General features: G+C 35.8%; 8 protein-coding genes and 3 pseudogenes across 26 annotated transcripts; 7 read left to right on the forward strand and 4 right to left on the reverse strand.

Annotated features, from left to right (window-relative positions):
• Positions 1 to 18,001: 18,001 nt before the first annotated feature.
• LOC147552563 (uncharacterized) lies at positions 18,002 to 19,981 on the forward strand. Its single transcript, XM_086668640.1, has 2 exons — positions 18,002 to 18,767; positions 18,942 to 19,981. Exons 1-2 carry the CDS (start codon positions 18,014 to 18,016, stop codon positions 19,979 to 19,981), a joined length of 1,794 nt encoding a protein of 597 aa, XP_086524766.1. The 5' UTR covers positions 18,002 to 18,013.
• An 826-nt stretch (positions 19,982 to 20,807) lies between these two features.
• Positions 20,808 to 24,567, reverse strand: LOC147552564 (uncharacterized). Its single transcript, XM_086671045.1, has 8 exons — positions 24,470 to 24,567; positions 23,575 to 23,775; positions 23,279 to 23,428; positions 22,278 to 23,027; positions 22,060 to 22,197; positions 21,731 to 21,902; positions 21,242 to 21,600; positions 20,808 to 21,070 (listed from the first exon to the last, which is right to left on the reverse strand). Exons 2-6 carry the CDS (start codon positions 23,752 to 23,754, stop codon positions 21,876 to 21,878), a joined length of 1,245 nt encoding a protein of 414 aa, XP_086527171.1. The 5' UTR covers positions 23,755 to 23,775; positions 24,470 to 24,567; the 3' UTR covers positions 20,808 to 21,070; positions 21,242 to 21,600; positions 21,731 to 21,875.
• A 331-nt stretch (positions 24,568 to 24,898) lies between these two features.
• LOC147552565 (65-kDa microtubule-associated protein 3-like) lies at positions 24,899 to 32,056 on the reverse strand. 16 transcript variants are annotated; one of them, XM_086667846.1, is made up of 16 exons: positions 31,801 to 31,916; positions 31,614 to 31,707; positions 31,451 to 31,502; positions 30,972 to 31,069; positions 30,642 to 30,848; positions 30,247 to 30,498; positions 29,783 to 29,992; positions 29,478 to 29,633; positions 29,213 to 29,372; positions 28,977 to 29,128; positions 28,802 to 28,889; positions 28,552 to 28,625; positions 28,054 to 28,128; positions 27,337 to 27,797; positions 25,990 to 26,173; positions 24,899 to 24,956 (listed from the first exon to the last, which is right to left on the reverse strand). In XM_086667846.1, exons 4-14 carry the CDS (start codon positions 31,041 to 31,043, stop codon positions 27,525 to 27,527), a joined length of 1,719 nt encoding a protein of 572 aa, XP_086523972.1. In that variant the 5' UTR covers positions 31,044 to 31,069; positions 31,451 to 31,502; positions 31,614 to 31,707; positions 31,801 to 31,916; the 3' UTR covers positions 24,899 to 24,956; positions 25,990 to 26,173; positions 27,337 to 27,524. The 16 variants fall into 16 exon arrangements, with proteins under 16 accessions (XP_086523972.1, XP_086523969.1, XP_086523964.1 ...); XM_086667843.1 differs by having other exon boundaries at positions 31,461 to 31,502; positions 31,614 to 32,056; XM_086667838.1 differs by having other exon boundaries at positions 31,614 to 31,949.
• Positions 32,057 to 37,538: 5,482 nt separating this feature from the next.
• LOC147552566 (LOB domain-containing protein 31-like) lies at positions 37,539 to 38,730 on the reverse strand. The gene is made up of 2 exons (XM_086667847.1): positions 38,340 to 38,730; positions 37,539 to 37,914 (listed from the first exon to the last, which is right to left on the reverse strand). Exons 1-2 carry the CDS (start codon positions 38,646 to 38,648, stop codon positions 37,630 to 37,632), a joined length of 594 nt encoding a protein of 197 aa, XP_086523973.1. The 5' UTR covers positions 38,649 to 38,730; the 3' UTR covers positions 37,539 to 37,629.
• Positions 38,731 to 44,890: 6,160 nt separating this feature from the next.
• On the forward strand, positions 44,891 to 62,536 carry CPSF160 (cleavage and polyadenylation specificity factor 160). Its single transcript, XM_086667830.1, has 26 exons — positions 44,891 to 45,581; positions 47,369 to 47,515; positions 48,183 to 48,336; positions 48,880 to 49,015; positions 49,260 to 49,405; positions 50,295 to 50,390; positions 50,508 to 50,560; positions 50,854 to 50,985; positions 51,602 to 51,653; positions 51,771 to 51,893; positions 52,574 to 52,708; positions 53,648 to 53,776; positions 55,050 to 55,127; positions 55,995 to 56,132; positions 57,221 to 57,315; positions 57,468 to 57,664; positions 58,060 to 58,829; positions 59,244 to 59,324; positions 59,413 to 59,478; positions 59,579 to 59,656; positions 60,006 to 60,236; positions 60,374 to 60,502; positions 60,590 to 60,766; positions 61,065 to 61,250; positions 61,520 to 61,905; positions 62,048 to 62,536. The coding sequence occupies exons 1-26, from the start codon at positions 45,256 to 45,258 to the stop codon at positions 62,160 to 62,162; spliced, it is 4,356 nt and encodes a 1,451-aa protein (XP_086523956.1). The 5' UTR covers positions 44,891 to 45,255; the 3' UTR covers positions 62,163 to 62,536.
• Positions 62,537 to 65,534: 2,998 nt separating this feature from the next.
• On the forward strand, positions 65,535 to 76,131 carry LOC147552568 (brefeldin A-inhibited guanine nucleotide-exchange protein 2-like). The gene is made up of 11 exons (XM_086671555.1): positions 65,535 to 67,373; positions 69,451 to 69,768; positions 69,944 to 70,289; positions 70,395 to 70,817; positions 70,897 to 71,186; positions 71,844 to 72,117; positions 72,268 to 72,773; positions 72,907 to 73,228; positions 73,406 to 73,775; positions 74,184 to 74,869; positions 75,326 to 76,131. The coding sequence occupies exons 1-11, from the start codon at positions 66,181 to 66,183 to the stop codon at positions 75,950 to 75,952; spliced, it is 5,355 nt and encodes a 1,784-aa protein (XP_086527681.1). The 5' UTR covers positions 65,535 to 66,180; the 3' UTR covers positions 75,953 to 76,131.
• Positions 76,132 to 77,625: 1,494 nt separating this feature from the next.
• LOC147552569 (calmodulin-like protein 3 pseudogene) lies at positions 77,626 to 78,625 on the forward strand (annotated as a pseudogene). Its single transcript, XR_015238517.1, has one exon. The product of XR_015238517.1 is annotated as a calmodulin-like protein 3 pseudogene (transcript).
• A 3,148-nt stretch (positions 78,626 to 81,773) lies between these two features.
• LOC147552570 (brefeldin A-inhibited guanine nucleotide-exchange protein 2 pseudogene) lies at positions 81,774 to 85,380 on the forward strand (annotated as a pseudogene). The gene is made up of 2 exons (XR_015238515.1): positions 81,774 to 81,965; positions 82,421 to 85,380. The product of XR_015238515.1 is annotated as a brefeldin A-inhibited guanine nucleotide-exchange protein 2 pseudogene (transcript).
• LOC147552571 (calmodulin-like protein 3 pseudogene) lies at positions 84,409 to 85,380 on the forward strand (annotated as a pseudogene). The gene has a single exon (XR_015238516.1). The product of XR_015238516.1 is annotated as a calmodulin-like protein 3 pseudogene (transcript).
• A 29,939-nt stretch (positions 85,381 to 115,319) lies between these two features.
• Positions 115,320 to 117,332, forward strand: LOC147552572 (AT-hook motif nuclear-localized protein 22-like). Its single transcript, XM_086671690.1, has one exon. The coding sequence runs from the start codon at positions 115,776 to 115,778 to the stop codon at positions 116,712 to 116,714; it is 939 nt and encodes a 312-aa protein (XP_086527816.1). The 5' UTR covers positions 115,320 to 115,775; the 3' UTR covers positions 116,715 to 117,332.
• Positions 117,333 to 123,938: 6,606 nt separating this feature from the next.
• LOC147552573 (kinesin-like protein KIN-UB) lies at positions 123,939 to 137,463 on the reverse strand. Its single transcript, XM_086672224.1, has 19 exons — positions 136,897 to 137,463; positions 135,393 to 135,493; positions 135,085 to 135,207; positions 134,034 to 134,219; positions 133,641 to 133,862; positions 133,341 to 133,491; positions 131,564 to 131,713; positions 131,077 to 131,165; positions 130,398 to 130,601; positions 129,271 to 129,417; positions 128,255 to 128,389; positions 128,010 to 128,141; positions 126,419 to 126,554; positions 126,190 to 126,282; positions 125,513 to 125,638; positions 125,242 to 125,367; positions 124,967 to 125,110; positions 124,619 to 124,747; positions 123,939 to 124,534 (listed from the first exon to the last, which is right to left on the reverse strand). The coding sequence occupies exons 1-19, from the start codon at positions 137,093 to 137,095 to the stop codon at positions 124,374 to 124,376; spliced, it is 2,754 nt and encodes a 917-aa protein (XP_086528350.1). The 5' UTR covers positions 137,096 to 137,463; the 3' UTR covers positions 123,939 to 124,373.
• Between the last annotated feature and the right edge of the window lie 6,404 nt (positions 137,464 to 143,867).

Consider the following 143,867-nt stretch of genomic DNA (forward strand, 5'->3'; position numbering starts at 1 on the left):
TTCATAAGCATTAAAACCCTCATTGGGATTAAGGTAACATCTAAGACTCACTTTCTTTACGTAGAAATTTTTAGAAACTCTTGTTTTTCTTTTAAATTATGTCATGTTAGTGATAATGAATGGGATAACCTTACTTTGTAGAACAACCCAAATATGAGAGATATATTCGTAGTAATGCTTACATCAATGAATGACAGATGGCCAGATTCTAGGTGATTTTCGAGACATAGTTTAGGTTTTCGTTTATTTTCTTGGAAAAAAAGGATTAAAAGGTTTCTACGGAGATGTCATGACGAAGGAGCATTTCTTTGTGTCGTCACACCTTTATCTACATACAAAGTGTGGGATGTAATATACAAGATCAAACAATCTTGTGGTGAATCAATAAATAGACAACAACAACCGTGTAAGTTTTAATAATAGTGAAGGTTCCGAGTCTCAATGATTTTTGCAGATTTTAACGTCAGTGGGATGATTATTAGTTCTAAGTCTCAATGATTTTCTGTAGATTTCAATGTCAGTGGCATGATAATAAGTTCAGAGTATTCCTCCAAAGGTTCCAAGTCTCAATGATTTTTCACCGAAAATGATTCTTCCCCAAAGAACTTTTCCGAAATCCGGTTTTTCCCAGAAAAGTGATTTTTCTTTGAAAAATCTCAATTGATGCACACAATCACCTTTATTGGGCCAAGAAGACCATTCTAACTTTACTTTAAGAAGAAATAAAGTAGGATCCAGAAGTTAATACTAACACTGATATAGTCCTGAACAATATGACAGGTTTTCGACCATACCGATCTGCTATGATGCCCCACTAGACAGAACTCAAAGCTCTTCCCAACATAAATGCAGCACCTTCGAGAAAAGAGGAAAGCACAATCAAATTAGCTTAGCTAGTTATTTTGATGAGTTGGATTCTTACGATTTATCTCGTCGATGTGAAGCTGCAGAGATAAAGATGCTTACCTATACATCCTGCGCAATATTTCCTCCTTTTTTGCGATATGAAGGTCAATCTCTTATCTACATGAAACGAAAACGAAGCTGAAATCTTGTGATAGAAAAAAAAGTAATATTTTTAATGGAAACCAAACAAATGCTATTTGCAACATATTTTTTGATTTTCCACTAAGAAAACCCTCCTCAGATTTGTCCAATGAGAAAATCAACTTTCAAATCGAACTGAAGAAATAATCTGCTGAATGAAAAACACATCTAAGAAAAAATGTCAATGGATCTCAAAAATAAATACATACCATGAAATATAAAAAGGGAAAGAGCGACGATATAGGCAATGCTGAAAAGGAAAACCACAGAGAGAAAGAGTTCTATCAGTATGTATTATAGAAACATATAAAATCCATTTATATATCAATTGTCTATCCTAACAAAAACAACTAAGCTTCCTTAAACCTACAACATTTCTTGATTGATTTTGCTCAAATGAGAGCTACCAATTCATAAAATGCCCTAATTTAGAGACAAACAGGACAACAACAAGCTACTAAGTAGCCCCTATGCACAGTTGATGGTTTGTGGAAGAGAAATAACTCTTTCTAGTGATGAGGAAAAGCAAATAAAATTTGTGAATCTAAAAGACTAAGCTCACCATAAAGATTAACAAACCTAGAAATCTTGCACCATCAAAAGACTGCTTCGAAAAATTAAAAACAGCATAAGATTTCACTAAAGAACTAACAAGTAATAACCCTCATACCCATTTCCTAAATACCAATACCCAATCATCAAAACTTCCTAAACAAATCAACCATTCTTCAAAAACTAAGACCACATTCTAAGATTTCACTACAAACTAGTGAATACCCATACAATATTTCAACCCATTATTCAAAAAGTACTACTACTTCAATAAGTTTAAAAACCTAAAAGAGCTAAATTCAATCCAAAGTGTTTTTTTCTGAAGTGAATGAAACCCCATTACAGAAATAACTTACCATTGCTTAAAACAACAACAATCCATATATAGAACAGTAACTTATAAGGGTATTTAAAGGAAAAGAAAAACCCATGCAAGAAACTGAAAACGCAATTACTCATCAAGTAAAGAAGGCGTTTTTTTTAAGAAATTAAGTGAAGAAGGCGTTGACTGGGAGTTTATTAATCTCATTTAACATGTGACCTAATTCGTATATCCTCAGCCTTTGGATCAAGAGTTCTTTTAAAAATTGTTTTTAATTTGTAGTGGAGTTACCGATTAAGAAGGCAGTTGTTTCACTTGTTTGGGACCGAGCAAATTTTTGGCAGGACATATAACTAGTTTGACAAAATAAAAAATATATTCATTTGTAGTGGAGTTACCGATCAAGAGTTCTTAATTAATGATGTTTATTTCCTTTAATATTGTCATGAGCAACCACATCTCTCTCTTATTCGTATCTCTCTGTCTCTACGGTGTTTCACACGAAACTTTCCACAAAGACTTCACTTGAAACTCTAAAGAATGAGAGAAGTAGAAACAGTGTTGGTGGTGAAGTGAAGACGAAATATAGATATGAAGTTAGAGATGGAATCGCTTTGGGCAAACAAAATATTATCCGAAGTACAGTATAAAATTTTGAGTAAAAAATTTGGTCAAAATTATTTGTTCCTTTGATTCCCCAAATGGCCAAAAACATTTACCACCATCTCTTCTCCATACATATGAATGTCGCCGGCATGCAGTGGCAGCCTTCAATCTTTTCTTGTTCTCCTAAACCTGGCGCCACCATTTCTTCCTCCTCTCGTTTCTACAACCGTCTTTACTTCCTCATATCTTTCCCAACACCAACATCATTATTGAGAGTGGGGGGAAGAGAGAGGAAGGGTGATAGAGAAAAAAGATAGCAGTGGTCAAAAGTGGTGGTGGCCAGAGTTCAGAGGAGGTAGTTGGACTTCAGAGGAAGTGAAGAAGAAAAAATATTGTTGTCTAGGAAATTCAACAAAATTTACAATTTTCTTTTAAAATTTTGTACTCTACAGTTTTTTAAAGGGTTGGACGATGGATGAAGTTGGATATTTCTGCAAATAAAAAGAAGTTAGGGATGAGTTTCAAAATAAATGGTCTTTTGAGATATTTCCGTTTCAATAGAATTTAAGAAAGCGGAAAAGTTTTTGGGGAAGACGGTAAAAAACCAAAAAAAATCAAACCAAACACTCCCCCTCAAGTCGTCGGAATGTAGGTGCCAGCCGAAAATGACCGACGACGACGTGTTTCTTTCTCTCTCTCTTATGTCTTCTCTCTCTCTTCTGCTCTCCTCTAGCTGCCTCTTTATCTCTTCTTCCCCTTTCCATTTTTTAACAGTTCTGGCGAAGGGGTTGTCCCTTCGCCGGAAACCTTCGTCCGGTTTCCAGACGAAGGTGTGGTTCCATCGTTTGAAAACCAGACGAACCAGATCCAGACGAGTTTCCGGCGAAGGGAGATCACCTTCGCCGGAAATTTCGTGATAGAGGATAAGAGGAGAGAAAAAAGTAAAGATAGAGAAGAAAGAAGAAAAAAGAAAGAAGAAAGAGAGAAAAGAAAGAAGAATGTTGATGTTGATCGCGGACATTAATGGTGGAAGTCGCCGGAATCCGGTGGAGGTCGTCGGAGTTTTAGTTGAGATGAGAGGAGAAAAAGAAAGAATAAAGAATTGAAAGGGTGATGATGTTTGGAAGAAACAAAAAAAATTGTTTCCACCCAAAACTTATTGCCCCGGAAATTTTGCTTATTTCTCCAAAACACTAGCGCCTTTAAGAAACTACCCGACAACTCCTTAACTTTGCTATAGGCACCCGTTATAATAGGTAGGGGCACTACATAAAGACACATTAAAGTATGAGTTGTCCTAATTGAAAAAGTAAAATTTTATTCCAGTATAGCTTGTTATTCACGAATTGGTCTTCATCAGTATACTTTGTTCTTCAAATAGGGAATGCACTTGTGGTTAAGACAAGTCTTGCATCTCCTACCTAATGTAATAGACCGACCCAGCATTCCTTTCACTTAATAATGCTGGAGCTGATACACTCCTAGTTAAAGAAGACACTACACTTGAAGCGAACAGGCGTTGAGGTAACGAGCCTTTAGAAGGGCATTCTTTCCGCGGTCATTGACGTGGTGAGATAGATAGACGTCCAATCCTGCAGCAGCAGCTAGTTGCTCTCTATTCTCTAACATGTTTCCTCAATCAGTTTTTCCTTTTTAGTTTTGCTTTATCAATGCACATATAATATGAGAATATAATGAAGCTTCTTAATACATTATGATTGGATGAAATAAGATAAGTTGAAAACAATAGAATCCTACAAATCCTAAGGCATTGCCATGATAAAGAAACAAAAAAGGGCATAATGAATTTATTTGATTATCTAGGTTTATTATAGTATATGTTTTACAAGTGTAAATAGGTTTTAATTTTTATTATTTTTGTTAAACTAGTGTTAGGGTCATCAGACTTTTAAAAATGAGTGTACGAGACATCAAATGTTCCTATAAAACAACCCGTGTTTAAAATATCTCACGTTTTTGGATTAACGGAAGAGTCCACTAGGGTTAAGTGTTGTTAGACGTCGTTACCTTTTAGATGGTAAAGTTAGTTTATGTCTAAATCTCAAAAAAAAAATCCATCCCCCAAATTCATCACGCAATACTTATGTTTGCTCCATTCGCAAAGTAACTTTTTCTTATGTCAAATTTCTATAAAATAACGTTTTATCAATCTTTTGAGACATTTCCTTGGTAACTTTGTAGTAGATATTCTTAAACAACAATGTAATTTGCCCCATCTGCAAAGTAATTTTTTTTTTATGTCAAACTTCTCTAAGAATAATTTTTTATCAATCTTTTCAGGCATTTCCTTCATAACGTTGTAGTAAATATTTTTAAACAACACTGTTAAACTGATATTTCTTATTTGACGACGGTGAGTCAGTGACAAAACATAATTTAATAAATGTTTTCAGTATCTAACGAATATTTGCATTTTGTACACTCACAACATGGTAACTCCAATCACACGATTTTGCACTCATGCGATAATGTCACAAAATTGCATCAACTCAGCTGTATTGATTTTGAGATATAAATTTTTTTCAAAGTTACTTTACCGTAAAATGTGTCTTCACATTTGAGAATATCAAAGATTTACGATCACACTAACATTTTCTGATGAAACTATGTGTATAGTTAGCTAGCCACTAGCTCTTCTCGAACGATCTATATTTTCCCAAACTGCCTGTGCACTTTCGCCGTTGCAGCTGTTTGGATTGGTTAAAACAAGGTTTGAGGAGTACTGGCTAGGAACTGATATGGTGATATTGACTTGAGTTTCAGGTGTTTGGGTCTCTTTTTCAGCCATTGAAGACAATTTTGATAATGCAGTCAATGATATGTACAAGTAGAAGTCTTTTGATTAAGAATTAAGATCATCTAAGGAATTCTGCTATGTTGGTCATCGATGAAAATACAGAAGAGATGGGGGGAGAAGGGTTTTCATTTCATGGGTATTTAAATTCCGTATGTATTGGTGGAATTTAATGTATGTTTTCTAATAGGAAAATGAATAGAATCTAAACCTCTCCTACCTACACAAAAAGATTCGATAAAAAATTGTTAGAAGAACGAATCAGGTCCAACAATAAAACCTTGTGATATAAAATGTTGTATGAAATTTTGAAAATGTTAACCTGAAAATAAAGCTGCAAAACGAGGTTCGAAAGTACCAATAATGGTCTGTTCGAGTGATTGAGTGAAAACCACTTGATGAGAGCTAGTCGATGCCATGAACTTTGGATCAAGCTCCTCTGGGGTGTCATACACTGAGTTGCCTAACAAGTCCTAAATCGTGTTGCCTAACAAAAACAAAAGAGGTTTGACATGTATTGGTTAAGAAAACTTGTTTATGGCTATTAACCTGCGAATGAACCTCCAAAACCATCATCTTGTGGTGTTAAGCGATCACGCTTTCGGGTTCCTTTAGGAGTAGTGGGTTTCGCTGAGTGGGATGGGTCAGTTTGATTTGCTTGCGAGTTTGCTGCACCAAAAGAAAGTTTTCTACCACCAATTCCTATTGAAGGTCTACCCACAAATTTTTTGGAACTTTGTGACCTTAAAGGACTTGACTTAGAGCCGAAGAGTACTTCCTTTTCTGCCGTAAGCTGACCTTGAAGTTTCTTTTGATCCTGCAGTGAAGATACATTATACAAGTTACTAACTAACTTATGGACGAGCTCGACTTTCTTGACTCACTGGTCAGGTGAGTAAGCACAAGACTTTGTCTAGTTGTTGAGTAATTGGTCAGAGTATAATGATACTTAAAAATGATAGCATCGAACCACTTGGATTGAGTAGTTTTGCACACCCCACCATCCAATTGGATGTACAGAACCGACTCACACTCATTTAAAGACGTAAGGGGTTATCATAATCACAAGGGTTACAAAATTTGTATGGACTAGCGAATTATAGATTGCTTTTGGATTTTTGGTCCTAACTCTAAATCTCTTATTGGTATCCTTAGACATGTATGGGTTCGAAAGCTTTAAGACAAACAGGTAATCTTCGATAAACTAAACAGAAAAGTCGTGAGCTTGAAATCTGTTAGCTACTTCATAGTGTCAAAGAAACTTTTTGATATCAATGTTTCCTGTATAGTAGTTTTGAGCAATTCTGTATTAACTTTACAAATGAGAAGCTGCAACAACATTTCAACCAGGTTTTATGCAAAAAAAAAAAACATTTCAACCAGGTATGCATTGGATCCTTTTGTCCAAGTCATTTCAAGTTTGTAACCTGAATCTGGTTGTTGCTACTTTTAGAAGCCCTAGTTTCGAATAATTTCTAAATATTTAACAATATCTTTTCCTCTTTTGTAAGTGTTGGTGAACAAATCAAATACATAGATGAATGTTACCAGGTTCGGTTATCTAGAGAGCGAACCCTGATCTGGTTCGGTCGTACCCTTTTAGGGTGGGTACGTGAATCAGATCGCCAAATCTGGCACACCCATTTGCAAGAAAACAAAAAGATGAAAAACATGGTATCAGAGCTAGGGTCAGATTGGCTTAAAAGCCAGATGTGCTCCACGTCACCCGAAAAGAAAAAAAATAGGTGTTAGGGTCAAAGAACGCCACACGTGAGGGCGCGTGTGAGAATTGACCCACATGGGAGAAGGGCTATTTAGCAACCAATGATATAACTAGGTCATCTTCACTAGTTGGCAATTGGGGTTGAGTTGGATGACCACAAACTTAATATCACCTAAGTCATGGTCCCACCCTAAAGAACATATATCACAACCCTCTATCTAAAACAGGGGTTTACGGTTTACCTTAGTGAAGCAAATCATGTTGTATGTGAAGGAATCAACAATAGATGTAGGAAAAATCTACTGCCCACCAACTTAACTAACACTAGTTTTTCTTTTCTGAAAATATAATTAGGAGTCGAACTGGTGAGGACCGACTAGTGGCTGATTGATAGTCAGACTCAGTTCTATGACATAGCAAGGAATTTTTCATCGAGTTATGGTTAAATATTTTGGTGTTCTGGGCAAACTAATAAAAGACAACTATTTGAGAATTGAAGCTGATAAAAAAACTACCACAAATATGATTTTGGTAAACGCAAATAAGATTATAACTGTAGTAGAAGTGATTAGTAAATTAGGTTACATCAGTTGGTTTTGCAGGCATGCGTGTATACATGGCTAAATGTTGATAACTGCATTCCACGTAATTATGCTACTTTTTCTGGCAGAAACCTGGAGGCGTTATTGCACTCCTTGACGAGGCTTGGTATGTTTTGCTTCCTTACCTTGGTCTGAGTTGTTGCACTTCTCATCTTGGCACCAGTTGATCTTACCATCTAGCGCAAGAGGGCACAAAAAAGACCAAGTGTCATCAAGATTGCTGGAAAACAGTTATTCTGGAACTTCCTCATTCATGTATGTTGCATTTGCAGTATGTGTCCAAAGTCCCCGCACGAAAACATTTTGTCAGAAACTCTATCACACGTTTAAAGTTCACAAATGGTTTATCAAACCGAAACTATCACGCACCAACTTTACCATTGCCCATTATGCCGGAGTGGTAAATTTGATTCATGTGAAATATACTGTTATGTGATGCGTATTTCTTTTCACGTCACATTATTTGGTTTTATTTGGACTAATGCAGCTACAACCACAACAGTTGACGGAGACTCTAAATTCAACGAAGCCCCACTATATTAGATGCGTAAGCCAAACAATGTTTAAAAACCTGGCATTTTTGAGAATGCCAATGTCATGCAACAGTTGCGCTGTGGTGCAAGTATGAGATATTTATCTAGCAAATTCGTACTAGCAGCTACTGGTTGTGCTTTTACCTCTTACGTTCATTGCTAAATTGCCCTTGTAGGATGTTCTTGAAGCAATTGGAATCAGTTGTGCTGGATACCTTACGTCCCTACCCGCCGAACGGTCTATGAATTCTTAAACTGCTTTGGTATTCTATCGCCAGATGTTCTTGAAGGAAAGTAAGTAAGCTCTTGACTTCTTTTAGCTTTAAAAGTCAAAATCTCTTGCAGATAAGCAAAACTAAGGTATTCCTAAGATCTAGTCAGATGGCCGAGTTGGGTGCTAGAGAGTTGCGGAAACAATTCAGGACAGTAGTAACACATATAGCTAGGAAACAATTGCGCCTAAAAAGTTAAGGTGTTGGGGCATGTGCCCTCGGAATCAGGTGGCCTTGGAATAGCTAGTGTGATGCCATAAAAGTGCCAAGACTGGTCAAACTAAGTACGCTCTTGGCTTATTTTAGCTTTAAAAGTTTAAATGTCTTGCAAATTGGCAAAACTATGGTATTCGTAAGATCTAGTCGGATGGTCGAGTTGGTTGCTAGGAGAGTTGTGGAAACAATTCAGGGATAGATAATAACACATATAGCTAGAAAACAATTGCGCCTAAAAATTAAGGTGTTGGGGGCATATGCCGTTGGAATCGGTTGACCTTGGACTAACTAGTTCGATGCCATAAAAGTGCCAAGACTGGTCAAAGTCAATTGGTCTCTTGGACTATCCAATTGACCATAACTATTTTATTCTCTTAAAGATTCACAATAACTATTTTATTCGTTCTTGATTAAACTTTCTATATACTTGAGCTTCTAGCAATCTTCTCACAATAACTATTTTATTTTTGTAGGTTGACAAAAACAAAAAATTCGTGATTTTCATTGATTACGAGATAGCCGTTTGGTCTTCCACAGTTCAATTTCTGAGTTACTACAAGGTAAAAACTTGCCTGTCTGTTGATTATATTACTTTAATGTGACGAATTTTCATTTCTGCAGGACGATAACTTGCCTATCAGTTGATTATATTACTTTGGTGTGACGATTTCTGAGCATAAACTTTCATTCTGCAGGACGATATGTGTCTCAAAAATGCCTATGTAATAGTTCTATACCAAGAACGAATAAAATAGTTACTGTGAGAAGATTGCTAGAGTTCAAGTATATAGAAATTTTAACCAAGAACGAATAAAATAGTTATTGTGAATCTTTAACAAAAAAAAAAGTTACGGTCAATTGGATAGTCCAAGAGACCAATTGACTTTGACCAGTCTTGGCACTTTTATGACATCAGACTAGTTAGTCCAAGGTCAACCGATTCCGAGGGCATATGCCCCCAACACCTTAATGTTTTAGGCACAATTGTATCCTAGCTATATGTGTTACTATCTATCCCAGAAATGTTTCCGCAACTCTCTTAGCACCCAACTCGGTCATCTGACTATATCTTAGGAATACCTTAGTTTTGTCTATCTGCAAGAGAATTGGACTTTTAAAGCTAAAAGAAGCCAATAGCGTACTTAGTTTGACCAGTCTTGGCACTTTTATGGCATCAGACTAGTTAGTCCATGACCAACTGATTCCGAGGGCACATGCCCCAACACCTTAACTTTTTAGGCGTAATTTTTTCCTAGCTATATGTGTTACTATCTAGTCTTTCTCTATTTCGTTCTCTGAAAAATAATGACTGAAATCAAGATTTACGCAATGATGGTCAGTAATAGATGGATGCTAAATCTTAATTCTGCTTCCCAAGTTAAACAACTGTTCACGACATGTATGCATTACCCAAATTCCGGCTTTTTAAATTTTTCATTTCATTTACTTCTCTTAGTTAATATATGTTCTTCCAGTCGTTTCTGTAACATTAAAAGATGATTTCACCCACAATCAATTTGACGCAATGGCACGATCAACAATTAATGAGAAACTCAAGAAATATTTCTTCACCTCAAGAGGTTATTTAGGTTATGTTTTTTCAAATTCTGTAACTTTTGTATCTATAATTGCTTATGCATTTTAAATATTCAGGATCAAGACATTTATGTTGTCTTCCTTGATTTCGAAAGAAGTTTCATAAGCATTAAAACCCTCATTGGGATTAAGGTAACATCTAAGACTCACTTTCTTTACATAGAAATTTTTAGAAACTCTTGTTTTTCTTTTAAATTTTGTCATGTTAGTGATAATGAATGGGATAACCTTACTTTGTAGAACAACCCAAATATGAGAGATATATTCGTAGTAATGCTTACATCAATGAATGACAGTTGGGCAGATTCTAGGTGATTTTCGAGACATAGTTCAGGTTTTCGTTTATTTTATTGGGAAATAGGATTAAAAGGTTTCTACGTAGATGTCATGACGAAGGAGCCTTTCTTTGTGTCGCCACACCTCTATCTACATACAAAGTGTGGGATGTAATATACAAGATCAAACAATCTTGTGGTGAATCAATAAATAGACAACAAAAACCGTGTAAGTTTTAATAATAGTGAAAGTTCCGAGTCTCAATGATTTTTGCAGATTTTAACGTCAGTGGGATGATTATTAGTTCTAAGTCTCAATGATTTTCTGTAGATTTCAATGTCAGTGGCATGATAATAAGTTCAGAGTATTCCTCCAAAGGTTCCGAGTCTCAATGATTTTTCACGGAAAATGATTTTTCCCCAAAGAACTTTTCTGAAATCCGATTTTTCCCAGAAAAGTGATTTTTCTTTGAAAAATCTCAATTGATGCACACAATCACCTTTATTGGGCCAAGAAGACCATTCTAACTTTACTTTAAGAAGAAATAAAGTAAGATCCAGAAGTTAATACTAACACTGATATAGTCCTGAACAATATGACAGGTTTTCGACCATACCGATCTGCTATGATGCCCCACTAGACAGAAGTCAAAGCTCTTCCCAACATAAATGCAGCACCTTCGAGGAAAGAGGAAAGCCCAATCAAATTAGCTTAGCTAGTTATTTTGATGAGTTGGATTCTTACGATTTATCCCGTCGATGTGAAGCTGCGAAGATAAAGATGCTTACCTATACATCCTGCGCAATAACCAATATTTTCCTCCTTTTTTGCGATATGAAGGTCAATCTCTTATCTACATGAAACGAAAACGAAGCTGAAATCTTGTGATAGAATAAAAAGTAATATTTTTAATGGAAACCAAACAAATGCTATTTGCAACATATTTTTTGATTTTCCACTAAGAAAACCCTCGTCGGATTTGTCCAATGAGAAAATCAACTTTCAAATCGAACTGAATAAATAATCTGCTGAATGAAAAGCACATCTAAGAAAAAATGTCAATGGATCTCAAAAACAAATACGTACCATGAAATATAAAAAGGGAAAGAGCGACGATATAGGCAATGCTGAAAAGGAAAACCACAGAGAGAAAGAGTTCTATCAATATGTATTATAGAAACATATAAAATCCATTTATATATCATTTGTCTATCCTAACAAAAACAACTAAGCTTCCTTAAACCTACAACATTTCTTGATTGATTTTGCTCAAATGAGAGCTACCAATTAATAAAATGCCCTAATTTAGAGACAAACAGGACAACAACAAGCTACTAAGTAGCCCCAATGCACAGTTGATGGTTTGTGGAAGAGAAAGAACTCTTTCTAGTCATGAGGAAAAGCAAATAAAATTTGTGAATCTAAAAGACTAAGCTCACCATAAAGATTAACAAACCTAGAAATCTTGCACCATCAAAAGACTGCTTCGAAAAATTAAAAACAGCATAAGATTTCACTAAAGAACTAACAAGTAATAACCCTCATCATTCTAAGATTTCACTACAAACTAGTCAATACCCATACAATATTTCAACCCATTATTCAAAAAGTACTACTACTTCAAGAAGTTTAAAAACTTAAAAAGAGCTAAATTCAATCCAAAGTGATCTTAAATGGAGGAAGCCTCATTATAGAAATAACTTACCATTGCTTAAAACAACAACAATCCATATATAGAACAGTAACTTATAAGGGTATTTAAAGGAAAAGAAAAACCCATGCAAGAAACTGAAAACGCAATTACTCATCAAGTAAAGAAGGCGTTTTTTTTTTCTGAAATTAAGTGAAGAAGGCGTTGACTGGGAGTTTATTTATCTCATTTAACATGTGACCTAATTCGTATATCCTCAGCATTTGGATCAAGAGTTCTTTTAAAAATTGTTTTTTGTAGTGGAGTTACCGATTAAGAAGGCAGTTGTTTCACTTGTTTGGGACCGAGCAAATTTTTTGGCCAAAAGCTAGTTTGACAAAATAAAAAATATATTCATATCTAGATTCATATAACTTTATGATGTTTATTTCCTTTAATATTGTCATGAGCAATCACATCTCTCTCTTATTCGTATCTCTCTGTCTCTACGGTGTTTCACACGAAACTTTCCACAAAGACTTCACTTGAAACTCTAAAGAATGAGAGAAGTATAAACAGTGTTGGTGGTGAAGTGAAGACGAAATATAGATATGAAGTTAGAGATGGAATCGCTTTGGGCAAACAAAATATTATCGGAAGTACAGTATAAAATTTTGAGTAAAAAATTTGGTCAAAAGTATTTGTTCCTTTGATTCCCCAAATGGCCAAAAACATTTACCACCATCTCTTCTCCATACATATGAATGTCGCCGACAGTGGCAGCCTTCAATCTTTTTTTGTTCTCCTAAACCTGGCGCCACCATTTCTTCCTCCTCTCGTTTCTACAACCGTCTTTACTTCCTCATATCTTTCCCAACACCAACATCATTATTGAGAGTGGGGGGAAGAGAGAGGAAGGGTGATAGAGAAAAAAGATAGCCGTGGTCAAAAGTGGTGGTGACCAAAGTTGAGAGGAGGTAGTTGGATTTCAAAGGAAGTGAAGAAGAAAAAATATTGTTGTCTAGGAAATTCAACAAAATTCACAATTTTCTTTTAAAATTTTGTACTCTACAGTTTTTTAAAAGGTTGGACGATGGATGAGGTTGGATATTTCTGCAAATAAAAAGAAGTTGGGGATGAGTTTCAAAATTAATGGTCTTTTGAGATATTTCTGTTTCAATAAAATTTAAGAAAGCGGAAAAGTTTTTGGGGAAGACGGTAAAAAACCAAAAAAAAATCAAACCAAACACTCCCCCTCAAGTCGTCAGAATGTAGGTGCCAGCCGAAAATGACCGGCGACGACGTGTTTCTCTCTCTCTCTTATGCCTTCTCTCTCTCTTCTCCTCTCCTCTCGCTGCCTCTTTATCTCTTCTTCCCCTTTCCATTTTTTTAACAATTCCGGCGAAAGGGTTTTCCCTTCGCCGTAAACCTTCATCTGGTTTCCAGACGAAGGTGTGGTTCCTTCGTCTAGAAACCAGACGAACCAGATCCAGACGAGTTTCCGGCGAATGGAGATCACCTTCGCCGGAAATTTCGTGAGAGAGGGAGAGAGGATAAGAGGAGAGAGGAGAGAAAAAAGTAAAGATAGAGAAGAAAGAAGAAAAGAGAGAGAAGAAAGAAGAAAAGAGAGAGAAGAAAGAAGAAAGAGAGAGAAGAAAGAAGAATGTTGATGGTGATCGCCGACATTAATGGTGGAAGTCGCCGTAATCCGATGGAGGTCGCCGGAGTTTTAGTTGAGATGAGAGGAGAAAAAGAAAGAATAAAAAATTGAAAGGGTGATGATGTTTGGAAGAAACAAAAAAAAATTTGTTTCCCCAAAATTTTTTGCCCCGGAAATTTTGCTTATTTCTCCAAAACACTGGCGCCTTTAAGAAACTACCCGACAACTCCTTAACTTTGCTATAGGCACCCATTATAATAGGTAGGGGGACTACATAAAGACACATTAAAGTATGAGTTGTCCTAATTGAAAAAGTAAAATTTTATTCCAGTATAGCTTGTTATTCACGAATTGGTCTTCATCAGTATACTTTGTTCTTCAAATAGGGAATGCACTTGTGGTTAAGACAAGTCTTGCATCTCCTACCTAATGTAATTGACCGACCCAGCATTCCTTTCACTTAATAATGCTGGAGCTGATACACTCCTAGTTAAAAAAGACACTACACTTGAAGCGAACAGGCGTTGAGGTAACGAGCCTTTAGAAGGCCATTCTTTCCGCGGTCACTGACGTGGTGAGATAGATAGACGTCCAATCCTGCAGCAGCAGCTAGTTGCTCTCTATTCTCTAACATGTTTCCTCAATCAGTTTTTCCTTTTTTAGTTGTGCTTTATCAATGCACATATAATATGAGAATATAATGAAGCTTCTTAATACATTATGATTGGATGAAATAAGTGAAGCAGATATATCTTACAAGAGTATCCTGGTGTTCGTCCAAAATTTGAAGTATATCAAATTGTGTACGAGGTGGAGAATTGTAAGAGGCAGTTTCTAATTCAAAAGAGGCGGTTTGGTTTCAAATTGGATAGGCGGTTTCATGGCTTGTGGCGGTTTGGAATGTGGATGGCGGTTTCAATTTAGTTTCCAAAATTGGAATTGGTTTCCAAAATTTGGTTCCCCCACCGGCTTATATTATAATATCTAAATAGGGGGTCTTGAGTTCAATCATATCAACACCAACACAAGCAACAACAACTCTTCTTTAGAGAGAGAGAGCAAGTAAGAGAGAAAATTTATTCATAGTTTTTTAGCGGTGTTAAATTTCTCGGTCGTCGAAGATCTAGTATAGAAGGTTAATTTCTATGCGGTACCATCTTGGGACGAACTTGCGGGTTGTGTTAGTCGTCTTCATCTATCCTTCAATAAAGATTTCTTGTTCGCCCGAGGACGTAGGCTTTAAAGCCGAACCTCGTTAAATTCTGTTCGCATATTTGATTTTGACTTAGCTTTTCGATTAATCTTCATAATCGGATCAATTTCTAGGATAGGTTCGATAGCTTCCGCGACTTTTTGTTATAACAATAAGATAAGTTGAAAACAATAGAATCCTACAAATCCTAAGGCATTGCCATGATAAAGAAACAAGAAAGGGCATAATGAATTTATTTGATTATCTAGGTTTATTATAGTATATGTTTTACAAGTGTAAATAGGTTTTAATTTTTATTATTTTTGTTAAACTAGTGTTAGGGTCATCGGACTTTTAAAAATGAGTGTGCGAGACATCAAATGTTCCTAAAAAATTACTAGTGTTTAAAATATCTCACGTTTTTGGATTAACAGAAGAGTCCACTAGGGTTAAGTGTTGTTAGACGTCGTTCCGTTGCGAAGCTTACGGTTAGGTCACCCCCCTCAATGTAAACTCATCATATGAGGTACCAGACTCGAGTTTTTCTTTATAGAAGACGGGTTGACCACTGGACGATCGAGGAACTGAAACAGATATACGATTTCAACCCGGTTAGACGGATCTGGTCCAAACCCAGAAGAAAGTCACTCCCCCTTTCGTTGCTGAAGTGGCCTCCTCAACTACACTGTCTGCGCCAAGGTGCTTCGAGGAAGAGTGTCGTGCATAGCACTCGTTGATCGGACTCGTCCCGGAAGAACACCTCTTAGGCGCTTCCTACATCCCCAACTTGATTACTAGTGTTTAAAATATCTCACGTTTTTGGATTAACAGAAGAGTCCACTAGGGTTAAGTGTTGTTAGACGTCGTTACCCTTTAGATGGTAAAGTTAGTCTATGTCTAAATCTCAAAAAAAAAAAAAATTCATCCCCCAAATTCATCACGCAATACTTATATTTGCTCCATTCGCAAAGTAACTTTTTTCTTATGTCAAATTTCTATAAAATAACATTTTATCAATCTTTTGAGACATTTCCTTGGTAACTTTGTAGTAGATATTCTTAAACAACAATGTAATTTGCCCCATCTGCAAAGTAATTTTCTTTTTATGTCAAACTTCTCTAAGAATAATTTTTTATCAATCTTTTCAGGCATTTCCTTCATAATGTTGTAGTAAATATTTTTAAACAACACTGTTAAACTGATATTTCTTATTTGACGACGGTGAGTTGATGACACAACATAATTTAATAAATGGTTTTCAGTATCTAACGAATATTTGCATTTTGTACACTCACAACATGGTAACTCCAATCACACGATTTTGCACTCATGCGATAATGTCACAGAATTGCATCAACTCAGCTGTATTGATTTTGAGAAATAAAAAAAATTCCAAAGTTACTTTACCGTAAAATGTGTCTTCACATTTGAGAATATCAAAGATTTGCCATCACACTAACATTTTCTGATGAAACTTTTAATTACTATTAAGAATAACAGTTACTAATATTTTTAGCAAAAATAATTGTTATACTTATCTCTAACATTATAATAAATGAAGCCAAAATATAATTGGATTTTTGTATTTAAGGTCCAAAAATAGGGGGGGTAATGAGTCATATATCCACTCCTAAACCAAAAAATAAAATTAAACCAAAATAAATCGAAAATGTAAAATAAGTCCAAAAATTCACTATTTGGTGGGTCCCATGCATCATTCTTGTAATTTTTTCTCATTTTTGCCCTTTCATAAATATTTTTTAACCATTGGTAAACCAAAGGTTTATAATGGTTAAGTTAATACAATTATGGTGGACATTTAATGTTAATCTTTATTTCCAAAAGAATTATTTTACTAAAGCAACCTTCCAAATCAATGGATATTTACCTAAAACTACTTTATCTCTCCCAAAAACTAGTTTCACTTTCTGTACCTCTATGTTCTTTGAATTCAAGAAAATATATTGTTTCCAAAACTTATAGTTGTCTAAATTAACCTACCATTTCAATGGATATTTACCTAAAATGAGATGCTCTCTCCCAAAAAAACGAATTTCTCTCTCTCTAACTCTATGTTCTTTCAACTTCAAGAAAGTATGAATCTGTGATTTGGTTTTTATCTCGACCTCGATCCAATTAAACATCTGTAATTTCGTTTGTAAGGTATGTTTGACTTCAATTAATTTTTAGAATCTAAAAATCCCTACTAACACAATCTGTATTACTATAATCTTCTTCAAAAAATTAATTTATTTTAACAAAAAACTTTTTTGTAATATTAATTTTTATCACTTGAATGTTGAAATCTCTATCACAGTTGACAGTTATCTTTTTCTCATAAAAAAGTTTTATAGAGTAAATTTGTTTTCCCTACATTTTGTGTATTTTAATAGCCTTTTTTGTATTATAATAGCAATATGTTGAATGAATTTGTTACAGATGTCGTCAAAACCAAATACCACTTTGTTAGAATCTTATCGATTCTAATAGCATTGTTTACATTCTACTAGCATTTATTGAATGAATTTGTTATAGTAAATTAAAAAGCAATTATCATTTTTCTAGCATTTTATTGTTTGTAATAGCATTTTTTACATTCTATTAGCATCTGTTGAATGAATTTCTTACAGTAGGTTAGAAATCAAACACTATTTTCCTAGCATGATTATACTGCTAGCATATTTTACATTCTATTAGCATCTGTTGAATGAATTTGTTAGAGTAGGTTAATAAGCAAATTTTTCTAGCATCTTATTGATTCTACTAGCATATTTTACATACTACTTGCATTTGATGAATGAATTTGTTAATGTAGTTTAATAAGCAAATACTATTTCGCTAGCATCTTACTGATTATAGTAGCATTTTTTACATTCTAGTAGCATCTGTTGAATGAAGTTGAATAAGGTAGTTTAAAACGCAAGAATATTTAATGCTTTTATATTATTTTCTGCAGCTATTCAATCACTCCATGGATTTTAGTGATGCAAATACTAATGGGTCTTACCTTAAGAATAAAATAACTAAGCCAGAAGCATGGGGTCCAATTTTTACCCACGTCGGTCAAGAGTTTGAGGGTGGGGTTCAAGCCTTCCGAGATGCTATTGGTCATTACTCTATCAGTACGAAAAAAAGTTACAAATTTATAAAGAATGATCGGTATAGGGTTACTGTTGGGTGCCATGGAGATGGATGTCCTTTTAAGGTGCACGGATATGCCCCCATGAGATCTCCTAATATTTTCTTATTAAAGGAGTTCAATTTAAATCACATAGGCTGCACTGATTTTATTCTAAACTCTTCGAAGGCAAAAATATCAAGCAAACTTGTAGGAGGTCTCATAGCCGAAGATCTTAAGATCAACCCTAACAAAAGCACTAAGGATGTAGAATTGTCATTTCTAAAAGACTTCGGACTTAACTTGAGCTACTACTTCTCTTACAAAGGAAAGAAAAAAGCCTTAAGCACTGTATTTGGGCAAGAAGAGGATTCATATTCTAAATTAGAATGGTATGCTTCGGCTATTAATCGAACTAATCCTGATAGCATAGTTGATCTCGAAGTTGACAGCATAAACCGTCGATTCATCCGCATTTTTATTTGCTTAGGCGCATGTCGAAAAGGTTTTATGCATTGCCGGCCCGTCATATATGTTGATGGCACATTTGCAAAGTCTAAGTTTCAGGGATGCATTCTCGCAGCTGTAGCGAAGGACGGAAACAATGGTATGTTCAGAGAATTCTTTAGAACAATTCGTTTTCTGTTACCATTTCATTAATATATTGTAACACTAAGGTGGTTTTTTCAACATTTTACATATATGATAGAGCAACTCTTAAACTCTAATTGAATTAAGTTTATTCTGTTACATAAATTTTTACTTCTATTGATGTTTTCAGGCATGTTTCCTCTTGCTTACGCCGTTGTTGATAGTGAAAATGATCAGAACTGGGAATGGTTTTTCAAAAACCTACACAAAAGTGTTGATCCTAACACCAATTATACATTCATGTCAGATCGACACTCTGGAATACTAAAAGGTGTTAAGGGTGTCTTCCCCAATTCGTTGCATTCGTTTTGTGCGTGGCATTTGAAAAACAACCTGAATCTAAGGGTGAAAAATGGGGCTAAGAAGTCGGGGTATTTCCAGTCATTACTATTTAAGGCAGCACGTGCGGTACCTGAGTCAGAATTTCACAAACATATGGCATCGATGGTACATATGGGCGGGACTAATGTGGCTCGATTCTTTGAGTCATTAAACCCTGAAAATTGGGCTGATTCCTTTTTCCCTGGTTCACGTTACGGTGCAATTTCATCTCAATTGGCAGAAACCTTCAACAACTGGATACGTGATGACAGGGTTTTACCTATCACAGTTATGTTGGATTCTATCCGTGTTAGAATAATGAAAAGGATGAACAAGAAGAGAATCAAAGCTGAGAAATGGTGTCACTTCCTATGCCCCAAAATCAATATTGAACTTGAATACCGTTTTAATTTGGCTAATTCTTGGGCAATAATCCCTGCTGGCGATCTTGTGTACGAGGTATGCTCATTTCCTACTCATTCTGTCAATCTCATTGATCTCAAATGTAGTTGCGGTAGGTGGTCGATAGATGGTATCCCTTGTCAACATGCCATGTTGTGCATCAAGAATTATGATGGTGATACAACAAGTTTTTTTGATCCAATTTTCACCAAACAAGCGTTCGTCAACACTTATCAATACTATGTCTACCCAATACCAAATTATGACGAGCCAATGGAGTACAATGATGCAACAAGAACACTACCTCCGTTAACAAAGCGAAAACCGGGAAGGCCAAGGACAGTAAGAAGAGAGAGCTCAGGAAACATACCCAAAAAAATGAGGGTCTGCAGCCGGTGTAAAAAATCGGCTTATCACAATAGTGCCTCATGCACGGCAGCTATATGATAACTAAATTAAATTTTGATTATGCAGGTTTACTTAAGCTGCTAGAAACCGAAATATGCTACTTAAGTCTTTTATTTGGTTAGAGAATTTGATCAATGTTAACAGATTATCGTATTTAAACAAGAGGATTCTGCTACTTTCTATTAAATTTTAATAGTTAAGAGATTGTCGTAGTTAAACTCGAATGTATTTTGATGGATGTTTCAATATGTTTTATGCATTTTACTTTTTATATTTCCATAATATGCGTGGAAGTTGGTATTATGATTTGGCTAGACTAACTTACAAATTATCGATAAACTAGAAAAATGCTTGAAGTGTGGGAGAAATTGTGTCAACATTATTTTAATGTTTCTAGCAATTTAGCAATTTTCTTAGTCATATGTTTGCTAATGTTTTGCCATGTTTTTGAACGATACATTATGCTATGTTTTTTAACGATACATTTCTTTCCATAGTTATATATGTTATCAGTGGATCTAGCATTAAGGGTTTGAGTTCATCATGCCTTTGCCGTTTCACGTCTTATACATGATTAGTTTCAGTAGTGTCCGAGAAGTTTTAGTTACATCTTAATCATATATCTATAAACGGAATTCAATCTAAAGTAGGGACTTTTTCGGATCCTCACACTCCTCGTACTGACCTCTGGCTCGATTTCCTCGAGCTGAAGCTTTCTCCTCGGGGTACCGGTGTGGTACCTGCCAAAGAGCATTCGAAGACCTCAAGCAAGCCGTGACAAAAGACCCGGTAAACCTTTTATACGAAATCTAAAATATAATTGTGGTATTATAGAAAATTGAAAAATATAACCAAAACTGCTCAAGATGTTCTTCGAACTTAAAACATAATCATGTTTGCTTCGTTTTTTCACAAAGCCCGTAACAAAATACAAGTTAAATCTTAACTTAAACATTTTTTCTCCATATATTCTTCGAATCATTCAGCAACAACCAAGTTAGTTCACCCCTCTTCCTTCGCGCTTGTTTTGTCCAGTCATCTTTTGACATCCCGTTAGGAAAATGATTATAGTTCGATTAGATAAAAAGTTCTTCCATGTGCAAAATCACATACAACCCACAATCAGGCCTGTCAAATTTAAACAACAAACCAATTCAACATAATGAACAACTTAGTCTTCCATCAGCAGATTTTAGACCCACAAATTATGCTTTTAGAATCTTCAAAATGCTAGAAAAAACATGGAAATTTCTTATGAAATCATGTTTTGGAAATTATTTGTTTTGAAGAATAACTTACGCTTCTCCTTGTTGCTTATCAGTAGGCTCTATGAGAGTCTTCACCACTACTTTTGGGTGGGGCTTGAATAGGTCAAGCTCGACAATCGCTTCTGAAATAATGCTAGCCAATCTTGTTGCATTTTCCGTACACCTTTTTGCAGTCTGATGATCAAAGATCATGGAGTTGTAGTGTGTCCATTTCTTACTATCCAAACAATAAACAAGCAGTGTCCAATGTTGACCCAGACCAAGACCTCCTTGGAGCGGAGTACACAGAGGAGCGCATATTTTAAGCATATATCTACTAAAATCCGTCTTCAATTTCTCATGAAGATGCGCTCTGATGTTTGACTCGGAGAATTGAAACTTTATCATAGTCTGTTTAAAATATGGTATTAGTTAGATGCGAAATAAAAATGCTAATTGAAATTGATAAATGCTCCTACCAGTTTTAGAGTTTTTTGTAAAATCAATAAAATTTCATAGGTAATTGAAAGATATTACTCACAAAGAGCTCAGATGACAGGAAAACGACCTCTTTCCGCTCATTCTTCTTGCTGTTCCACAATTTCGATGCATACCAATTTATTATTTGCGCATCACACTCGAAGTTTAGCATGAGCAGGTCGAGTTGCCTTCCAGTAATGTAGCTTTTAGGGTCCTTTGACCAGATGACTGTTCTGCAATATTACAATTGTAGGAGAAAAAACATAAATATACTTCTAAAACTTTCTCACATTTGCTTGTGTTACCAATACTTCAAAAGAAATCATACATATAAGTTTTAGCAAATAACTGTTTTAACAAAAAATCTTTAAAATTCTATAAGAAATATACCTGTTCTGGCCCCAGTAGATTAATGTGTTCCTGAACCCCATTTTTCATAGGTTCCAAAGACCACCTAAGTATCCTTGGTATCTTTCCAGCACCTAGTCTTGTCTCGGGGAAGATAGTCGTGTGCATCGCGAACCAAAACTACATTTAATCATGAAAATGTAATCACATAACAATATTGTTTCTTTTACGTAACCAAATTAATAAAGTTTGGTATTTACCGGAAGTAGAATCAAACATCCCGAGACCTTGCAAGGGTCGTTGGGATATTTGCACATTGAGGACATCATGAAGGAGTGGATTGCCCTAGGCCAAGAAACTCGATTAATCATTCTCATAGTTTGCAAGTTCTGGAAGAAACTTGTGTGCAACGCATAACCTTTTGAACTTGCGAAGAGAAGAGCACATCCAACATACAAAATTAATAACCGGACAAAGTCTAAAGGAGAACCAGTGTGGTTATTGACTTCATTCTTTAAAGCTTTGGCTATAGTAACAGTAGTAAGAGTGCCGGAACCATTAAAATGCTTGACAAAAAAATCTTCCTCTTTCGGTTTGATATCACTATGTCTAGGGAAGGCACTATACTCTTGTCCTTCCATCGGCAACCCTAACAACAACGACACATCCTCAGGAGCAAATTCTAACTCCACTTCTCCAAATATAAATTTCTTTCTATCAGTGTTGAAGTAGCAAAGAAGCTCGAACACTGCCCGATGTGGTTTGACTTGATTTTCCATAATTATCTGACCACTAATTGCGGCTGAATAGAAACGAGCAAAAGGCGTATCGACAACTGCTTTTTTTTGATCTTCGCTCATCAATGGTTCCAGCCCGCGCAACATGTCAACTACCAATTTGACGCTATATCTATACTGCTGGAATTTGTCAATAGAAGGACCATTTTTTTCCTGACCAACAAAATTAAACTTTTCCTGAACCTTCATCTTCCTTTTTTCTGATGCAATGTCCTATCAGATTCATGGAAAATTGAAAAACATTAAATCAGTTTAATTTAAATCATAAAATTCCAACTGATACACAATATTATTAACCATGAACAACCCAAGAATTTTTAAGGCATTAAGAAAGTTTATGCAAAACCTATAAATTGCTATAAAATAATGAAATTGATTTGGCTAAATTGTAAGTATTCTACTAACATTTATATTAAATCTGTTAGCATCTATTATGAATAAGAATTTCGGTGGAAAAATCTTACACTTTCAGATTCGGATTGAGCTTCCTCCGCAGAACGACCTATCTTCTTACCTTTGCACTTTGCAGGTGTAACCTCTTTCGCTGTCTTTATCTTTTCAACTTGTTCATCTATCAAAAGTTTCCTTTTTGTCCTTCCGGGTGGGTCGTTTTGCTACATACACAACACAAATAGCATCAGAATATAAAATGCTTAAACATAAAAGTTGTTTTCATACATATTTGTACAAATCATAAAATGATATCAACTAAATATTATGTTATAAGTTTTGGGAATAAAACATTAATTGAATACTATACCACAACTTCTTTTGATTTCCTCTTCTTTGAAGTAGGTTCTACCGTACTTCCCAATGTCTGTTGTAACATTCTATTTCTTGGACTTTTTCGCACCTCAGGTTTTCGAGTTACATTATCCTTTGAAGCCACCGAATTTCGACAATCCACTTTCCGGTCTTTCTGAAGCTTTAATCTTACCATTTTTCTGAATCTGCAAATTGACTAACAAAAAACATATATACTAGTTAAATTTCAAATATGTGTTAACCAAATTAACATACAAACAATTTTGGGTAGCCACAATTCATGTGTTTCTATAAGAAACTAGAAAATGCTATTTAAACAAGTCAGGTTTTTTATGAAAATAGTTTTGCGTATTTACCATTAAAAGAGAACCATGATAAACTTCAAAAATGCTAGAAAAAAAAATAAACTGTTTATACAATCGAACATATTCTGGAACTATTAATCATATACCAACATATAATGTTCTAGGGTTGTCAATCAAGTTTGGGTAGTAATAACCCTTAAATAAAACTTTTTAGAGAAGATGTAGGCATGACTAAACTTTATAAAGTGATTAAGTTCTAGTTGTTATTTGTTCAAATAAATCCACTACAACAACAAACACATTGTAACCCTAAATCATAAGAAAATGACAGGAAAATGAGAGGAAATTAAACAACAACAAATACAATGTAACCCTAGAAATTTCTTGTTGCATGCAACAACAAACTTACTCTTTACTGTGAACTAATTTATGGTTTTGAAAAAAACTTCCATCAATACACTTTGAAACAACTAAACCCTAGCAAATCAAACCCTAATTGCTTTTAAGTTGAAAAAATCATTCAAAATCATAAGAAAACTTGAAGGAACAATCAAAATGATGAAAATCAAAATGCAATTTACTTACTTTTCACTAATGTAGATGATGAACGATAGCAGCAATCGTTTCTCCCTCTCTCCCACTCGAAAATTTCACCCTTTCCACTCGGTTTAGTAGAAAGGGGCGATATTCTCTCTCTCTCTCTCTCTTCGTTTGCTTTTGGCAATTCTAATTCAAATATACAAAAAAAATGTCTTCTGCTAAACGGAAAGGAAACTATTTTTCCGGAAAGGAAAGTGTGTTTTTGAAGAAATCATTTAATGAATCTCTAAATATTATTATGGTATTTTTTTTTTTAGGTTATTTTTTTAACTTAGGATAAGTTAGGTAGTGAAAGAAAATGAGAGGATAGCCATGTAATTTACTTTGAGTGGATTTATTTTCTATTTCAGATTATCTTTGGTCTCTAGACTCATTGACCATGCGATTTTGGACTTAAAACACGTCCCCCGAATATAATTCAACTTTACCTTTTCATGATTTCTTATAACTTTATTTTTAGTATCATACTTGTCTATTTAGTCAAGGCCGCGGCTTTGGGGAATAAAGAAAATTCTCTGGGGAATAAATTCTCGAGGGAATCCAGATTTTTTTGAAAATTCTCCGGGGAATAAATTTTTATGGGGAATACAGAATACATTTTTTTGAAAGTTCTCCTCCATCTGATCTGTTCTCTCTGCCACTTCATATTCTCGATACCTCATCATCTGCTCCGGCGAAAGTCGCCGGCTAGCCAATTTTCCGGCCAGCGACCTTCAAACATAAAAATATTATTTTTTTTTATTTTCTCTCTTCTCTCTCCTCTCTCTCTAGATTTTTTTTGAGAGGTTGAAATAGTAGCCATAGATTTGTAATCTTGTTTCAGGGGTTTTCTTATTAAACGGTTTTTCTATCTGTTCTTGTTCTTGAGAGGGGATCTTACTTGACTTTTCAAGGGTTTTTAGGGTTTAAGCTAAGATTTTGTGAGATTTTTACTAGATTACATTCAATTGATATATTCTAGGGTATAATTTCTGGGGAGTTTTTGGTTTGGATCCAGAAATGTCAGGATCTCAAAGTCAGTTAATGAAGGAAGAACAAAATCGGACCAAAATGATCAGAAAGATCAGAGTTATTTATAACGATCCAAATGCTACTGATTCTTCTTCTGAAGATGAAGGAAGGGTAGAGAAGAAAAATAGATATATGGGTTCTAAGATAAAGATTCAGGAGATTCATTTTCCATCAAAAAAAATTAGAGAGAGAAAAGAAAAAAAAATTAGAGAGAAAGAGAGAGAAAATAAAAAAAAAAAAAAAAATTTATGTTTGAAGGTCGTCGGCCGGAAAATTTGCCGGCCTGCGACTTTCGCCGGAGAAGATGATGAGGTGTCGAGAAGATGAAGTGGTAGAGAGAGGTGATGAGATGGAGGATCCTTTTTTCATAGCATCTTCTAAAATTAGAAGCCCCTTAGCAATAAAAAGAAACATAAAAAGTCAATCTTATTTGACTAGTTTTAAGAAAAGTCTTTATTCCCCGGAAAATTTTCTTTATTCCCCAAAGCCGCGGCCTTAGTCAATCACCTATTGTACAACTTTTATTTTTGTACTTCTGAGAAGCACTTTATTTTTTTTATTTTTTCTTCTGAGAAACACTTTCACTATGGGACGTTGAAGCACTCAAATCAATTCATTGGACAACATTGTAATAATCAAATTGTGTTCCCTTATGTATCAGTTAAACTTCGTCGTTACCTACAAAACAAAGAGGAAAAATAAAGATATAAATTGAACTAAATTTAGTTTAATCTAAGACAAAGAAAACACATGATATAAACCCATTTAGAAGCATGAGTTTTCTTATATTCTTGTCCCTCTAACAAAAACAGATCTTAAGTTAAGTCAATCATCTCAAATTGTATTTCAGATGAAGATACAAGATTTAACTCTGTAAAGTTCTTCCGTATGCTTTTATCGTTCTAATAGAGTTAGATCTTAAAACAAATCCTTCTACCCCCGGTTCATGTGTTTTCAACTAAAAAACCAAGTCTAAATTGAAAGGAATGTTCGTTTAAGATCTGATTTTACTAGAGAAGCAAATATGTACAAGTAACTTACACATAAATAGATACGGACTCCGACCTTCAAGAAAAACAAAGATAACCTTATCAAAGTCCTTAAATTCCTACTTTGAAGTGTAAAAGTACTTTGTAGTCCTTAAAACCCACTATAAAGAACATACATACATATATATATATATGGTAAAACAAATTTTCACCATCACAAATTCAAGAGGAAAAATATGCAGATAAGGAAAGCAGAATAATATATCCATTTCCATCTTCCTTCACATGACTATCCAAAACTATGTGTATAGTTAGCTAGCCACTAGCTCTTCTCGGACGATCTATATTTTCCCAAACTGCCTCTGCACTTTCGCCGTTGCAGCTGTTTGGATTGGTAAATACAAGGTTTGAGGAGTACTAGCTAGGAACTGATATGGTGATATTGACTTGAGTTTAGGTGTTTGGGTCTCTTTTTCAGCCTTTGAAGACAATTTTGATAATGCAGTCAATGATATGTACACGTAGAAGTCTTTTAAGAATTAAGATCATCTAGAATTCTGCTATGTTGGTCATCGATGAATATACAGAAGAGATGGGGGGGGGGGGGGGGGGGGGGGGGGGAGAGTTCATGGGTATTTAAATTCCGTATGTATGGGTGGAATTTAAGATGTTTTCTAATAGGAAAATGAATAGAATCTAAACCTCTCCTACCTACACAAAAAGATTCGATAAAAATTTGTTAGAAGAAGAACGAATCAGGTCCAACTATGAAATCTTGTGATATAAAATGTTGTATGAAATTTTGAAAATGTTAACCTGAAAATAAAGCTGCAAAACGAGGTTCGAAAGTACCAATAGTGGTCTGTTCGAGTGATTGAGTGAAAACCACTTGACGAGAGCTAGTCGATGCCATGAACTTTGGATCAAGCTCCTCTGGGGTGTCATACACTGAGTTGCCTAACAAGTCCTAAATCGTGTTGCCTAACAAAAACAAAAGAAGAGGTTTGACATGTATGGGTAAGAAAACTTGTTTATGGCTATTAACCTGCGAATGAACCTCCAAAACCATCATCTTGTGGTGTTAAGCGATCGCGCTTTCGGGTTCCTTTAGGAGTAGTGGGTTTCGCTGAGTGGGATGGGTCAGTTTGAGTTGCTTGCGAGTTTGCTGCACCAAAAGAAAGTTTTCTGCCACCAATTCCTATTGAAGGTCTACCCACAAATTTTTTGGAACTTTGTGACCTTAAAGGACTTGACTTAGAGCCGAAGAGTACTTCCTTTTCTGCCGTAAGCTGACCTTGAAGTTTCTTTTGATCCTGCAGTGAAGATACATTATACAAGTTACCGACTAACTTATGGAAAAGCTTGACGTTGTTGACTCACTGGTGAGGTGAGTAAGCACAAGACATTGTCTAGTAGTTGAATAATTGGTCAGAGTATAATGATACTTAAAAATTATAGCATCGAACTACTTGGATTGTGTAGTTTTGCTCACCCCACCGTCCAATTGGATGTACAGAACCGACTCACACTCATTTAAAGACGTAAGGGGTGCTTAAATATGGAGCATACCCGTAGCCATTTACGCTCTTGCTCCTTTTCCTGCCTAACAAAACTATACTCTTCAAGCATAGAAAGAAGCCGAACCTACAAACCAGAGAAAAAGAAGAGTTAGAGTGTATATATATATAATATATATATATATATATATATATATATATATATATATACACGTTAGAAAATGTACTATGCATCAGAACAACTAGATGCCGACTTTAAAGTTGCCAAAATTCAGTAAACTTGGAAATAACCTTTTGACATTGAGACCCGGTCGGATCTCTTTAAGACAATCTACGCAAACCAATTACAACTCTTTGCTCATTGAGAAAAAAAGGGGGGACTCGTTATCAATTTTGAAAAGGAAGATTTTTAGACTACTATTACTCTTGTACTCGTGCAGAAAATGTGGTAGTTTCTAACTAGTATAAACTTAAGCTAAAAAGATTAATAAGGAATATAAGGACTTTTAATTTAAATTTATTCGGTACTAGTAAGAAAAGAAGTGCTTACCCCATCATATGTAAACTCACCACCTCTTTCGTTCTCCCAAGCCGTGACTTTTGATGTCAATCCCTCAACCATTGCTGTACCAAGTGCAACAAAACAAACATAACCCAAACAATTTAAAAAGAATCATACATCAATCAAACAGACAATAGAAGTTAAATTAGCCAGACTAACTCAACTGCGCTGCTTTGGACTTATGCCAGAACTTTTAAAATTCTTGGTCCCTAAGCAAAATTTGAGGGAAAATGCTTACCAGGAATCTTGTTCACAGTTGCACGAGCTTTTTCAGCACGCTTCAGTGTAAGATGTGTACCTCTTCCAGCATTATAACGATTCTCATCCTGGAATAGCACATATACAAGTTAAGTTACGAGATTGGAGAAAGCGTGAGTACCAAGAACACGTGAAAATAACACAAAATTACAGACCCTATTATATTCCTCAAGCCAGATCTCCTCCTCGCAAGCGGACATCCATTTTTCAACCTTCTCCAGAATATCTTTTCTGCTAAACGCTTCCTCTTTAACCATTCCTATTTGAACTTCAATTTGTTCCAAAAAGCAAGCTGGGTCTATGCTTCCTGCATAAAAAAACATACACTTCTTATATGAGGATTATAAGAACTCGATACCGCACTCTATGGAAATAATATATAGCTATATACCTGATTCATACGCTTCAATTGCATATTCCATTCCACAACCAGATTCTGCAACCATGTGAGACCGTCGATATATTTCGTCTAGCTCTGACCTCTTCTTCAGTACAAGCTCTTTCATCTTGCTTAATTTTAGCTCTTCCAGCCTAGACACCTCTGCTTCAACCTGCATCATGATTCATCTTAAGATGAAGAAATTGACACGGACCAGATAGTAAAGAAATCGACAAGAAGGTTTCCATTTTTCTCGGGTCTATCTTTGCAAACTCACATAATTAATGAAGTCTAGAGAGAGTGTGTTGGACTCAGTAAATTCATGCTCTGATGCAGCTATATTACAGGTAACATTCTGAAACATCTGCTGATCCTCAACTGGTGTATCCATCAAATTCCATAGCTCCAGCATACTGGTTGCGAGATCTTGAAGCTGTGGGAAGGGTCTCAACACTGAGAACACTTTTTAAACTAAGTTTGACATCAAATTTTCTATATGCCTCTTTCTTTCAAATCTCTCTCGCCTTATAAGAAAGAAAAATTGGGAGTTAATGGAAAGCCAAAATTATATTTTAAACATACCCTCTGCATTCTTTGTCTCTTAACCTCTCGTAATCTATTAATTGCATCTGCAAGCCTATTAATTGTATCATTACTTATGTTTTTTGCTTCATCAGAATCATCTAAACTGGGGTGAACCTCAGTTGCTGTGTGCTTGAAATCCATACCAAGTACCAAACATAATGAGTTTAGAGTAGTTAGGTGGTCCAGAACCAGCTTCAGACGATCGTTCTGCAGAAAAACCATAAGTTGATAGAGTATATTTCAGAAAATGGAAAGGCGAAATGGACGTAATTTGTTGATCTGAAAATAGAAAATAAGGAAAGATAAGGAGCAAAACCCATAAAGGGTTTGTTCCTCGGACCAATAATGTTCTTTTTACCAATGATTTGTTATTCTTGAAACAAGAAAGAAGCAATAAAGGGTGAAAATTTTGTCAACAAAACGGTGTTTCTCCCGAGCATTGGTCAACAGAAAATACAAACCTTTTCCTGTTGTAGTGCCTGAAGCTGTCTGTGTAACTCTTCAAGCCTTTTAAATGAAATATCAGTTTCATCCAGAATTGGGTTTGTATGTTCATTTTCTGTCGAGGAGCATATCTCACTCAAGATTTTCTGTATTTGCTCCAGTACTGCAAGAAACTGATTTATCCTGTCAAATTTCCTCTTCTTCATCTCTTCTAGTTGTGGGAAAATGGCTCTAAGCTCTTCCTTTAAGCTACGGATGTTTTGATCAGACTGCAAACCCAAAATATTGGTTCGACTAATGAGTTTATTAAAGTAGAAATCATAAAATTAAGAAACAATCCAGTCTGAAATTCTTAATCAGAAATAGTTTCTTCCTTTCTGTTATCAATTTCAGGTAATTTGCTGATACCCACCCGTCTGATGTGCACTGGGTGCTCACCCATAGCTGCACATATAGCCGCTAGCTCTGCTTCAGAATCAATAATTTCTTGCCTCAACTGAGCTCTTGACTTGCTTGCTACATCTACCTTTCTTCTGTATACCTCTATACATTCTTGTTCTAGCTCAAATAACATTTTATCCCTTTCAACATCAGATTCTCCAACTTCATCCCATATTCTCTAAAATAAAAATAGTTCGAAACAAAAAAAAATTCTTATCTATGAAGATGCCTTGTAAGGGATAATGTGATAAAATAACCATCAACACAAACATAAAAAAGTGATAGAGGAGTCTTTAATTACCTGAAGTTCGCAAAGAAAAGTTCCACAGTTTCTCTCAGCATGTTGAAGGTTATAATTTTGAAGATTGGACATGTCGATATTGTTATAGTGTTATTTCTCTGCCAAACCAAATAATTCGTTTGAGACAGCGAAAAGTATCTGAACTACTCAAGGGGATGATTTTTTTTTTTACCAAAAATCAACCCAAATCAATAATTCAAATGAGTCAGACATAATGAATCAGACAAATGAAAACACACATTCTGAAACCTGACTCGAGTCAATTCAGACCTCGAGTCAGATTTTAGATCTAACTTATAAAAAAACTACCTTTGTCAATCGAGGGATTTTAGATTCTCAGAATGTATGGAAATGTTAAGTATGTCTATTTAAAATGCAAGACATTTAGGAAATTGGGGTTCTTCAATTTGAAAACCAAAAGGAAATCATATCAGAAGTGTATTCAATTGAATGGAAAATTAGGGTTCTTATTCATATACCGTGAGTTACCTAAAACGAAAGAAATCCTAATGGTCTAACCCGATGTCATCCCTGTCACACCAATTCAAATTCAACCATCAAGATCAATAATAGTTAACCAGAAACACATACAGACAAACAATGGGAAGAAATGTTGATAAAAATTGGTGAAGAAGAAATTACCTGATCAGAGCCGATCTAGAGAGAGAAACTGATTGATCTTTGCTAAGAATCATCCAATGTTTTTCAAATGTAATCTTTTCAATTGCGAGGAGTTCTGTTGGAATCGAATTTTCCAAAGAAAAAAGAAACAAGAATCTCAAGATTTGCATAAATAAAATAGACAGAGAAAATAGACAGAGAAAATAACCATTAACGTTTCCCAGCGTTCGTTGATGAGGAGGTATCTCCAAAATTCCCGCTAATTTTTAGGGCTTATTCCCATTTAGTCACTAAGATATTACCAAATCGCCCGCCTTGCCCCCTAACATTTGACCAAAACACTTTTTTTTCAAATATACCCTTTGCCGTTCTCCCTTGACCTCTAGTTGGAAGATAATACTTCTTACCACTCCAACCAAGGGTTTAACCTGCATATTTCTCTAAATGTTCCTTCGCCTTGGTGCAACTCATTTCAAAATCCTAACGCAAGCTTTTTGACCACTAGGAGTTAGAGGGAGAAGAAAATAGATGGATCATTTTTTACCAAAAATAAACTTTTGATCGAAGAATTTTGACCAAGTTTTTCATTCTTTATATCTCTTGTTTCTATTAGCTAGTTTGTCTCCTTCTATCTCATTCTATTTTCTTCTTAAATGATCATCTTTCTATTATTATGATATAGCGTAGCATAATCTATATTGTAAATGAAAATAAAATGGTGTAGAAATAATCTTTCAGCATAATCTTTCTATTCGCAATGCGTACGATTTGGTTCATAGGATAATAATGACCTTATATGGAAGATCATCTAGTCCGATCCAATTAGAAGTCGTAATGCTTAGCTAGAAGCCGCTTACGATTGTCGGATTACTTCGGTTATCCGCGGCTAACATAGACTGGATCCTCCAACGAGTTATACATAAGAGTGGTAACTTGAACGAAAAGAATAGACTAGTGAGAGCTTGCCTATAGATGAATGTGATCCAGTCTGATAGTGCTTACAAAGATAGAAAAGAATCGAGCTCGGAAAGGAAGCCCGCAAAAGTGTAAAAGTCAATTTTGGGCTGAGCAAATCAAGCCCACTAGTGGGTTGACCATAGCCGACCATAAGAGGGTATTGGGTCGGACAGACCAAGCCCATTAAGGGGCTAGTCTGGTCGGCCATACACTTAAGGAAACCCTAATAGGAAGTTGTTCCTAATTAGGATTCCAAGTCAGAAAGAAGTTCTGGCAAGTTTATCTTTTCTGAGGGACTGAAGGAATCCTAGTTTGAGTGAAACTCTTATTAGGAATTCTTTATATAAGGACCAAGTTAGAGAACAAAAAAGGTGTGGAATTCTTTCAGAAGGAAATCACTCTCACAACTATTGAAGAGAGAGGATTTTAGAGAAAAAAATTTCATTCAATCTATCTAGTCTAGAAGTTGTTCTTCATCTCAACATTCAAGAGCTGAGTTAAATAAGGGAGTTCAAGTCAACCAACTCGGTGTCTCAAGTAGAGGAACTACACTTGAAGGCTTTTATCTTCCGAATACGGGTCGAAATTTAGTTCGAGGGAAAGCAAACAAGGTATTCTTCTTTCCGTTCTAGTTCATCTTTAGTACATGCATATGATCCTGGTTACTAGTGTTAAACATATGATGTTAGAGATTTCGCTAACAATACTAGTTAGATAATTAAGTAGTCTTTGAGACATACAAAATCCAACACCTCCCGCCCCAAGTTGGAGTTGTTCTAAGACGGTAGTCAAAATAGCAGGGTTGATAAGTCTTATCCTAAACCTAATTACTTTTATAGTGGTGTTTATACTTTTATGGGCACCTAATAATTTCTTGTTATAAGTAGGGTCGTAGGATCACACCGGATGATGTAGGGTTGATAAGTTTTATCCTAAACCTAACTACTTTCGCTAATTGCCTTTATCTCCCCCGTCTTTTATTTGATTCTCTGTCTCTCTCTCTTTGACGTACTGGTATTCTTCGTCTCTCTCCGTATCTTCTTTTCCATCTTCAACTCTTATTTCCTTCTTTTTGATTTCTTTCTTTTTCTAGATTCTTATATCTTAATTATCTTCCTAATCCTCTCCTTGTAAGTATGTTTAGCGATCTCATAACGTATTATTTATCTAATCGGGATGTTTCTAAAACTATGAAATTGAAATTGGTTTGGTTTGGTTTGGTTTCCCTTGAATATTATTCCAAGCAATTTCGAGACACATCATAAAGTACTTAGATATAATGACGTCTAAAATATAGTCCCCATGGTCTCTAGGGTTATTTTATGTGTTTATTCCATCTAGTAATGTATCCATGACATAGTCTTTTTTTTTTTAATGTAACCATGTCATACATTATATAAAATCATCACTGTGTTTTTTTTTTTGTAGTTTCTCAATCTCAGGTTTGTACTTTCTCAATCTCTAAAACTTCTTCTTTTTTCTACCATCGTAGGTAAAAGAATATGTTTGAATGTCGATTATATATGTACATGTGGATTTTATTTTTATCTTTATAGATTCTGATTAAATAAAATATTGGGCAGGAAGTTCAATATACCGAACGGGTACCAACAGTGGATAATATTATGTTTATCTTTATCGATTCTGATTAAATAATAATAAAAAATAAAAAGAGAAAAGTCTTAAGCTATAAAGAATATGTTTATAGATTCTGAGTAAATAAAAGAATATGTTTGAATAAAAGAATATGTTTGAATGTCAATTATATATGTACATGTGGATTTTATTTTTATCTTTATAGATTCTGATTAAATAATAATAAAAAATAAAAAGAGAAAAGTCTTAAGCTATAAAGTTTTTCTCTTAAGCTATAAAGATATGTTTATAGATTCTGATTAAATAAAAGATTATGTTTAAATAAAATAAAAAGAGAAAAGTCTTAAGCTACTATAAAGTTTTTCTCTTACGCTATATAGTTTTTTGATTAAAAAATAAAAAAATAAAAATAAAAACTGAAAAGTCTTAAGCTATAAAGAATATGTTTATAGATTCTCATTAAATAAAAGAATATGTTTGAATAAAAGTATATATTTGAATGTCAATTATATATGTACATGTGGATTTTATTTTTATCTTTATAGATTCTGATTAAATAAAAGAATATGTTTGAATAAAAGAATATGTGAGAATGTCAATTGTATATGTACATGTAGATTTTATTTTTATCTTTATAGATTCTGATTAAATAAAAGAATATGTTTGAATGTCAATTATATATGTACATGTGGATTTTATTTTTATCTTTATAGATTCTAATTAAATAATAATAAAAAATAAAAAGAGAAGTCTTAAGCTATAAAGTTTTTCTCGGAGTTTTATAAATTTTGGACGAAAACCTAATTCTTTTAAGAGGTTTCCGTGACGTTAACTATGCCCAACAAATGTCTGCAAACAACATCTAAGCCAATAAACCAAGCAATAGATGAGGAGCTTATTCGACGGTGAGTGTAACTATAAGATTCCATTTCTTGTAACTATAAAAGTCTGAGTCGTGGTAATTGTTTGTAGTCGTATGGCGGCTGGGGCTTTCCAGTGCTTACCACATAATGTAATGCCGGTGCACGTGAACGAGGTGATAGAAACCATTACCCGCACATCCTGTACAATGCATTAGCCTTATATGTGCATTTAACTAGCATACGATAGCCGTTGAAGTCTATAAAATGTAATATTCTTTGTCGCCTTAAGAACAGTTGCTAGCTTTTACTTCCTGTTTCTCATTTTTTTTTCAAAATGTAGACTGAGATATACTTACAGTATTATAAATCAACTAGGTATAACCCGTGCCTCCGGCACGAGATGTTAAATTGAGTGTTTTATGTGTTCATTAGAAGTATTAAATTATATTCTTAATTACATAAAAATTATATTCAAATTCTTAAATTTATAGAAGAAAATAAATTATTAACAGAGTTAACATAAGAAAAATCAGAAAAATATAAATAAAAAAAATCTAGTAAAGATTTACCGAAGAAGAGGAGATGTCTTCCTATCGGTTTACATAATGAATCCTAATGTGTAGTTTAAAGATATAAGAATATCACTAATTGACTCTTACTCATCTCAAAAAATATTTTAAAATTAAAAAATAGATTTCAAATGGTCAAAATTAATAAAAACAGTAACAATGAACTCTCCAAAAGATGTTCTTCCAGACCAATTGGAAATGATTCGAGTGTTCCTAAAAGATTGAAAATCAAAACCTTTAAGAAAAAATTGTTCACTACAAAAAGATAAACGTAGAAGCCAAATCAGTAGATTAGTCAAAATCACCGTATAATTTGTATAATAGAACGAAAGTAAAAGAAAAATGACATAGATAAGAGAGAGAAAAAATGGGAGATAGAGAGATATGCTTAGTATCCACAATTGTATTTACAATTAAATATTTAAAATTGCTTACAATTAAACATTTTTGTCATTATCTACAATTGTGTTTACAATTAAATTGGTAAAAGAGCTATATTAGAATCTCGGTATCAATCATATATTGATAATTACATAATACAAACATTAAGAAAACCTAATACCAAATAACTAAGAAAAACTAATTTTGAATTGTAAAATTTGTTTCATTAGTCTCTCTTAATCACATTTTGTTATCTTTCTAAATCACAACTTGTTATCTCTTCTACTGAAGAGACTCAAAGAGATCAATCAAAATGGTAAAAAGAAAATTCTACCATCAACTAAGTATTCCTGGGCAATTATTCTTAGCATATCTCTAGCTAATATTTCTTTTATAGTAGATAACACCTCTATGCAATTCTTCTACTACGCGAAGGAGAATCTGTAATGAGAACGAGATGGAGAAAGAGGCGTAAAGATGAAAGATTATAAGAGGAAAGTATACATAGAGGGGGGGGGGAGTATGAGATAGAATTCATTAATCATTTCTTTTATAACCGAAGATCAATTCATTCTTGAGAATTTATAGAGATTCTTTAGAAGTTATGGAGATAAAAAAGTTATGAGAGAAATACCAAAGGCTATGATTTAAAGAGAAAATAAGAGTTGAAATCTAAGGGTCATAATTTCATAACCTAAAAAAAATTAATCTTTTAGAAGTTCTGGAGAAATTTTAATGACATTTATTTAATATAATGACCATTTAGTAAAGGTCATTAAAATGGAGGTTTATGAGTGGTATATGAGGGTAAAATATACTACGGTTGAGATTTGATGATAATGAATTAGATGACCATGATTTAGCATGACGTTTTGTATAATAGATTAAGTGAGTGGGTGATCAAATTTCATTTTTTTGAGGTAGGGAATTGATCTTATGTCTAGGATTTGATGAGAAACATAACGAGCTATTGGATTTGTCTTTTAGTTTGTCCCAGTCAGCATAAAACATTGTGTTTTATATAATAGATATAAACCAGTTTTCTTTGTCTCTTGATTTTATCCCCTCATTTACCTCCTCCCTTCTCACTGTCTTCTATTCTTTAATGATCCTCCTTCTATTATTATGATATAGCATAGCTTAATCAACTATGTGAATGAAAATAAAAAGGTGTAGAAATAAAAAATTTAGCGTCTCTGATTACCAGAACATATTACGAATTGACCCATTATTTAATAACTTGTCACTATTTTCAATGTGTTTAATCTTTGCAAACGTGGTGCAACATTGTTATAATATTTAGTGTAGCAGTATAAGCTCGAACAAAAACTGGAAAAACGTCCCAAACAAAAGAGGGGAAAGTGGTTCAAAAGTATTTTAGAAAATAATAAAAATCTGCCAAAATAATAAAAGAAATTGTAATAAAATTTGGTTACTACCATTGTTTGAGATAGTATATTCACTCAAGTCAAAATGGTTTCAGAGCAATGATTTCCCACTAAACAAAAAATTGGTTAGTTGGTTTTGAGCTAATTTCATATGGCTTCTTTAGGAACCTTGAGTGCAATTATAACTACGAAGGTAGCAAGATTTAGTAGAAGTCATTACTTTCATCTTAACAAGAGAAGAGTAAACTTTCATCTTAGCAAGATTTATGTTGTAGGCTAGTATCTAGCTATGAACAAATTCTCGTGCCAATGTTTGTAAATCACCACTGTCAATGTTTATATCTTCGTTTGTCGGACTACAAAAACTCTTAGTCTTAATTGTAGACTGTCGTTGTGATTGGATAGAGCTAATCTGGGTTGTCACATTAGAAGAAGATATCATGTTCGATGAAGAATGAATGTTAACCATTGTAGAAGATTGAGGTGAAGTTATGGTTGCTTGAGAAGGTTGTTTTAAGGTTGCAAGGTGTGCCTGCACAAAAGTTAACTCTGCCCACAAATTCACCACCTATACATAAATTACCAAATACAACTCTTTTTTGGTTAATACTTTTCACAATTGATAAACATAAATAATACTCCCTATTTGTGGTAGTCCATTTGTCTTTCATGATCGACTATGTTGTTCACACAAAGCAGGATTCTCTACAAGACTACAATGGAGACCCGGGTTTCCTAGGAGATCACTAGGTCAAACTATCTTAGACTCGTCTTCTAAGGAAAGAAATGTTTGAGGTTTATCTACTTTGAAAATTCTAAAGTTCGGACGATGCGTGACAATGTCAACAAACTCAACATTGTCGACACAACAAGTTCAAATCTGAGTTGTGGAAGTCTAAACCATTGTAGCAATTAAATGAATACATCATAAGTTCAAATCTGAGTTGTGGAAGTCTAAACCATTGTAGTAAATAAACATTAGTAATCAATTACCTGTTGTTGAAGATGGAAGATATGACCTACACAGCCATAAACAGGATCTCTAATACGAGCTAAAGCTTCATAAGAGATGGTAAAAACAGCATCAAGACGTTGATGAATTGGTATACTTGATAAAATCTTAGAAACATTACTTGCACCAAATACTTTATGAACAGCTTCAAAATGAGTTGAACCTTGTTCTTTAACAAAATATGGTGCAAATATACACCCTCTTCTGCACTTTCTTCTTAAATACTTACATGCACCACATGGCCCACCACCACTATTAGTACTACCATTTTCACAATTATTCATCATCATTGTAATCTCAAACTCTTTCTCTAGCTAGCTTTAGAGACAATTAGACAAGTTCTTTCACCATTAGTAAGAACCTTTAGCTAATCAGGGAAAGAAGCTGCAGTGAGAGGGACAAGAGGTATATGGGTGTAGTATTTTGTTGAGACTTATTAGAGAGAAGAAATTAAAGAAGAATGGGTCTTGTGGGTTTTTATAAAGATTTGGGAGATATGGGTGGTGGTGATGGTGGGTTTAGGTCCTTTAGGAGAGAGGATCACTAGTATCCATGGGGTGGTGGGGAGGGAATTAAAAATAGTTAAAAAAAAAAAACAAAAACAAAATTCATAATTGTTATTGAGTTCAAATTATTTTTAAAGACTAAGCTACTAATTTATACTAATGAATTCTTAAATTTTCACTTTAAACTCTAAATATATTTTATTTTTTTTAATAGATGTCGGATTTCGATGAAACTTATATATTTAGAAAGAATTTTTTATGATGTTTCTAACAAAATTCACTTTCAATACATTTTTTCAAACAATAGACACAAAAAGAAAGATTAGAATAAACACATTTTTGAAATTGTCTTAAGATGGGTCGAGATCTAACTTGAAAAGTAACATGAGAAACCATCTAAAAGCTTCAAAATTTTGGTATCATTTGTTCACTTATGTTTATCCTACTCTTATGAAAGACAACTCAAATATAAAGAGTGTATCTTATTTTTTTTTATTTTGAGAGTGAGTCGTGGAATCTAAGAATTAAGGTTTGAGTGAACAACAAATACCGAAATTCTTGAAATTGTCTTTGTGATCTTGTTCTTCACGCATACTGAAAATCATAACGCACGCTATTTGTAGGTGATCGGGTCTTATAAACCAAACCACATATATCTCTTATATTGTGTGTAATTTTTTTACAATTACTATTATTTATCGAATCCTTTAGATCTTTGCCCACATGAATATATGGAAGGAATTAACTATCATGGATAGTCATACTTCGAAATTGTTGCAAAGCAAAAGAGGATAATCCTACATGAAAACAAATTATCCAAAGCTTAAATGATATTAGTCATTATGATTGATCAAGACAAAAATGCCGTTTAATTAAACGAACAACTTTTCTTTTGTTGCAAAGCACGAACAACTTTTCTTTTTTATCTATTTAATAACTTATTCTTTGAAGTTCATATGGGATTTTTTGTTTTATTATTTCGAAGATGCTATAAGTGCACAGAATTTTTATTTAATGTTTGACATGCTGACTCACTTTCGATAAAAGACAATTTTTTTTTTTTTTCAAAATTTGACTAAAATTTGGATGGTTTGTTAACCGGATGAGTCAACATGTCAAAAATTAAGTAAAAATTCTATGTAGTTATAGCATTTTTGATATTATTTCCTCTTTAAATTCCTCCTAAATCAACATAAAAGATTGATAAACCCTAGACAGTAAGTTTAGATACCTTAAAATAGAACATGTAAAATAGCGAAAGTAGTGACTGTACTTGAGCTATTGAAATTGCTATCGATTTCTCTATCAGAACGGATCTCGAATTACAGTCAATTTCTTTATCAAAAATTGCATCCACCCAATCATTATTGTATTGGTGACTTAAAATGTCTCTCTTCTGAGGTACTTCTATTATGTTTCCTAGTCAATTACTAGGAGTAATATTTTCTGGAGGACTGTTAATAAGGATACATAAACCTCAGTTTGACCTATACCAAATTTACATGGGGATCCACAGTCAAATAAGGTTTTTTGACTTATGATCAAATAAATTGATTTTAGGACCAGAATGGGGCTTTTTATATGTATATTGGGGACAAAGGTGAGATCCATCTTAATCCCATGAAACTCAAATAGGAACATTTACTTTATGGGAAACCCCATAATCTTGGGAGTATGAGACCAAAAGATGACTTTGACCAACAAATTGGAGTAGTTATTTCACTTATTTTAAGAGGGTAATTTTTGGGGGGCTACTATCATCCCATTTTATGAATTTGAATTGCAATAAAATGATTTCAGTGTTCAAAATCAATCCTATGTGCTGCCAGGAGAAGTATTATGCCCTTTGTATAGGAATAGAACTCCAGTGACCCACTTTAAAACTGTGTAGTCTTGAACTATTAAAGTTTACAATATCATTAGAAATCTTTTAAGATGGCAAGCACAATCAGATATTACATTATCATAGTCTCTGCTACTATTCTTTCATAAAAAAAAATAGTCTCTGCTACTATTTGATATTAGATGTGCCTTGTAAATCAGTCCCACACTATTGAGAAGATGTGTGATTTACCTCATAAGTGAACAAGCACTAAAAAAACCTGACAATCTATAGTGCAAGCGTGCACACAATATCACTTACCGCGTTTCCCATGGGAGACTCACCCGGTAAAACTTAAAATGTCACATAGAACTTTTAGGTTTATTAAAAATCCATCTCCACTCCAGGGCCGGCCCTGACTTTGTAGTGGCCCGAAGCGAAGTCCAAAAAATGAGGCCCCCTATATTGTACAAATTCAAATTTCACCTTAGACCCTCATGGATCTAGGCCGATCCGGAGCCCATCCTATAAAATCTACGTAGATACCAAACATCTCTTACATCATTCAAAAACGCATACATCATAATTTCTATCAACTTAATTCTAAATCCATACATCGCAATAGTTAGCCAGCAAATATGGGTGCACCTTTCTGTGATGTTAAAATGGGACCAGATGATATTTGGGCGATTTTGTTGTTGGTTTTTCCAGACCAGTCTGACTTTATGCATCAATGACTTAAAAGCATGAGGTAAATCTAATTCTCAAACTAAATGTAGTACTTAAGAAGCGGGATCTACCGTTACATAATATATTTAGAAGTCAAATGAAAACAAAATTCTTAATAACGGAAACAAGATACTTATATGACAATGCATTAATCGCCAATCTCACGGAAAAGAACTCACTTGCAAGGATTGGAAAGGAAGACTCCTCGCACAAGGAAAGATACAAATATGAGACACCAACTTCGCTAAACTCGTCTTCACACACGTAGGACGAAAATTATTAAGTAAAGCTCGAGATATTGTAACTAGCATATTACACACAATAACTACAATGAACACTATTGGAATAAATCTAATGAAATGATGACTAATATTGTAATAGATAATAACATAACTAAACAAAAATCGTAGAGAGATGAACATGGAGATAAGCAGAGAAAGTGGCTTGGAGAGAAAGGAGAGACAAGAAGTGGAGATGGATTGATGGAGTGAGGAGAGCTAGACAAAGAACACTAGTTAAAAAAAAAAGACATGTGTCAAATACCCAATTAGAGAATTTGTTGAAAAAAGTCAAAATCTGGTGGGTCCCATTTGTTAAGAAAGAAGTAAAAGCATAAGAGCGTCTCCAATGCAAAACTCAAAAAAATCTCTATTCGTCCTATTTGTCAAGTTCCAATTGAGATTCTCACTCCTAGGTGTCGAAAAATAGAGATTCTCAATTCTTGTATGTCTCCAATGCAACACTCTAAATTCTTTTATTTTACTTACGTGTCATGGTTATTTTTGTAAAAAAATAAATAGTTATTTAGGAAATATACGGAGACTTGATTTCTATTGACTGAAATTTAAATATTGATGAGTTGGACAATTAGAGATATCTTAAGAGGACACTCTGAAAATAGAGTGTCCTCTTGAGATATCTCTATTCCACTCTCGACACATCATCTTTGAGATCTTAGTTGAGTTTTGCATTGGAGATGATTTTTTAAGAAAAACTCGGAAAATCCTATGTGGCACTCCGAGTTTCTAAGATTGAATTTTGCATTGGAGATGCTCTAAGACCAGCCCAACCTGACCGCTCTCTTTGGATAAAATCCGTGCTGGGCCAGCTTGAAAACTTTAATTGGTAGACTGTACTACAGGCACCCCCTTAAAATGTGGCCCCAAAAATGTGGTGGCCCAAAGCGAGGCGCTTTGGGCCAGGGCCGGGCCTGCTCCACTCGTTAGCTCTATTTAGAACGCCTCGATGTCATGGGAGAAGTGATTTTAGGGATCCTCAAGACAACACTCTAAATTGAACTACTACAAAAAAACACTCTAAATTGAAACGGTCTTCTCGAGGAGTTCCAATTGTCTCAGTCATCACTTTTCATTTCTTGATCGCTAGAGAAATTTTTTTTCCATAACTTCTTAATAACTAACTTCTGTCTATCAAATTAAAATGATAATGCAAAATAAAATGTTCATAATGCAAAAAGGAATAGAAATGTTGACTGCCTATATTAGAAAATATTGAGTGCCTATATTACAGAGAGTTAAGGAATTACTTCAACCCAAACCTGTGAATTGAACCAAATGCGTTTATGTGTTAAACTCGGTCCAACATTGTCTTGGCCCAATTAGCCCATTCCAACTTCCAGTCAGTTGGGATTAGGAAAGTCTAAAGGCGCCCCACTTACAAATGAATCCCCTCGGGTTTTTGAGTTTGTTTTAAATTGATCTTTTACACTTCTTTTTTGAGAAATGTAGAAGCCCGACAAACTTATTGTTTATACCTTTAATAACCCAAATTCACGCTGAACAATTAAAAAAAAAAAAGTCTGACAAATTTGCTGTTTATATCTTTAATAACCCAAATTCACTAACATCATGAATTCCATCTCCTCCATCAAACCGGATACTTTTAGATTATAGATCTTATATCAACACTATCATCCGCTTGGTCAACCAACTTAAATTATGCCTTTAAGAGTTAGGAAATTTGGTCAACCAACTTAAAATATGCTTTTAAGGGTTAGGAAATTAACATTTAAAGGACCATTGTCACTGCTTTGTAAAACTATCAAATAATTCATGTACAACTTTTAAGAGCATCCCTCTCCATGGCACTCCAAAATATAAAAGTGAACAATTTTATCATAAGATTTTGGTTTTTTCTTTGGCCACAACAATGCATTCAATTAGACATGATATCTTGAAAAATAAACTCTCCAAGAGTTAACAAAGTGACCGAACATATTAATAAAGTTCGTAAAAGGACACATGTTGTGCAAACTGCACCCTAAATTCATGTTTTTTTTTGTTAAATTCATGGTTGATATGATAGTTGAAGTCGTGCTGTGGCGTGCTACAAATGGCATGACCATGCTTGGTATGAAGAACGTGTCATGCCGAGGTTTCAGAAAAGAACTTTACTTTTTTTCTTTTTGAGAATTCGACTAGACGTTAGTCGTTACAAGGCATTGATACATCATGAAGATGTAATAAGCACGACAATTGCCTAATTTAAACAAAAAATGAAAGAGGCTTACAACCCAATAATAAAGGCCTAAAGCCCGATCAATTATTACATTATTTATAGCTTAAATTACATAGGATAATCTTGATGACAAACTGCTTCCACGGAGACTCGATCTCACAACCTCATGGACATAAGAGGGGTGTCCAACCGCTACACCAAAGATTGGTGAACAAAACTTTACTTATTGTTATCAACTATTTGACATATCATATACTTCAAGTAAATGCATATAAATAATTTCAAAATTAAAAGGACCAACTTTTTGTGAATATACTTCTCTTTATTTATGTGGAAAAAAAATTGCATCGGTATAATTTCGGCACGTTCAACTAGGTTGACCTCGACCTAACAATCTGTCTATCATTAACTGTATAAAAATCGCAAAAATGAACAACCCAAGATCTGATTTTTGGGTCAAACGTCTTTGCATTTTGGGCACAGATGGTTCGTATTTGGAATGACATGAGGTGTTCTGTACCCAAATTTGGAACCGAACGACCAGTGTGGTTTTGTGATCTGCCTGACGTGCCATGTTGGGGCTGATGTAAGTGTGGAATTTCTGCAAAGGGCCTGCTACTTGGACACATCTTGTCGTGTCGGGTCTAACCAAAATTTAGGCCAACACGACCCGACTCGCACCACTAGGTAGATAGATATTATATTAGGGATGGGCAACGGTCGGTTTTTTTTTTTTCAGTTTTGACTTGAGCCGAAACCGAAGCAATAAGTGACGGTTTGACTAAATCGTCGGCCGAAGCCCAACCAGTTATTCGGGTAGTCGACATGGTTCGACCCGGTTTCATTTGGCTCGGTTGAGTTCGGTTAATCGCTTTAACCAAACACTATAATGTGTTATTAAATCATTATTAACTTAAAAGATAATAAATACTATAATGTGAAACTTAGTACTAAAGTTTAGTATTTATTATTTAGTATGATAAATCTCTTAAGGTTCGGTCTGTTCGGCTTGACGGGTTTTTAGAAACCCAAACCAAAGCCAAACCAAACCGATTTGGGTGGCTCGAAAAATCGGCCGAATCAAGTCGAACAGTTATGGGTTCGGCTAAAAAACCAATGGGTCCGGTTCAATTTGGTTTTGTTCCGTTTTTGCTCACCGGTAAATTATACTACCACAAGCCCAATTTTCACAGGACACCAACATTAGAGGGTCAAGGGGTTTTAAGAAGGTTTTGACAGAAGCAGAACTACAGTGTTTTCCGATGCCCTAGGTTTTGTTCATCTTTCCTCTAATTCCTCTTTCGTTCTTCACTGATAATCATATTTTTATACATCTGAGAGTTTAAACCTAAATTCCCAAAAATGAGTTTCGCGGCATTCAAGATGATGCATTGGCCTACTGGAATAGAGAACTGTGCTTCAGGATTCATCACTCATTCTGCTGTAGATTCTGCTCCTCAAATTTCTCAAATTCAAAGTGATGATCTTGAATCAGAATGGCCATCAAGGAAGGGAATTGGTCCGATACCTAACCTTATTGTGACTTCTGCTAACATTCTTGAGGTTTATGCTGTTAGAGTATACGAAGAAGATGTTAATAGAGGCACTAAGCCTCCCTCTGAAGCCAAACGTGGTGGTTCCATGGCTGGATTATCTGGTGCTTGCCTTGAACTTGTCTGTCATTACAAGTATGTTTTTTTTCTCTCTAGTTTAATTTATACATACATTGTTAAATTTCATGACTTCCACTCCCGAACAACACTTAACCTAAGATTAGAAATATAAAAAGTTTGAATTTTGTTTATAGAGTTGATGATGGAAATAGGAGAATTATGTAGACAAGAATAATTTGTTCTTCTAAAGCATGTGAAATATAAGAATCTATAGCAAAGCACCAAGGAAGACCCCTTTCACAATTCGGTTGATTTGTTAGATAACCCCATCGGAAATGCTTGGCCTACCAAATTTCTTCCATGAAACAAGCTCTAACTGATCTGGTAGCTGAATTTTTGACGATACGGGGTTTCTCTTTCACCATTAACTTCATATGGGCAAGGGCGGATTGAGGGAGGGGGAGAGTCCGCTCCTCCCGAGTTCCCCATTTTCTTTTAGTAGTAGTTGTAATAAAAAAAAATCATGTGTCATATATATGTAATAATTTATCCTAAAATGAGTGATAGCTTTGTGGCTTTTGGTGTAGTTGAGGGTTTGAGGCCTAAGATGTCCTAGGGTCAAATCCTTTCACTTACTTTTTTGTTTTCTCTAGGGAGTTTCTAGGGTTATGATGCTTACCCCTTTCTATGCCCATTTAGGTTGGGTTTCACATACAAAAAAGGGTCTAAGGGTCATTGTTATTCTTCTTCCCTTTGTTTAACTCTTTTCCTTTTCTTGTGTATTTATCTCTGGTTGCTTGTTTCTAAATATTTTGTTTTCTCGGTCGATTATCATCACAATTTGTTTAACTTTCAATTATATATGTTTCTAAGTAACTTGATTTTAAATAAAATGTTTTTATGTTGATAACTTTTCTTAATATATTCGTTCAAAGTTTCAAAAAGAAAATCGATTTTTTCATTCTTACCGTGTTAACTTATGATCAGCCATGCCTGACGTAAAATCTCGGATCTGCCTTGATTTGATATACATCCATAATACTCTATATTATATAACATATTTGTGTTGATAACTTTTCTTTTGTTAATTATTGTGTTTGCAATTATTTTCGTTTGATATATAACTTCGCTCCCCCTGAGTCCAAATCCTGATCCACCACCGCATGTCGGAGTTTTTCTGTGGAGGAATGTGGGCCTAACTCGAATTTGTTATGTTACATACACTTATACACATTGAAGGCTAAATACTTGTTTAATGCAAATGTTGGTACATCGATGTGAAAGTGTTGTGGCATAAAAAGGAACATGCTTCATCGAGGTTATCTCTTGGTTGAGGTGCATTTTGAGAGAAATATTTTGTTTACACCAACTCTAAGTAGAAGGTCTGGCCCCTCCAATTGGCTGGATTTTAAGTAGCGGGAAGCATACCATCACAGTTGTCTTGTTCCTTGTTTCGACAGCAGTGAGAGTTTGAAATCTATTCCGACCTTAGACGAGAGTTGCGTTTTTTGTTTTCATTCATTTATTTTACATTTTAGCACATTCCAAAAGCTTATTTACAGTTACATACTATCATATTTAAAACTCAACTCCCACACTGCCACCTACGAGAAGAGAACATTTTAGCACGTTGTATTAGATATGCTCTTTGATGTAAACTTATAGGAGGAAGCATGAAACTGGGTTTACAATTTGGCAAATAATTAGACTTCGACTAGAAGTAATACTTGAATGACTTAATGCCTCCAGTAAACTACTTTTGTTCATAAACTTCAAATAACAAAAAAAAGTATGCCATCTCTCTCTATAGAATTCTTAACTAGGCTCCTTGTATTTAAATCATTCTTTTTGGCTGTTTATAGATTACATGGTAATGTGGAAACAATGGCAGTTTTATCTATGGGAGGGGGTGATAGTTCCAGAAGAAGAGATTCGATAATCCTAGCATTTGAAGATGCAAAAATTTCTGTGCTAGAATTTGATGATTCAATTAATGGCCTTCGTACAAGGTAAGTCATTATTTTTTTCATTTAATTACAAGTGAAGTTTTTTGTCATGTTCGCTTTAGTTTGTCTTCATATTTTGCTTTGTCTTTGAGTAATAGTATCTCTTCAGTGTAAAGAGTAATGGGCTTTCACTTGTATCAGCTAAAATTGTTTTCAGTGTATAGAAGCTTACCTATACATGCTTACACGGCAATGAAGAGTTTTCCCTTACATATGACTAGGAGGAAATTACACAGTGGATTACCAAGGTTCAGATGATACTTCGGATTATGAAGTGCAAAAATGATACACTAGACCAAATATTTAACCTGGTCACTATACGTAATTAGAATGAGGAGAGGTGGGTACATTTCTTGTACTGTTTCCTTCAGGCATAAGGAATAGGATTATGTCAAATTAACCAAAATAATATATTTTCTAGCTGATCTTGCCTTTCTTCAAATTAATACAGTAAAACTTTTTTCAGTGCTATGATCTTAATTTTGTGTTTTGGTTCAAATTGTAATGCCAGTTATTGTCACCAAATTGTCCATCTTTATCAGTTAAGATGCCCTTCTGTAGAAGGGAGTTTTTTGGTCAAAGATTATGTCTATTTTCTGTTAAATATGTTGGTAGAGCTAGCTTCTTTATATTCCGTCCTTAAAACTTGTCGTTACTTTGCTGGCTGCAGTTCTATGCACTGTTTTGAAGGTCCAGAGTGGCACTACTTGAAAAGAGGCCGAGAAACATTTGCTAGAGGTCCTTTAGTAAAGGCTGATCCTCAAGGTCGCTGCAGTGGAGTTCTTGCTTATGGGCTGCAAATGATAGTACTTAAGGCGGCTCAGGTGCTTGTTTTCTCGTTATACTTTTCCATATGGCAAATTATCTTTCAAATTTCATGTTTTCACTGCCTTCCATCTGCTCACATTCATGGGATGGTTCATGTGATCTAATCAAGCTTTCTCTAGCACTAGGTTAGACCGTAAGAGCATCTAGTCTAATCAAGCATTTCGAAATGCCAACAATTCAGTGTTTGTTCAGAATTTCTAACAAGCCATAGCCATGACGATAAATACCTCTCACTATTCTCCTTCGTATTACTACTTAAAAGTACCGGACCGTAATCTGAAAGTTGACCTCTTCCATCAATGCTTAACTGTGCGTCTGATCTAAAGAGGATCATCTCTGTTACTGGCTTAAGATGTTGCTGGAAAAACGTGTCATTGTAGCAATCTTTGCTAATAGAAAATTTTCGTGACAACATGTTAAATTTCTACAGTACGTTGTAGGCTTTAGCTTTTTTCCTGTGAACTTTGAAGTTACTTGTTATGGTTTTATGATCTTGCTCTATTTTCGTTATGTATGATTTTTGATTTTGTGCTTGTTAGGCTGGTTATGGTTTATGTGGAGATGATGATACCAGTGGTTCTGGAGGTACAGTCTCAGCTCGTATAGAGTCATCGTATGTCATAAGTTTGCGTGATTTGGACATGAAACATGTGAAAGATTTCACATTTGTACATGGTAAGGATGACTAGACATACCTCATTATGTACTTTACATCGTAAAATACCCTTTTCATTTCTTGTACAGTTGTACTTAATCATGCTTTGGTAGCTTCCAGGACAAATAATGTCTTTAGCTATGAAGCAGAATAATTGTTAAGAGATCAATCTGTGAAGCTTTGTTTTTTACCCTTTCTTTACGTTTCACAGCTACTATAGTAATAGTTGCACGTAGTCTTGTGTAATTTATGTTTGTGTTTTAGGTTATATTGAACCTGTGATGGTAATCCTTCACGAACGAGAGCTTACTTGGGCTGGGCGTGTGTCATCGAAGCATCACACGTGCATGATTTCTGCTCTCAGTATTAGTACAACTTTGAAGCAGCATCCCCTCATATGGTCTTCTGTTGTAAGTCTTTCTCTCAAAGGTGCCTATCTTTATCTCGAGAACAACTGGCAAAAAGTTACACAATCTATGTCTAAAAAATGAACTGTATTAGAGGATTTAGAGATTAGACCCTTGTTAACTTGGTCAAAGCTATTTACTTCTAGTTGAACTGTAGAAAATTTGATGCATTTGCAGTATCATTTTAATAAGCCGTACAACATAAAATGCATATGGTTTCTATAAATAAAGAAAAAAACAAATGAATACAAAAAGTTGATATCAGGGGTGCCCTTTGGATTTTCCTCCTCTCCTAATAAATGGATGTCAAATGTAACTTTGTTTAGTCCCCTTTTTTTCTGTTTTTCTTTCTATTCTTTTTCCCCCTTGTATCCCTCCTTTCAATGTTAATACAAAGTTTTCAAAAAAAAATAATAAATGGATGTCAAAAAGTAAGTCAACTTACAGAATCCAAAATTCAGATCTTAAGTTGAGACCTTCATATAAGAGCCGTTATTATATTTTGCAAGCCAATTGGAAATATTATTTATAGTCATGACTCGAAATATGTCAAATAAAGTTTTGCCAGAGCCTCATCTGATGTGGTAAGACCTTGGTTTGGTCTGAAGTAACTCATGATACCTGTGGATACATCAACCCAGTGGGGTACTTGCACACAAATTTCTTTTTTTGAAACTTTGAATTAATATAAGAGAAACAAAAGAATGTGGGGCTGTATTTCATTCTCATTTATGCCATGCATGCTTGAGAAAATACTATATTAGGTTATTGAAATAATGAAATATAGAATTGCGCTGATGTCTTTGTGGTGGCTGTTGTTTGCGCTATAAATGGGAACTCTTAATTGACTCACCAACCTTTAATTCTTTATGCCTTTCTATGTTGTTGCCAGAATCTTCCACATGATGCATATAAGCTTCTTGCAGTTCCTTCTCCAATAGGTGGAGTTCTTGTAATTAGTGCAAATGCTATACATTATCAAAGTCAGGTAAGTTCATTTCTGTGTGATTAATGTACTTACTGTTTAGCATGAAGAAGTTATTATGCTAATTTTTAAAGAGTAATTTGATACTGTAACCATATTTCTCTTTACGTGATTATGCAGACAACATCTTGTGCACTTGGCTTGAACCATTTTGCTGTTCCGGTTGATATCAGGTGATTTTCGGCTCCTAGATGCATTTTAATCTGCGTAGGAATTTGTATTTGAGAATGGGCTTTTACAGGATCTGCCAAGACAATGACTATCTGATTTTGTTATTTAAGAAAATAATTATTATTATGGGACACCAATGCTAAGACTGAACATCTGTTCATGATTTATGTTTGATATTACGGTTTCATGTTTGTACTTGTTGCCTGCAACTTGATATTGTGTTCAGGGTGCTTTATGCACTTTAGTAGAATAATACGAAATTGCTAACTTGAGCCCATTTTCGTTGTTATTTTAGTCAGGAATTGCCTCGATCAAGTTTTAATGTGGAGCTTGATGCAGCCAATGCGACATGGTTATCTCATGATGTAGCCATGCTTTCGACAAAAACAGGAGAATTACTATTGCTGACGTTGGCTTATGATGGGCGGTATGTTAACTTTGTGCTGTAATTTCTTTTTGACCATGGCTGTTTTTTTTTTTCTTTTTGGTAATGGATTAAAATTATAATTTAGTGATGCTTATGTATGCTAGAGTTTTGGGATTCAATTGTTGTAGATCATCCCAAGTAAGTCTTCCTTCCATAATCTTATGTTGTAATATGTACATCTAACAAGTGATTTGTGGTGGGGTCGCATTCTGTGTTTCTGGTTCTTGTCTTACTGCAACTCAGAAAGAGAACAAAGCCTTGGATGTCTCATTACTTAAAAAGCATACTATATCTCACAAAATGGTAGCTCATTATAAATCGCTTCTTCTGTATAACTTATGGATCATGAATCTCACTTCCTGATGTGTAATACATTTATTTTTGTTAATGTAGTTAAGGCCTCAGAAGGGCACCTAGTTTGACACAATGTCACTACAAAAGATGTATGCAACTTTTGTTTCTATCTGAATGATCCATGGCTTGTAATAGGCATTTATTTCCCATGTGCACAAAGCCTTCATTTTTTGATTCAATATTGTTGATGCTACAAATTATTCTTAAGAGCTTTCCACTTGTTGTGGTTGATTTATGTGCTTTTGTCTTTGTCCATTTGCAGAGTTGTGCAAAGACTGGAACTTTCAAAGTCTAGAGCTTCAGTTTTGACTTCGGTTGGCTGCATGTGCAGAATTTTGAATCGATTTTTTTTTCTTGAGTTTCCTTCACCCTTCTATCAATTTTTCTAGGGCTAAACTTTTTAATCAATATTTTGTCTACTTATCTTATAGGGCATCACCACAATTGGCAGCTCATTCTTTTTCTTAGCCAGCCGCTTGGGAGACAGTACGCTTGTCCAATATAATTGTGGCTCTGGTTCCTCAACTTCTACTCCTGGTCATCTAAAGGAAGAGGTCAGCCTAAAAACTTGATAGGCTTTTGGTGATCACTAAATTGTTTTGAATTTAGTAATGCAACAGTCTTTAAGCTAGCTATCACTATTAAGTATCGCAATTCCAACTGTCTAAGTCTTTTGCTTCATGCATACTATAATTTTACATTTCTTTTAACACCAAATGGATTATTTACCCTGTCATCGTCCATATTTCTATTATAATTTGTAATTAATGTACCTAAAAGAAATGGTTACTATCTATAATAGGGGAATACCGTAGTGCCTCTATGTGGTAATCGTTTATGTTGCAAACCCTTTGAATACCTATTCTTTGAAGCAAAATATAGATTCAAAATTAGTTTTTTTTTGTAATGGATTATTGGAGTGTATATTTAGTGCTTACTAAACTATAACATTAAGTAGCTGAACTCTATTTAGGTTGTATTGAATTCTGGAAATTGCGAATGGAGACAGTTCTCATGTAAAATATCTTAGAATAATAATCGATAAACCATTTACCTCATTCCCACTGCATCTTAAAGCAAGTGTGAGCCACTATTTTTGTAGAAGATTCAATACTTTAACGCCTATATGTAGGTGACGTCTGACTTAGTTCCTTATTGTATCATGCGTCACTTCCCCCCCATTCCTCTGCTTTGATGGAAGCTGGTAATGGCTTATATTGGCTTTCTGTGTCAGGTTGGAGATATCGAAGGGGATGCTCCCTCAGCAAAGCGATTGCGGCGGTCTTCTTCTGATGCCTCGCAAGATATTGTCAGTGGTGAGGAGCTTCAGTTATATAGTTCAACTCCGAATAACTCAGATTCAGCACAGGTTGAGTACTTGAATGACTATTTCGTTCAGTTACTTTTTTTTTTGAAAAGTTTGAATTGATCTTTAATAGTTCCTTATTGGCTTCATTAGTTCCTTATTGCCTTCATTAGTTCCTTGGTCTATTCTTGATATCTTGGAATTGCTAGGTTCTAATTTGTTTTGAACCTTGTAACTTCAGGCTCATTTTGCTTAGAAAATTGATAAATTATTCATAATTTCATTTACCTTATGAGTTTAAGTTAGTCCCAGAAGTTCTCTTAAAGCTTGGTCCAAAACTAATAGTACGATTGTTTTCTGTGTCCAGTCAGTTTTATTTTACTTAAAAAAAGCAACATGTTTGACTCTCATATGATCATCTTATTCTCCTTTTGCCCCTAAAAGTGTTTGGTAGTCAAATCCACAGAGTCCTTTTCACCTTCTCTTATGTTCTTCGTGTCCAATCCTCTATAAAACTGATGTAGGAGCATGGAAGGCCAAATGGAGCCCAAACTCATAGCAGATTCTGGTTCAGGTTTAGAGGATTATTTTGGATATGTATATCAGTGATTCAGTATATGTCTTTAGTTATTAAATAGAGATCAATACTGATTCGGAGACTATATCTTTTATCGGCTTGTCAGTGTTATCACATAAGCTTATCTTTATCTGTTTATCTTATCTTAGTTTTGTCCTTGTGGTAAGATTGTTAGAGATAAATTGAAAGTTCTACGCACGGTGACTAATCGCGGGCCCATAAATTAGGTGATTATTTTATTTTATTTCAGGGCTTTGATTTTCAATGTTAATCAAACCGTCACTTTGTATTCGTTCAACTAGTAGTGGAAGCTTGGCTGGGTTTATTTTGCCATGGCAAGTCATAGGTTTTACACTAGGTATCCTTAACACATTAGATTTACTTGGTATTTAATATGAACTCTTGTTTCTTATCGATGTTTGCAGAAGAACTTCTCGTTTGCTGTGAGGGATTCATTGATTAATGTGGGTCCTCTGAAGGACTTCTCTTACGGCTTACGGATCAATGCTGACCCAAATGCAGTAGGAATTGCAAAGCAAAGCAACTATGAACTGGTTGGTCTTTATCAAATACTGATTTACTAGTATTATGTGCTTGTGCGTAGGATCACATAGTGGTTCAGCATGCTTTCTGTTTCCATGACTATTTTGTGGTGTTCTTTTAAGTTGAAATAAATCTCCGTACAGTCTTAGTGGTATTATTTAGGGATGAGGCAAAATGTGCTGGACATGCTAAACCAAACTGGACAAAACTTTATAAAGAACCAAAATATAGCTAAATCATTTTGGTTTGGTGTTGGCTCAAATATTTTAGAGTTAGGCCAAACTAAAAGAACGATCCTGCGTTATATTATTATAAAATGGTAAATTTTAGTTTATATGGACTATCGGAGCAGATCCTGGAGCCAAGCCTAATCAACTCTATTTGGAAGAAGGCAATCCCCCAAGAATAGGTTTCCTAATGTGGGCAGTAGTGTTGAATAAAATCCCGACACTAGAGAACCTGAAGCATAGAGGCTTCTTGTTCCCAAGTAGATGCATCATGTGTGATGCAAAGAAGAATCTTCAGATCATTTGTTCCTTAGGTGTAAAGCGGCTTCTACCCTATGGGACTACTTCACCAGATCTTTGAGTATTCAGTGGTGGAAGCCTAACAACATTAGTCTGATGGTGAATCAATGGGAAGGCTTATGGAAAAGGAAAAACAGAAAAATGGTTTGGTGTTTAGTTCCGGCAGCCATCATTTGGAATATTTGGAAGGATAGAAATAACAAGATCTTCAAGGAGGAGAACCTATCGACCTCGGTGAATATCGAAGATATTATAGGAACGATTTTCCTTTGGGTAAAAAATTTGGAGTCTTTTAAACATTTGTCTTTTAATGATTTGTTTTGAAATGGGAAGTTTGGATGATGTGAGAAGTCTGTTTTTCATATGATTCCTTTTCCCTCTATTTTTTTTTTTTTCTTGCTTGTACAGTCCGTTCTTCTTTAATATATTCATTCAAGTTTTCAAAAAAAAAGATGGACTATCTGAGCAGTTTCAGTGAACATTCATAATTCATCACAAAAATAAGTCAACTGCAAGTTTCATAATTATGTGCATTTTTGTAAGTATAGATGCTAGCGGTAGATTGAAAAGTGCAATTTAATCAAGTTCTCATTGTTCCGCGTGAAATATCAGTAATGTTTATTGTGATTAAACAATATGGTTTTTTTTACCAATCGACTTAACCAAACCAAGCTAGACCAGAGCAAATTGGTTAAAGCTTTGGCCTGCTCAATTGACTAGTTCTCACGCTTACTGTTATTATCATATTCTTTTTCAGGTTTGCTGCTCTGGTCATGGAAAAAATGGTGCTCTCTGTGTCCTTCAGCAGTCAATTCGGCCAGAACTAATAACTGAGGTGAGGTCCAGTTTTATTCTTCGTGTTCATTTGCATTCAAGAATGCTTTTACCAATCACTTCAATAGTCACTTGAACGGGTATATGTGGGATTTCTTTTACATGCATCGTGTGTCTTTATACCAAACTGAGTGAGGTCTGAAATTCTACTCTGATTTAATGTCATTTTTGATTAAGTTCCAACTTCCAACAATCGATTTACTTAATTTCTTTTAATAATGGTTTATACAAGTTTCTTTAAAGTTTAAGGTAAAAAGGGACCTAATAACAAAGACAGTAACACATTGTCGTACCAATGTGCCCACCTTTTAGTCTGTATATGCTGTTTCATCCCGCACTTTGGTACAGGTATCTTATATTGATACCTTTACATGTCCCCATGTAACATACATTTAAATCCTAGAAGCATGTAGTGTACCTAACAATCTGTTTTAGTGATGTAAGAGGACATGATTGTGTTACTTTTGTATATGTAACTGAAGCTCAATATGGTTTTCTTCTGATTAGTTATGGTAAAGAGTTCTGATTATGTTAGACGACAACCTAGGCCCTGCCCCTACATAGGCATCACGGATCTTGGTTAGGGCCATTAGATAATGTGCTAACCTTTGTACACAGATTCATGATTCATTCAAACTTTTCAGAAGAAAATATTTGGTAGCTTTTACCTCCAGGTCTACTTCTTGGCAGCTACATTTACTTGCTTATTAGGTTATAATGTGATACTGATATGCTTATAATTCTTGTGTGGTGGTTTTATCTAGTTTTGTTTTTTGTGCTACTGAATGCATTTAAGGGAAGTGGTGGAGTGGGAGGTATTACATGCGTGACAGTTACACTGTATTGTTTTAAATGAGTATTGAAACAGGTTGAGTTGCCGGGATGTAAAGGAATCTGGACTGTGTACCACAAGAGCACACGTGGTCATAATGCGGAGTCTTCGAAAGCATCTGAAGATGATGAGTATCATGCATATTTGATTATAAGTCTCGAGTCGCGAACAATGGTAATTCCTTTAATATTTAGAGGTGGACCTTCATGTATGTGTATTCTTCTTAAATGAATGTTTATGTTCTAGTTTTGTACTACATCAGCATATAGGTAATTTGATGGTTGGATTGGATGATGACTGACCATTATGACGTTTGCAATTTTGATTGAAGAGCTTTGCTCATAAATTTAAAAGGATTTGAAGTTGTCTAGTAGGAAGGAAATTGGTTGTTGATAGGATAACGATCATTACATATTGTCCTAAACACCTACTTAAGAGTCCGGACTCTGGAAAACTAAACTGAGACTTCTCGAAGGAGATGCTAACCTAGCTCATATGCTTACAGCAATGACGCGAGTGGTGAAATTTACATTTGATATATTAATATAGAGAATATGGAAGATGATAAATTTAAATGGTTACAATATAATTGAAGAGTTAGCAGAGTAAGTTGTACTAGAGGTGAAGCATGCATGATGAAGAGCATCTTAGATGGATCGCTTTTGCCTCTTCCCTTTTTGGGATAGGCTTGCTTGTATTGTTTTCTTCGTTTTAATATAATCATTCCCCTTCTATTAAAAAAAGGCGAGAGTGGAAATAAGGCGGCACGAAGGCACAAATTGAAATGTAGCCAGGACACAACACCAAGGTATAAGCCTTGAGTCGGTTCGTTTAGACTTTAGAGTTTCTGTAGCTTTGTGGCGTTAAACCCACAGAAAACATAGAAAAACCAGCAAGAATCAACAACCTAAATATTGGAAAGAAATTATAAATCAAGCCAATGTTGAGGAGTTAGCATCTATGCTCAAAGTGTCAAATAGCACTGAGGTAAGCCTTGTAGCACATCCCTCGCGACCTATTCACACATATACATAGGGTATCGTGCAATATAAAAGAGTTCTTTCTACTTTTTCCTCCAAGTCTCCGATGGGTATCACCTTTTTGTATATTGGATATTGCCTCTTTACACTCTTCCATTGCAGCTCTAAAACTTTTAAGTTTGCAAAAGCTTCTTTCTTCTCATAATCTCCTCCGTTCTTTACATTCTGTTTTGCCTTTTTGTTTGTTTCATTAACCATCATCACTTTAACCATCATGCCTAGGTTCTTGAGACAGCTGATCTTTTGGGGGAGGTTACAGAAAGTGTGGATTACTATGTTCAAGGTAGTACTATTGCCGCAGGGAATTTATTTGGAAGGTGAAGGTTTTTCTTACTTCGTTTATTTTTATCTTTAGGGCGGGAAAGTCACAATTAAGTAACTTCTGAAAATAAAGTGTCGATGATTTGTGGAAAAGTGATGTGATGATTCAGGTGAGTGCTTTCGTAATTTTCTTTTGTGTTCCCTACAGGCGCCGAGTTATCCAGGTTTATGCTCGTGGTGCTCGCGTTCTTGATGGATCTTATATGACTCAGGACCTAAACTTTGGGGCTCCTAATTCTGAAACAACGTCAGCTTCTGAGAGTTCAGTTGTGTCATCTGTCTCTATAGCTGATCCCTACGTATTACTAAGAATGACTGATGGAAGTATCCAGCTTCTTATTGGAGGTATAACCGTACAACATCTACCCTTCTGGATATGTAGTGTAATGGTTAGTTTGTTGGGTAACATGCTTTAAGTTGTTGATGCATATTGCTACTTGTCTTTGTCTTGGCTCATAACTAATTATTATGATTTTTTAGCAAAGGTGCTGACAGACAATCTCTCGTTTCTTTTTATTTCTTATATTAGTTCATGTAAGAATATTTTATGGAAATATCCACGCACATGCCTTGACGTTTACAAACGATTATTCTGAGCTTGCAATAGCTTAATGAGTTCCTAACGGAATGATAATATTATAATAAGCTGTACAATGTTCCACTGTCAGACGATTCTATTTTGCTGCTCTTATGTACACCTACGAATCATATCAACTGGTTTCTTGTTGCATTATTTGCAGATCCCTCCTCATGCACAGTCGCAGTTAGTGCACCTGCAGTTTTTGAGAACTCAAAGGAACCAGTTTCCACCTGTACGCTTTATCACGATAGAGGACCTGAACCATGGCTGCGCAAGACAAGTACTGATGCTTGGCTTTCTACTGGAGTGGGTGAGGCCATTGATGGTACTGATGGTGCACAGCAAGATCAGGGTGATATTTACTGTGTGGTTTGTTATGAAAGTGGCACCCTTGAAATTTTTGATGTTCCTAGTTTCAAATGTGTTTTCTCGGTCGAGAAATTTGTATCTGGAAAGACTCACCTAGTTGATACCGTTATTGAGGAAACTTTGAAGGATTCACAGAAGACGACAAACCGAAATCCTGAAGAAGCGCAGATCAAGAAAGAAGGAGCTCAGAACATGAAGGTTGTGGAGTTGGCCATGCAAAGGTGGTCAGGCCAGCATACCCGTCCATTTCTTTTTGGAATGTTATCTGATGGGACAATGCTTTGTTATCATGCTTATCTATATGAGGGGGAAAATACACCAAAAAATGATGCAGTTTCAGGAAATGCTGATCTCAGCAGTATAAGTACTTCAAGGCTTAGAAATTTGAGATTTGCTCGTGTTCCACTTGAAACATATACAAGGGAAGAGGTTTCAACTGCGGGTCCGTGTAAAAGAATTACTTTTTTCAAGAATGTTGGTGGTCATCAAGGTCTATTCCTGTCTGGGTCCAGACCAGCTTGGTTTATGATGTGCAGAGAACGACTACGTGTCCACCCTCAGGTAAGCAAATTGGCCTTCCTGGGAAAAAGTGAAAAACTAACAAGTAAGGCTGTCTAGCAAACAGAAAACCACAAAACGGAAACCATCTTATTTATGTTTGTGTATTTAGCTATTTACTAACTTTTACCTATAACGAATTCCACTTTAAGTATTTCACAAATTAAACAAGAGATTTGTAAATCTCTGGGCACTAACACGAAGGGATGCGCTTACACTCCACACATTGTAAATATCTTCGCTTATTAGTTTTCTTGTTCTTCAGAGTCTGCCTTCGATATTATTGATTGTTGTCCACCTTAGGTCCCCCTGAGCAATCATATCTTTCATAAGTAGTTCTTTCGCTATCCGGGAGACACTGAAATATGTCTAATGTATTATACTGGAGGTACTTACTTCTCATTATTCTTCTTGCAGCTTTGTGATGGTTCCGTGGTGGCCTTTGCTGTTCTGCATAACGTGAACTGCAATCACGGACTTATATATGTCACTTCCCAGGTAGTTCAGCTGTTTCTATCTCTTTTACCTCTAATTATGCAATAAATGAACTTTTGCATCAATCGTTCTAATATTAGAATTTTTGTAGGGTTTTCTCAAAATTTGCCAACTACCATCTGTATCAAACTATGACAACTACTGGCCTGTACAAAAGGTGGGTGGTTAAATTTCACTCTTCTTATTTTCGCTGTTCTTGCTCTTGATAGAAAATTCTTGGCATCAATATTGTCATTAAGTACATGTGCTTTTGTCAGATTCCTTTGAAGGGCACTCCACATCAAGTGACCTACTTTGCAGAAAAGAATTTGTATCCCCTTATAGTTTCTGTTCCTGTAAGTTGACTTTCTTGATTATTTTATCGAAGTAATACGTAGCTTCCTAATTTTACTGTAGTTGTGCAAATAGTAATATGGTTAATAAACTGAACTTTTGCACTCCAAGCGATTACTGAGTCTGGTCTGTGGAGGAACTCCCTGGTTGACCCACAGTTCCGTGGAATTACATGGTTATGCCTGCCTATGACAGTTTGATTTGTACAGTAGATAATTGTAAACATGGTTTATGGGCTAACTGATGATTTCATTGGTTCAGTTTTTCATGGTAGAACTAAGTGGGGGACGTTAGGCCTTTAGAAGAAGTATTGCATTGTATTTTCCGTTGACTATAAACCTCTTTCTGCAGGTTGTTAAGCCCCTAAATCAAGTTCTGTCATCTCTTGTTGATCAAGAAGCTGGCCATCAAATTGAGCACGATAACTTAGGTCCTGACGACCCTCAGAGGACTTACACTTTGGAGGAGTTTGAGGTACGGATCTTGGAACCAGAAAAATCTGGTGGTCCCTGGCAGACGAGAGCTACAATTCCAATGCAAAATTCTGAAAATGCACTAACTGTGCGGATGGTCACGTTGTTTGTGAGTTTTTCCTGACTATCATTTGCAACATAATGTTTCGTTGTTTTTACTATATTATCAGATGAAATGAGCAATAAATAGAACATTAGTTGCATTTTGTCTAGGAAATACTTTATCTATTTTGTGCTTCATTTCAGAATACCACAACGAAAGAAAATGAGACACTTCTGGCCATTGGGACTGCTTATGTGCAAGGAGAAGATGTAGCTGCAAGAGGACGTGTACTTCTGTTCGCCATTGGAAAAAGTGACAACCCTCAAAATCTGGTAACAGTGTGGACATCTTCTTTCGATCTAATGCTTAATTTTCCCATGAATTGATTATTTATCTGTTCTCTTTTCTAATATGTCCAGGTTACAGAGGTTTACTCGAAGGAACTGAAGGGGGCTATATCTGCATTAGCATCACTTCAAGGTCATTTATTGATAGCTTCTGGTCCTAAGGTCATCTTACACAATTGGACTGGTACTGAGTTGAACGGGATTGCGTTTTATGATGCTCCCCCTCTGTATGTTGTGAGCTTAAATATAGTAAGTTTATTATCTCTCACACTCTGTGAATATGTTTATTTTATGCGTAGACCACAATCTTTACTCTTATATTCAAATGACTTCAAAAGTTTAGAGCTTTACACGTATCAACTAACTCCGGTATTGGCATGGGATCGGCCAATACCAAATACTTAGCTTGTACTGTTACTGTTTCACTTCCGATTAGGATTTAAAATGTGCTATTTGGTAAATTGAACAAACTATCTCTTTATCGCAATTATATTAAGATTTTTTAAGCTAGTAGTATTGGTTACGACCATGTTAAATACTGTTGCAGGTTAAGAATTTTATCCTGCTTGGGGATATTCATAAAAGCATATACTTTCTAAGTTGGAAGGAACAAGGGGCCCAACTGAGCTTACTTGCCAAGGATTTTGGGGCACTTGATTGTTTCAGCACCGAGTTTTTGATAGATGGAACTTCTTTAAGTCTTGTCGTATCAGATGAGCAGAAGAATGTTCAGGTCAGCACTTGTTCCTAACATCTTTTATTCAATTATTGGAAACAGAAACCATATTTCTATATATTTCTTCAACTGTTCATCGTGACAAAACATGTTCCATTTATTAGTGGCTTGGAAAATGGTAAACAGTGTGATAATCAAAGAAATGTTCCTTGCATGTTTGTGAATCAAAGCTTAGATCCTTGAAATGCTTAAATTCATTGTCGAACTTTATAACGTTTGTATCTTTTCTTTCCTTCTTATCCCTCTATATTTTATTTTTCATACAGATCTTTTATTACGCACCAAAGATGTCAGAGAGCTGGAAAGGGCAGAAACTTCTATCCAGAGCTGAGTTTCATATAGGGGCTCATGTGACAAAGTTTATGAGGTTGCAGATGTTACCTACGTCTGCTGATCGAACCAGTACAGCTCCAGGTTCTGACAAAACAAATCGATTTGCCCTATTATTTGGTACCCTTGATGGAAGTATTGGCTGTGTTGCACCTCTCGATGAGCTTACCTTCCGTCGTCTTCAAGCTCTTCAGAAAAAGCTAGTTGATGCAGTTCCTCATATGGCTGGACTAAACCCTAGAGCTTTTCGTAAATTTCGCTCGAACGGGAAGGCTCATAAGGCTGTCCCTGACAATATGATAGATTGTGAGCTGCTCAGTCAGTAAGTACCTCGCTCTCTCTTGTAGCATATTTACGCGTAGAAAAGTCATCCTTTTAATTTTTGGCTGTAGTGAAAAAGACCCTCAAAGTATTTCTATCAAAAAATATAAGATCTTAACTTAATATTTGTTATTTTACGACAGTTATGACATGCTAGCATTGGAGGAGCAACTTGAAATAGCTCACCTGATTGGAACCACGAGGGAACAAATCTTGACGAACTTGAACGACCTCACTCTCGGCACAAGCTTCTTATGAGAATATACATACTTTCCCATCTCTTCCCAGTCACAATTTCAACGCCATTTGACGATGTAAGTTTACCCTCCGGTTTACCTTAGTTCAATCTTCAAACAAGGTAGTTTTAAAATTTGATCAATCAAACAGTATCTGTTTGAAGATTTAGAAGTCAGTCTATTTATGGTGTCTCTTTGTTGTAGAGTTGGCTTTTTCTGTGGTTGAGAAACATGCCACAGTATCCGTATCGTGCCCATTAGACGGGACCATAAGTAGAAGGTTTACTTAGGAGTAGCCAAATTAGGTCTACTAGATAACATTGTGTAACAGACTAACAGTTACTGTACTGTGTACTTTTTTTCGACAATCGTGAAATAATATTACCGTTAAAACTAGTGCTTGTTGTTGTACCAAATTCTTTCTTTTACCACAAATGGTTTTATAAGTGCGATAATCGGCATCAGACTGGGGGTAAGAAAGGTCCTTGTTGTATTCCTTCCTTTAGATCTGAAGGTGCGAAAATGAGCAGCAAATATTGCATGCTTAGAGGCCCCTATTGCTATTATGGGGCACTACTATATTTATATGTATATATGTTCTTTTATCTGTATAGGTATCTGCAGGGACTACACTTGCAAAGCCAAAGGACATCTTTATTTCCACAAAAGAAAGGACATGGCTAGTTCAAGCCAAGTAACTTCACATCAAGGTCCCTATGCTTGGTCCAGGCCGCGGGCTAGTCTAGCCTGTCTTATGCTAGTTAGGCCCATTTTTAAATGGTTTGGGCTCGGGTGGCCTGTTATTACACCACTACCACCAATGGAGATCCCTTTGTGGGGGGCAGTGGGGCACTATAAATGAAAAAAGATAATGAGAGGCCAAGCTAAAAAGAGTGAAAGGGACAAGTTCAACCCCATTGAAATGTACCAAGTGGAGAAATAACTAATTGTCCAAACAGGTTGTCAAATATTTCGTGTGAGATGATTATATCCGTAGCGTCTCAATCTCTGCTTATGATACCTAAAGCCAAACCCATGGGTCTATTATTGACGAATACTTGACGAGTCTATCCAAAAGGTCTCAATATTTAATAAACTTGATCATGCATTGATAAGCTATGCATTGAAAATTCTTTCAATTAATGTGGGAATTACAATCTCCCACCCTTGAAGATAAGTTATGCACGACAATAACATTAGTAATGTTCCAAATTGTAGACGGTGGATATTGTCTTCACTTTTGACACTTAGATCTAAGCATGTGTACAGAGTTTTGTTCCAAGTGATGTGGGACAACCAAAGTGTCAAAAATGTATCCTTTTTTTTTTTTTGAGAAAAAAAAGTAATGTTAATGTTTGTAATCGCCTAGTTCAAAATTAATTGGCAATGAGGAAGAAGATTTCTTCTTGGTTATTAAAGGTGGGCAATATATGGACAATCAAATATTTTATGTGGACAACAAATTTACGTGGACAAACGAAAAAATTAGATGGACAACAATTTTTAGAGGGACATCACTCTAATATATTTGACTCACGCCCTCCAAGAATTTGAATTTTTACTTTTGTCCCATTTTTTCTGCCACAAACCCTAAGAAAGACCTTCGACTTCTTCTTCTTCAATGGTGGAACACCAAACGGCATGGCAGGAGAAGAACTAGTAAGATCATGGGAGGAAGGTCAATGAGATTTCTAATAACCATGGATTTGTTTACAAGAGAAGGAAAACGAGTAACATAAAAGAAATTTCCACCATAGCCAGTGGGTCTGTTTGTTGATTCAGAGACGGAGGCAAGATGGTAGAAAAGAAATCAGAGGAAGAAGATATTATTAGAGCTGGAAGATCATATGAGCGAGATTTTTCAGTGCGAATATGTAATTCCATACCATTACTGTCCTCTATTAAGTTCTTAGTAGCTCTTTAATTACTTCTTTTTACTGTTGGCAGATAACTTATATGAACTCTAAAGTTCTATTAATCAAATACCTAGATGAAATGAAGTGCTGTAGTATTTGCCCATCATTGAGTACTAAAGTCCTTAATAGAAAGCAATAAAAGACCACCAAAATCAACAATTAAAACCTTCTTCATCATCAGTAATGAATGAGAAGGAGAAGCGGACAGAATCTTCATTTGGGACTTTCATCACTGACCTAGTATTGCAATTTTGTCTTTTTACTTCTTAGGGTTTGTATCTGGTTCTATTTTATCTCTTTTGCTTAGATTTTTAAAAATACTTAGAGAGAGAGAGATAATTAGATAGAGTTTCATCTTCATCAAGAGTAGCTCAACATCAAGGTGCTTCTTAGGACTTTAGGGAGGACGAAGAAGAAGAATGGCAAAATTAGTTTCTTCTTTTAATCTAAAGTATTATATTTGTCTATGATCCTCAAAAAATTTATTATTTTAACATTTTAACCCTAATAGTTTTGTCCCTCTAGTAAATGCAAGTTGGACACAGGTGACTTGCCCGACCCAAAAATTGTTGTCCACATAGGATATTTGATTGTCCGTATATTGGCCACCTTATTAAATCGTCTCTTTCCTATATGAGATTATTTTTAGACACCTCTTACATGTGATGATCTTTGAGCACATATTTTTTTTTTTCTTACGTGCAGTTTTTATTCCAATCCGTGTGTAGTTCTAATACCATGTGAAGTTTATAGTGAAACCAATTGAGAGAGAAAAACCTAGATATTATAGTCTTTGGTACTAGAACATCCATTCCTATTACTCTAAACAGTAAAAAAGTGAAGCACGCCAACGTCCTAATTAAACCTTAATCGTCAAACTGATCCCTAATGATATTGTATCTGTCAAATTAATGCATATTTTTATGCACATATACACTAAAAATATATTATCCAATTCAAATCTGATTAGTCCTAGCCTCCCAGGCTCCTAGCTAGTCCACTTAAATTTTTTTGTTGAATTGAAGACTATTAAAGAATTAGAATTATAAATAGTATTCCTATGACCACAGATCCATTGATTAAGCTTCTGTTTTCAGTTTGTCAACTTGGATGAAAAAAGAGTATGTTATGTCTTGGCCATCTTTCTCTTCCTTAATAGAGGACATATACTATTTTTTTTTTGATGAACAGAGGACATATACTATTACTATCCCTTATCATTCATTCTCCAACAACTAATGAGTTTCTTTGTGAGAAAAAAAGTATTAAAAAAACACGAACTTTTAAAAAATCTATCATATCTACATATCAAATAATTTCTACATTATAAACTTGCACACAGATGCATTGTAGACATAATATACCGAAGATGTAGCCCAAGTGGGTGGATGCATGAATGAGCCATAATGTGTCCGTCTTAAGTGTTGCTCTCTTCAACGTTTGTTCCATATATCCCATACGGTGAGAATGTAAAAGCTACTTTAAAAAAATGTGTGAGATCTGTTTTGAGTAGTTTTACAAGTGATTTTGGGATGATTCACGAACTAAAACGAGCCCGACAAAATTTTCTAATCTTTTCAGACTAGTCCAATCTTAAATAACCTCAGGTCTGCTTGACTGGCACATAACCCTTGATAGGTCCGACCTGGCTCGACCCCACAAGATGGATAGCTCCAAATTAAAATTAATCTCTGTCCTAAAGCAAATTTACAAGTGGTCAACTTTTTTTTTTTTTACTCTCTAATCTCGAGAGCTAAAAATTCGCGTTTGTTAGTCTCAGACAAATGCTTACTACTACTTACAGGGACATTTTAGTCATTTATTAATCCAAAATTAATTCTCCGTTTTACTTTTCTAATCCAGTTCTGAAATTTCACTTGGAAGATCATTTTATACCATTTTTTCTAACTCTCTCTCTCTCTCTTCGACTTCTCTGCTTCTACTAGCAGCGAATGAAAAAACAGTAATGAAATCATCACTGACCTAACACAAAAGGGGAAGAGGTATGCTCATAGTTCTTTGACTCAACAAAACCCTAGAAAATTCAATCTCTCTCTCTTGATTTCTTTTTACGTTTTTGTTTATTCGGGATCTGAGATACTCTGTTAGTAGTAGTGATCGGGAATGGCTTCTTCGGAAGCTGATTCCCGTTTGAGTCTGGTAATTACTCCAGCTTTAGAAAAAATTATAAAGAATGCTTCTTGGAGAAAACACTCAAAACTTGCTCATGAATGTAAATCAGTACTCGATCGATTATCTTCACCAGATAAATCACCATTATCTCCTACTCATGAATCTGAAGCTTCTCAAAATGGTACTACTATTTCTGGTCCTTTACACGATGGTGGACCAATTGAATTTTCATTATCTGAATCTGAATTAATTCTTAGTCCTTTAATCTCTGCTTGTGGATCGGGGTTTTTAAAAATTGCTGATCCAGCTTTAGATGCAATTCAGAAGTTAGTTGCTCATGGTTATGTACGTGGTGAAGCGGATCCAAGTGGTGGTCCTGATTCTAAGCTTTTATCGCGTTTGATTGAATCTGTCTGTAAGTGTCATGAATTAGGAGATGAAGCTATTGAACTTATGGTACTTAGAACACTTTTATCAGCTGTTACTTCAATTTCGTTACGGATCCATGGAGATTGTTTGTTGTTGATTGTTAGGACTTGTTATGATATATATTTGGGTAGTAAGAATGTTGTTAATCAAATTACTGCTAAAGCTTCTTTGATCCAAATGTTAGTTATTGTATTTAGGAGAATGGAAGCTGATTCTTCCACTGTTCCGATTCAGCCAATTGTAGTTGCCGAATTGATGGAACCTAGTGAAAAGTCAGAGAAGGATGAGGGTATGACTCAGTTTGTTCAAGGTTTTATTACCAAGATAATACAGGATATTGATGTTGTTTTGCATCCAATGACCCCTCGCAAGGGTTCATTGGGTGGGCACGATGGTGCTTTTGAGACTACAACTGTTGAAACAACAAATCCAGCAGATTTGTTGGATTCCACAGATAAAGATATGTTGGATGCTAAGTACTGGGAAATTAGCATGTATAAGACAGCTTTAGAAGGTAGAAAGGGTGAATTAGCAGATGGAGAGGGGGATAAAGATGATGATTTGGAAATACAAATAGGTAATAAGCTGAGACGAGATGCCTTCTTGGTGTTTAGAGCGCTTTGTAAGCTCTCCATGAAAACACCTCCCAAGGAAGCATTGGCTGATCCTCAATTGATGCGTGGCAAAATAGTAGCTTTGGAGTTGCTTAAGATTTTGTTGGAGAATGCAGGAGCAGTTTTTAGGACTAGTGACAGGTATCTCTTTTCCATATTATCTATTTACCGTTGTTTTGTTTTTCAGCAGCTCAATAACATATTGTAGTTGACACTGTAGAAAGTAAAATTTAAACATTTGGTTTTGTTTCCATACTTTGTCTTTATGCTAGTGCATGTCTACGTATTTTGAATCTATGTAATCTAAAGTCTCTTGTAGTGTATTAGATTCTGGAATGTTACCACTACCCATTGCAAGTAATATGATTTTTTTTTTTGTTGAAGAAACACACCAATAAATCTAATTGACTAGGTAGGAAAAGGAAAATAGAACCAAAAGAGCTGTCTAACAGTTGATATAAAATCAGACGAGGAAATAGAATTCCAAGTGCTAATTTGATGTCCTAGTAGAATTATTTCTTTATCCATTACTGTCACTTAACTTCTATGCATATACATTCATTATACTTCGTTACATATATTTAATTAGATATTTATTATCGTCCCATCTCTGATGTATATACCTTATTTGGCTGGCTTCTGATACAAACTACTTAAGATTCTTATTAATATGTGCAATGCTAATATACCATGAGGCATAAATGAAGTATTCAAGGAACCAATGGTTCTAGTGCGTATCAATTTGCTATATGTGATATTTTTATTTGTGTGCCCGTAGCACATTGAATGAGTCCTTCATAAGTCATAAGTCAGAACCACCGCATACACCGTGGGGGTGTGGTTGTTTACTGAGGATCCTTTGGATGACAAAGTTATGGATACAACTCATAAGTAATAACATGACAAAAGACTCCTTTTCAGCTTGAGAAGGAAGAGAAACGATACAGCAATGACAATAAGGTTCTTTTATTCTCAAAAGGTCTCAAAGTCTCTAAAGGATGCAAAGAAATCCCCATTGCACATTTGCACTCCCTTTTTTATTTCCTAAACTGCAAACGGAATCACCTCGTTGGGTTCATTATTTATGTAAGGCATAGTTGGGCAAGGTACTAGGTTCCTGCAGGTACAGTCGACATGCTTGAGACCTAATCTCTTTGTACATAACATAGTAAGATCACTAGGTCCACTACCTTAATTGTAGTTGCAACGTGGTAGGGAGGCCAAAGCCTAAATTGCAACTATTAATTATGGAAATTGCATGTTGACTAAGGAGCATCCTTCCTGCAAGAACGGGAGAATGATCCAATAAAATCGTACGAAACTCCACGATAAGAGCTACTATGAGCCATAAACTTGCTCGTTTACATGCATGGGACTAGGAGACAATTCGAATACACCCTAACAAAAGAGAAGGAGATTGTATGGCTAAAGCAGTCATCTTTGCATCTCCAAGAAGGGGATGTAACTCTGCTTCATGTTGTCACTTCATTTTAATCTTCCAAGTCCCTAGTCGGTGGGTTGGGTCTGACTACGAGGAAGTAATCATTCATCAATCAATTTGAAAATCGACTGAGTGATCTTGTTGAAGTGTTACTTATGTCAAGGTGGTACTGTAAGGATAGGATGCCTTCCTACCTTACCAGATTGCCTACGTTAATAATAGGATAAGGAGGGTGAAATGACAAGATTTCCTTGGAAACCATGTTTCCCCTTTTTCTTATTCAAATACGGTAAAGTAGGAGGTAAGGTGGCAGTGAGGCAAAGACATGCTTCAGGGATATGTTTTATTTTCATTAAGAAAAGAATACAAATATGTTAATAATATATTTATCTGTAATTTTTTAATGATAAGGATGACCTCTTACCCCTGAACATTACTCTAAATATCTCCATTTGAGCGCCGTAGAAGCTCAAATGCGTGTGGAAAATGTTCTAAGGACCGCTGTGAGTCCCAAGTTTTTCTGGTATCAATTATATCCTCATTCCACCAGTACACCCAATCTCACAAATATTGAAGAAACTCTTGAAGCCATAGATTGTTGATCAAGATTCTATGATCGTCTTTACTAATGAATTCATGTATTTTGTTTTGTATTCTTGATGCTTCCTTTTTTTGGTCCCTTCACTATCTGCTCTATAATGACGGTCGTTTTCATGTCTTTCTTCTTGAACTAACCATTATGCCATGATTTGATGGTTTTTCGTTGTTGTGGGACAGGTTTTTAGGTGCGATTAAACAATACTTGTGCCTATCGTTGCTCAAGAACAGTGCGTCCACTCTCATGATTGTTTTTCAGCTTTCTTGCTCCATTTTCATTAGTTTGGTCTCGAGGTTTAGAGCTGGATTGAAAGCAGAAATTGGTGTGTTTTTTCCTATGATTGTTCTTAGAGTTTTGGAAAATGTTGCCCAACCAAATTTTCAGCAAAAGATGATTGTGCTGAAGTTTCTGGAGAAGCTCTGTGTTGATTCACAAATCTTAGTTGATATTTTCATAAACTACGACTGTGACGTCAATTCATCAAACATATTTGAGAGGTTTGTTGTTTCTTTTCCTCCGTACAGAATTCCTTTATTATAAAACGTGGTTAATTTTGAGGCTGTTTATATTTTTTGATATTCAGTTCCAATGTTTTCTCTCCTTTCACCATGTCAGACAGTTTTTGGTTCTGAAAACTTATTTGCATGTCTCCTAATCTTACTCTCTTGGTAGGATGGTCAATGGACTTCTGAAAACAGCTCAAGGTGTTCCAGCTGGTTCTGCCTCTAGCTTACAGCCACAGCAGGATGCAACAATGAAACTTGAGGCAATGAAGTGCTTAGTGGCTGTTTTGAGATCAATGGGTGATTGGATGAATAAACAGTTCCGCATACCTGATCCCAGCTCGCGCAATAAATTTGAAGCACTTGGAAGCAGTCCCGACATTGCAAGTCTTCCTCTGGCAAATGGTAATGGTAGTGAGCTTGCGGAAGGATCTGATTCTCAATCTGAGACTTCCAGCGAAGTTTCTGATGTTTCATCAATTGAGCTGCGCAGAGCTTACAAGCTGGAGCTTCAGGTTGGTATTTTTTTTAATGTTTCAATTACCAACATTTTCTGGCCCTAGGTATGTCCTTTTTGCAGCTTGATGTTGCCTGTTTGATCTTATCTATGACTATGGCAGGAAGGTATATCTCTTTTTAATCGGAAACCAAAAAAGGGTATTGAATTCCTTATCAACGCGAAGAAGGTTGGCGAGTCAGCGGAAGAGATAGCAGCTTTCCTTAAAAGCACGTCCGGGTTAAATAAGAGTTTGATTGGTGACTACCTGGGAGAAAGGGAGGAGTTACCTCTAAAAGTCATGCATGCATATGTTGATTCCTTTGACTTTGAAGGGATGCCGTTTGATGAGGCTATCCGAACCTTCCTACAAGGTTTTAGGTTGCCTGGCGAGGCACAAAAGATAGATCGTATCATGGAGAAATTTGCTGAGCGTTTCTGGAAATGTAATCCGAAGGCTTTTACTAGTGCAGATACTGCTTACGTTCTTGCTTACTCCGTGATACTGCTAAACACTGATGCACACAACCCCATGGTGAAAAACAAGGTATATTGTCCTTGCCTTGTTTCTTTTTGGATGTATAAATTATAAAACTATATGGCTTATTCTGTCGTTGATGATGCAGATGTCTCCTGATGACTTTATTAGAAACAACCGTGGTATAGATGATGGAAAGGATCTTCCTGAAGAGTACTTGAGATCCTTGTACGAACGCATTTCGAAGAATGAGATTAAAATGAAAGATGATGAGTTGGCTCCACAACTGAGGCAGTCTGTAAACTCAAACAGAATCTTAGGTTTGGATGGTATTCTAAATATTGTTATCCGCAAGCGAGGGGAAGAACATATGGAGACGAGTGATGACCTCATCAGGCAAATGCAAGAGCAGTTCAAAGAAAGAGCTCGCAAATCTGAGTAAGCTCTATGGATTTTATTATTGCAAATATTGCTGTGCAGTTTGAGCTGCTGGTTGTAGATATTTATTTGTGTTTACGTTTTCCTATTTTTATTTATTGTTCTGCCATGTCGCTCACTCGTTCAGAGAGCGGAAGGGGGACTAGTCGTCACCTTGCCGGCTAGCTTTGGCACAGGACTGACTCGCTTGACGAATTTAAGCCCTTTTGTTGGGTGAAATGTTCTAAGCTCTGAATAAACTGTTTAACCACACAATCTAAGTCCCGTCTAAGGTGCCCACGTAGTATTAATAAGAATGAGAAACTGTGGAGTAGTTTTGGAACCAGTGGTTCATCAAATTGCAGGTGTATTAGTTTTTGTGGGAGAAGTCCTGAATTCAGACCCTGGGGTTGTCGCTAATTAGGTATTGGCTCAAATAATCCATTAGAAGTAATGTTCAAACCAATGAGGCACATAATTCCGGAATTTAGTGAAAATAAGAGAAAAAGATAGATAATGCTCAAATATTAAGGAACTAGTGTTTAGTAGTGCCCCTTGAAGTGTATAGCTTTGCCAATTAGCCCTATGCCCCCATTACATGTGTTTCCTCTTTTTCGATGAACTTATCGAACTTCTCTAGGTAATGTTCTTGATCTAGTTCCCTTTGGCAAATTGTAGGTCAGTTTATTACGCAGCGACTGATGTGGTGATTTTGAGATTCATGATCGAGGTCTGCTGGGCTCCTATGTTGGCTGCCTTTAGTGTTCCACTTGATCAGAGTGATGATGTAGTGGTTATAGCTCACTGTCTTGATGGTTTCCGTTGTGCCATACATGTTACTGCAGTAATGTCCATGAAGACTCATAGAGATGCTTTTGTGACTTCACTAGCCAAGTTCACATCTCTCCACTCACCTGCAGATATCAAGCAGAAAAATATTGATGCTATCAAGGTCCGTGGTTGGATTGATAATTTACTTTTTCCATTTTAATTAAGTAACCAATATTTGTTACGTATTGAACTTTTTGGACTCTCAGAGGCTTCGGTTGTTAGTTTTTCATTTTGTTAGTGATCTTATTTGACAATTGATTGCAATCTACAGGCAATTCTTACCATTGCAGATGAAGAAGGAGATTACTTACAAGAAGCCTGGGAGCATATCTTGACTTGCGTATCCCGGTTTCAGCATTTGTGTCTTTTAGGAGAGGGTGCTCCTCCTGATGCAACTTTCTTTGCAGTTCCTCAGCATGAACTAGAAAAATCAAAACAATCCAAGTCGACAATGCTTCCCGTACTTAACAAGAAGGGAGCTGGGAAAGTTCACCATCCAGCTGCAGCTGCAAGAAGGGGTTCATATGACAGTGCTGGTATTGGTCGCCATGCTTCTGGATCAATTACATCTGAACAAATGACCAATTTAGTTTCTAACTTAAACATGTTAGAACAAGTTGGAAGCTCTGAAATGAATCGTATATTTGCGAGGAGTCAGAGGTTGAACAGTGAGGCAATTATTGATTTTGTGAAAGCTCTATGTAAGGTGTCCATGGATGAATTGCGATCTACATCTGATCCACGGGTTTTCAGCCTTACCAAGATTGTTGAAATTGCGTACGAAATCTTCGCCCCTTGCATCCTCTTTTTTTAATTACTTAGTTGCTCAAAAATAGTGTTTATATGTTCATTTCTGTAAAGTTATCTCGTATTTTTTTTCTTCATCTCATTAGTGTTTTCTTTCATGCAGTCACTACAACATGAATCGCATCAGGCTTGTCTGGTCAAGCATCTGGCTTGTACTCTCAGACTTCTTCGTAACCATTGGATGCTCAGATAACCTTTCAATTGCAATATTTGCAATGGATTCATTGCGGCAACTGGCTATGAAGTTTTTAGATAGGGAAGAATTGGCAAATTATAATTTCCAGAATGAGTTCATGAAGCCTTTTGTCATCGTTATGCGTAAGAGCAGTGCTGTTGAAATAAGAGAATTAATCATCAGATGCGTCTCTCAAATGGTTTTATCTCGTGTCAATAATGTCAAATCAGGATGGAAAAGCATGTTCATGGTACAGCTCAATCTCCTTTGACTTGTTAATCGCTTTTGTTTAGTATTATTATTTTCAGTTTTTACATTTTACTAATGTTAAATATAGAGTTGAAGTTTTCAAGGATTTCCGTCGTTACATAATGCACGTGACTGCCATATTTGGTGATTTATAATGCTTTATGACTGAATTTTTCAGGTTTTCACAACTGCAGCTTCTGATGACCACAAGAACATCGTAATGCTGGCTTTTGAGATAACGGAGAAGATTATTCGTGATTACTTTCCATATATAACTGAAACTGAAACGACCACCTTTACAGATTGTGTGAACTGTCTAATTGCTTTCACTAATAGCAGATTTAGCAAAGACATTAGCCTCAATGCAATTGCTTTCCTCCGTTTCTGTGCGGCAAAACTTGCAGAAGGAGACCTTGGTTCCTCGAGGAGTAAGGACAAGGAAGCTCTGGGGAAGGATGCTTTAGCATCACCTAGTTCTAGCAAAGATGGAAAGCAACAGAGTGCACAGTTCCCTGATCACCTCTATTGCTGGTTTCCATTGTTGGCAGGTAAGATACATGCATCCAATAGATTTCAGTTATCTGGTTGATGGGGGTGTTAGAAGGGGTTATTAAGGATGGGTCATGGCGTCATGCTATATTCCTATTTATATTCGTATTAATATTTATATCTAAATCTGAATATTTGTCCATTGATGTTCCATATTTTTTTTTTTTTTTTGTTGAGGTCATTGATGTTCCATATTAGCTACATATGTATATGATTTACGTCTGTTATTTGTTCATCGATCCATTTTATGGCTTTTACTGGTTAGGAGAACTTCAAAGATGAACTATATATAACAAATATTTTGGATTTAGTATTTCTAAACAGAGATATAAATTTTTCCCCCCTTTTTCAGGAGGTGATTGCTTCTAATACACAAGAATAAGTTTATCTCTTTTTCCTTTTTGCAGGATTGTCAGAACTTAGCTTCGATACAAGACCTGAAATAAGAAAAAGTGCCCTACAAATTCTGTTTGATACTCTACGTAACCATGGTCATCTTTTCTCGTTACCTTTGTGGGAACGAGTTTTTGATTCAGTTCTTTTTCCCATTTTTGACTATGTTCGTCATGCCATTGATCCTTCTAGTGGACCTTCGATAGGGGAGGGACTTGAACTTGATACTAGTGAGCTGGATCAAGACGCATGGCTTTACGAGACATGTACATTGTCTCTCCAACTAGTCATTGATCTTTTCGTCAACTTTTATAGCACAGTCAACCCATTATTGAAAAAGGTGTTGCTATTGCTGGTAAATTTTATCAAGCGGCCCCATCAGAGCCTTGCTGGCATTGGAATTGCTGCATTTGTTCGTCTAATGAGCAATTCAGGAGATTTATTTTCAGAAGAAAAGTGGTTAGATGTGGTTTTATCATTAAAAGAAGCAGCTAATGCTACTCTTCCAGATTTTTCGCATGTCCTGGATGGAGAAAGTGTGGGTAGAAGCAGTAAAGAATCCTCGACCAGTTTCACTAATGGAGAAGCTACCGAATCTATTGCACCTGATGATGATCAGGACAACCTGAGATCTCACAGGATTTATCTTGCAATCAACGACGCAAAATGCCGAGCTGCTGTTCAGCTATTGTTGATTCAGGTACACAGTTTTGCTGTCAATCTCATTTGTATATTTACGACTATACCTAGAATTACATAACCTTCATACATTAGAATTAACTTTGGCCATGAAGACATTCCTATATAACTTGTACTTACAAAATTTCGCACTAGACCCACTGAATTGATGCAAGCATCTTGCAAGTATTATCTGAGTATTATATATGAGTAGTCGAGTATTTATATCGACAGTCTAAAGCTGTCAAATAATAGTATCCGTGTTACGTTGTCAAATTATGATAATTCTCGAAGTGACTAAATTCTGTCAGCCATTTTTTCTACTTCGCATGTTGGTATTTTAAGATTACAAGAGGTTATTAATTTCTTCAACCAAATAAAATCAAATTTGTAGGGGATTTACTCGTTAATTTGTTTTGCTTTTCATATAACAAGTAAAACTTCTGACCTATTTTTCTACTGATTTCAATTTATGTAGGCTATTATGGAGATCTACAACATGTACAGAACTCAACTTTCAGCAAAGAATACGATTGTGCTGTTTGAAGCTTTACATTCGGTGGCATCCCATGCTCACAGAATAAACATCGACAATAATCTCCGATCAAAGCTACAAGATTTTGGCTCCATGACTCAGATGCAAGATCCTCCATTACTACGACTGGAAAACGAGTCCTACCAAATTTGCCTCACATTGTTACAAAATCTTGTCCTCGATCGACCAGCCTCCACGTCTGACAAAGAAGAAGACAGTAAAGTTGAAACCTACCTAATAGATCTCTGCAAAGAAGTCCTGCGGGTCTATCTTGATACAGCACGCCCACCTCAGCTATCTCGAGTCACATCAGAAAACAGTAGGGCCCGTTGGTCGATCCCTCTCGGGTCAGCTAAAAGGAGAGAGTTAGCAGCAAGAGGTCCAGTGATTGTAGCAACACTTCAAGCGATTTGTGCGTTAAGAGACGACGTGTTCAGAAACAATTTGAGTAATTTCTTTCCACTATTATCAAACTTGATAACCTGCGAACATGGATCGAGTGAAGTTCAAGTGGCGCTAGGTGATATGCTTAGTTCGTCAGTTGGTCCGGTTTTGCTTCAATCCTGTTGAGGTGAGTTAGTCAAATCTTGGTCCTGTGATTTGTATGATATTTTTCTTTTTGCAAGTATTCTGCGATTGCTTTCTTGTTCATTTCCTTGTTGTCGGTTTAGTTGCAGAATTTAAAGTACAAGTTAGTAGATGATGAAAGTAAAAGATATGATTTTCAAATGCAAAAGAGTATTGATGGATTTTCTCTTGTATTGATAGTAGCAATTTTTTAAAAGTCTTTATTCTTCTAAGTCGGTTTGCTCCCACGAGGTGAGGCGGCCCCTAGCGTGTGCGCCTTGATGCATGAAAGGTGCGGCCCCTAGAGTACGCCTTGATGCATGAAAGGTCAAAGGTGTAAACTATTTTTTTGTAAGGATTAATTATATGAAAACATAATATGGAGTAGTTTTTTCTACTTTACTACCATAATATAAATTTCCAAGTGTTTAATGGACAAAACTACTACCATTTTTTGTGTTGGCCGACGAATCAAAAGTACTAGTTATTTCAGAAGTGCCCATCTTATTCTCGAGACACCAGGTGACTGACTCGTTTCGAAGTGTGTTTTCAAGTATTTTAAAACCTTTAATGGTAATTTTAAGAACCATAGAAATACTATCACTTTCAGAAACTAGTCCGTTAGAGTAAAACTATTCACATTGTCACTCTACCTTTTTGTTCATCAATGTTATTCTGATAACTCCCAATAGGTATATAGAAACTAGTCGGTTAAAGTAGTACCATCCTACAAACACGAGTCTTCTATTTAGGACAATCATAGAAACTCTTGAAAACGGGTTGTCTCTAGCTTTTGTTGTTTGTCCTTGAAACGAAAAATGTTTTTTTCCTGTAGCCTTTCACCAGGCTGCATACTTGTTATTGGTGTGGCATGATCTAATAATGAACTTTCCCTAACTATGATCTAAAGATTTACGAATTCGGAATCAACCATACAATTTGTTTCATATCTTTAGATAAGATTTTGAATATGGATGCATAATATTCTGTTTTTCAACAATTTCATTTGATTCCAAAAACAATGTGAAAGAGAAGAAATTAAAAGATGATTGAAAATTGTCACTCCTCTTTTGGTAGTTTTGCAAGCTGATTGAGAAAGAGCTCAAAGGCTCCACCACCAAGAGTTTGATTTGGTTTCCAAGTAGGGTCCTCTACGAAATAAAATTATTGCAAGGTGACAAAAACAAAAAGAAAGATATACATGGCACATGTACCTTCACATGCATCTCCACCATACATGATAATCTCACTTTCTTCCCTTTTTCTTCTTCTATTAACAATCCCCGATCAATCTCCTATATTCAACCACCATAACCATAACCCACCACCACACCTCTCTCTCTCTCTCTCTCTCTCTCTCTTCTCTCACTCTCTCTCTCTCTCTCTCTCTCTCTCTCTCTCTCATCTCTCTCTCTCTCTCTCTCTCTCTCTCTCTCTCTCTCTCTCTCTCTCTCTCTCTCTCTCTCTCCTCTCTCCTCTCCTCTCTCTCTCTCTCTCTCTCTCTCTCTCTCTCTCTCTCTCTCTCTCTCTCTCTCTCTCTCTCTCTCTCTCTCTCTCTCTCTCTCTCTCTCTCTCTCTCTCTCTCTCTCTCTCTCTCTCTCTCTCTCTCTCTCTCTCTCTCTCTCTCTCTCTCTCTCTCTCTCTCTCTCTCTCTCTCTCTCTCTCTCTCTCTCTCTCTCTCTCTCTCTCTCTCTCTCTCTCTCTCTCTCTCTCCTACAACCATGTTTTCTTCTCTCAAAAATTGCATAAGCTCAACAAAGAAGTGTCTTAGACATTCTCTTCATCAAGTGAAGTTCATGACTAGAATTAGAAGAAAACCCAAGAAGAGATTATTATTCTCAAGTGGGTTTGATTGGATTACTTCATCATTTGCAGCCATGGGAGTATCTAACCAATTGAAACAAGTGTTTAAGCTAATAGACACTAATGGAGACGGTAAAATATCGTCGATAGAACTAGGAGAAGTACTATTATGTCTTGGTCATGAGGAATCAACAATTGTAAAAGAAGCAGAAGTTATGGTAAAACAAGTAGACAGTAATGGAGATGGTTTTATTGATTTAGATGAATTTATGATAGTTGTTGGTAGTGAACATGGTGGAGATAGTGATTTAATGGATGCTTTTCTTGTATTTGATTCTGATAAAGATGGGTTTATATCAGCAAAGGAATTGAAACAAGTTTTGGTTAGTCTTGGATACTATAAGTGTACTCTTCATGAATGTTCTTTAATGATAAAGGGAGTTGATAAAGATGGTGATGGTTTTGTTAATTTTGAAGAATTCAGATCTATGATGAAAGGTTGAAGAAGCTAATAATGATGTTTGATGACCATCTTCAAAGTTCAAGACCTCCTCTTCAACGAAGGGTACTCAACTGAAGGAAAATAGTGTAGGTGAGTAAATTGAATGAGATTTTATTTTTTCTTCCAATTGAAATGAAATTTGTGTGAACTAAGTAGGTCAAGTATCACATCATGTAGTTAAGTTTAGCCGTGTGAATATTTTCGGAACTACTGAAATTTGCACCGATCGGTTGAATAGATTTTAAGAATTTTGCCTAGACGAAGTATAACTTGTGTTTTATCAAATATAGACATATAAACTGTATATTGCTAATTCTGTTCAAAATTTTGTAACATATTACCAATTTTAACAGATTCATATCTTAGTTTGTTATATATGGAGCAAATTTGTTCAACAAAAAAAAAATATATGGAGCAAATTTTGATTAAGAAATGAGGCCTTTCTACTTTCTTTTTGCCCAATATTTAGGGCAGAGAAAAATTTACTTAACCTCTCTCTCCATAAAAGTGAAGTCAAAGTCAATGCATATAAGAAAACACTAAGGGGGGGGTAGTGGAGCAAGACTTTCCCGGACTCTTGAGAGTCCGCGAAAGTCTGAGGCATTCAAATCCAGACATTTGAGAGTCCACGAAAGTCTGAGGCATTCAAATCCAGACATTTGAGAGTCCACGAAAGTCTGAGGCATTCAAATCCAGACATTTGAGAGTCCACGAAAGTCTGAGGCATTCAAATCCAGACATTTGAGAGTCTATGAAAGTCCGAGGCATTCGATTGTAGACAAAATATGTCCCAGACTTTGGTGGACTTCATAGTTTGATGAATTTGTGAAGGATTTGGGACAAATTTGGAAGCCAAAATGTCTTTCAAAAAACAAGAGACATTTGAAGTCCATCATGTGATCAAAAAACAATAATAATATTAAAATAATAAATGTCTACAAATGTCCATCAATGTCCACAAATATTCACAGATGTTTACGAAAGTCGAAAAATATATTTTTGAAATGTTAGTATAAATATATTATTTCATGTGATTAAACAATAATAATAATATTAAAATAATAAATGTCTACCAAATGTCCATCAATGTCCACAAATATTCACAGATGTCTACGAAAGTCGAAAAATATATTTTTGAAATGTTAGTATAAACATATTATTTCATGTGATTAAACAATAATAATAATATTAAAATAGTAAATGTCTACCAAATGTCCATCAATGTCCACAATATTTACAGATGTCTACAAAAGTCGAAAAATATATTTTTGAAATGTTAGTATAAATATATTATTTCATGTGATTAAACAATAATAATAATATTAAAATAGTAAATGTCTACCAAATGTCCATCAATGTCCACAATATTTACAGATGTCTACGAAAGTCGAAAAATATATATTTTTGAAATGTTAGTATAAATATATTATTTCATGTGATTAAACAATAATAATAATATTAAAATAGTAAATGTCTACCAAATGTCCATCAATGTCCACAATATTTACAGATGTCTACGAAAGTCGAAAAATATATATTTTTGAAATGTTAGTATAAATATATTATTTCATGTAATTAAAAAATAATAATAATATTAAAATAATAAATATCTACCAAATGTCCATCAATGTCCACAAATATTCACAGATGTTTACGAAAGTCGAAAAATATATTTTTGAAATGTTAGTATTAATATATTATTTCATGTGATTAAATAATAATAATAATATTAAAATAATAAATGTCTACCAAATGTCCATCAATGTCCACAAATATTCACAGATGTCTACAAAAGTCGAAAAATATATTTTTGATTAGCACAAATATAATATGCATTACACATTTTGTCAATGGACTCAAGATCTTAAAATGTCCCCAGGACATTTTGTCTATGGATCAAATGTCTTGAAATGTCTATAAAGACATTTTGTCTACAAACTCTCAATGTCTTGAAAATGTCTATGAACACATGTTGTCTATAATAACTCATCCGAAATGTCTTGAAATGTCTACGGGACATTTTGTCTATGAAAGTCTGTGAAAGTCCCGCTCCACTACCCCCCTCTAAGATTCCATTCTGGTTTGTCCAGTGGTTTACCACCCCATCAAAGTAAGTTTCACAAACTAAAACGATTTGTCATTGGCAAATCAAAATTTGGGCAGATTTAGGTGCAGTTTGTTTTTTTATAAATTTGAATTTGAAAATTGAAATAATTAGGTATACAACTTTAGTTGTTTTGCATGTTTTTATATTGAGATCTTAAAACAAGTGTTGATATTCAATGCAAATGTTTTCAGTTTTTAAAACAAGTCTAAATTTGAAAAGAAGACATTATTTTAAGGTGTGGATTGCTTAGAGAAGTAAAGACAAAAGACATGCAATACTCAAATTATACAAGTAATTACACATTATTTATTTCAGATTTCAGAGCCAACAAAAAACAAACAACACCTAAGTATGAAAGGAAACGATGTCGTTTTTAAATTAAACACCATTACAAAACGAAATCATAACACTTCATATTTGAAAGATCCTAAATAGGATTTCAACACGAGATATTAACTTAAAATATATTAATAGTTGATTGTTATTACACCAACTAATCACTTAGTATTTTTTTGGGTTATTTCCCTAATGGCCCCCTACTTTGTGACCAGCTTCCCGCCTGGCCCCCTACTTTACAAGAAATACCCATATGGCCCCCTTCCGTTATAACACCGTTACTCTCTCTTTTCCATTTCTTTTCTCTCTCCTCTAACATGTTTTCTCTCTCTGCCACCTCGTTAAAACCAGCCACATCATCGTCTTCACCGGCAGGGTCGCCGGCCGGCCAAATTTCCGGCCGGCGACCTTCAAACTTTTTTTTTTTTCTCTCTCTCTCTAAAAAAAAAAAAAAATCTTTTTTTTTTTGAAAATCTCTCACCTCTCTCTCTCTAAACTCCGGCGAAGTTTCACGAACAGACCCAGATCTGGGTCTGTTCTTCACGAACAGACCCTGATCTGGTCTGTTCGTGATGAACAGACCTAACTCCGGCGAAGTTTTCCTTCGCCGGAGTTTAGAGAGAGAGAGGTGAGAGATTTTCAAAAAAAACAAAATTTTTTTTTTTTTAGAGAGAGAGAGAAGAGAGAGAAAAAAAAAAGTTTGAAGGTCGCCGACCTAAAATTTGACCGGCCGGTGAAGACGATGATGTGGCTGATTTTAACGAGGTGGCAGAGAGAGAAAACATGTTGGAGGAGAGAGAAGAGAAATGGAAGAGAGAGAGTAACGGTGTTATAACGGAAGGGGGCCATATGGATATTTCTTGTAAAGTAGGGGGTCAGGCGGGAAGCTGGTCACAAAGTAGGGGGCCATTAGGGAAATAACCCTATTTTTTTTGTCAAATACTCAAATTACTTATGAAAACTGACTGGATTCGACATAGATTCCTAGTCACTTTATTTTGGATTTAGATGAACCAAACAGTAGTACTATATTAATTATTTGTTATTCCTTTCACATAGATTCCTAGTCACTTTCAGATTTTTCGCATATCCTGGATGGAGAAAGTGTGGGTAGAAGCAGTAAAGAATCCTCGACCAGTTTCACTAATGGAGAAGCTACCGAATCTATTGCACCTGATGATGATCAGGACAACCTGAGATCTCACAGGATTTATCTTGCAATCAACGACGCAAAATGCCGAGCTGCTGTTCAGCTATTGTTGATTCAGGTACACAGTTTTGCTGTCAATCTCATTTGTTTATTTATGACTATACCTAGAATTACATAACCTTCATACATTAGAATTAACTTTGGCCATGAAGACATTCCTATATAACTTGTACTTACAAAATTTCGCACTAGACCCACTGAATTGATGCAAGCATCTTGCAAGTATTATCTGAGTATTATATATGAGTGGTCGAGTATTTATATCGACAGTCTAAAGCTGTCAAATAATAGTATCCGTGTTACGTTGTCAAATTATGATATTTCTCGAAGTGACTAAATTCTGTCAGCCATTTTTTCTACTTCGCATGTTGGTGTTTTAAGATTACAAGAGGTTATTAATTTCTTCAACCAAATAAAATCAAATTTGTAGGGGATTACTCATTAATTTGTTTTGCTTTTCATATAACAAGTAAAACTTCTGACCTATTTTTCTACTGATTTCAATTTATGTAGGCTATTATGGAGATCTACAACATGTACAGAACTCAACTTTCAGCAAAGAATACGATTGTGCTGTTTGAAGCTTTACATTCGGTGGCATCCCATGCTCACAGAATAAACATCGACAATAATCTCCGATCAAAGCTACAAGATTTTGGCTCCATGACTCAGATGCAAGATCCTCCATTACTACGACTGGAAAACGAGTCCTACCAAATTTGCCTCACATTGTTACAAAATCTTGTCCTCGATCAACCAGCCTCCACGTCTGACAAAGAAGAAGACAGTAAAGTTGAAACCTACCTAATAGATCTCTGCAAAGAAGTCCTGCGGGTCTATCTTGATACAGCACGCCCACCTCAGCTATCTCGAGTCACATCAGAAAACAGTAGGGCCCGTTGGTCGATCCCTCTTGGGTCAGCTAAAAGGAGAGAGTTAGCAGCAAGAGGTCCAGTAATTGTAGCAACACTTCAAGCGATTTGTGCGTTAAGAGACGACGTGTTCAGAAACAATTTGAGTAATTTCTTTCCACTATTATCAAACTTGATAACCTGCGAACATGGATCGAGTGAAGTTCAAGTGGCGCTAGGTGATATGCTTAGTTCGTCAGTTGGTCCGGTTTTGCTTCAATCCTGTTGAGGTGAGTTAGTCAAATCTTGGTCCTGTGATTTGTATGATATTTTTCCTTTTGCAAGTATTCTGCTATTGCTTTCTTGTTCATTTCCTTGTTGTCGGTTTTAGTTGCAGAATTTAAAGTACAAGTTAGTAGATGATGAAAGTAAAAGATATGATTTTCAAATGCAAAAGAGTATTGATGGATTTTCTCTTGTATTGATAGTAGCAATTTTTTAAAAGTCTTTATTCTTCTAAGTCGGTTTGCTCCCACGAGGTGAGGCGGCCCCTAGCGTGTGCGCCTTGATGCATGAAAGGTGCGGCCCCTAGAGTACGCCTTGATGCATGAAAGGTGTAAACTATTTTTTTGTAAGGATTAATTATATGAAAACATAATATAGTTTTTTCTACGTTACTACCATAATATAAATTTCCAAGTGTTTAATGGACAAAACTACTAACATTTTTGTGTTGGCCGACGAATCAAAAGTACTAGTTATTTCAGAAGTGCCCATCATCTTATTCTCGAGACACCAGGTGACTGCCTCGTTTCGAAGTGTTTTTCAAGGATCTTAAAACCTTTGATGGTAATTTTAAGAACCATAGAAATACCATCACTTTCAGAAACTAGTCGGTTAGAGTAAAACTACTCATATTGTCACTCCACTTTTTTGTTCATCAACGTTATTCTGATAACTCCAATAGGTATATAGAAAGTAGTCGGTCAGAGTACCATCCTATAAACACGAGTCTTCTATTTAAGACAATCATAGAAACTCTTGAAAACGGGTTGTCTATAGCTTTTGTTGTTTGTCGTTGAAACGAAATTTTTTTTTTTTCTGTAACCTTTCACCAGGCTGCATACTTGTTATTGGTGTGGCATGATTTAATAATGAACTTCCGCTAACTATGATCTAAAGATTTACGAATTCGGAATCAACCATACAATTTGTCTCATCTCTTTAGATAAGATTTTGAATAGGGATGCATAATATTCTGTTTTTCAACAGTTTCATTTGATTCGAAAAACAATGTGAAAGAGAAGAAATTAGAAGATGATTGAAAATTGTCACTCCTCTTTTGGTAGTTTTGCAAGCTGATTGAGAAAGAGCTCAAAGGCTCCACCACCAAGAGTTTGATTTGGTTTCTAAGTAGGGTCCTCTACGAAATAAAATTATTGCAAGGTGACAAAAACAAAAAGAAAGATATACATGGCACATGTACCTTCACATGCATCTCCACCATACATGATAATCTCACTTTCTTCCCTTTTTCTTCTTCTATTAACAATCCCCAATCAATCTCCTATTCAACCACCATAATCCACCACCACCTCTCTCTCTCTCTCTCTCTCTCTCTCTCTCTCTCTCTCTCTCTTTCCTACAACCATGTTTTCTTCTCTCAAAAATTGCATAAGCTCAACAAAGAAGTGTCTTAGACATTCTCTTCATCAAGTGAAGTTCATGACTAGAATTAGAAGAAAACCCAAGAAGAGATTATTATTCTCAAGTGGGTTTGATTGGATTACTTCATCATTTGCAGCCATGGGAGTATCTAACCAATTGAAACAAGTGTTTAAGCTAATAGACACTAACGGAGACGGTAAAATATCGTCGATAGAACTAGGAGAAGTACTATTATGTCTTGGTCATGAGGAATCAACAATTGTAAAAGAAGCAGAAGTTATGGTAAAACAAGTAGATAGTAATGGAGATGGTTTTATTGATTTAGATGAATTCATGATAGTTGTTGGTAGTGAAGTAGGTGGAGATAGTGATTTAATGGATGCTTTTCTTGTATTTGATTCTGATAAAGATGGGTTTATATCAGCAAAGGAATTGAAACAAGTTTTGGTTAGTCTTGGATACTATAAGTGTACTCTTCATGAATGTTCTTTAATGATAAAGGGAGTTGATAAAGATGGTGATGGTTTTGTTAATTTTGAAGAATTCAGATCTATGATGAAAGGTTGAAGAAGCTAATAATGATGTTTGATGACCATCTTCAAAGTTCAAGACCTCCTCTTCAACGATACATCATTTTCGAAGGGTACTCAACTGAAGGAAAATAGTGTAGGTGAGTAAATTGAATGAGATTTTTTTTTTTCTTCCAATTGAAATGAAATTTGTGTGAACTAAGTAGGTCAAGTATCACATCATGTAGTTAAATTTAGCCGTGTGAATATTTTCGGAACTACTGAAATTTGCACCGATCAGTTTAATAGATTTCAAGAATTTTGCCCGGACGAAGTATAACTTGTGTTTTTATCAAATATAGATATATAAACTGTATACTGTTTATTCCGTTCAAAATTTTGTAACATATTTACCAATTTTAATAGATATGATCTTAGTTTGTTATATATGGAGCAAATTTTGATTAGGAAATGAGGCCTTTCTACTTTCTTTTTTGCCCAATATTTAGGGAAGAGAAAAATTTACTTAACCTCTCTCTCCATAAAAGTGAAGTCAAAGCCAATACATATAAGAAAACACTAAGATTCCATTCTGGTTTGTCCAGTGGTTTACCACCCCATCAAAGTATAAGTTTCACAAACTAAAACGATTTGTCATAGGCAAATCAAACTTTGGGTGCATTTAGGTGCAGTTTGTTTTTAATAAATTTGAATTTGAAAACTGAAATAATTAGGTATACAACTTTAGTTGTTTTGCATGTTTTTATATTGAGATCTTAAAACAAGTGTTCATATTCAATGCAAATGTTTTCAGTTTTTAAAACAAGTCTGAATTTGAAAAGAAGACATTATTTTAAGGTGTGGATTGTTTAGAGAAGTAAAGACAAAAGACATGCAATACTCAAATTATACAAGTAATTACACATTATTTATTTCAGATTTCAGAGTTAGAGCCAACAAAAAACAAACAACACCTAAGTATGAAAGGAAACGATGTCGTTTTTAAATTAAACACCATTACAAAACGAAATCATAACACTTCAGATTTGAAAGATCCTAAATAGGATTTCAACACGAGATATTAACTTCTTCATCAAAAAAAAAAACACGAGATATTAACTTAAAATATATTAATAGTTGATTGTTATTACACCAACTAATCACTTTACATAGTAATTTTTTTTTTTTTTGTCAATTACTCAAATTACTTGTGAAAACTTACTCGATTCGACATAGATTCCTAGTCACTTTATTTTGGATTTAGATGAACCAAACAGTAGTACTATATAATTATTTGTTATTCCTTTCAAGAGGAGGATATCAAAGAGAACCTGTGGGTGGGTGGGGCAATGACTAGGGTTTTTAAAATTTGAAGATATCAGATCGTCTTGTACGTCAAAACAAACAAAATGAAAAACATAAAAACAAGTCTGTCACTGAACTCAATTGAAGAGTTTGTCATCTCATGGCATGCCCCAAAGGCCCCAACTATTAACTCCAAAATTTGTTTTTGCTCTCGCATCCAAAATACTTCCCCAAACATGGACTTTCTTATTCATCTTCGTCTTCACTTTGGACCACCACCATTGTTCGGGTACTAAATCTTTGTTGGATATAAAAATGAAGATTTAGAATCGGCATAAACAGTTCTAGTTCGGTTCTCGGTAAACGAGTACCCATTGCCACCCCTAAAAGTTATTTTTTCTTGTTTTCTTTGCCCATTTAAATAGCTTGTCCCTTGATCAAAACATTCGTTTAGTTTAAAAATACTAAACAACATCACTACTTATTAATCGTCCAACTATTTGAACTTGTATTAACTTGTTTCGTTTAGAGATGCCTTGGAGTGCCTCTTCATTACTAGCTCAGTAGCTCCTCTACCTTCGAAAAAAATCCAAGGAACACCTTTTCTATATATCAAATCTCAGAATATCACTAGTCTAATATTTGTTAATCGCCATTTTAATTAAGAAATAAAGATGACTAATTTGTTCAAACCTAAAGAAAATGTGTTAAGAAATGGTTATATACTTCTTTGGAGATGGAATCATGTAGAGAAGGTTTTCAGTGACCCTCGATGTTCTTAAATTCTTTTAGAAATTGTTTAATCCACAGTGGTTTCACAACAAATAAAACACCTCTTGTACATAGTTGGAACACAGAAAAAATTCAAATTTTAGTAAGCTTAGTCGGTAGAAAAGAGTGGTCGGCGATCAATGAGGGTGGTAGGGACGGGGAGGGTAGAGGTTCTTAGGAATAGGAGTTTTCATGATATCAATGAGGGAAGGAAACGAGAAGTGGGTGAATAAAAGCTGTAGAAACTCTTTCATATTCACCAGGTAGGAGGAGCGCTTAGATAATGAGGCGGTCTAAACGGATTGACGAAGTCCATGGGGTGTGGAGGGCCCATTAACAGAAATGGGCAGGGCCTATAGAATTTCCATATCACATTGCCAACAATAACGTGTTCTCTTTTGTCAAAATTTGTTTGCCCAAGTAGTTGAAAGTGCTGACATAAACTCCAAAGCCCTTGAGGTCCTAGGTTCAATTCTCAGAAGAAGTGGAATCCAGGTTATAACATGTATTTTTTGCTAAAAGTGCCCCCCAAAACATCTTTGACCACAATCATTCTCTCCAAAAGTCTATAGGCGCCCCTTTGGCTTGGGTATTTTTTGAGAACTACAAATACCAAATATTAAGATCTAACTGCAAGAGAGGATGAGTGATACTCTGAGCGTCGAGTGAAGAAAAGAAGCAAGAAGTGTGTGAGCTCAAAGAATTGGATGTAACGCTCGGAGGGAACGAGATTGATTCAGGGAAAAAAGTAGAGGAGAAAGAAACCCAAAATAGTTTTTGGGATCTCCTTAACAAACTCCGCTGCAATCGAACTGTATAAATGCAACACTGGATGAAGCCCAGCTCCGAAATCCCTCCAAAGGCACCCCATGTCTTTTCGTGCACCCCAAGTGAAATTGGTTTCACCCATATGGAACACAAACTTCTATTGGTTCAACCATGTTTAACAAAAGAAAAATACATCTGACTAATTTTTAAATGCGCCATTGAAGCTCTGGTTTAAAAGATCTTCAAGCAAAAAAATGATTCTATCTGGTTTTGCTTGATATCGGAAATGTTACCTTATGTAAAATAATTTGTCGATCACGATAGAACGTGTTTCAATGCGGTACGAATGAGATATCTAAAGGACATTTTTTTTGGATAAACTGTTTTGGAGGTTTCAATGGGGAGATATCTTGACAAAAAAAAAAGAGATTGTTATCAGTAAGTTTTAGTCCCACACTCCCACTAGTCACATGACCTTAATTGGCAAATGACATTGTTATCAGTGATGTGCATGTTTATTGTTTAAACTCAGAACTCTTTAAGAGGAGCCTTATAACGAAAAAGAACCATGCAAATTACTTAAAACCTAACAATCTTGAACAAAATTACATCAGGGAAATTTGGTCAAAATTCCCTATAAATTTATTTTTTTGATGACCAGTCAATTTTTTTTCTTCTTCAGCTCTCTAATAAATTTTTTTTTTTTTTGCAACAACTTAGCAACACTTTGCGACAACTTTGCAACATTTTGAGACAGTTTTGCAATAGTTTGGGACATTTTTGCAACACCTTGCGACATCTTTACAAAAATAGTGGGTTTTTAACCAAACAAAATAGAAATTTTTCATTAAAATAATATAAATTTTGAGTTTTTAACAAAAAAAAAACTTGTCTTTTTAACATAAAAGAGTTTTACATTGACTCTTGGCACCAGTTTCTTGATTACAAAACCTATAATCTGAAGTTATCTAAAACCCCTACTATCTTTAGAAAACTATTGAACCTACCCCTAGCTGCTGTCAGGGGCAGGGGTGGTCTCCAAATAGCTCCATCTATGTCTTCAGACATTTATTTTATTGATACGTTATAGAGAATTTGCAAATAAAATTTGAAAATACTTATATCCCTTATATTAATTCATAATTAGATGTCATCACTATCAAGATAGGTCTGAAGCTCTTCCCCTTCAATGAGTCTCACAGACTCCCTCTTCCTAAATTCTTCACATGTCTAAAATATATGAATAAGGATGATTAGTTTCCAAGGTCCAAGTAGGAAAATCTTAATTTTTGAAACATTATCATTTGCTTAAGTTCAAGTTTCCATGGAAATATTTTAGAATTCAAGTTTAATAATTTGATCCCAACAAAGAGAAGAAACCCCAAAGTAGAAAGTAATTAATATGTTCATTATTTATAATCAAATGTGGACTATTTGGAAGTTTACACTTTAAACCACTTTTAGCAAAATTACTAGTACTTATGTTAACAAACCCCTTTCCATAATTTAACCTTTTTGATGAATGGATCAAATAGTACATAATCCATTTATTTTTAACTAATATTATATAAATATATATAGTAGTTTAATTAATTAGTCTATTGTTTTTTTTATTTTTATAGGGTCGATTATAAGTTATCTCACAGCCTAAATATATATATTTATACATATAAATAAACTTGATATGTTACTATTTTACCTACACATGTTAAATCTAATCATTTTATCATTGCATGTTGAACTTGATTTATTAATCTTTTTGTTTTCTTATCATAATGAATAACTTTTCAGTTAATTAAAATATTCATCCGATACCTAAGAAAGAATTATTTGTCAAGCTTTGTCAAATGCATATCACTTTATATGGATAATATTTTCAACTAATTGATTTTGTTGTTTTAATTGTAACTTGTTTTATAAATTAATAACCTTTGGAATGTTGTTTAGAAATTCTGCATTTCCCAAAGTAATCATTTTTTTCTTTCCTTTTTTGGGACTTAGAATCCTATATTATTGGAGACAAGATCTTTATCTGATATAAATTACATCAAGTTCATAAGTTATCAAGTACAAGATAAATTATATAAATTCATAATTTTTAAAACATAAAATTAATTTAATTAATTAGTTTTCTTTAGATTATCTAAAGCCTATATATTTAACTTGTATCCTAAGTTGCAACCACATATATAAATACCCAAAATCTTGAGGTACACACATTTTCTTCTTTAGATAAGTGGCACTTCTCCATAGATGTTGGAGACAAAGTTATCATTTTATATAAGCTTTTTAGAATTTTATTAAGTTTTCTAGTTATACATAAATTATAGTAGTATGTTTTCTTTATGTTATAGTTTTAGTAATCAATTAAGTTAAAGGGTATTATATAATGTGTATATATTGAAGGTGCATGGATTTTCTTTTCTTACATTTTGAGATGGTTATGTGCTTAAGTGATCTTAAGGTAGCTAGATCAAGGTGTATACACTTTGTAGTGACAACACTATATAACGATTAACAAGTATATATTTAAGATCTTTCAACAAAAAAAAAGAACAAGTATATATTTAAGAAGTTAAATGTGAGAAGGACATCACTTATGTCAAAGTACAGTTGGTCGTCTAATACATAAGTATAAAGATAGGGTCACTTAGTTTTATTTTAAAGTTGAAAGGAAATGTCTCAAGCCTTAGCAGTTAACGATATTTTTTCTGTTTTTTACACCTAACACAGGTACAGGGTTTTGTTTTGGCAAAGGCTCCACGAGCCTCTCAAAAGGCCTCGCAACTTACTAAGCTTGAATGTACACCGATGGCCCAGGCTCGGAACTCTCGTGAGCGATGTGGGACTATCAAAATCCCCCGCCCTCAGCGAAAGGTCGTCCTCGGCTCTGATACCACTTGTGACGCCCCAAGCCTTAGCAGTTAACGATATTGTTTTTCGCACCTCACACAAGTACGGGAATTTGTTTTTGGCGAAGGCTCCACGAGCCCCCCAAAAGGCCTCGCCACTTACTAAGGTTCAGCGTACACGTATAGTCCACACTCCAGATACTCTTGTAAGCGATGTCGTACTATCACATTACTAGGACAATAATACAAGGGTTTAATCTCTGAAGTGGATGACCTAACGATTAGATAAGTCGTCCCATGAAATTACATCATTTTAGAGAAATATAATCTAATAGAGTCAGACCCTTTATATGTAATTCTTAGATAACATTTTGAATAAACTTTAACCCTGAAAATTTTAGAACAAGGTGAATTTATATGATAAGGAGGATATCTTCAAATTTTGAATTAAGGAATGCCAAAATTAATAGGTTATGTCAATTAAGTCCAAATCAAGCTTCTTACTTAAGGACCTCTAGATATATGTGTTCATATATATATATAGTCAACCGGAAGTGCTAGAATAACAAAAGATTTTGACAAAAGAAGTTATCCAGCTGATGTGTCGGTTGTGATATTCATATCTCAACGGTCTAGATTTAATCAAACCTTCAAACCACAACTGCCACATCAGTTGGACAACTTCTTTTGTCAAAATCTTTTGTCATTTTTAATGATCAACGGTACTGTAAAATAACAAAACTTTTTGAAATTAACCCTAATTTTCATCTTATATGCTTAAAGTTAAAACCCTAGTTTGTTACATGTATGGATTTGTTTGCAACATTCTATATAAACCTAAAAGAGTCAAATACAGATAATCAATCAAATTGAAAGAATCCAATGTAAGAAGATAAGTACTATCAAGGATAATTAGGAAATTAAACAATAAAAAAACAGGGGGACATGGGTCAGTGTGAATAAGGATTAAACCATTGACATAATTAAGAAAACTATTTTAAGTGCTTAATGACATCAATCAATCAAGTTGAACGAGCAGGTAAAGGATGACTATTTAAAAAACGATATTCCATGTCGATCCCCACGGATCACGTGGGAACCGCAGTTTTGGTCGGTTTTTTGGCATAATTAAATAACCTCGAGAACGAAAGCTTGATGCAAGTTGATTAAATTAATTAATCATCGATCTATAGCTTTCAGTAGGTCTTCCCTGGAGGATAAGTGGAAGATGAGGTACAACAAACCCATGTCACTCTAGACCGAAAGAGACGACTTATGATAAAGTAGAAACATGTTATTTTATGCGATATTCGAGGCATCGATCGATTAATGGGTGCCTCTCACATGCTATGAAATAGAACAATTTGTTAAATATTTAAGTTGTATTTTGATTAAAATTAGCTTTAACTAATAAGTAGACATAAAATATGAGTTTTTATAAAGAGGTGGGTGGTTGATTAGTTTAGTAAAAAAAATAAATAGGACTTCGATTAATATAGTAAAACTCAAAACCCTGATTGAGTTTAGTCGAGGCTTTCTTCATCTTAATTAGGTCTCGTCTCTAGCTTCTCTTCTCTGTCTCTCTTTGATTCTTTCTCTCTAGGAGTAGGGATGACTACAACTTCCAATGTTCATCATCACAAATCTCAACATATAAATCCATTTTTGTTTAATTACTACTCCTTATAAGTGGGTATGCTAGCAGCTAGCTTATGTGTGTGTGAAAGAGAAAGAGCCCGGCCGCCGTGAGCTCAACGTTGGCTAAGTCTCTTGGCGACTCTCCAACTGGTCCCCCCAAGATGATATAGTTGGTAATGCTAAAGAGACAAAATGTTCTGGTCTTTGTCGTAGTTGGGAACCAACCAACTACAATATTTATACTCATTTCAATTTCTTGGATTTTCCTAACATGTGGGCTCAGGGCACATTGTACCCAGGGTCGGCCATGGGCCTAGTGTCACAGACCGTTTGACCATCCGGCATAATACGTTCAAAACACATGGGTCGAAGTGCGGAATATCAAATTCTAACGAACCATGCGGCGCTATATATGCACTCCCCGTCTAGTACATAGCAAGTCTGCCCGAACATCTCGGAGCATATCGACCATCAAGTCATCTTGATCTCGTCAATAATGCGCATGACACCTTAGTGTCCCAACATACGAGCATAGCTCGTGTCGTTCTGTATAACGCTTCCTTGAGTCCTAGACTCTGCAATGGTGGTCGGAGTGGTGGTAAAGGTGATACGTGTCAATGTTTGATCAAGTGAGGGTTTAGACTAAAATTAAATATGACCAGGGCCGTGTTTGGGCCCGTGCGGGCAGGGCGGCCGCACAGGGCCCCCTGCCGCTAAGGGCCCATTTTTAGTAGCGGTATGAAGGCTGAAGCTAACGGTGTTATATAAGCATAGAAACAAAGGTAAGCATAAGATGTTCCTTAGCTCAGATGGCAAGGAATCTGAGATTCCAACTTTGAGGCACAGGTTCGAGTCACTTCGCCAGCATATTTTTTTCCTCTGGTTTTGGGTGATGTTGTTGGTACCATTGCTAAATAAATCCCTATTTCTGCTCCGCTACACTTTTTCTTGCCCATTTTATTATTTTTGGTAAATTTCTATACTCTTTTGAAATGTTTTTCAGAAATAAAATTCTTGAAATTGTAAAAACAATTCAAAAATATGTAATTACATATATTGAAATCATGATACAAAATTCAAAAGCTCGTCTTAAGATTCCATACAATGCTTTTACGAAGAAATTATACCTTGTTCAATCTTTATGTGTAATTTTTTTAATTTTTCAAAAAAGTCAAATTCAAATCTTGCGCGGCCCCCTAAATTCTCAGCCACGGCCCTGATACTATGTACTAACATATTACTTTGCATTTATTCAATGTTCGTTTGTAATTTTTTTTATTATATAAAAGGGCCACAAAAAAAATTCGCACAGGGCCCCCGAATTCTCAGGCACGGCCCTGAATATGACTCCTGAAACGTACAAAAGAAAAACATGAATTCTCTAGAGAATTTATTCCCCAGAGTCATTCTTTAATCCGGAACGAAGGGCATTTAAAAAGAGTTATCCAAGGCCAACGTTTTGGGGAAAGCAGAAAAGTTTTCGGGAAAACGGTGGAAAATCCAAAAAATTAAAACCAAATAAAAGAAAATATCATTGGGTAGCTTGGTCTAAAATCAACATCAGCAAGAAATCAGGTGGACTTGGTATTAAAAACTTGGCATTGATGAACAAAGCACTTATTGGCAAATGGGTTTGGAGGTATGGACAAGAACTTCATAGTTTTTGGAGGAAGATAATTGATGAAAAATATAAGGGAGGTGCTGCTCCGTGGTTCTCAAGCGACCAAATAACATCCAAAAATGTTGGCCCTTGGAGAAGAATAGCTTCCCTGACCCCTATTATCATGAAGAAAACCAAACTAGAGATCAATAGAGGTCGTCAGCTTAGCTTTTGGTTGGACGACTGGACGGGCAGAGGGTCTTTTAGGTCTAGATTTCCTACTCTATGGAGAGCTATCAAGAAGAAATTTGCATCTATAGAGGATAATTTGGGTGGTGCTTTCGTCGATGATTCATGGAATCTTCATTTTTCTCGGCCAATTAGAACATCAAAGATTGATCCCCTTACTTCTCTCCTTGAGTCACAACGGAAGCTTCATCTTCCCTCAATTCCTCGATTGACTCACGTAAGTGGCTCCCTTCAAACCATGGTTTCTCGGTCAAATCTTTATATCTAAAGCTAGAACATCAAGTTGCATCCTCACAACAACCACTTGCAAGTTGGATTTGGAACAAATATATTCCTTCGAATGTCTCTTTTCTTCTCTGGGCTATCATCCATAAAGCTGCTCCAACCATGGACAAGATTATTCGAAGAGGCTTTATAACTCCAAACAGATGCTCTTTGTGTAAGTCCAATTGTGAATCATTTGATCACCTATTCCTTAATTACACCTTCACTTCTAAGATTTGGCAAGCTTTAATCCCCTCTCATGATACAAACAGTAGCACTCAATTAATCTCCAACTTCTTGATAGAATGGAAACCAAAGAAAGTGACAGATAGAAAATCCTGAAGGAGTTGAAGGAGATGTCCTTCGACCAAGGTGATAATGCGAACAATTTGTCGGATAGGATAATTGATGTGGAAGATCATCAAGTCCGATTGATTTAGGGATCGTAGAGTTGTAGCTAGAGACCAACTACGATCGTCGAATTACGAAGTAATTCGCGGCTAACTTCGATCGGATCCTACAACGGGTTACACATAAGAGTGACAAATTGATCTAGGATATGACTAGTGGGAGTGAGATATAATCATGGGAGTGTCCCATAAACATATCTCATAGGCCTAAAAAGGAATTAGGCAAAGATAGTACAAAAAGGCCAAAAACAGGGTTTTTGGGCCTAGGCCGATTCGGGCACTTTTAGGGCTCGGATTGGGCTGATTTTTGGAGGGACGTTTCCTTATGTTATGAACATTAAATCTGCAAATTTTGGCTGGGTTTGGACGTCATCTCCTTAGGGAATTGAGAAAATACCAATAGTTGCTATTTTCGACTATTTCCCTAAATCTTATTCTAAAGGGTGTTTTAGGAAACCAAAAAGGAGGTGGATTCTTATTAGGGTTCTATATAAACACTCTTAGGGCAGAGAATAAGGTGTGGAATTTCTCTCTAAGCTTTCTTACTCTACCACATCAAGTAGAGAGGAGAAAGTGAGCTAATTCCCATTACAATCAATCTAGTCAAAGAAGAAGGTGTTCTTCTATCCAACCACCATTGGTGTGCTAGCTATACAACAAGGTGGGAGATCAAGTTGATTGCTCGTGTCCCAAGTAGAGGAGCTACACTTGAAGCTCTTGGTCTTCTTCAATCAATTCAACTAGTTCGAGGGAAAAGCGATTAAGGTAATCTACTATCTCCGTTAGTTTAATTACTAGTTTTGCATGTGATCCTGGGAATACTAGTGTAGACATTAGATGTCTTATTTCCGCTATAAACACTAGTAGAAGGGTGTAAATCCCTACAGTGGCGTCAGAGCCTCTTGCTATTAACTAGTTTTTGCTAAGAATCGAACTAGTTCATATTAGATATGATTGATAGTTTGATAAATTGAGTTTATAAAAGTATTTTAAAAGTGTTTTAAAATTATTTGAACTCACAATTTGATATTATTGAATGGGATTCAATGAATTTCAAATTGAGAATCAAATTGATGATTAAAAGTGTTTTAAAAGACTCAATTTGATTGAATTTCAAACTAATCTATGCTTGATTAAGTTGATAGTTATGTTTAAAAGGTTTTAAACATAAAATTTGATTAATTTTGAATTGGATTCAAAGATTTTTCAAATTGATTTCAAAATTGTTATTTGAAAAAGTTTCAAAAACCTAGATTTTGATCCAAAATTGGTTTGATTAAGAGTTGTTTTTAAGTTTTGGAAACTTTTGAAAAACAAAAATTTGGAATTTTAGAAGTGTTCTAAAAAGAGTAGTTTTGAGTTTAGGAAACTCCCAAAACAAATTTGGAAAAATTTAAAAGTTTCTAAAAGTTTTGAAAAATTTTAGAAGTGTTCTAAAAGGAATTTCAAAATTTTAAGAAAAGTTTTAAAATTGGAAAATAGCAACTTAGAGTTGCATAAGAAAAAAAAAAAATTTTGGAAACTAGGGTTTTGAAAAAACCCTAGTGTCTTCCTGGCCGGACCAGAAGCTCCTGAATGCGTCCTCTGGACGCGTCCAGAGCAGCTGCTGAGACGCGTCTAGGACGCGACCAGCAGCTGCGACAGAAGCTTCTGGACGCGTCTTGAAGACGCGTCCAGAGCAGCTGTTGGGACGCGTCTTGGAGACGCGACCAGCAGCTGCGGAGGGAGCTTCCTGGACGCGTCTAGGACGCGTCCAGAGCACTCGACCAGACGCGTCTTGGAGACGCGTCTGGGAGGTTCTGGGTGTCTCGAACTAGTCCGAGACACCTAGTGCTGGTCCGGTCCAGCACCAGACACGTCTAAGACGCGTCTGGTACATGGACTAGCGTTCTGGCTCCGGCCAGGACGAGACCAGGCCTTGATAGGCCTCGGCCAGGACATGCCGGCCCTATGGGCCGTGCTATGTCCGGACCTTGTCCGAGCCCTTTTGTGGGCTTGGGCCGGGACTTGTCTAGGACTTGTCCCTGGCTTTTCCAAGGCTTTTCGGACCACGAAAAGGGACCATCATTCGAGTGGGAGTTTTTGCCAAAATTTCTTCCGATTCCAACCAAATAATTCCAAAATCAATCCTGGCCATCCAAGGGCCCAAAACGGATTTCTCCTTAAATTGATTTATGAAATCATTAAGAATCGAACCAATATTTTTTTCCGAAATTGACCCGGGCTTTCTCGAGCCCAAAACGGAGTTTTTCTTAAAGTTGATTTTAGAAATCATAAGAGATAAAACGAGAACGCACCATTAGTCGAATTCTTCGAATTTAGACTTAAGGTAGGTCATGTGACATGTGATGTCAACAAAAGTATCTCCCAAGATAATCATGCATATATAATTCTTAGCCTTGATATATTATATGATTGCATGTGATGTGAATGCGGGAAACTAGTATGGCCATAGATTTATTTCTTTATTCTTGTTTTAAGCACGGATGGGTGCATGCTTTGTAATTAATTTTAATTTCAAGTTTATACGATCTGCGAATCGTTAGAGTCTTGTAATTAGAGTTTAGGGTCAATGAGTCCATTGAAGAAAACTCAAGGATGGAATCCAAAGGCGAGTGGGAGAAATCAATGGAGGTTCAAAGATGGAGATCTAGACGAACCAAAAGGCGAAACAAGAAGAAAACCAAAGGAGATTAGATCTTCTAGGTTAGGGGCCATACTAGGATCCATGTCTGCTTGATTTACTTTCTCGCGCGCATTTACTTACTTATTTACGCTTTATGTCGTGGATGTTAGTTAGGCTAAATAGTTCACTATAACAAACGCCAGACTAGCGTAAAGTCCCCAAAACGTAATCTTGAGTAATCGCCTATCCAGATTAAGACACTCGTTGCGCCCTTGTTCGAGGAAGGTGGGTCGGCCTTCGCAGAGTACCTCCTCTACCTTGGGACAATGCGGGTAGGTCTATAGAAGAGGCCTACACGTCCAAATGGTTCTACTCAACGAGATCAGCAAGAGAGTCTTGGATGCTCGAGGCAAAAGGATAGATTAGTCATTCATTAATGAAATCTATCAACCAAGAGTCATAAGGTATGATCAGTGAAGTAGTTCACTCACCCGGAACGACGGAGTCAAAGGGTAGGGCCTTCGTCCGCTTTACTCCGAAGAACTGGGGTCTTGGAATCACTTATTCAATCGGGGAAGATTTTTATTGAATAATGTGGGAAAACTAAGTTTTTCAAAAACGATAACGAGTTTAAAACTTTGTCATTTCTTTATGTAGTTTTTAAGATGACACATAAAGGCGGTTTCAACAATTGAATCACACCTATGGGAGGTGTTGATCCACTTCCTAGAATGGAAGAATGAATCCGAGAATAGTTCTCAGATTCAAAAGGAAGGTCACTAGAATACCCAATCCCAATGTTGACTCATACAAGAGAAGGTCAAAAGCCTTTTGCAAGCAATCGTATAACATTCTCTTTGGAAGAGTAATGGATGCTAGCATAACCATTAAGACAAACTAAGGAAGAAATTCCTACAGAAGTCATAAATGGGGAGGTACGAGACCTCCAAGGCAATCTGAAAGTCATCCTAAGGGAAGACAACAGAATACATCTATCACCCAATTCAATATTGATTGAACAAAGATAGATAAGACCTTAGATGAGTCACTCAGGTTGTTACGGTCAAACTGAGCAGAACATACGGGAATATCCAATCTAAGAAAGGTTCTTGAGATTTGGTACAAAGAATCTAAGAAAGAGCTCTTGAGATTCAAAAGGGCAAAGGGTCAGTCAAGTGAGGCAAACATTTGATCAAAGAAAAGCAGTTGCCGAGTACATGATCAAGAGTATTCCTCATTACTGTGAATGTTTCCAAACAATGGCTAGACCATTTAAAAGGAAACTACCTTTAGCACCTGGAGGACAAATGGAATGGAATTATGAATTCCGGTTCCGTATCCTTGTTAACAAAGTTAAAAACAAGTATCGTAAAATTCCTTCATCAGGTATTTTAAACCGGATGTGCGGCTCCGTGGAGCTTAAGGGAATTACATACTTGACTAAAAGAAGTAAAGATCCAAGAGGGAGCAGAAGCAGTAATGCTAGGGATGCTGAAAAGGATCAAAGTCTTCTTTTAGACACTGATCTAGCTTAGAACTTAATAGTGATTATTTTGTTCTTCTAGAAACATATGATGTTTTAAACCAGTGGTAAAATTAACTGAAGGTTAACATTGATAATGGCTAAAATCAAGGGATTCAAACTCATTAAACTTCAGCATTGTCAATTGGGTCTTAAGGACTAATTGACAAAGTCACCCTTTTCAAAAAGCATAGAGACTAGTAATCTATTAGGACTCATACAGTGTTATGCAGACCTATAAGTTTACTTGCAGAAGCTAACGAGAGAAACTTCAAATACGTACTCTGACAACTTCATGAAGTATGGAAACGTACAAATCATAAAGTATAAGTCGGAATGTTTGAAAGGTTCAAACAAAGTACAAACCGAAGTAAAAGAATCATTTTGACAAGAGAGTTTAAGTCATCCGATTAGATTGGAGTGGTAAAAACTTGAGTCAAATACTTGATAACCATCAAAAGAGTTGAGAAACCGTTTCCCAACTCGCTCCATGGAACACATCTGAGGGATGGTGGATTCAGTGGGAGAAATCGAACATTGCTATGCATAATTTGATCAAAGATGGGTTTAAGCCAGTCTTCCAAATATTTCTGGACATATTCTAGAAACGATCGTTTTCATACTTACCAAAGTCCGTTTAAAGGCTAAAACTTGTAACAGCGGTACAAAAACTAGCTAATATCTGACGCAATTTCTTTGGAAGAAATTAGGGCTTCTTCCACAACCAATCAAGAGAACAAAGTGTTTGTTGCTCATGATAGTATTCTTCTAGTAATTAGCACACCTAGTAGTCTGGGAGATAAGCACTAATTATTACAAGAATAAGTGGGAGAAAAGTACAAGTCGATTTAATTCGATCATGAGAAAAATCATGAAGAGTCATGAAGAACAATCATGAAACTTGTACAAGACGATTAAATTCGACCAAGAGCAACAAACTGCGGCTCCTCGGAAAAGGAAAGGTTAAAGATATGATCTTATAAACCCACCGCATAAAAGCGAATGTCATTCGCCGGAGAACTCTCAAGAGAAGTGAAAGTGTCTCTAAAGGAAATCTCAAAGTAGTTGAGAAAATTCCAAATTGTTGTTCAAAAGCCCTAAAAGGTAAAATCTCAAAGACTCAGAAAATAAAGGTTATATCTGAAGAGATAAAAGACCTGCGCAGAAACGGAAACTGACTCTAGATTTTGGCTAGAAGCCAAAATCATCATGGAATCCATATCTCGTCAAGACTTGAAGCTTGATAATTTAAGTCAACAGAAGACCTAAATTGGTTTTCCAAAATAGAAAACTGAGAAGGATGGAAACATTCATGTTTCCCGAAACGAGACAAGAAGAATAAAGATTCTTCCAATCAAGTTATGTCCACATGCATGCTTCAAAAATCTATCAACGGATTAAAAGCACGCAAGAGTTAGAATCTTCGATTCAAAAGGCAATCAAAGAAGTTTGATTCCTGAGGAATGAAGAAAATCTTGAATCACGAGTTTCAAGAAGGTAAGTGGGAGAAACAAACCTTCCGGGTCCGTATGCAGAGTACATACAAAAGATTGAGTACGACATAAGGTGTTGTATAACAGTGACGAACTGACTCAATAAAGGACCACACACAAAAGGATAAAATGCCATTTTGAGCATCTGAAGATCTATAGGCATAGATCAAAAGGATGATAGGATTAGAGAGACTCAGTACGCTGAGATGCTTGAGATCCGAAACAGAAAATCTAAGACTCGGAAAGTCTAAAAGAATTTCGACCCAAAAACTCATACAGAGGGCGTTACAAAAATCGGAGTCTGAAAAGACACCGATAAGCTAGCACGCATGAGAGAGACATTTATGTTCGAAAACATAAAGTCAATCATGTTGGACATGATTAGCATTTAAACATCCGAATTCGGATTGGAAAACCGAAACACTACTTAGTACATCCTAGAAGGCTAAAGGATGAAGTAGTACAAAATTGAACATGTCATCGTAGCAAACTTTCAGACATGGAAGGAAAGTAGGCTAAAAGTGTTTAAGCCGGGAACTGTTGCAAATACTACATAAAGAATTAAAAGCCTTAACTCTAGTAAAAGTTACTAGAAATTATCAAGGTTGAAGATAACCGTCTTCAAATTAATTGATAATTAGCAAAGTTTAAAACCGACTACCACGGTAGTCAAACTGAACTGTCACCTAAGACATAGTATGAGATTCATACACAGTCTAAGGCATGAGGTATAATTTTAAACCTCGACGAGTAAAACTGAGTGGGTAAAAAGAGTTTTACGGAAGAGGCTCAGATTTACAACTCTCGTTATCAGAAATAATAGAGTTATTTCACAAGTCGTCTAAATTTGGTTTAGTATTTAAACGACAGTCCATTGATGATAAAACATTCCGAATAGGTTTGTCAGATACGTGATCTGATGAATGAAACCCTATTAAGTGAACTTGGAATATTTATTATCGAATCCCTGGTCCAGGTCATTGCATGGACAACAATGACTCACGAAGACTAGCACGGGAGTCGATGGGATAGCGTAGTTTCATGGGCTATAGGAATAGTATATTCTATTCGACTACGTGGGTGTGTAAAAGGTTTATACACTGGATAACCCTCAAATGAGAAGTACATCACTCGTGATGAACGTCAATACTTCTCATAAAGACAATTGGAGAGATTCCTCAAAACATGAGTGCTCCACTCATCTTATGTAAGGAATGCCCGACTTTGGTTCCGTTAAACGCCGCGCCGTAAAAGGAGGTTATAAAGGCGGATACTGGGAAGGACAGGATAGACATGAAGTTAAGTGGGAGCGCAAGAATGGATTGTGTCACCCTAATCACATTAGGTACAAAGTGTCTCAAGGCCACTTGATGAGTAGCAACTGAAAATGCGTGGCCGCGCTCAAACGGATTAAAAGTTAATCGTTTGTCTTTTACAGTTGTACTCGGATATCAAGAAAGTCTGAATGACGTGACGTATCAGATGGGATACTAAATTGACACGGGAATCGAGGCATTGCACTTGTTCTAAGTCCAAGTGGGAGTCTGAAGGAGTTGAAGGAGATGTCCTTCGACCAAGGTGACAATGCGAACAATTTGTCGGATAGGATAATTGATGTGGAAGATCATCAAGTCCGATTGATTTAGGGATCGTAGAGTTGTAGCTAGAGACCAACTACGATCGTCGAATTACGAAGTAATTCGCGGCTAACTTCGATCGGATCCTACAACGGGTTACACATAAGAGTGACAAATTGATCTAGGATATGACTAGTGGGAGTGAGATATAATCATGGGAGTGTCCCATAAACATATCTCATAGGCCTAAAAAGGAATTAGGCCAAGATAGTACAAAAAGGCCAAAAATAGGGTTTTTGGGCCTAGGCCGATTCGGGTACTTTTAGGGCTCGGATTGGGCTGATTTTTGGAGGGACGTTTCCTTATGTTATGAACATTAAATATGCCAATTTTGGCTGGGTTTGGACGTCATCTCCTTAGGGAATTGAGAAAATACCAATAGTTGCTATTTTCGACTATTTCCCTAAATCTTATTCTAAAGGGTGTTTTAGGAAACCAAAAAGGAGGTGGATTCTTATTAGGTTCTATATAAACACTCTTAGGGCAGAGAATAAGGTGTGGAATTTCTCTCTAAGCTTTCTTACTCTACCACATCAAGTAGAGAGGAGAAAGTGAGCTAATTCCCATTACTATCAATCTAGTCAAAGAAGAAGGTGTTCTTCTATCCAACCACCATTGGTGTGCTAGCTATACAACAAGATGGGAGATCAAGTTGATTGCTCGTGTCCCAAGTAGAGGAGCTACACTTGAAGCTCTTGGTCTTCTTCAATCAATTCAACTAGTTCGAGGGAAAAGCGATTAAGGTAATCTACTATCTCCGTTAGTTTAATTACTAGTTTTGCATGTGATCCTGGGAATACTAGTGTAGACATTAGATGTCTTATTTCCGCTATAAACACTAGTAGAAGGGTGTAAATCCCTACAAATCCTTCCTCCATCTTTGTACCCCTCCGGCAATCATTTGGGTCATATGGTTAGAGCATAATTATAGAGTTATGGAGATAGAATGTGACAGAGAAGCTACACGGGATAATATCATCATTCAAGCTAAGAGCCTAATTCATTATTGGGCAACCAATCAACTATGGAGCAAGTCGATCCCTTTTAGCCAATACATTAGGAATTGGGATGCTTTATCTAGGCTATAAGCCTAATGTATCTATATTTTCTTGTCTTTTGTCTGTGTATTGGATGGTTAGCCATTTAAGCTTCTGCCATTGCATTGTTTTGTTTTTTCATTAATGATACTATTTTATCTTCTCCGAAAACAAAAAAAAAACCAAACACGCCTCATAAGTCGCCGGCGACGGCCAACGACTTCATCATCTTTATCTCTCTCTCTCTCTCTTTCTTCTGCCTCTCTCTCTCCCTGTTCACCCTCTCCTCTCTCTTTCTTCTCTTTCTTCTCTCTCTTCTCTCTCTTCTCTCTTATCTTTTTCTCTCTTTCTTCTATCTCCGGCGAAGGGGAGACTCCCCTTCGCCGGAGCAAACCAGACGAGTAGATCTGGTTTGAAAATCAAACCAGATCTACTCGTCTGGTTTGGTTTCCAGACAAATCTGGAAACCTCCGACGAAGGGGCCTCGACGGAGATGAAGAGAACCGAAAAAAAAGATTGTCGCCGGAAATAGAAGGTCGTCGGAAATGGAGGGTCGCCGGAAATGGTGGTAATAGGTGAAAGAGAGAAGAAGATGAAAAGTATTAGGTTTTGGTTTTTTGGGAGAAACAAAAAATTGTAAATTTTTTTTGTTTCTACCCAAAACTTCACGACCCGGAAAATTTCTTTATTTCCCCGTAACACCGGCCTTATCCAACTACTAAGCCAAGGAAAGATTAGAAGGTCCTATTTTTTGGTTCTATTCTTTTTTAAAAGTGGAAAGATTAGAAGGGTACTAGTGAAAATGAGGAAGAAGACATGAACAATAATGCCGTTGGGAGTAGTTAATGTTTGTGAAGAAGATTACATTGATTTTAGCAATAAGTGATTTGGAGGAATAGAGTGAGGGTGGGATGGCGTTGACCAGTCTTCGTGGGAAAGTGATGATTTTGTTTTCAAAACTAATTTCTGTTTGTTTGGTTCTAAAGAAGTAAGTAGTGGAGGAGAAAGCCACCAGCATTATGGCAACATATATCTTGACGAAAGAGATATATATATATATATATAGAGAGAGAGAGAGAGAGAGAGAGAGAGAGAGAGAGAGAGTGGAGTAAGTGGGTCATAAATAGAGGTCTTTAAGGATCTAACATCTAAGTGTCTTAGATAAGCACTTCATCTTCATCAATCATATTAATGTCATAATGCATAATGATGTAATAATAACAAGGGACACTGTCAACATTTGGTAACCCAATTCAGTGGCGGATCTGTGCAGGGGCGACCCTCACCCCCACAAAAGGCATAACAAAACCGAAAATAATGTCTTGGAGATATATAACTTTGTTGAACTAAACAGCGTATAGAAGTTGCTCAGTTGGTAATAGCTGGAGAATATCTACTGGTTCTATTGACGTGGGTTTAATTCCATGAACGTAATGTTCTTCAGTGTTTTATTTTTCAACTTTAGTAAGTATCATTTTAGCTCTTGTTTTGTAAGTTCGTTTTTTTCCTCATTGGTTGTTTTAGGCAAAAGTTTTTTTAAGATTGAATTATAACAATCTCAAAAGTGTCTCACTTAACAAACTCATTGTTTAAATAGAATAGAAACTTTAAAAATTCTAGAGGTCTCAGGTTCCCTCCTAGGGGAGGTGGATTCCCTAGTTTATTGAACTTGGGTTATTAAGGTATAAATAATGTTGTCGGACTTTAGGCCATAGTTTAGTTGGGCTATAGGCCCGTTATAAGAATTTGAATTAGACGGTTATCATGCTTGTCACATCTTTGATGTATCAATGTCATTGTAATTACTATCGTAGACCGTAGTCAATTTTAAAAAAGAAGATTAAGGGACACTGACTGGTTGAGCTTAAATAATATCCAAAATCGAAAAGTAAAGAACTTTTCATAGTTATTTTAATTTTATTTTTTGTTGAAACTTCATAGTTATTTTTGGGTCAAAATATTTATAAAGATTATAGTAACTAACTCTTTTCTTTTCTATTTTAACTAAGGTGTCGTTTGGCAACACTAAAATAAATTACTTTTTTGCTTATTTAAGTAGAAAAGTCAAAAAGTTAGTTTGGTGCGGAAAAATTACCGACTTCATTTAAGTTAAAATTTGACTTTCGTTTAAAGTTAAAATTTTTAGCTTTTGACTTCAAAGTAAAGTAACTTTTTATGAGACATGCATGAATTTTACTTGACGAATTTTTTTTTTTGTCTATCTTCGCTCCACTACCACAACTAAACTTCTACCATACCATTCTACCCCCACCACCGCCACAACAAGCATTGCACCTCCCCCACCACCCTACCTCAACTACCACCGCCACACCTTAACCACCACCTTCGTACCACCACCACCATACACCACCACAAATCGGCAACAACAACCTCGTATCTCCACCACCACGGTACCTTCACCACAACCACCACCACGGTACCTTCACTGCCACCACCACCCCCACCATACCTTAAGCACCAACACGGTACCTTCACCACCACCACCGCCATACCTCCATCATTACCGTCTACATATCTTATCAACATCACCATACCACCACCACCATAACTCCGTCACTATCACTCACGTACCTTATCCACCACCACCACCACCACCACCACCGTATCCCAACCACCACTGTACTTCCACCATCACCACCACCATACTTCCACCACCATCACCACCATCATACCTCCACCACCACCCATACCTCCACCACAACCACCTCCGCTGCCACCATCATACCTCTACCACCACCACCATCAAACCTCAACCACCACCACACCCCATAACCATATCTTCCTGGCACATCACCACCACTACCACTACTTCGTATACGAGAGTAATCGTGGAAATCATAACAATTAAAATCAAGTATCTCTATGAGAATGAAAAATAAAATTATCAAAGGTAAATTGAGTTACCAAATTAACTTTTTGACTTTCTTACTTGTAAGTAACATTTTTTCCCAAATATACTTTTGAAGCTTTTTTACCTTTTTAAAGCAAAAGAACTTCTACTACAAGCAAAAGTACTTCTACTTTTGGTTGCCAAACGACACCTAAAGTATATGTAACTTTTTCATTAGACGGGAGGTTTTGGTAAAAGTTACATACTTCGAAAATACGTCTCATTGTCTTTCTAACAAGATGCACTTTCAACACTCTCGTTTAAAAAGTACCCAGAAGGTTTTATTTTTTGCGATCTCAATTTTCAAAGTCTACGAACTCTGTTTGCAAGTTGCGAATCCTGCAAGCTCAGTTTGTGAAATCCTTCAATCTCAATTTTCATTCGCAAAATTCTGATTTAAAAACTAAACCATCCAAATCTCAACCAAGTTTGAGTAACTCAAACCGTTAATGGATCAGGAGCGAGCTAGATCTAAAACCAAAATCAAGTCTAAACCCTAAATGGTCTTTAATCTCACACTAGAAAATGTTTCGAAATTTAGTTCAAGTAGACTTAATTGCTAAAAATAAGATAAATTCGACAAGTTCTCTGAATCACCATCGTCGTGATTGACTGGAATGACTTTCCTTCTAGGGTCTCAGTGGTTGCATCGTTGAGTGATAGGTGAAGATTGAGAAGTTAAGGAAACTCTATTTGAGCCATTAACAAATCTAGAAGAACAAGAATACCTATTTTTGAGAAACATAAAATACAATTATACATAATAAACATAAAACATTTTGTTTTTTCAATAAATCATATTTTACTTAGGTCGGTGTTACGGGGAAATAAAAACAATTTCGGGGTTAGAAGTTTTGGGTGGTAACAAAAAAAAAATTATACTTTTTTATTTCCCCCAAACAACCAAATCTTTTTCAGCTTCTTCTTCCTTTCACCTACCACCACCATCTCTGGCGACTTCAATCTTCTCCGGCGACTTCCACCATCTCCAGCGACATTTTTTTTTTCTTCTGCTCTCCATCTCCGGCGAAGGGGCGAAGAAAGAAAAACAGAAGAAAGAGAGAGAGAGAGAGAGAGGGAGAGAGAGAGGAGAGAGAGAAGATGATGTCGCCGGCCGTCGTCGACAATACCTGGCCGACGACTTTCTGTCGTCGACGTTAAGGTGCGTTTGGTTTCATTTTTTTTGTTTTCCACCGTCTTCCCCGAAAACATTTTTGCTTTCTCCAAAGCGGTGGCCTTTACTTATCATGTGTAATTCTTGGATCAAAATAGTCGTCCTCAAATATTGAATCGACTAGTGTGGGTCTTTTATATAGATTTCAAGATTCATTACATTTTTTCAATGAAAAGAAAAAGATTCATTAGTGTGGTACTCAACCCTGTGACCTCCAGGTTATTGAGTTTATGCCAATACAATGGACCACTTGAACAACCAATTGTTGACATTTTTTAACACAGGTTAATAAATCTGTAACTCTAACTTTTAAAAATATATGATATTTATACTTTTAAAACGAGTTAATAAATGATATATTCAACTCCAAACTATTAGGAATGATATTTGGAACTGTAGATTTTCAAAATAGATGCACATTGAATTGACAAGCCGTTGGTGGACACTGTAGTTGTAAAAAATATTTTATTTTCGTGCTCAAATTGCTCACATGGTATTTTTGAGAGAGAAGCAAAAAAAAAATGATGGAGACAGGTGAGCCGTTGATCTAAATTTAGTAGAGCCCACGTAAAGGTAGAAAGTTGGGACTTTGGGTTGGGTGGAAGAAAGATTACTGGTGTGTGTTGAACTGTTGATGAATGAATACACCCGACAAATAGCATCTCTCATTCATGGATTTCCGTTCTCTCTCTACTCTCTCTCTCTCTCTATTCTCTCTTCTTTTCCAGTTCCAAGATTCAACCCCCCGTCTCATCCGCTCATCACTTTCTTTCTCTCTCTCTCTCTAAAACTCTGTGCGTTTCAAAGCGTGTCGGTACCCCACTTGTTCCTCGAAATATGCGCTGTTTATTAGTTGGATGACGTGGGGACCACCTCTTTCATGATCATCATCATGATGGAACAAAGTTTAGGATGGCTACACCTATCGATTGGCCCACTCACTTCCTTCGATCTACCGTTGATTTATGGAACTTCCATCATCATTTGACCTATCTCAGCCGTCTATTCTAGGTTTGAATCTTTCTCAAATTAGGTAATGCCAACTTAATACTACTATAGTAGTAGAAGAAATCCCAAAGTCTTATGACTTTATAATTGTGGGGGCCGTCAAACATTAGTGGCCCGCCCCATTCCGGGGGGCGACGAAAGTATATTAAACGGGAGGTCACAAGTTCCTAGACGAAGAAGTTTCTAGTATTTGCCATCAAAGATCCATTATGCTTGTCCAAGTTGTATGTTATTATGTCCTTCGTGGGTCTAAAAGTGGCAATCTCATGTTCTAATGAACTTTGGAGAGAAATGGTACCAACTTTCTTTTCCACTGGCACACTCAAATTCAGTTTTTTTCCCAAATAGAGTATTCTCAAGCTCAAATTCTTAAACTAAAAGCTTCTATAATCTAAAAGACTTTAAAAATTATCTCTAATACTCTGTGCGTCCCAAATTAGATATTACCTCAAAATTCGTTGTAATACTAATTGTGTTTTTTTGTATCCATTAGCAGGTTGGTTGTGGGCTAATTCCTCAACACGTTTTTTTTTACTGTAACCATTAACATTTTTGTTGTAGGTGAATCCCTCAAGGCGTTCCTTGTTACTGGTTTATTGTCTAAGTTTTGCATTAATTTTCAAATGGTTTTTCATATACCTCCTCCACTCATTTAATGATCTGTCTTGTCTAACATTACCCATACAACATCGATCCCACGACCACCGTCAATGATTGTATTTCTAGTCTCACCTTCTCCGATTGAGTTGGGAGAAACCTCGTATTTCATGTCAACTAACGCAACGGAAAACTCTGAAAGCCTTTATATCTGTGTCAAAGACTTCGAAAACTTGAAACTCAGGGTAAAAGAAATACTTAAATTGTATTGATCAAACTTGATACTATTAAACAGAATAAGGTTCTCTAAACGTAACCAGACTTTAATTATCAACTTCTAAATAAATAAAATGCTAGAAATCTAAAGTTTTAGACAAAATAATAAATTTTTACTAACCCTAAATATTATACTAGTAAAATACCTAGATTTTAAAGATATCTAAAAATTTTGAATTATCTTTCGGAAATCACCTTGCATAATACTCTAGACTTAAAGTTTCCTCTTGAAAAATTCTAAGTGTCGCCCACACAATTCAATTAATTATGAAGTCAAAATATAACTTTTAGAGTTCTCGAGTGTTGAATTGGAGAAGTTTTCTAATATAGTGTCTCTAAACGACAGTAAGAAAGAGACAATTTCACTTTTCACTGTTGACACTTAAGAGGCTTATACTTTTTGTTAAAAATATTCTTCAATGAGACACTCTATTAGACACTCCATTATGACATGGGAGTATCTACTATAAAGACTCTCAAGAGGCACACTCTAAAATTAGAGTGTCTTCTTGAAGTTCTCTAAGTGTCGCCTAACCAAACTTTAAAATTCAAATCTATGGAGAATTTGTTTTAACTATTTTTTTCATATTACATTTAGGAGTAACAGAAGTATCAAACTGAGTTATTTTTCAGATCTCCATTAGAGATACAAAAGATTTAGAGTGTCTATTTCGCCACTTAAGAAATAAGGTCTTAATTGACACTTGACAACTACGATTTTTAGAATTTTTGTTGAGTGCTCCTTTTAGATGTTGTAAGACAACATATTATATTGCAAGGTCAGATTCATTACACTCTTTTCGCTCAATTACTATGTTTACTTGTATCTCTTGATATTACACCAAATGTACACCACTAATACACTATCAACTCAACTTTGTCCTTCTTCTTCTGTGATCTTATTCTTTTATATCCCTTAAAACTGAAACTTCTCTGATCTTCCTTTTTTTTTCTTGATTCTTAAAAGAAAAAGAATCAAGCATAGATTTTGAGAGCCCTTTAGTTAGGATATGAGCAGGTTGTAGAGTGGTGTGAATGTATTTGATAATCAAAATTCCATTAGAAACCGAACCCATGATGAAGCGATAATCTACCTTAATATGCGGCTCTGACATAGAAGATTGAGTTAGAAGCTTTGTGATTTGCACTCTGATTACCCCGTCACCAAATATCAGTTTTTGATAATAAAATGTGCAAATTTTCCATCAGAGTAGTTAATCCAAGAATCTCAGAAGTTGCTACCCTAAGAGCCTTGTACTCGGGCCTCTATAAAGACCTAGGCATAATTGGTTGCTCTTTTGAAGACCATGAGGGGAAGATGGAACCAAGAAAAATACGATAATCATTTCTAGATCTCCTAGTATTTGGGCAATCAACTTAATCGAAATTTGGATAAGTTTGAAGACCGTGATAGTTCTACATCACTGGCGAAAATGTTTGTACCTGGACTATGGGTGATCAATGCAGTGCAAGAAATAACCGGATCAAAAAACAAATTATTTTAAACTCGTTTTGAAGCAATATGAAACATCCCTAGCTTTATTTTATTTCTAACTCAAAATTACATATCTCAAAAAAAAAAAAAATCAAAATTACATTGAAATGGGACAAGATGTCAAAATCAAGACTCTTGCAAGAAAACAAAATAAAAAAAAGGGAAAAGGAAGAAACAAAAAATCCCACCCAGATCGACTTTACCCCCAAAACCATTTGGGATAGGACCCCTAGGGCCCATGGGATTATGTCCTTTGTTGATGTTGTTTCAATGCCCAAGTCCTCTATGTGACCCGACCACTTAGCTAGTGAACAAAACTGCCAGTCAAATCAAAATGGGTATTTTTTTTTGATGAAAAAATCAAAATGGGTATTAAACACCACATATATATTATGGGTGAATAAAAATCAATGTGATTATCGATATTGGTTGATTTGAGGTTTGCCATGTGGTAATGACACGTGGCATGCTTAAGTGGAATGAGTATGACCATAGAGATACGAGTGAGCCTAGTCCCGTGAGTACTCACTGTGGCGCTCCTCCTCCCTAAAATTGTAAGAGAGAGTCATGGGTCCAATTCCCCATGACCCACACATGCACCTAGTGCCAGCAGCCAGTCAGCCACTCTCTCTCTCTCTCTCTCCTCAAATTCTCTGATTCTCTCTCTAGCAAATATGCCATTTCTATGACGCGGGCCCCTAGAAAACGACCATTTACCACATACAAAGAGGACACTCACCTCTTCTATTTCATTAAACATTACTCAACCCAACTCTAGCACTACAATTTTCTACAAAGAAGAAACTCTAATACAACCTACCATCAATGTTGTGGCCGAATCTCATGTTGTTGAACAAGATTTCCGGACAAAATATTACACATTTAAGATCAATTTTGATGTTTTTTTTAAAGAAGAAGAATATATATGACTACAGTGTGTCGTAATGAAGAGGGAGAAACGATAATAACTTATCTTTTTTCAGTTTCTATGTTGACAGTTCTTGTGGTTGAAACGAAGGCAGCTCAACTTATCTTGAAAATGACGACTGATATCTACCACTCTACCAGTATAAGTGCACGTTAGAAGGTGATGTTGTAAATGTTATTAAGGCATGTTCAGGGAAGAATTAGAGCCTTGGTAATAGACATAAAGAAGAAAGTCGAAGAGATTTCTTATTGTAACTGTTCTAGAGTGCAAATCAAGTTGCTAATATTTTAGCGCACTCGCAATTAAACGTTGTTATTGGTGTTCCTTTAGAATTCTGTGTTGGTCGTTTTTGCGTCGTAAAACAATTGATTGCTGATAAAAGCTAACCTGGCTCTGATTGTTGAGCATTAATAAAGTATATACAAAACCTATTTTCATCGAAAAAATGGGAGTACGTCTCTGGTTATTATTTAGTTGAGATAGAAATTTTGGATTTTATTAAAATCGGTGAGGGAATGCAAAGATCAACTTATTAACTTGCAGAGAATTAGATGAGTTCAATTAACAAAAAATTTAGAAAAAAACATGTCCTAACTTGCGCCCCATTAGGCAGATTTGATCTAAAAGGAAATTATTGTAGAAGGGAAATTAGTCTTAATTAGGTAGGGTTTGTTTTTGTTGAAACATTAGGTGGGGTACTAAAGTAAATGCACCTGTACTCTTGAATTGAGTTGATTTGATTCATGGCGTTTTCTTCTTCAAAAAGATTTAGCTAAACTGGACATTTCGGTAGCTCCAAATATTGGGGTGTATTCTAATTTTTAGTCATGTAGATTGAGTGTAAATATGTAATAGTTGACATTTCCCCTCTTTCAATTTTTTTTTTCACTGATAAAATTATTTCAAACTTTGACAGAATTCTGTCAAAGTACAATGATAATAAGGTGGTTTAGTTTGATTGTTTTAGACATAAATAAATTTGGATTATGTGAATTGGGCTCAAATTTTTGAACTCAAATTTGTTCCAGGTAGCTAAAGAAGAAAAAGTAGATTTATTGATGAAAGAAAAGCAAAAATGGCAGCTAAAGAAGCTAACTAGTCCTTGAACAATCAAGAAACAAGAAAACTATATTACAAAAGTCTTAAGATGGGATTTAAATGGAGATGGAGGAGATGGGTCAAACAAGGTATGAAATCAGCACACTTTTCAATACTAATCAATGGAAAATCGAATGGCTTCTTCCAAAGCTTCAAGGGTCTGAGGCAAGGGGATCCCTTATCCCCTTTCATATTCATACTAGTTGGGGAAATCTTCTCTATGTTAATGAAAGAAGCTCAGGTTGTGAACAAGATTCATGGGCTAAGGGTCAAAGAACACGGAACCGAGATAACCCACTTACAGTTCGCTGACGATACTATAGTTTTTCTACAAGCTGATATTGAACAAGTCCGAGCTGTAAATGTAATTCTCCATCGTTTTGAAGCTTTAACAGGTCTCCGCATCAACAGAGACAAGACTTCAGTTATAGGTGTTAATACGGAACCTGAATTGCTAGAAGAAATCAAAGGTATTATTCATTGTCGTCAAGAGACCCTTCCTTTCTCTTACTTGGGTCTTCCTCTTGGGAAATCTCCCAAATGCAAGTCTTTCTGGGACCCGGTCATTGATAAAATTCAAAAGAGATTGGCTACGTGGAAATGCAAATACTTATCTAAAGGAGGGCGAATGGTTCTTATCAAAAGTACATTAACAGCCATTCCAATATACTATCTCTCGTTATTCTTGATGCCAGTCTCTATCAGTAAGAAGGTTGATCGTATTATCAGGAATTTTTTATGGGGAACAACTGCAAATAAAAGAAAATATCACTGGGTAGCTTGGTCTAAAATCAACATCAGCAAGAAATCAGGTGGACTTGGTATTAAAAACTTGGCATTGATGAACAAAGCACTTATTGGCAAATGGGTTTGGAGGTATGGACAAGAACCTGATAGCTTTTGGAGGAAGATAATTGATGAAAAATATAAGGGAGGTGCTGCTCCGTGGTTCCCAAGCGACCAAATAACATCCAAAATTGCTGGCCCTTGGAGAAGAATATCTTCCCTGACCCCTATTATCATGAAGAAAACCAAACTAGAGATCAATAGAGGTCGTCAGCTTAGCTTTTGGTTGGACGACTGGACGGGCAGAGGGTCTTTTAAGTCTAGATTTCCTACTCTCTGGAGAGCTACCAAGAAGAAATTTGCATCTATAGAGGATAATTTGGGTGGTGCTTTCGTCGATGATTCATGGAATCTTCATTTTTCTCGACCAATTAGAACATCAGAGATTAATCCCCTTACTTCTCTCCTTGAGTCCACAACGGAAGCTTCATCTTCCCTCAATTCCTCGATTGACTCACGTAAGTGGCTCCCTTCGAACCATGGTTTCTCGGTCAAATCTTTATATCTAGAGCTAGAACATCAAGGTGCATCCTCGCAACAACCAGTTGCAAGTTGGATTTGGAACAAATGTATTCCTTCGAAAGTCTCTTTTCTTCTCTGGGCTATCATCCATAAAGCTGCTCCAACCATGGACAAGATTATTCGAAGAGGCTTTATAACTCCAAACAGATGATCTTTGTGCAAGTCCAATTGTGAATCATCTGATCACCTATTCCTTAATTGCACCTTCACTTCTAAGATTTGGCAAGCTTTAATCCCCTCTCATGATACAAACAGTAGCACTCAATCAATCTCCAACTTCTTGATAGAATGGAAACCAAAGAAAGTAACAGATAGAAAATCCTTCCTCCATCTTTGTATCCCTCCGGCAATCATCTGGGTCATATGGTTAGAGCGTAATTATAGAGTGATGGAGATAGAAAGTGACAGAGAAGCTACACGGGATAATATCATCATTCAAGCTAAGAGCCTAATTCACTATTGGGCAACCAATCAACTATGGAGCAAGTCGACCCCTTTTAGCCAATACATTAGGAACTGGGATGCTTTATCTAGGCTATAAGCCTAATGTACCTATATTTTCTTGTCTTTTGTCTGTGTATTGGATGGTTAGCCATCTAGGCTTCTGCCATTGCATTGATTTTTCATTAATGATACTATTTTATCTTCTCCAAAAAAAAAAGATGGGTATTGCTTATCTACTTATGATTTGAAGTCCAAAAGTGAATTGTTCTTAATTGTTCATTACCATCTTATTCCTCTAATATTTTGTGATTAAGGAATATGACTTTCTCAAATTAGGGAAGTTTCTATGATATCATAGGAGGCGAATAAGGAGAAGAATAGAAAAAACAAGAAGTTGAAATAAATTTCTTGAGTTACCTTTTAGATTGAACAAAGATCACTCAATTCTCTGGTATAATTTTCAATCGGCCAAATCTGATTTCTTTGTTATCATTATTTGGTTTCATGTAATTTTTCCTTATTTTGTTCAACTAGTTGACAATGAATGCTTCTCATCGTCTTTGTTTCTCTGAATGAAATTACCACTATTCACACAAATAAAAAGCAAAGACACAAAAATAAAGAAAATTTAACAAAATCTTTGACTTGATAATTTACTTTCATCAAAAACAAATTTTTGAAAATTTTTAACTAAGATCTGAACCGTTCTTTACTATTTGATAAGTCAAAGTCAAAATTCTTTGTACACCCTTCTCCACATGTACAGAGGAGATGGGTGAGAGAGAGTAAAAAAGGGTGGGATCCACCCACCGCCCATGAGCACGCTGTCTTACGGAAGCCAAAACACCAAGTTTAATTGACCTAACCCTAACCCTAACCCATACTTAACCCAAGAAAAGGAACCCAACCAACCATTTCTCATTCATTTGCTCCCTTGCTAGCTCCTCTCTCTCTCTCTCATCTCTCTTATTTTGAACAACCCTTCAACAGCACTCCCAACAACAACAACAAAAGGAAGAACCCCAATAACCTAAACATAATATACCAATTAGCTAACCCAAAGAGAGAGAATGAAAAGATGGCTGATTCAACTAGAAAATTGGTGAATGATGCAGAAACCAAGCTCAACCTTCCCTCTTTTTTCTGGTGAAGAGTAGTAGTACTACTAGAAGTGATTTTGATCTATCACAAAATTAAGAGATACCCACAAACATAAGCTCTTCTTTCTCTCTCTTTCTCTTTTTATCAAACAATCAACTTAAAGTGATTCAAATGTTGTCTAGATTTCATTATTAGTGTCTAGCTAGTACTTCAGTTTTGTGTCTGTGAAGAAATCAAAGAGGGTTTTGATTTTCAGAGTAGAAAAATAATGGATCAAGTAACAGCATCAGCTCATGGTCATTCACTTCCACCTCCTTTCCATACCAGAGATCTCCATCTACATCATCATCACCAACAGCTCCAACAACTCCAACACCACCACCACCAGCAACAACAACAACAACAACAGAATTCCGAAGACGATGAAGGAAACAGTGGCTTAAACAGAGGTAAAAAACGAGATCTAAGCGATGATAATAGTGAAGGACATGGACAAGAGATGGTTCAAGTCAATGGGGAAGGAGAGATCACAAGAAGACCAAGAGGCAGACCCGCTGGTTCAAAGAACAAACCTAAACCACCAATCATCATAACTCGCGACAGTGCTAATGCACTTCGTGCTCATGTCATGGAGATTGCTAATGGATGCGATGTGGGAGAAAGCGTTGCTGCTTTCGCTAGGAGGCGGCAGAGAGGAATCTGCATTCTGAGTGGGAGTGGTACTGTAACAAATGTTACACTCCGGCAACCGGCTGCTCCAGGGGCAGTTGTTACATTACACGGTCGATTCGAGATCTTATCTCTAGCTGGATCTTTCTTACCACCACCAGCTCCACCGTCAGCCACCGGATTGACTATATACTTGGCTGGTGGACAAGGACAAATTGTCGGTGGTAGTGTTGTTGGTCAACTTCTAGCATCCGGTCCGGTCGTTATTATGGCTGCATCATTCGGTAACGCAGCTTATGAGAGACTTCCCCTTGAAGAAGAAGAACCACCTTTACCATTACAGAGTAGCGAGCTAGAGTCTTCGCCCGGCGGAATGGTTGGTCAGGCACAACAACAACAACAGCAACAACAACAACAACAACAGCTTATGCCAGACCCTAACTCATCTCTCTTTCATGGCTTACCACCAAACCTTCTAAATCAATGCCCATTACCAACTGAAGCTTATTGGGCTAATACTGGTCGCCCACCTTTTTAATCCAAATCTCACATCTTCTCTATCTCTTATTAGCCTTCATTATCATCACTACTTCAATAGCCCTAGCTGCTTTCACAATTTGCAAAGAAAAATTGGATCAAGATGAAGAAATTGAATTTGGACTACTACCCACTTGAGGAGAAGATATATAAAGGGGTTATTGATGATTTGGTCTTCAACTAGTTCTTTGTGTATGAATTACCTAGTTTCGAGTAATGGGCGATTGATCGATGGGATTATCATTTAGCCTGAGTACTATTAATGGAGTTAAGAGACGACGACGAAGCTTCTATAATTGACAAGTAGAATTGTTGGTGAGTTTGATTTTATGTGGAGATTTTAATTGAAGTTGATCATAGTACTAAAACTTGCCCTCATCACTCCTTCCCCCTTATTTGAATGAAGAAACAAAGAAGAAGGATATGATGACTTCTTTATCAATGATGTTCCACTCTTTTCTCTCTTTTTTTTTCATTGTTCTTCTTCTATATTACTTAATTTTTCTTGTTTTTTAATTTTATTTCAGCTATTTGTAGCTTGTTTGATAAAAATTTTCCTCTGTGAAAAAAACTGACGGATTGTGGTATTAATTAATTTCCATTTGTAGCTTGTTGATCATTACTTTCTTATTGCTTTTCTTGAAAATTATTTCAGTTTTCAATTTGGTTCCATCATATATATATACACTCTCATAAAACCCTAATTATCATCAAATACCCAAGCACAAAAAGAAAGGGAAATACAAAGGTATGGGCATATTTTTTTTTTTTATTATTTTGTGGTTTTCAAAGTTGAAACGATAGTAGTATTAATGGATACTGAAGAATTGGAGGCAAAATCTTACTGAGGGAAGAGAAATCTAGAGAGAGAGAGAGAGAAAGGGAGAGATGGGGATATATCATCGGAGACTGGTTTACACGTGCACTGCTCTGAACAGGTTCTTTTCCAAGGCAAACCCAACAACAACAACGAGGACAAAGACTGGCTGTGAGCGTTAAAGTATCTCTCTCTCTACTTTATCTCATCATCCCTTTTACTACTTTCTCTTTCTAACTTACTGGTTTAGTTAATTGGCAAGAAGTTAAAGCCAACTGAGCTGAGAGATGATTAACTTTAAAGGAGGAGGAAGATCAAAGAAGAGGTAAGTGATTAATACTTAAGATTTTAAAATTAGGGTTTGGACATGTCTAGAATGCATGGGTAGGGTGCATCTATCTCTATCTATCTCCAAAAGAACCAAACCCAATATCAGGTTCCTAATTTGTATATGCTAAGGAATAGAATGAGATGATGATGATGGTAATTCCCCACACTCACACACATGCACTTGTCTAGTTGCTATTACTACTCCTTTTTAATTATGATTCCATCAACTTATCCCATGCATTTTCATGACCTTTTCTAAACTTTCTTCACTTTCTTCTTCTATCTTCTTTTTTTTCCTTTTCCTTTCTTTCACTCTCTTCTCCTCATCTTCTTCTTCTTCTTGTTCATATCTTGGTTCTTGTATATAGTGAGAGAAAGCTAGCAAACATATATTCTTCTTGTTTATTATAGGTTTTGGCATACATGACTTCATATAGTGGGTATAACTAGAGTTCTTGAATATTTTTCATCATGGGGTTTTCCCTCAAAACTATCCTACTGAAAGCCTATGATTTCAAGGTAATTGAGGTGATCAATATGATTCTCCCTCTTTTCTGTTTATAACTACCATAGATATACAATATGGATGGTTTACATAAGATAGAAAAAAAATCAATCAAGGATCTCCAACAATCCTAATTCTTGGAGAAGACGGTTTTACCGTGTGACTACTTGGGTGTGTCTCCGTTTGAGTCCCACAGGTTATTACCCTCCGGCAGATTGAACGTATACCTCAAGAAAAAACGTGTAAGATAGATTAGAGATGAACATAGAAATTGTTGGTTGCAATTTGTAGCGCTCCAAGCAATGAGGTTAGAGTCTAAGAAGATGGAGAAACTCGTTGTAGTGCCAAAAGCGAACCATTTGTAGAAGATTTGTTAGTTGCATCCTCATATGAATATATGCTTCACTATTTGGAAATGATCTTCCATGTAAGCATACATGAACTGAATCTTCTTCAAGACGGATGGATTCCAAGTGTTAATGGAGAATTCTCGGTAGCTTCCCTTTACCACCACCATAACAACTTCTACCATGCTAGTAACAAAGGTAATTTTCCAAGAGACTTTATCTGCAAAGTTATTTGGAATAGCTTTGTCCCTTCAAGAAATTTAGAGATCGTACACCAACGTGTGATTTTCTTCGAATGAGAGGTTTCTCGTTTCCAGACCAATGTTCTCTATGCAAGATGGAGGAAGAGACTTTGGAGCACTTGTTTTTCAAATGCTCTTTCTCGAAAAATATTGGGGAAGACATTACTTCTTCTTTCAACAATTTTTTTTACATGCCAATGAGACACATAACATATTTGACAATTTAACTATGCCCTATAACAAGAACTAGAAAAAGCTTCCTTTTACCATTATTTGGAGCTTTTGGATTGAAAGAAATAGAATTTTTTTTTTCGTTTCAAAGTAAGGATAACTCCATTGTTGATGTTATCATTTGCATCAAAGGTCTTATGCACTATTAGAGTATTAACGAGCCTTGGTCCTCTGCTAATATTGTCTTAGATAATTGGGATGTCATCACTCTATCTAGTTTTCCTTCTTTTTCAAGTCTTTGAGTTTCCTCTTTTGTAATTGCAACCTTAGAAATTATTGAATACAATTATACCTTCTTCAAAAAAGATATTGAAGCAAAAAAACAATCTCTTCATGTAGAGTAGGGCTGGCTCCCTTCATATTCAAGATCTTGAAGATATAAGAAGCATGTGTGGAGTGAGTTAAAACTAATCGTTCTTATTACGACTTGCTCTAATACCCATAAGATAATGCAGCAGACCAATACTTTCATGTTACCCAGAATCAAACAAAAAAAAATGTGATCGACAGTCTTAGCATTACAAAACCAGTTAAAATTATATTAGCGACATAAAAAAGTAATATAAACCAAGGAATGAAATGTCGATTTCGGTGGAAATTTTGGCCGATCCAAAAGTGAAAACGTTTCGGTCTGTGTGGAAATCTTACAAAATCTACGGAGATGAAAATAGTTTTTTTTTTTTTAATGTCTCGAACCCTAAACCTCTAAGGTGGAAGACTATACCTCTTACCACTCCAAGCAAGAGTTGTTGGCATGAAAATAGTTAGTTTAGGAGCTAATCTACAATAAAGACAGTTAGTTTAGGGCGTAAATTGTTTTTTAACCCTATTAACCCCGAAACAGTTAGGTCAGGCCTAATATGCAATAACAAAGTTAAGTTAGGGGGTTAAATTTAATTATTTAACTCTAATAACCATCAATCAGTTAAGTTAGGAGCTAATGTGCAATAAATGTAAAAGATCGGGGGGGTAATATGAAATAAAACATGAGTTAGGTGTCGTTTGGCAACACTAAAATAAGTAACTTTTTTGCTTATTTAAGTAGAAAAGTAAAAAAGTTAGTTTGGTAACGTGAAAATTTCTGACTTCAATTAAGTTAAAATTTGACTTCCTTTTGAAGTTAAAAGTTTTAACTTTTGACTTTAAAATAAAGTAACTTATGTACAACACATACATAAATTTTACTTGACGATTCTTTTTCTTCGTCTACCTCCGCTCCACCACCAAAACTAAACTTCTACCATTCCAATGTACCTCCACCACCACCTCAACAACAATTGTACTTCCCCCACCACCACCTCAACAACAATTGTACTTCCCCCACCACCATACCTCAACCACCACCACCACCTTCGCACCTCCATCTCCACCACCACCACCACCTTCGCACCTCCATCTCCACCACCACCACCACGATACCTCCATCACTAACACCACTACCATGCACCTCCACCACACCACACCTCAACTACTCACATTCGTACCTCCACCACCACCACCACCATACCTCAACCACCACCACCACCTTCGCACCTCCATCTCCACCACCACCACCTTCGCACCTCCATCTCCACCACCACCACGATACCTCCATCACTAACACCACTACCATGCACCTCCACCACACCACACCTCAACAACAATCACCTTCGTACCTCCACCACCACCACCACCGTACCTTCACCACCACCACCGTACCTTCACCACCACCACCACCACCGTACCTTCACCACCACCCATATATTTTATTAACCATCGCCACCACTATACCACCACCACCACCACCACCAAATCTCCATCATTACCACCTACATATTTTTCCACCACCATACCTCCGTCACTACTAGTCACTTACCTCATCCACCACCACTACGATACGTCCACCACCACCACCACTGTATCTCAACCACCACACCACCATCGTATATCAACCACCACCACACCACCACCATACTTCCACCACTATCACCATCATCATACCTCCACCACTACCATCATCATAGCTCCACCACCCCCACCGCCACTGCCACCATCATTCCTCTCCGACCACCATCATACCTCAACCACCACCAAACCCCATAACCATGCCTTCAAGGCACCGCCACCACCACTACCACCAATATCACCACCACTTTATATACAAGAGTAATCGTGGAAATCATAAATAAATTCATTAAAATTAAGTATCTCTATGAGTAAAAGAAAAATAAAATTATCAAAAGTAAATTGGATTACCAAACTAACTTTTTGACTTTTTTACTTATAAGTAACATTTTTGTCAAATATACTTTTGAAATTTTTTTACTTTTTTAAAGCAAAAGAACTTCTACTACAAGCAAAAGTCTTATACTTTTGGTTGCCAAACGACACCTTAATTTCGTAGTAAAGCATGCACCCCCCCCTAAAACAACCCTAAATACCCGTAATTTCTCAACCAAAACCTAAAATCAAAAGGTCTCTTAAATCGAAACCCAAAACCAGCTTCCCCTCTTATCTCTCTAGATTTTCTTTCAAATCCCTACTTAAAACCCTAAATGAAAGAATAGAATATAAATCAAGTGAATAAGAGTAGATAATCTCTTGAAGAACAAAAGAATGAAGAAGAGATGTGAACATATGGAACAGAAAAGAAGAATAGAATTGACAAAGGTAGGAAATAATTGAAACTCAATAGTTCAATCGAAATCCTAGAGATAAATTTCGAAATTTGATGTCAGGTTTCTGGAAATCTGACACGAAATTTATGTATGCTCAATTTCGTTTCGCTGGAGTGAAAATCTGAAAAATTTCGGTCACGTCGACCGAAATTTTTAGAAATTTCACTCCTTGATATAAACTAAGAAACAAATCTTATTGATTTAAAGTTAACGTCTGACGAGGTGTCAGTTTAAAACTCAAGAAGACACTCTAATTTTAAAATGTCTCTTTTGATAGTCTCTATAATAAATGCTTCACCATCATCGTGGAGTATTTGATAGATTGTCCCTTGAAGAAGTTTCTTGAACAAAAGCTCTAAAAATCTGAAATCGCACTCTAAGTTTGAATGTCCCACTGCAGATGCTCTAAGATGATGTGGAGTGTGGAGGTAGTTAATAGAGAGATATCTCTAGAGTGTCCTCTTTGAGTTATCTCTAATTGCCTACCTCATCAATGTTTGAATTTGAACCAATAGTTATCAATTTTTCATATATTTTCAAAATAACTAATTATTTCTTTATAAAAATAACATACAACGTATGTCAATAAAACAAGTTTAGAGTTTTATAGTGGAGACACAGTAGAATGGAGGATCTATATTGAGCTCTTGAAGATCATTAAACCACCTTGTGGATTAGCTTACCTTACAATATAATCATCCTATCATAAGTTATTTTTTATTATGCTTCTTTTAAACAATAACCATGCCTAGTTTCAAGTTGTTTTTTAACATATGCAACTAGGCACCAAAAAAATTGATGTTATACTCTTTGTCTAGATCAAGTTCACCATGCTCCTTCTTAGACACCATGGGACCTTCCTAAGTCTTGGCTTGATTATCTTTCTACTCTCAGTTATAATTATTAATGTTTAAGGTCCATCTTGAGCCACATATATATAAGGATATACATTTTCTAGTTTGAGTGTTCTTTATCTCCTCGTCGAGCTAAGGTTTTGTGGATCATGTATATATAGTATGTATAAACTCATCCATTATCGATGCCCCGCCATTTTGATGTGCTTAAGATAAGAACTCACAATTATGAATGGATAATCGAATTTACTTTTCAGCTTACATAATACATCCAATGTATCAAAAATATTGATTGATGTTTAAAGGTCCACAAACTTTATCCTTTTCCTTTTTATCAATGATTCCTACTCTCAGTTACAATAATGTGAGACATACATGAACTTACAACATTCAGCATAAAACCATGATTAACAAGTGGTAGTTAATTTGGTTTTATACTCGCTAAAAATGGTCTGCCCTTTGGGATAAGTATTTTGAGGACTCTGAGGGTTATGGGTTGGCATTTTGAGGTGGGGCTGGTATGGAAGCTCCTTGATCCATCATATTTGTCACTTTCTCTCTTCCTCTTTTTTCCTTTTCTTAGAAGAACAAAAAAGATGATATGTGAAACTAAGAGGGTGTTTGATTTTTGCACTTCTCAAGTGATTTTTATTTATTAAATGCAGATAGGCAAAAATGAGACAGCCGCTTAGAATAGCCTAAAGACAGCTTAAAGGAAGTTGTCATGACCAATTTTATAAGATTCCGGGTGTCTCTAGAGTCTAGAGTCTAGACACTGCTAATATAATATTGTCAGATCCTCCTTTTACTTAAATAACTTGGTTTTATCACCAAAATCATTTACTAACATATAGGACTAACTACTTCGTATCTTTAGTCTTAGAAACTTGGATTCAGGGAACGTCTACGGAAGAAAAAAATCAGCACGGAGGCTCAACATCTAGGGTTGGTGGCACCTTGGAAGAGCATACATTGTAGCATTTTATATGTACTAGTTTTAGTTTTTTTTTTTTTTTTTTTTGTTGAACATGTACTAGTTTTAGTTGGGGTTTTATACGTATTAACGCGTGTAAGTTTCACGTAACTTATGGTGGATGCAAATGAGAAAGAGATGATGAGTTGTTTCCATACAAAACGAAGGGTACCAAAATTTTGAAACAACAATAATACCAAGATGTTTACTCTGACAGTTGCTTCAAGCATTGATATTAAAAAAAATTACTAAGATGTAGATACACAATATAAATGAAATCATTGAAAGCTCAATAAGATGAATAGTTTTAAAACAATTTTACAAACTATTAGAAAGGATCAGTAATTTTTTTCCTTGTGTTTTTCTTTTTTGCATTTACATATAATTTTCTACACAAAGCTAGATTTAGGTAGTTCACTTGAACAAAGATATCAGTCTTGAGAAAATAAATTGAATTGGGAATACTTGACAAACAATACACTAACCTTAAATAGTTGCATAAACCAAGCTCGAAAACTTAAGAATCTCTGAGGGAACGACACTTCATTGCTTCGTCGTTTCTTGGAGATGAACTTTTCTTCCATGAACAATGAGGTGAGAGGAGGCTAGGGGATAGCTTCCATGCAACTACCAGTGTACTAGGTAGGGTTTGCAGAAGTTCATGTTAAAATAATCTATAGGCAAAATCTAAAAGAAATCCTAAATTAACACTCAATACGTAATCGTCGAAGCTCAACTTGGAAAGTAGGGCTTGACGTTAGAGTTCTGTGAGCAAGAGTTCTTATATCTTCCCGAGAACAGCCCCGTGCTATCCGAACCAGCTCCCACAGGGCGCCCCCACTAATCATGTCCTTTGCATTCACTTCTGGGAAGTAGAAATTTGTTTTGAATCAGATGAAAAATAGATAATTAAGTTTTGAGTTAGGAAGATGACACGAAGTCAATTTACCATGTTGCGCCAAGTGGCAGAGTGCGAGTTCAATATGACGTCTTATTGGTGAGGCTTCACTATTAGCATTCTGAACAATCCAAGGTAGTGCCCCATCATCAATCAAGAAAGACTTCCCAGATTTTGTTCCTGTGACGTGAAGAGTATCCCGGAATTCAATATATAGTTACATAGTTTCGTTCTTGTGATGTTAATAGGGACCAAAGGTGAAGGAGGTCGTGAACTAAAAATGGTAGAAAAGGCTTATATATAGTAATATGATAAATTGTAGTTCAAATCCAGTGAAACTTGAACCAGCGAATGGTTAGAAAGATTATGATTTATAGCGGGTGATGTATGGTACTTTACCTTGAGTAGCTGCTCTAGATTCGCATTTTGCAAAATTAGCAATTCCACGTGCAACTTGGGCGAGAACATCTGGATGACCACACCTTACCATTCCTAGAAGAGCTTTAATTCCTCCTTCACCTCTTAGCTTTGCTTGTAGCTTATCTGGACAGTGTAACAAGATAAAATCAACTATAGTGACCACCAGTATACAATTCCCACATAGATTTTGGCAATGGAAAGCTAAGATAAATCGAAAACTTGAGGAAAAGACAGAGCATAAAAAAACAGTATACCATTCCCACATAGATTAGCAATGGCTCCTGCAACCATTCGAAGAGTCTGAGGGTCGTCCGCATCAGCTGCTGTCATTGACAATAAACTAATGCCTCCTTGAGACACTATAAGTTCTTGGTTGGTTTCTGGCAGAACACAAAATTGTCGAACAAGTTAAAAGACATGATCAATCTTAACCTAGGTCGGGTAATCAATACTTCAATAGGATCGTAGGAAAAGACGTATAATGTAATATACAACTAAATATTAAAAGTCATATTCTAAATTTACCGTTCATGGCAAGGTTGGCAATAGCACCAGCTGATACCCTACGTATCATCTCATCGTCTGAGTTTTTAAGAAGCATCAGCAAGGAAGTAAGACCTCCAGCTTCTACGATCTTCTCCTGGTTGGCTTCTGCAAATGGAAGTGTAAACAGCCATTAATCCTACTGGCGTCTTGATGCCGATGTCAATAAGAAAACTAACAATAACAGAGAGGACTGTCTCATATACATATATATATGCTAAAAAAAGATGACTGCAGGAATACAGCTCGGGAAGAATAACCAAATGATGCAAATAATGAACTTCGTATTGACACAAAACATATATCACAGAAAGCGAAGCACACAATGTTAAATTCGCTCCTTTTTAGCATGCCATGTATAGTTGTATACTTTGGTTTTCAATGCATGTCCTTATATCATACCAAGAAATCATGAACAGTCAGCTGACAAAACAGTCTACCGCCAACTTTTTAACAACTGAAATTAATTCACGGACGTCAGAGCAATAAAAGGAATCAATTGTATCAGCTTCAGTTAGGTAATCAAAATAATTACAGAAATTCATGATTAAAGACTCCATAACTCCATAACAAGACATGAGAAGAAGCGACTAACAGTAGTTTTACTGAATACACTGCAAGTTTAACAGACAACTTAGTTAATTGGGTTACTAATTTACCTTCTGCTGCTAGATTTGCCACCACTTTTACTGCGTGAATGCGAACATCAGCGTCTTCTGATTCAAGCAAGGCCAAGATCTTTTGCAGTCCCACTACCACATCAAAGGAGTCTTTTATATTAAACTAACTAAATAAATTAAAAGAAGACAATAGGTGGATTTACTACAAAGAACTAGCATTTTTGCATAATATTATCAACAATACTTGATCTGATTGTCCAGTGCCTACCTTGTTCAAAGAGTTTGGCAATTGATGCCTTTTGCCCATTTCCAGCATCTTTGATCTGTGAATGGCGAGCTTGAGTTACAAATGAATCTTCACCAGTGAAATCTTTACCAGGCCCTCCTCTGTCTAGACTCCTTGCCTGAAATAAAAAGTAAAATAGGTAAATGGATCAATGGAACATACATCTATTATCGTGTACAGGTAGCAAGCTATGCACAAACATGGTTTCATTCAACTGGTCCACTCGCGCCACGCTATCCTCTTCACCCACTGGCACCACTTAGTAAACCCGTACAGAAAATCAAGCTAATAAGCAATTGTCTTCAACACAGTATATCACCTAAATACTGAAATTAAGTTTTTCTTGGCCATGGGTATGATGGGCACATATCTAGTCGAATATCAAACTAAATCAGCTGCAAGTAAACAGAATAACCGACCAAGAAGTCTAGACAGATGGGATGGCAAGTGCACTGGACATCATATCACCATTGTAGCCTTTGCATACATTGTGTTTCTTGGATCGCTTAAAACGATCCGCCCCCTTGTACATTCCCCTCTTTTCCTTTTAATAGATATTCATTAAAGTTTTCAAAAAAAATCTTAGTGACTGGGGCTGGAAGGCATTGCACCTCTGCAAGATCCTTTACACCAGGCGGAATTTAATGAAGAAGAAGATAAAATAGTTTGGGAAAACGAAGCAGAAAAATACCTTACGGTTGATAACCGTTACCACATTTTTAACGATAAAAAATTGATGAAGAGTTCACCATTAGAAAGATCATATGGAGAAAACCGACCCCGGATGAATCAGCTTTCACTACGTAAGCAGCCACTATTCAAAAGTTACCAACAGTAGACGAGCTCATCAGAAGGCGTCATACTACATCCACCATGTGCTACCTTTATAAAGGGGATGTAGAATCAGTCAACCTTCCGTTGGTTCATTATACCTTTGCGAGAAAGATTTGAAACTACTTCCTGCTCTCTTTCTTACTGCTATATGCCTAGGAAAGAGGAATGCCTAGAACTAAGAGAGTTCCTATAGCTTCCCAAGGAATGGAATGCTAACTGGAAGCTAATTCCAACAGCAACCGTTTCGAATTTCCGGAAATGCAGGAATCAGGTGATATTCAGAGATCTCGAAGGCCCAACATAGATGACACTATAAAAGCAATCAAAGCTATTTTGCTCCATTAGTCGAGGGGCCAGGGATGGGCCAAAAATTTGCATTATCTAGATTCTTTACTAAATTGAGAATCCATAATGGTTACTGCGTAATGTATTTTCTTTTGGGTCAAAGTCCAAAATTCCTTCTTATATCTTACTATCTTAGGGTTCTGAGTACCTATGTTGAGGTTCAGAATTCTCCTCTGTATGCAGTTTCTTTCAGTAGATATTCAATCAAACTTTTCAGGAAAAAAAAGAGAAATTGTACCAACAGGTAAAACGTAAGAGCTTCTTTGCGTGGACCCTTTCCTTTTCCTTTTTTTTTTTTCTTTTTTCTTGTTTCTTTTTTCTTTTTAAGCCATCCCTTTTGGTGGCTGTAGACTTCCTAAACTAATTTAGCGAGACAGATACAATACAAACATACCTCTTCAGCTTCAAAGCTCAACTGCAATAACTGACTTCTCAATATTGTGATTTCTTCTTCAAGTTTCATTTTTTGATATGCCTCTTCTTCTAGCATTTTGCGGAGCCTCAAAATCTCGGCATTCCCAACTGCCTAGGACACCAAAAAGAGTTTCAGTTATAAGCCATAAGCCTATGACTCCAGGGAGAACAAATAACCTTGGTGATACTGAAACAAGCAAAATCCAGCTGTTGAAGAGATCATACCTCCGACCTTTTCCATTGCACCAGCTGAGCTTTTACATTGTTGGCCTCCTCCTCAGCAGCCTTCCTCGAACTAATTTCGTTCTGAAGCGACAGTTTAAGGTCTGCAATTTCCTGCTGAGCTGATGAAGAAGGTTCCTGTGCATCAAATGGGAAATGGTGAAACATTTCAAAGAAATAATAAAATAAATGAATACCAAACAAAAAAAAAGTAGATAAATTTTATCTAGAAAGACAATGCTGTATATGTAACCTAACAAGTGATATGACTACTTTAACACATATCGTGTTCTAAAACCAGCGTATACGGTTTCTCTTTGTCCCTAAAAAGCTATTCCCTTAAAAAGAGGGAACCCCCGTCTTCAAATGCATATGCAAATACTATTAATTCTATGATTACTTTTACAGATATGATCGTTCTTTACTTGCTTTTTCACGTTTGTAGTCAGTCAAAGGCTTTAAATTCCATGCATTTCTCTTTCCACCCAGAAATAATGAATGACTTACCCCAGATGAAAATAGATGACCTATTAAGGTTTGTCCTACGACAAATTCATGAAAAGTGAAAATATTTACACGCATACTGAAGTTGCAGGATTAGAAATATTGATACCATAATGAGTACTCGTATTTTGTACTAAACTAAGCATTCCCTAATCTGCAAATCACTCTTTTGCCAAACTTTGGATTCACTAGAAGCCTAAAACAATTAAACAGATAAGCTAAATCCCTTACGGAAGACAACATCACACCTGGCATTCATTATGGTGTATGGGATTCATGCTCTTGTAAGATATACAAGCTGATATTGTGAAACTTGTCAATAGTGCAAGGAACTAGTGATGATTGCTCACAATACAAAAGACTTAAAAGAATGATAAAGGTGAATAGACAACAAGAAAACATGATAGTATACAAGTCACAACTTGGAAAGAAAGACTAGAACATATGACAAATAGGAGATCTAGAAAGGAGAGATAGTTGACTCGAAAAAGGAAGGTGACTGGGGCAGACCATACCTCTTTATTACACTTCACATCCAAGAACTCAGTTTTGGGTTCAACTGCAGCTTTTTCCTTGTCGCGCTTTTGTTGACTCGTAGCCCATTGCTCCTCAAGCTTCTTTATTGATTCCTTATAACCCTTCTGGTGTTGCAGTATCTCATTCTACATTTAAGCGGAGGGAACCAAAAACCAGTCAGTATGTCAAGCTAATAAGCCTAACTATCAAAAGCACAAAATTTTCTGCTAACAGAAACTGTAGCAGAAATAACACAGATTCCATTTCGGGTTTTTTTTCTAATTATATACTTGTTTCTAGCCACCATCACATAACGAGTTTAATGTTTACATGTCTAACAATTGTGCCCTCATGTGACGTGCATTTCGAAGTAGACAAGAAGGCACTAGTGTCTGTACTAAGTCAAAGTAAAGAGCAAGTATATCAAATACCACCAGAGTTACAGAAGTTCATTTAAAAAAAAATTAGCATCACACTCAGAAATTTATGAATAAGAATTCTAACTGATTTCAACAACCAGAAAGCAATGCACTCGCATCCAAACCAATTTACACCCAAAACTAGTATCTCTTCAAAACAAAAAACCACATAAATCTAACACTAGGAAGAGAGTAAATCTGAAACAAAATCGTAGGCAGAAGCAACTACAGAGGTCTGTGCTTATATATAAAACCTTCTAGTTCCTCAACTAGAACCAAATAATTAACCAGAGAAGTTTCCATAACTAAATTACACCTAAAATTAACTTCAGATAAACTCCAATGTTGCTGAAAAATATAAAGAAACAATCACCCATAGCTGCTTACAGTGCAGGCAACTTGTTAGTTATGAGGAGGGCATCATTCCTTGTCCTATCTAGTTCCTAATTCGTTATCTAGAAGAAATATAAACCTAATTCATAAAGGGAACTTACATAGACTTATCATTAACTTACAGAATTACTTAATAGAAACCCATTAGTTGGGTCAGCAGGACGAAAGTCGATTGAACTTGGGCCTAGCTCCTTGGAGCTCTAGGTCAACGTCAAAACCATAAAGTTCAAAACTACTAGCAGATGCTAAAAAGTTTTCTTCTTTCTCTCAGAAATATTACTTTTCAAAATATTGAAAGCATTTAAACAACTGACCTCCAACGCCTCTGCATAGTTTTTTTCAGCTTCAGAGACACGATTTTGTGCTTCTAAGGTTATTCTTTCAACCTCATCCTGGAAAGTTTTCTGCTGCCTTTCCTGTTCAGCAATGAGTCTATCTAGCTGTATGTCGAGTCGTCTAGATAAACTTTTATAATCAAATTCCTCCTTTATTTTCACCATATTCTCCACCTTCATAGCCTGTGGGGAACAAAAGCTTCAGTAAAACTAAATGATAAGCACCTAACCCGTGCAACACCAAGTGTGAGATGACCTCTAAAGTCGACCAAAGAAAACCCGAAACTACTAGTGTACATTAGCACAAAGTTCAGTAAACAAATAATACAACGAAACCATAATACAGACTGATCTACATTTAAATTACTTTCAAATTACTACAACAAAATGACCACCATACTGCTAACAATAAACTCACAAAGCTAAAGTAGTGTAAGAAGGCAAATATTTGGTGGAATGCTTAAATACATAAGTGATGTAGAAAGTCACTCTGAATGGTGGGATTTTATAGTACATACGTCACAATAAATAGTTGCTACACTGCCAGCTAGGCACGAGCATAAAATCGATAATTAGGTATGAGCTCGACACATGCACTCCATCTTCTTGTAGAACCAAACAGTAATATGATGGTGAGCAAATGGAATTCAAAACCTACCCTTTGTCCAAACATGATAGTACTTGTTGTCTCTCCTCGATGACGTGGAGAAGGACCGATTGTTACAACCAAGGATGTTCTCGCCGTGCCTGTGCATTATAAGAAGAGTCATTTGATGCATGTAGAAATTGCAAACATTAACATGTAAAGAGAAACATGTGCATACAGCCATACATACTATATTTACAGCATAATGCAGGACATGTGCTCCTAATTTTGGTGAATAACAAATTAAGTGTGTAAGACATGAAGAGACCTTAACATTTGACAGTAAACTAATAACTCTCAATAAGTGGTACAAGCAACTGAAAGAATACAATATATATTAATAGTCATCTCATGATTCTCGTATATTGGATAACAATCCCTCTGATAAGAGCAATTTGGTGCATCTATTGTTTGAACAGGTGCAGTTTCATCTCCTGAGTCTGCGGTGTATCTTTTTATAGCAAACAGCAAACAACAAGTTGAGAGAAGAACGACTTGCCTCCAAATGAATCTCGAAGCAGCCTTGTGAGTTTTGAATCACGAACTGGCACATGTGGACTATTCTCTGCGAGGGCATTTATGCACTTCCCTAGTGAACTTAATGACAGATTAATTGACTTAGCTTCTTCAAGTGTATGGCCTTCACTTCCTGCACATAAATATGTGGTTATAAACTTTCAAGAAAGTATTTATGTGTTTTTTCAACGAATAGAAAGAGATGCTCATTAAGACAATACAATATAATATAGTTGTCAGCAACTAACAATTCAACAGCTAGATACATCGAGCTCCTCTTGGGAGTAGATGAGAGACTATCACCCCAATTCTCAACAATCACTATCGTCCCCACTCAGTAAGATAATATTTAACATGGCCTATGATGTCATGTACTTTGCGATTCAGTAAACAGGGATAGGGATTAACTTTCTAAGCAGTGATAGGAGTAGCTGCTGAATAGCTAGTCCCTGATTCAAAATGGCAGCTTCTCTTTTGCTTTATAATCCCACCATCACAAAAATAAAACATATGTAAAGACGGGGAAATATCTACAAGAACTCAAATGTCACTAAGATGTATTTAGTAAACACTAAAATTTGAATGCCATTTAAAGAGTTAAACTCAAACAAGCACCGAGCACTCGAATTGGCCTAGACTGGTTTACAGCAACTCAGATATACTTTGAGGTTAAGCTAAGGAAAACGGAAGGCCTGGTGACACCCATAAAAGGGCACCTGTGGACTTTTCAAGATACAAACCAAATCCAGGTAACCTTGTGCCTAGTGAACCTCAGCCCGACCAGCAAAAGCAGAATCCGAGCATCTCTGAGATGTTCACTCAACTAACCAAGTCATGCCCCTCTACAAAATGCAAGTTGGCTCCTCCCACAGTATTGAAATAAAATTAAGCCAGAGGAAAATCAGCCAAGCGACCTCAAAGTAGCTAGTGTCTATCCAAGATTTTCTCTGACCGCCTCGCAGCACTACAACATGATAGGATATGTAAGTAGCGCAAGGCACACTTCAAAGCAAGGACTTCCAAAAATGTGTGTGTTGCCTTCAAGGGAAAAAGGAACGAATAATACCTTCTAGTGTATAATTTCACTGGCAAGGGGACAACTACGTACACCTTTTGTATATGTTTGTTTGAGCTCTCATGTTAGGGTAGTGACAGATTTAATTAGCTTACAATTTGTAGTATAATCTACTCCAGAAAATATCCATGGATTCATAATAGATTTTACCTTTATGGATTTATCTAGAGTCCTAGTTTAAAAGTCTAAAACAGCAACAGAAACAGGTTCTTCCAGACGAGATTGATCGGTATATTCCTATAATTCCTACTGATAACATCTTAACATTGGTTTCTTTTATCTTGAACGAAGGCATGCTCGTGGGACTTACATTGGTCCGTTATAGTGAATGACTCTGTGAGTCGCCTATATGCTGTAAAGCATATTATTAGTCATTATAATGTCAGTCACATAGAGTGTTGTGTTTTGTGGGCATCATGTGATGGAGCCAGCAACCCAAAATCTACATGAGACATATTAACAACCTAACAAAAAATAACAACACCATAACATGTTAGAAGATGAATACATGGAAATCACAAACCAATTGGATACAACATGTTACATGCAAGCTACTTTTAGACATGGGAATGAACAAATAAGATGAAAAAAAATACAAATAAATCTTGCTTTAATAGGCAGTTGTGCAATCAAATGTACTTCCAAACAAACAGATTATTATTGGCATTTACAGTTGCGTGGAAACCTGATTTATCGATACGTTCTGAACCCGCAAGATCTACCACAACTAGCTTCCCTTTCCGAATAACAGGTGGTTTCGAACCCTTGACCAAATGGGAAGCGTCTCCATTCTCAATAGATTCCTCTCTTCCCTTGACAGACCTCCGGACACTCACCTGTTCGAAAAGAACAAATCAACTCAGTCCATTAATAAGATCCTACTAAATCCTCTCTTTTTTAAAGAGATGTGACTGTTATTAGTGTGTGTTTGATGGTGACAAGGCATGTGAATATGAACCATAATAGTTAAGATCAGATGGTTCACCATCAACATAGCGTGACTTCGAGAAGATTCAGTATTCAACTTTGTATTTGCAGCAAATCGATGTGCTTCCCCTAATCTTAGCAGCTCCATGAAACTACGCTGATCCCTGATTTCGAAAACGGTTGCCCCTGGCAGTGAAACATCTCCAGTTTTTGGATCTTCCACAATGGATATGTTATCATTTGAAGGATCAAGAAGGTCTTGTATGGTTTCCATATACAACTGCACATAATGGAAATTGAAACAGTATTAGGGAGGGTAATCGACAAGTTCAAATCTCGAAACATATGATGCATGTTCGTAAGGAGAAAGGTTGAAAAGATTAAGTAATAACATCTCTAAATTTGATCAGAAACAAACAACAATATTAATAGCATTATTGAGGATAACAACCTGCAAGTAAGAAACCGATACAGAATCAACATCAGGAGAAATATCAGCAAGAATATCTTCCATTGACCGCACCATAATACCACGAGCAGCATTGTCTTCCTCTCCAAGACGTCCAAGAGTGAAAGTCTTCCCTGTACCTGTTTGCCCATAAGCCATGACAGTCCCGTTGTAACCTTCCAAAACACTCTACACAAAAAGGAATCAAGTTCACGCTTTAGATTCAAGAATCTAAGGTCTTTGTTGAATTCGAGGACGAAGAAGACCGAAAATAATCCAATGCCTAAGTCTAGGCCCCAAGCTTCCTCTCCTGCTTATCTGCTTCCCTCCCCCCTTACTGAACTTCACTTAGTAGTCGGCATTCTATAAGCGACTTGTCGAGTCCCCTATTACGTTACGTAAAGGGCGGTCAAATCCGGACTGATAGTCCTTGAAATTACAGTCCTCGCAAGCTCCACCCAGGAGTGCCCCCCTGGAAGTGATTCAATGGCTTGAAGATCAAAAAATATAAATTCGAGGATACGCGAAATTTCCTCGATATATCGATCGGCATTCCAGGAGTCGACATTCGAATGTATAAGTTATAACTATTATGAACATTTTATGCTTGTGTACAAGATTGCAGTGGCTCGACTACACTTGAGGACTCAAAGAGGAAATTCTCAAATATGTTTTACTAACTGTTTCAAATTTATGTTCTTTTTTCCCTCCCTAAAGAAATTAATATTCCTTATTAAGATGTGTTCTTTTTTTCTTTAAACATTTTAATTTAGATTCGCCAGGCAATACTTTTAACAGTGGATTTTCTCCCATATAATAGAGATGTTTCTTTACACCGCAATATCACCACCACTCATCAAATAATATAACGAACTAAGGAGCAGAAAATAATAATATGGCTACTCAAATCATTGATACTATAACATGAATAAAGCAGCTAAAGATTTTAGTAAAGGCTTAGAAGAACATTAAGCTTCATAAACCAAAAAATTTCATAGATATAACTAAATGCAAGGATGCCCGTCCAAAACCAAGCTTATTCTACCATACACACCTCAACAACAGGTTTGGCCACAACTTCGTATACCCGTTTTTGTGAAGCAAACTCAGTGAGAACCTCATCGAATTCATAGGTGTCCGAATCCCAATTGTTTTTGCGAAGCTTCAACCTTTTTAACTGAGGCAGAGCAAAACAAAACCTGAGTTACAATAACCATATAGTAACCATTCATAAGAGAATATCTGTACATTGCACTTCATCAAAAAATATACGAATATGTTTCACACTCAAAAGGACAAGAGATGTAAGTTCTATATCAAAACAGAATATGATAATAATTGGAGAAGTGATATGGCAATAACCTCAGGCTGCAATTCGACACAATCAGCAAAGTCTGCATCGGCCACCAATTCCTCCGCATTACGTGGCCTCAGTCTTACAGCTACTCGGACCCTTCCTGAAACTGTTCAGCAGCTCAGACGTCAAAATAGTGGAATTTAATAAGGATCTATATCTGCTAAATAGCAGTGATGTTGAGAGGCTACAGTAAAGATTCTCAATTACAGAAAATACCCGTTGTTGTGAAGTGAATAAATGAAAGATTGCAAGTAAATAAATAACTATTCTTCAGAGCCCTATCCAGCACTACCAGCATCAGACCATGAGTGTATACTATATAGAATATCAAATATGTTGAATACGATTGACTGAATCTTTACAGTTCAATAAAGCTGCTAAAAAGTTATTTAGAATGTATCTTCTAATGTAACCCGACACAAATCCCATATGCACCTACATTCATTCAAAGTTTCAAAAAAAAAAAAATTATATTATACCTACATGCGTAGACAAAACAAGAAACCCGTTTGGGGTAAAGGAGTTCTCTTTCAGTCTCTAATTGATTTCGTTCGTAACATTTAAATGTGTACATAAGAAATAAAGACTAGAGAACTCATTTTCAAAGAATGTTACATAAAGGATCAATGAGAGATGGAGATTTGCACAAGTAAATATCGGGTCATTATATAAGAATACACTCCTTTTCATATTCGAGAAAATCTAATTGCTGAAACTTTTGAATTCTTACTCTGTAAGTAGAATTGTAGAACAACAAATGCTCTGCCAAATGCCCTATATTTGAAGTTTTTTAGGAGAGCCGTGTATTCCACAATTAGGAAATAATACGATTGATGATTTCATGACTTTTGTTTTTTATACAATCAAAGATTCAAAGCCTGGTATGAGAGAGCAAATAATAACCTAAAACCCACATTTTCTAATCTCAAAATACTAAAAAGCTATAGATTTGGTTAACCAAACAAGACTAACCTGAAACTCTGCCCTATTATCATTGCCTGACCAATGTGCATATCAGACACTAACTTTGTATTACTAAATGTGAGCACAAAAATCAAAGGTGTCCTATTGTGCGAATGGAGGGAGATAGATTTTGCTTTCCAGTACCTATTTGTGAACGAAAAAATGATAATAGAGAAACTTAAATCAGGTTTGCTGACGAATCTACCTCAACCTAAGTTTTGCATCTCAAAATGAGCCCAATTTATTCAAAATTCAATTATCAGAATCAGCAAATAGTGCAAACCTACAAAAAAAAAAAGACCTAACCGAACTAAACTCTAACTTCTACAATGAATCTGAACTTGGACCATGTACACGCATATACTACTATTTTGACAGAAACAAAGAACTTCCATTTATTAACTAATCAAACCTAAAATGCAAATAACAAAGCCTAAATTCTCCATGAAAACAGAAATTAAAAGCATTAAACAGATCGAATCTGCATTAATAAGAAACTTCGAAAAATCATAAACATCCAAGTAAAATCGAAAGATAAGAACTAACCTCCAGTATCGTTTTTTACAGAACCGGCAGTGCCTCCAAGAGGACCAGGACTACTCCGACGAAGATTATTAGATGCCTGAGTTGAGTTTGGCTTTGATTTAGTGTTGGAAGATTTAACATTCGAATTCAAGGAGAAAGATCTCTCAACCTTCAAAGATCCTCTTGTAGAACTGTTTCTGTAACTACTACTAGTCGCCATTAGTTGCTCCTTCAAGAGCTTACCTCCATTAAAGAATCACAAAAATTTAATTCTAGAGAAGAATGGGAGCAAATTAAGGCGGAAGAAAATTGCAAAATTTGGGGTTTTTCTGTGTCTACTACTACAGTACTACTATTGCTCGTTGATCACAGAGAAATTTTTAGAGAGGGAAAGTACAGTGAGAAAGATGAAACGAGAAGCAAGTGATGGGTCTAAGAATGGTGGGTCCCGCCGTTTTTCCAGCTTTTGAGAAAGGAGGGTTTCTACGGTAATTTTTAGTTTACCCCCTCGGCCTTAATTTGATAATTGAGTTTATCCCCCAAACTTTTTTTTTTTTTTTAAACCCACTCTTTCGTCTAAGGATGCCTAACCGCCCTTGGGACTTTATGTTCATAACGACGTCATGCTCGCTTTTGGTACTCCGGAGAAACAAATCTTGATCAAACCCATATTTGCCTATTGGATACAATCTGCTCATGGTAAGACTTCATATGGGTTCGACGAGGATTTTGGTTATAGTTTTCCTTGCGACGGTCCGGGACGAGGCGGTACTTGTGATATTTCGGCTTGGGACGCCTCCCTATGGACCAAGGAAAGTGATTGGATACTGATTTACATAGATAATTGATTATTCTTCTCGGTTCAGCGACGTGAGAGTTACATAAGTAAATTCTCAAACTTCGAATGTAAAGTACCTCATGAAGTGAGAGAAATTGACAAGACTCTGACAAAAAAAAAACATGAAAAGATCCTAAAGATCAAAGATGAAAGGACCCTAAAGATCAACAAAATAACTAATAATACAAAAGAAAGAAAATATTAATTTACATTCCTCTCAACTGTCATTGTTGTAGTAGATTGATCATCCTTGGTAAAACCTCATTATCACCACCTAATCCATTTTGATTCCATCTGTGTTCAACCGTTATCCATATGTACTTAACCCTTGAAGATTGCCACCTTTTACATTCTATGTACACTTCAATGGAGTAAACCAGTAAAACATGACTAATCAGATCGATTTTCCAAAGTTTTTCAACATCATCAACAACAATTAGATCTGAATCGAAGTTTATCCCCCTAATTTAACCCCTTAGACTTATTTACTATTCGACAAGTTGTTTTGGGACACCCAAAAAGATGTCTAGGGTTTTTGGTCAAATCAAATTTACTACTTGATTAGATTTGAGGAAAACTTAATTTTACATGACCTAAACATATATAATATTTAAAATTCTTTCGGTTTCATCTTCATCAATAACCTTTTGAACACAACCCTCGATGACTATTACCACTATCATGGATGAATAATGAATACCAACACTATTTATCTTTTTCCCTTCCATTCTCTCACTCACTCACTCTTTATGAGGATCTTTTTTTATAGACGAATCAATTACTGATTGTAGAGTGATTACCACTATCGTCGGTAGAAAAATAGAGAAGGAAATGACTGGAGAGGAAAAAAGAAAAAGATGACTTGGGGACAATGATATAACTGACTAGTAATGAGAAAGTGAAAAAGGCAGAGACAGATGGTAGTACTCGGATGTGATGGTTATAAACTAAATCGTCCCTTAGCCTAATCAATATTCAAATTGCACAGACCCAATCTTTGTGCCGCATTAACTCTCTTTTTTTTTTTTGTTGAAATTGCCCCATTAACTCTTTGGTGCTCCAAATAAACAAACTATTATATTGTAAACAGTACAAAATCAATGCTTTTGCATAATACCAGAAATCACACTCGAAAACAGTACATTGCGCGCATTAGTACATCTAAAAACGCATCCTCAAATAGCATTCCTCTCATAACGAGACAAATCTTAAACCAAAGGGCGACTGAATTTGCTAATTCATTTTCTTAGATTATAATCAATACAATAATTAAGTATAACAATTACTACGAATCAAATCACGAAATCACTTTCCTAATAACCCCGTTCATTTCTTGCACTCCAGAATTGTCTCTAGTATTTTTTTTACAAAAGTAATAGTTAACCAATTGTGGAGGAGGTAATAAATCTCATTTGTAAATGAGGGGTTGAGGGGTAAAGTAGATAAAAACCATTTCCTTTTACCAAATTTTGTGAAATTAAAAAGAAGCCCATTTAAGATTTATATTAACGAGAAGTGGTCCTCGTTAATGATCTTAAATTACGCTGACTTGTCGAGCGAGTGCACGAGTGCCTTACTGTGATTATTGTTAAAGCCCAAAGTACCCTTCAAGGATCAACCACCGGGTCAGGGAATCCACATGGAGTGACATGTCGGATCAACCACCGGGTCAGGGAATCCACATGGAGTGACATGTCGGATTTTGCTACACCGCTCTGTCTATTTTAGACACCATTATGTGGACTCCCCTAGAACTTCATCTTCTTCATAGTATAATGGTAGATTTAGGTTTTTATTTTTAGGTAATGCTACATGTCCCAGCCCATTTTCATAGCAATCCTAGTATTGTCCATTTGAGTCATCAGCTTAGTAGCCGTTGAGATGGAGGGATCTTCCGCCTATGTGTTTTTCGATTTGATTAGAAGACCTACAAAGAAAGGCGTCAAAGTTGAGACAAGAATTTAATCAATTATGTTCGCTATCGCATTGTAAAAACACGTGCATCTGCAATTTTTTCTATTTTTAGAATAATTTTCATTTACTAGCAGCTCGTTATGTTCAAACATACGTAAATTAATTAAGCAAATTCAAGCAATGTATTAATAGGGGTGAAACACAATAAAAGGATATTCAACTAATCAATAATGAGTTGTCGATCATGTGGGACAAATTAAGATTTTCAAATGATAAAAAGACGGTAAAAACATCAAATTATACAAAAAAGAAATGGGTGTTATTTCATTTATAAGGGTTGTTTTTCTAATATTCATTGGCCCGTTTGCTTAAAAGAACAAACCTCTTATATGTGACATGACATGTATAATTCATGTGTTGTTCAACAAAAAATCTAGAAATGCAATAGTTGATCCTCCTGTTGATCTGCAATTTTTTTTTAAATACCTACTACTTGTCTTGTTATCACAATTATTGCTCCATAAATATAATTATAATGCCCAACAAAAAAACATATACGAGAACAAGTACAAGAAAGAAAAAAACAAATATAGTAAACCCATCACACTGACTTTATTAGAATAAGATAAAAAGACAATAATAAGTATATAAAAAAATGACTTCGCTTTGGGAATCATACATGTGATGTTAAATCAAACAGTGCTCAATTTTATTTATGATCTTTTGTATTTTTTTTTGTTGAACTTTTATGATCTTTCGTATGGTAATACAAAAAGTAACATCATTTTCTCCTATGTGATGTAATAAATAAAGGTTCCTATATTAACTAAACTATAAGTTCAACAACAAAAAAAAAAAAAAAAAAAACTATCCTTCAACAAAAAAAAAAAACAAAAAAAAAAACTAAATTATAATTTTCTAGCACCTTAGATGAATTCAAATTAGGTACCCTAGTTATGTACTCATTGCTTGCAAATACATACGGTTGCTTAGAAAATAATTAGACTCTAGTTCATAGATAGGTTCGTCTCTCTCCTCGTATTTCATTTTGTATTAGTTATCTTAAATAACGAGTAAGCATAAAAGAACGATAAAAAGTAGTTTATCGGATACGTATATGTCTATATCCGTATCCGATAAGTTATCCTATATCCGATACTTATTCGACAAATATTATATATCAATATTTGAATCTGATTCCGATAATATTAACAGATATCTGATATTAAAAGAAGAATTTGGAGTATATTTTAAGTTTAAGTTTTTAACCACTAAATCTAAATAATAAATCTCAATCATCCATTTTATATATTACTATTAATAAAATTTATATTTTTTATTATTTTTATATGTTACTTATCGAATGCATATATTTATGGGATCGATATTGGTCTATCTGGATCTGCATCCGATATTCGAAATTTGAGATTTTTTTAAAAAGTCGAATACAGATCAGGAAATTGAATGTCCAGATATCCATTGAAATGGTTAGTTAGAAAATCAAATAACATATTTGGTCAAATATATGGGGACTAATGGAAGGCTAAAGGCTTGGTTCAAATGTCAAAGGCTAGTTACTGCAGATCTAAAATTTGAATAAAAGAACACCTCAAGAACCCCAAGTGTTATGTAATTCATTTTAGGGGTTCTTTTTGGATATATTTGGATTTTGGGGTTGAAAACAAGTTTGCCCATTCCAAGTGTTCAACATATATGTTTGGCAATTTTTTCACCCATAGGCATAGAGAGCTCCCAAGAGTTATGATTAGGTTTTGGTATTAAAGCAAGAGACACATCAAAAGCGAGTAAAGACGGAGAAGTCAAGATTTTTGGTGTCTCGTGTCTGCTCCACTTTCAACATTCAAATACTCAAACCCGCCAAAAAGAGTATATTTTGTAGGATTACCTTTTACACACAAAATTTGAAAAAAAATAGGGCAATTTAGCTTACCTTTATACCCTTTGAAATCATTGTTTGAGAAAGCCAATTTGGTAGGCTTTTTAGGTCACATCACCCCTATATAATTTTGCACTTTCTTTGAAACATCTCAAATTTGATTGAGGTTTCATTTTGTGATTGTTCTTTTGGTCTCCTTATATTCTCCCTATTCTTTTTGCTTGTTAAATTGTCTCTAGATATTATGCTTAGTCAACAAATGAACTGATTTTAGTTTTTATACAGGGGATGACTTCAATCTTTCTTTTTTATTTCAATTGTTTCTAATGTTCAAATCATTTTTTTTGTTGAACTTGTTCAAATCATTTTGGCAGGAGTTAAAGTTACCAATTTGGCTATAGACACCCATGAGTGTCTTTTATTTGCGGTCAAATATACCCTGAAACCCTTTGATTCGGGTCATGTGGCGGCAGTCACCCATGAGATAGGCGCATGTTTCATTAGATAGACCTCAGAATTAACTCGAGTTTGGAAGTATTTTGGGTGCCTATATCCAGTTGAAGGTGTCTATAGAATGCAACTTTTGGTAAAGAGTAAACCCATAATTATATTTTCAAAGAGGAAGTGGAAAGATTTTTCCAACATTAGGTGCAGAAGGAAAAGCTCTACCCCCAAAAAGAAAGAATTGTAAGTCGAGGCTAGACGCACCAAGTCTCTGCTAAAAATAACCATCTATTTATTGTTTGAGAAACAAGACGAAGAGGAAGAGAGAAGACGGAAAGAAAGAGGGAGTGGATATGCGTTCTCCTTTAAAAGAAATACTGAATTACATATATCGTTTTCATTCTGTAATATAACTAATGAAGCTAGAAAGACTTACAAAAAGAAAATTTGGAAAATAAAAAAAATTAAGGAAATAGTACGATTAAACCAAAATAATCATAACTAATTAAACTCTTTCAAGTTTATCTCTTTTGACCATTGGATTAGCCTTTGCAATGGCCTCACGACCTATTATTTTGAAATCAAAACTACAACTATGTTTCTCAGGGTAACGGTGCACCGAACAGAAATTGTATCCGCACCGACATGTAAATCCCAAAAGTCCGACCTTTTTTCTACAACCAGCACACTTGTTTTTCTCAATTTTGCGATCAAATGATTCTGAATCAGAACTAGCGCATTCCGGTTCTTCTTTGATTTTGAGTTTTTCAAAGGAATTCTGCAATTGTGATTCTTGTGAAGAACAATGATTTTTATAGCACTTAGAACAGAAATTCATGGTTGATTCAGAACCAAGGGCGGATCTATGTGTGGACTATCCCTGGCTGCAGCCAGGGATAGATTTTGTTAAATCCCTCAATAGGTATAGACACTAGTAAGATAGCTTATTGGTAGCCAGGGAGGTTTTATAAAATACCTTGCTAAGTCTAAACAAGAGGAAGAGGTAGCTTAGTGGTAAGCCATATACCCCACACACAATAGGTCCATGCTTCAAATCCCACTCCATGCACTTTATTTGGCTATCATTTTTCCTTCTCTTCAGCGACGACTAGGATTACTAATTACTCATACATACTGACATTCTTATGATTTACTAAGATCTATCAAGACTACTAAATAGTCGTAGTAAATCTCGTAGAAAGATGTGTGGAGATCAACTATGTGCACTTTCAATTTTAGTTTCACCGTAAAGTTTGGTTTTATTTGTTCTCGCCATATTGATTCTTTTGCGCCTTAATTAAAACTATAGGCACTTTATCAGATAAAGTTGTAATACAATTACCATGGAATCACAAGGATGACAAAGTTACATTAGCTATAATCTCTGCAAATTTAAATCATTGTTAAGAAATGTATTATCGACTGGCATTTGTACAAAAAACATTAGGGTAGATGTTGGTTGCTTAACATAGTTAACTAATTGTAACTTTGTAACTTGTAAGTACATTAAAAATTGCGTCTTCCTAACAATAGGCGTATGGAACAAATTTTTTTTCTACCGTTTTTTTTTTTATGAAAAAATTAAACTTGCTAGGTGCGATTTCAAATCCTGACTCCGCCCTTGTTCAGAACCATAAAACCCACACCCATTGACACAAAGTTGTGGCTCTTCATTACTAGTAGAAATCTTGGTATGTCTCTTGCTTATTGGATTCATCTTTGTTTGATTAGATTTTGGAGTTCTTGAGGCTACTTGAAAATATCAACAAATTCCCTTTTTATATGGGTTTGGTGATTAGTTTTCTTACTGTAGTCTGTATCAATGTGGGATTTGGATTTCTAAAATTTGGAATTAGAAGTTAGAAATTGAACAGATAAGGATTACAGGAAACTGTTATT

This window comes from Eschscholzia californica, unplaced genomic scaffold (assembly GCF_041429995.1).
Source record: "Eschscholzia californica isolate CP2 unplaced genomic scaffold, dmEscCali1.0.p SCAF_3, whole genome shotgun sequence".
Taxonomy (NCBI): Eukaryota; Viridiplantae; Streptophyta; class Magnoliopsida; order Ranunculales; family Papaveraceae; genus Eschscholzia; species Eschscholzia californica.

What these genes read in the sequence shown, in the direction of transcription:
- CPSF160 (XM_086667830.1), top strand. Translation starts at nt 45,256, where the DNA reads ATGAGTTTCGCGGCATTCAAGATGATGCATTGGCCTACTGGAATAGAG. An exon ending in CCCTCATATGGTCTTCTGTT is followed by an intron (nt 49,406 to 50,294) that starts GTAAGTCTTTCT and finishes TGTTGTTGCCAG; the next exon opens with AATCTTCCACATGATGCATA. An exon ending in TATCCAGCTTCTTATTGGAG is followed by an intron (nt 57,665 to 58,059) that starts GTATAACCGTAC and finishes CATTATTTGCAG; the next exon opens with ATCCCTCCTCATGCACAGTC.
- LOC147552568 (XM_086671555.1), top strand. Translation starts at nt 66,181, where the DNA reads ATGGCTTCTTCGGAAGCTGATTCCCGTTTGAGTCTGGTAATTACTCCA. An exon ending in GAAAGAGCTCGCAAATCTGA is followed by an intron (nt 71,187 to 71,843) that starts GTAAGCTCTATG and finishes GGCAAATTGTAG; the next exon opens with GTCAGTTTATTACGCAGCGA. An exon ending in CTGGTTTCCATTGTTGGCAG is followed by an intron (nt 73,776 to 74,183) that starts GTAAGATACATG and finishes TCCTTTTTGCAG; the next exon opens with GATTGTCAGAACTTAGCTTC.
- LOC147552573 (XM_086672224.1), bottom strand. Translation starts at nt 137,095, where the DNA reads ATGGCGACTAGTAGTAGTTACAGAAACAGTTCTACAAGAGGATCTTTG. An exon ending in TGGCCAAACCTGTTGTTGAG is followed by an intron (nt 134,220 to 135,084) that starts GTGTGTATGGTA and finishes CTTTTTGTGTAG; the next exon opens with AGTGTTTTGGAAGGTTACAA. An exon ending in TGCCAAACTCTTTGAACAAG is followed by an intron (nt 126,283 to 126,418) that starts GTAGGCACTGGA and finishes TTGATGTGGTAG; the next exon opens with TGGGACTGCAAAAGATCTTG.
- LOC147552566 (XM_086667847.1), bottom strand. Translation starts at nt 38,648, where the DNA reads ATGATGATGAATAATTGTGAAAATGGTAGTACTAATAGTGGTGGTGGG. An exon ending in TCTTCCATCTTCAACAACAG is followed by an intron (nt 37,915 to 38,339) that starts GTAATTGATTAC and finishes ATTTATGTATAG; the next exon opens with GTGGTGAATTTGTGGGCAGA.
- LOC147552564 (XM_086671045.1), bottom strand. Translation starts at nt 23,754, where the DNA reads ATGGTAAGATTAAAGCTTCAGAAAGACCGGAAAGTGGATTGTCGAAAT. An exon ending in GATGTTTGATTCTACTTCCG is followed by an intron (nt 22,198 to 22,277) that starts GTAAATACCAAA and finishes GATTAAATGTAG; the next exon opens with TTTTGGTTCGCGATGCACAC. An exon ending in ATCTACTGGGGCCAGAACAG is followed by an intron (nt 21,903 to 22,059) that starts GTATATTTCTTA and finishes GTAATATTGCAG; the next exon opens with AACAGTCATCTGGTCAAAGG.
- LOC147552565 (XM_086667843.1), bottom strand. Translation starts at nt 31,043, where the DNA reads ATGTCCAATCTTCAAAATTATAACCTTCAACATGCTGAGAGAAACTGT. An exon ending in CTCTAGACTTCATTAATTAT is followed by an intron (nt 29,373 to 29,477) that starts GTGAGTTTGCAA and finishes ATCATGATGCAG; the next exon opens with GTTGAAGCAGAGGTGTCTAG. An exon ending in AAGAGCGTAAATGGCTACGG is followed by an intron (nt 27,798 to 28,053) that starts GTATGCTCCATA and finishes TCTTCACTGCAG; the next exon opens with GATCAAAAGAAACTTCAAGG.
- LOC147552563 (XM_086668640.1), top strand. Translation starts at nt 18,014, where the DNA reads ATGGATTTTAGTGATGCAAATACTAATGGGTCTTACCTTAAGAATAAA. An exon ending in AGCGAAGGACGGAAACAATG is followed by an intron (nt 18,768 to 18,941) that starts GTATGTTCAGAG and finishes TGATGTTTTCAG; the next exon opens with GCATGTTTCCTCTTGCTTAC.
- LOC147552572 (XM_086671690.1), top strand. Translation starts at nt 115,776, where the DNA reads ATGGATCAAGTAACAGCATCAGCTCATGGTCATTCACTTCCACCTCCT.